At 32.3% G+C, this 144,179-nt stretch overlaps 9 protein-coding genes, 1 long non-coding RNA gene and 1 pseudogene across 12 annotated transcripts; 5 read left to right on the forward strand and 6 right to left on the reverse strand.

Moving 5' to 3' along the window:
- The first annotated feature begins 6,081 nt into the window (after positions 1-6,081).
- On the forward strand, positions 6,082-6,330 carry LOC131598646 (uncharacterized). The gene has a single exon (XM_058871227.1). The coding sequence runs from the start codon at positions 6,082-6,084 to the stop codon at positions 6,328-6,330; it is 249 nt and encodes an 82-aa protein (XP_058727210.1).
- Positions 6,331-10,942: 4,612 nt separating this feature from the next.
- LOC131594211 (hexokinase-2, chloroplastic) lies at positions 10,943-13,603 on the reverse strand. Of its 2 annotated transcripts, XM_058866297.1 has the most exons (9): positions 13,252-13,603; positions 13,016-13,166; positions 12,598-12,780; positions 12,438-12,512; positions 12,175-12,330; positions 11,976-12,071; positions 11,634-11,764; positions 11,470-11,551; positions 10,943-11,366 (listed from the first exon to the last, which is right to left on the reverse strand). In XM_058866297.1, the coding sequence occupies exons 1-9, from the start codon at positions 13,515-13,517 to the stop codon at positions 11,031-11,033; spliced, it is 1,476 nt and encodes a 491-aa protein (XP_058722280.1). In that variant the 5' UTR covers positions 13,518-13,603; the 3' UTR covers positions 10,943-11,030. The 2 variants fall into 2 exon arrangements, with proteins under 2 accessions (XP_058722280.1, XP_058722281.1); XM_058866298.1 differs by lacking the exon at positions 11,470-11,551 and having other exon boundaries at positions 11,205-11,366.
- A 14,882-nt stretch (positions 13,604-28,485) lies between these two features.
- LOC131596672 (AP-2 complex subunit sigma) lies at positions 28,486-30,856 on the forward strand. Its single transcript, XM_058869398.1, has 6 exons — positions 28,486-28,638; positions 28,733-28,831; positions 28,907-28,957; positions 29,034-29,207; positions 30,382-30,441; positions 30,618-30,856. Exons 1-6 carry the CDS (start codon positions 28,636-28,638, stop codon positions 30,657-30,659), a joined length of 429 nt encoding a protein of 142 aa, XP_058725381.1. The 5' UTR covers positions 28,486-28,635; the 3' UTR covers positions 30,660-30,856.
- A 96-nt stretch (positions 30,857-30,952) lies between these two features.
- On the reverse strand, positions 30,953-35,449 carry LOC131596671 (uncharacterized; annotated as a pseudogene).
- Positions 35,450-46,675: 11,226 nt separating this feature from the next.
- LOC131596673 (gibberellin-regulated protein 1-like) lies at positions 46,676-47,498 on the reverse strand. Its single transcript, XM_058869400.1, has 3 exons — positions 47,380-47,498; positions 47,253-47,292; positions 46,676-47,136 (listed from the first exon to the last, which is right to left on the reverse strand). The coding sequence occupies exons 1-3, from the start codon at positions 47,458-47,460 to the stop codon at positions 46,955-46,957; spliced, it is 303 nt and encodes a 100-aa protein (XP_058725383.1). The 5' UTR covers positions 47,461-47,498; the 3' UTR covers positions 46,676-46,954.
- Positions 47,499-57,625: 10,127 nt separating this feature from the next.
- LOC131596675 (uncharacterized) lies at positions 57,626-60,680 on the reverse strand. 2 transcript variants are annotated; one of them, XR_009282358.1, is made up of 5 exons: positions 60,101-60,680; positions 59,456-59,902; positions 58,296-58,430; positions 58,093-58,199; positions 57,626-57,784 (listed from the first exon to the last, which is right to left on the reverse strand). It is a non-coding gene; the product is annotated as an uncharacterized LOC131596675 (long non-coding RNA). The 2 variants fall into 2 exon arrangements; XR_009282357.1 differs by having other exon boundaries at positions 58,296-59,902.
- A 2,988-nt stretch (positions 60,681-63,668) lies between these two features.
- LOC131598647 (uncharacterized) lies at positions 63,669-64,109 on the forward strand. The gene has a single exon (XM_058871228.1). It carries the CDS (start codon positions 63,669-63,671, stop codon positions 64,107-64,109), a length of 441 nt encoding a protein of 146 aa, XP_058727211.1.
- A 1,120-nt stretch (positions 64,110-65,229) lies between these two features.
- Positions 65,230-66,256, reverse strand: LOC131596674 (gibberellin-regulated protein 1-like). Its single transcript, XM_058869401.1, has 3 exons — positions 66,114-66,256; positions 65,709-65,748; positions 65,230-65,605 (listed from the first exon to the last, which is right to left on the reverse strand). Exons 1-3 carry the CDS (start codon positions 66,192-66,194, stop codon positions 65,424-65,426), a joined length of 303 nt encoding a protein of 100 aa, XP_058725384.1. The 5' UTR covers positions 66,195-66,256; the 3' UTR covers positions 65,230-65,423.
- A 41,923-nt stretch (positions 66,257-108,179) lies between these two features.
- Positions 108,180-110,196, forward strand: LOC131594212 (uncharacterized). The gene is made up of 4 exons (XM_058866299.1): positions 108,180-108,720; positions 108,857-108,919; positions 109,028-109,102; positions 109,310-110,196. Exons 1-4 carry the CDS (start codon positions 108,415-108,417, stop codon positions 109,700-109,702), a joined length of 837 nt encoding a protein of 278 aa, XP_058722282.1. The 5' UTR covers positions 108,180-108,414; the 3' UTR covers positions 109,703-110,196.
- Positions 110,197-115,775: 5,579 nt separating this feature from the next.
- On the forward strand, positions 115,776-117,514 carry LOC131596676 (uncharacterized). The gene is made up of 4 exons (XM_058869402.1): positions 115,776-116,240; positions 116,387-116,449; positions 116,541-116,615; positions 116,850-117,514. Exons 1-4 carry the CDS (start codon positions 115,938-115,940, stop codon positions 117,237-117,239), a joined length of 831 nt encoding a protein of 276 aa, XP_058725385.1. The 5' UTR covers positions 115,776-115,937; the 3' UTR covers positions 117,240-117,514.
- A 534-nt stretch (positions 117,515-118,048) lies between these two features.
- Positions 118,049-120,825, reverse strand: LOC131596677 (uncharacterized). The gene is made up of 4 exons (XM_058869403.1): positions 120,231-120,825; positions 119,952-120,014; positions 119,769-119,843; positions 118,049-119,511 (listed from the first exon to the last, which is right to left on the reverse strand). The coding sequence occupies exons 1-4, from the start codon at positions 120,537-120,539 to the stop codon at positions 119,131-119,133; spliced, it is 828 nt and encodes a 275-aa protein (XP_058725386.1). The 5' UTR covers positions 120,540-120,825; the 3' UTR covers positions 118,049-119,130.
- Between the last annotated feature and the right edge of the window lie 23,354 nt (positions 120,826-144,179).

A 144,179-nucleotide genomic window follows, 5' to 3' on the forward strand; every position in this document is an offset into this window, starting at 1 on the left:
ATACTTATTCAAGGGGTTCCCAAAGAAGTTAATATTTAGTGATGAATCAGAGTGGCAAGTTCAGTCAATAATGCCCATATATTCTACTAGAGAAAGACTTTGGTAAATGACCCTAAGTTCTACATGGAGGATATCAAAAGAATTAGGTATGTATTTAGAGAAACCTCATTATAAAATCCCATTGGGCATACAGGTTGAAGTGTCAATATAACTTTCATCTACATTAAAAAATTTGCAATAGTACTTTTGAGAATTTCATGTGATGAAGCAATTGAGTGTGTAACATGTTTGAGGTTTGTTGAAGCCAGAAGCAAGTAATGAAAGAATCCACCATAGAGTGAGCAACCATGGAGATTATATTTGGGAATAATTTGATGAGAAATACAAACAATATTATGGTTTCTCCAATCTCGCCAAATTTCCTCAACAACTAGGTTTTAACGAGTACCCTGTATCTCGTTTTTTATCCAAGAATGACCATCTTGGGTAAAGAATGAATTTGGATGACTATATCCAAGGTGCGACCAAAAGTCTATGGAATTCATATAGTCACAAATTTTGAGAATTTCATGTAATGAAGCGATTGACTGTGAGCCATTTTTTAGGTTTGCTAAAGCCCGAAGAAAATAATGAAAGAATGTACCATACAGTGAGCATCTAGAGAGATTCTATTTGGGGATAATTTATTAAGAAATACAAACAACGTTATGGTTTCTCCAATCTCGCCAAATTTCCTCAACAAGTAGGTTTTGGCGAGTACCTTGTATCTCATTTTTTATCCAATAACAACCATCTCGGGTAAAGAATAAATTCGGATGACTAAATCCAAGGTGCGGCCAAAAGTCTATGGAATTCATATAGTCACAAACAATGTGGAGGAAAGTCTCATCTTCAACGCCACATCTAGATCACAAAGTTGAAGTGGATATGTTTTGATAGTGAAGAAGCAGTGTGTGTGTGTGTGTGTGTATATATAGATAGAGAGAGATAGATAGATAGATAGAGAGAGAGAGAGAGAGAACAAACTTGTGATAAGCAAGCCGAAAGAGAAACTTTATATTTTCTGGGAGACATAATTTCCAGATACGTTTTCATGATTGAGTGGCATTGATAGAATCATGAAGCTCTTCTTTATTGCGGAGGATTCATGAGCAGCCACTCTTAGTACTGTAAGTACCCATGTATGTGATTGGACCAAATAAAGAAGTCTTATGTTTTGGAGTTGGAGTTGGGACATATTGAGGTGATCTCAGTGGGGACGTGGGGAGTGAGTTGAGTATACAAGTGTTGAATGTGGGGAGGTGATGTAGAGTAAAAAAATATTTGGAAAATATAGTAGTATAATGTATGTGAACATAATCAATCTGAGAAGCGAGAAGGCCAAGAAAATACCAGTGATTGTACCAGAAGGTTGAGGATGTTGATCCTAGCTCCATTTAAAATCATATTTCAACACATTATTTTCTTTGATAATAGAGTTCTAGGTGGATAAATCTGTTGTAAATGAAAAAGAAAGTAAATGGGAACCAGACAATTACTCTTGAGAAAAAAGACGTATTTAAAGTTTATCACACTTTTGAAGCATATCACAAACCAGCTTACCAAGGAGGGTTGTGTTGATATCTCTATTTGATCGAACCCCTAGGCCACCCAACTTTCTAGGGCGAGTAATTTTCTTCCAGCCAATCAGATGAACACTGGTGGAGGTGTTTCCTTTCCAATAAAGTTACGAGTTATATTTCTATGACAAATATTTTTAGAGATCAATGTGGGTTGCATGTAGTAAGAGGGTAGCAGAAGTAACAATAGTTAATCTACCAGGCTTGTTGAGATTATTTTTTTATAAGAAGCCATGCGAGTTTCATTTTTCTAAGATGAAATTAAAGTCCAATATTTTGGAAACAAAAAAGATCTTTCATGTAGATGATGAAAAGTAGGGAGATAATGGCCCCCCTTTGCGAAGACTGTATGATGACTTGAAAGCTAGCATATTATTACCATTTCATAAAATGGATAAAAACGAGAAGGTGATGCAGTGCATAATAACCTAAATGGTTGGCTAAGGAAAACTAAAGTATAATAAGCAACTTTAAGGAAATCCTAATTAATGTTGTCAAAGGCTTTTTCTAGATCCAGCTTGAAGGCAACATCACCTTTTTTTTTCTGCGCATGTAGTGAATACTTTTCTGCAAAATAATAGAGCTATCAGTTGGTGTCGCTACTTGAAAGAAAACTGCTTTGGTATGGTCCAATAAGAGTGTCAAGTAGGGGTCCAAGACGGTTAACCAAGATTTTGTAATAATATTGTACATAATATTAAAAAATCTATTAGGTCTCAAATACTTGAAAATTGGAGTGTCAACTTTGGAGATCGGCGCCATTAAGGTTTCAGAGATGGTTGGATCAAGAAATCCTATGGAGAAAGTTGTTTTGACTTAATTAAAAACATCATCACCAACAATATGCCAGTATTTCTTAAAGAAAATGCATTGAAAACCATCGAGCCCAAAGACTTTAAAAGACTTCATGGAATTTAAGGCAGGAGTAACTTCCTCTTTAGTGATCGGATTAATGACGGAGGCAACTCCATCGTCATCAAAATATCAAATGGTTGTGATAGAGATTTGAAAGATGGTTTGAATGATGTTGTTTCTGCATAAAAAATCTTTAAAAAATATAAGAGCTTCTTGTTTATTATAATAATATCATTTGTTTAAGTACCATTGGCGAGTTTGTTGTTGTGGATTTTGTTTCTATTCCTTCTTATAATTGTTTGTGCAAGGAAGAAAGAAATATTTTTTTCTCCAAATTTGATCCATTTGTCTCGAGAATTTTGAAACCAATAGATTCCCTCTTGGAAGAGGATGTGGTTATAATCTTTTCGCAGTATTAAGAAATAGCACTTTAATTTAATTAAATCAGATATTTATATATTTAATAGCAGTATTTAATTAAATTATATAAAATAATTTTTTATATATAAATATCTGATTTAATTAAGAAATAGCACTTTAATTTAATTAAATCAGATATTTATATATAAAAAATTATTTTATACTATTTGTGGAAATAAATTTATATCTTATTTTTAATATATGCATGTTCACTTCAAAATAATATTTTGGAGAATACTGCATGTCAAAATGCAGCTGCCATGTACCAACTACCTTGAAAAGGAAATATTAATAAATAAAAAGGATCATCATTTTAAGTTTGGCTTTTATGATTCTTCATACATTTACTAAATATTCATATTAGGAACCATATTATTACTTTAACACAAATAGGGAACAGAAAATCCCTTCATAATAAGGAATTGTATATAAAACGAGATTTCATGAAAGAAGAATCAAAGCAAAATCATTTCCTTTAACGTTGGACATGTTATATATGGGTTCCACAAAGGTTACAAATCATTATTTTTGGAGATTCATCAAGGTTTTATATGTGGATTCATCATATCATTCATTCCTCTTGGTCTCTTTTAATTAATAATCTAGTTACTAAACTTGAAATGGTTATCAATTTTTAGTCTTAAGTAATTGATAATCAATAATATATGCAATAAACGTGATTATGATTTATATTAATTGAACATAATCAACAAAACTTAAGATACAAAGCAAATTAGTTGAGGGGAAGACAAGAAAAGGCCATGATAATAATTTGGGCACATGGATGGAACTTCGTTTTACTAAGCCAACATCTTTTTTGCCTTTTCAAATTGGAATATAATCCTTTAACTTTTGAATTAATTGGTCACAGTATACAAAATTTTCTTAACTAGTTTCTATAATCTAGTTTACTTATGGCATCTTCTATTTAATTAAAAAAAATAGACTTCTTAAAAATTTATTTAATTAAATAAATCAGATTTACACCACACACACACATATATATATATATATATATATATATATATATATATATATATATATATATATATATATATATATATATATATATATATATATATATATATATATATATATATTGAGAAATGATAATTTTTTATGAGTGAGAGGAAGAAATAACAGATTTTTCAATATAAAGTTTTGTTGTCTATGTAAAAGAAATAGATAAAATAGACTATTTAAAAGTCTTATTGTAAAATATATTTTTAAATAGACTTTCAGCTCAGGCTATTTATGATCTATTATGATTTTTTTGTCTAGTCTATTGTCAATTGAACCGACAATCCAAACTAAACTTTTAGAAAAAAACGATTATTTTTAGTTTGATTCAAAAACTGAACCAAACCATGAAAATATTATGGTTTGGTTCGATTCTCAGTTTTAGTTTTTAAAAACCGTCAAACCGATGAACAGAAGCAATGACTATAATTATCCACTTAATTTTTAATTCGACTTATTAGTAAGTCCAAATTTTATATCAGTCCAACTCTTCTCAATCTTTATTTACGCTTCCTTACTTTTAACACAATCATGTAGGCAGAACCAAACTCCAAACATACAAGTAGAAACCATTAGACACAAAATTTGCTCTTATCGAACTAGTGTTCTCCTCAGCTGCCACCATTGTTACTCCTGCTACCGTAATTATATTATGTTATGGTCGTCTTCTTCGTGTTCAAGTTTTCTTCGTTAGTTTTCATCTACTTTTTTGTAACTTTTTTTTGTTTCTTTTTCTTCAAGGAAATTCCTTCTAAACTTATTACAAAATATTAGTTTTGACGTGTGTTTGAGGTGTGAAAAATTTTAATTTTATGTGTATTGAAATCTTTTGTTCTTATTGTTTATGTTTTTTTTTGCTAAACTTTTTGTATTTGATAGTGATTTTATTTCATGATGCTATGAAAATCATATCACTGTTTCGTATTGATTAAGAACAACTTCTAAGTTATTTGAAAAATATAGCATGAAATAGATTATATGAAATGTACTATTTAAAAAAATAATTATAGCATAAAATACACTAAAAAATACGATAGCGGGGAAAATACATATGAATATAATGTTTAAAAATATGTTGTAAACCGATCAACCAAACTGAAGCAAACCAGTTAGTTTGGTTCAATTCCATTTTTGACAAAAAAAAATTAAAAAATCAAACCAAACCAAATCTTTGAAGAATATATCAAATTCGAACATTTTTGACTAATAATCAAACTAAACTGAACCAATTACACCCCTAAAAATTTTTTTTATTATAAGTAAAATATTTGCGCTCATGGAATTTATGTTAAAAGTAATTATTTGTGTCCAACCTCATACTTTTCGGGAGGTTTTTTTTACCATATATGTTATATGAATCCACTGGATATGAATTCAATTGTCATCTCTAGACTTTTTTTATCTAGTATTTTTGAAATTCAATTAACTATGAAAAAAATTGAATTTTTTTTAGTAAAATAATCTAGTGGCTAGAATTTACCCTTTAAATATTTTTGAAATTTAATTAACTAAAAGAAAAGTTTAAATTTTTTGTCGAATAGGCTAATAAATAGAATTTTATTTTGTAAAGGTGAATTAGTAAAATGTCTGTGAGTTAAAACATGCATTCTATGTCTGATTTCTTACCCAACTATCAACTAGCTAGCTTAATTTTTTTTTTTTTGAATTCTTATGTAAATTAATCTAATCATAGTTAAATTTATTCTTAAAATTGCTTAAATTAATCTATTCATTCTATGAGGAAATATTCATTACTATCATTATAGATATGTTAGAAAAAGTATGCTTAAAATTAAAAAAATTAAATGTGTTCAAACATCATCTTAAAAAAGTATAAAGAAAACAAGAAAATGTTTTTACTTTTTCTCAATATGATACTAAAGAAAACAAGAAAATATTTTTACTTTTTCTCAATATGATACTAGCTTCTTATTTTATTGACATCCTTTAATTTTTGAAACATTTGAATTTGGTGAGCCTTTTTATATATACCCTTAAGAAACTAAAAACACCATCATAACATTACACTTCCCAAAGACATCAAAGGAAGAAAATGCACAACATACAAAGAGGTCAAACCCTAGACCATAGCTTTGTCATACAAATAAAATCCAATATTGAAGAACCAAAAAATTCTTCCAATAAGTTCAAGTTAAACTTTTCAGCTATGAAACTTTTTCATCGTTTCCGGAAAGTGCTTATGCGTTTTGTTTTCTCTGGTAATTCTCATCATAGTTCTTCAACAAAGGATCACTCATCAAGACACAGAAATTCTGAAAGGTTTGAACCACCAAAGACTTCATGCAGTTCTTATTATTCATCTTATTCTCATTACAACGAAGCTATTTCTGATTGTATTGAGTTTTTCAATAAAGAAGGTGTTTTGGATGGTAGAAAATCAGATTTTAATGTGTAATAATCTTTTTTATGTTCTTAGGTTTTCAAATATACTTGATGCTATGGTTATGATGCTTGAATGTATATGAGAATGTGAGTGATTTGATTCATGAAGCCATTAGTTAATTCTTCATATGTTATTTGATTATTGTTGTAATAAAAAAAATTATTTAATTTGTTTTGATTATGTTTCCACCATTTTTTTATTTTTTTTTAAGTTTTGAATTTGAGTATCACTGTAAATTTTTTACTATCAGTAATTAAAATTCATGGTCTTCATGCTATTGATGTTTGTATATGAATTAAAGAATGGAATATACTGTTTGAGAGTTCACAAACACGAGTTTTTTCAGAATTTTATTTGAAGTTTAAATCATAATCGAAGTTATTTATTATTAATTATTATCTTTAAATTGATTGTAATATTAACAAAAAAAATTATATTATTTGTCTGAAAATATCATTTAGATGAAAATTTGTTTAATATCATGAAGTATAATTAACCAAATGCAGGGTTAGATTTCTTGATGATGCAATTTGAAACAGTTAATATTATTTATTTTAATTTGACTTTTAAATATGAGAAATAAAATATTTGCTGAGAGCGTAAAATAATTTTACACTATCAATCAACCAATTAAATGTATTCTATAGACTAAATCAATTCAAATTAATATGTTGTGTTAGATTATAAGCTAGATATGATCAGTAAAACGATGAGGCAGTGCTAGGGGTGGGAATAGGCTAGGCTAGGCTTTATAAGGCCTGGGCCTGGCCTACGATAAACTTACAAGGCCTGAGCCTGGCCTATGGCCTACTATAGGCTCGTTTTTTTAGTCTGACCTGGCCTTTTTAAAAGCCTGGTCTGGCCTGAAAGCCTATTTAAAAGCCTCTTTCTTATTAATGTTTTCAATTAATTCATATTACTTAAGAAGCCTTATAGATCGCATATATATGAACATTTAGACCGACCTATTTAGCATTTTTTTCTAATATAAATGTATATATAGACCAATCTATTTAACACTTTTTCTAATATATATGCATATATAGGTCAACCTATTTAGACTAATTTAATATATATGAAAGTATAGGCCGGCCTACAAGGCTTTATAGGCTATTTTAAGAGCCTAGGCCTGACCTTTTTTATTAAATAGGCTTTTAAAAAAGCTCAAGCCTGGCCTTTTTATCAAATAGGCTTGGCCTGGCCTGGCCTTAAGTAGGCTAGACTATAAGTCCCTGTAGGCCGGCCAGGCCTATTCCCACCCCTAGGCAGTGCTCTGTTATGATGGACTTGAACTTCCGATACAATGGAGAGAGGGCTGACCTAAATGGTTAGCACTCTAACGCTAATAAAAGAATAATGACTAATGTGTGAGTGAAGGAGGATTTGAATACATGGGAATGACATGCTTTCTCTCTTATATAGTGGGGCACTTAAAAGCGTTTGTGAGTAGTGCATTGTATAGTGCAGACAATCATATGATTGATATGGGTGGTAGATAATGTCTCACGTGGGCGACCTTAAGGCTTCTCCTTGTGGTGTTAGTGTTTTAATGGAGACTGATGACGCATGTACATCGACTTGATTGTCGTGATATGTGAATTCTCGTACAATAATATTCCTTAGTGTCACATGTTGTAAGGTCTCTTCAATTCTGAATTGCCTCTCTGACAAGAATCAAGAATTATGTTGGTACACTAGATTTAAGATGTTGTTTAGAAGGTCTGTGGCTCCCTGAATTCAAAGATTGGCCTATAGTAAATAGAGACCAGGGAGCATTTCTTGTCAAAGTATAAAAGGTAGTGGAATAGGTCTGTGTGATGGTTGGTCTTGGTGAATTTTTGTGTAGATATAAAGAAAAGGAAATCCTGAAATTCTCATTGAATATCTATTGATGGAGTGGGATCTTGTTGCATGGGATTAGAAGGAGACGCCGCCAAAAACGGATCGTTTTTTATTCGAGAAGGGCGAGGAGGAGGAATCCTAGTAGCAGCTCAACGTTGAACGGGAGATCTTGTGACTTTGGATGCCACCATGTTTGATGAATTTGATGATGTATTTGTCAAATAAATAGGTTGAAAACGCGAGAAGTAAGATCAATGAACATATATTTAAACTTTTAGAAAGGAGGTTTGAATTTTTGTTCGGAAGAAATTTAGATGTGGGAATAAAATGTCGAGTCACTCAGACGGCGTCAATGTTTGATTATGAACTAGACATGATCGATAAAATGATGAGGCAATGCTCTTTTATGGTGGAATTGAGCTTCTTGTACGGTGGAAAGGGGGTGGCCTACAAGGTTAACATTCCAATGACCAAGTCAGTGAGAGAATAATGAGTAATGTCTGAGTGAGAGAGGATTTGAATACTTGAGAATGACGCATTTTCTCTCTTATACAGTAGGGGGCGGTTAAAGTTCTATGCCAAGAATGCATCATAAAGTACATATAACTGTTTTATTGATCTGAACGATAGATAATGTCTCAAGTGGCCAACTTGGGGCTTGTTCTTATGGAGACCGACCAGGGGCGGAGCTATAGCCCAGCGAGCCCGGGCACGTGCCCGGGCTCAACCCCTCCTTTCGTTGTATACTCCTTACATAATAGTTGATTTTTTAGACAACACTAGGAGAAAAATTAATAATTTTTAGACAAAATTAAGGGCAAAATTAGTAAAAACAGGTTGTAAAATTAGTAAAAACAATGTATAAATTTTTTGCCCAGGCTCCTTGAAATTTTTGGTTTCGCCACTGAGACCGACACAAATAAATACATCTATTTTGTTATCTTGAGATATCACTTTTCATACAGTGATATTCCTTGGTGCATGCTCTTTTGAATTAAGAATAGCCTTTCTGCCAAGAGTTATGAGTTTTGCTAGTGCACTAGATTATAGATGTTGTTCAGCAGTTCGGTGACTCCCTGAATTTCAAGATTGACATGTATCATCTAAATCCTAGTGAGTATTTCATGTCCAAGTATTATATGGTGTGGATGAGGTTCATGTGATGGTTCGCCTTGATGAGTTTGTTGTGTAGATTCGTCTTGGGAATAGGTCAGACCGGCTTACGGGATCAATAACCTAGCCTATTTAACGTAAGACTAACCTTATTTAATAAAAGCGTCATGCTAACGACGGCCCCCGACACTGGTTAAGCATTTTAAATAAAGAAAATATTATAAATTCATTGCATTAAATACACACAAATTCTTTAGAAAAGTTAATTATTTATATTTTCAATACATTGAATACATACATTTTAGGTAAAAATATATCTCTTCAAAGTATTACCCTTAATAAAAAGGTCAGATTTAAATTTTTTTTTAAAAGTTTATTTAATTAAATATGACAAATTTTAACCATAAAAAAACCTATAAAACAATATAGGTCGTCCTATAAATTTATATAATATTAAAAAAAAGTTTAATAGTTTGGTGTGTAACTAAGTTAGTGTTCTTTGTGTAAAAAAAAATCTAAGTTGAGGAAATAATTTATCCATATTTAAAGGTATTCTTAAAAATCCTTAAATTAATCCACTAATGTTTCGATGAAATTTTAATTATCATTATGGATATGTTAGCAAATATATTCTTTCTTTTCTTTGCTAAAATCAACAAAACTTTCTACCAAAAAAAAAATCAACAAAACTAAAATGTCCGCAAACATCACCTTAAATAACGGTAATAATTATTATGTTTTAATGAAACTTTCTAATTTTATTCAAATCCTTTAATTTTTAAAACATTTGAATTTGGTTTGCGTTTTTATATATACCCTACGAAACCAAAAACACCATAACATTACAAAGAAAAAAAATGTACAACGTAGGTCAAATCCTAGACCATAGCTTTATGATACCAAAAAAAGCCAATATTGAAGAACCAAAAAACTCTAACAAGTTGAATTTTAACTTTTCAGCTATGAAACTTTTTCATCGTTTCCGCAAAGTGCTTACACGCTTTGTAGTATCTGGTAATTCTCATCATAGTTCATCAACAAAGGATCATTCATCAAGGCATAAAAATTCTGAAAAGTTTGAACCGCCAAAGACTTCATGCAGTTCTTATTATTCATCTTATTCTCATTACAATGAAGCTGTTTCTGATTGTATTGAATTTTTCAATAAAGTGGGTGTTTTGAATAGTAGAAAATCAGATTTTAATGTGTAATGATTTTTTTATGCTCTTAGTTTTTCAAATATATGGTTATGATACTGTGAATGTAACTGATTTTGTTTTATTAGCCATTAGCTATTTGATTACTTTTGTAATAAAAATTTATTCAGTTTGTTTTGATTATGCTTCCACCATTTTTCTGATCATAAAGTTTTGAATTTGAATATTATTATAAATTTCAGTAATTAGACTTCATGGTCTTCACAGTATTGGTGATTCAGTGATTCTATGAATTCAAGAATGGAATATTCTTTTGCACCTCAACAAATCAGAGTTATTATCTTTTCTTAATTACTACATTTGAAGTTAAAATCGTAATCAAAATTATTTATTAGTTATTATTATCGTAATTAAAATTGTTTGTGTTAATAATAATTTATTGTTTAGAATTATCATTTAGAAGAAAACTAATGTACTATTAGAAAACATAATTAATATTATATTGAAAACATAATTAATATTACTATAATTAAATCACCATGTTAATTATGTGACACAATTAACCATATACTACAAATTCTAATTGAACTCCATTTTAATTCAATCTTGTTTGTACATTGAATTTGAAGCTGCCAATAGAGCACCTCCAATACCAGAACCATCTTTTGAATGTTCTATGATCACATTGTTTGATTTTTCTTTCCCTAACAACTCCTTTACTGAATCTTGCAAGTAAGTCCTATATTGAGGATAATTTTCATATAGACCCCCATCAATTGCAACAACACTTCTTTTTCCAAATATATCACCTTTTGAGTCCTCTTCCATTTTTTGCAAAATTCCTACAATTCCTGCACCAGCTAAGCTACCACCTCGCTTTACAATTGCGTCGCAAACCTCTAGAACTGTTTTTCTTTCACTTAGATTGGACTCAACCTGAAGAGAACAACAAGTGAATGAAAAGAAAACAGAAAATTAAAAATTAATGATTGAGATTGAAATACTAAGGTTTTTTTTTTCACATCTTAATGAAGTTTACCCCTGCTTTATCGTAGAGGAAGGACCCGACAATTTGTAAATCGCCAGAATCATCCTGATGCATGGCGCATAGATCGGGAGTCCTAATATAGAATGACGCTAGTTTTAACATCACCAAACTATACGATTTGAGTTCCAGAATTAAAGTTTGGAGTTAAAATGTACCCGAGTATGAACGGCATAGATAGTTTTGGAGAGACAGAACTTCCAAACAAACCATCCTCTTCAGCCATACTGAGTAGCACTCGTCTCGCAATTTCTCCTAAATACATTCCTGAGATTGTCTTCTCAAAGATCTGCTCAATGATATGAAAAGGTTACTTTTCTCATTGCCACTTTCTCAGAAATATTAAACGAGTTTTGGATCTCAGTCTCAAAACCTAGCTCATAATATAGCAGTGTCCAATCGCATACATTGCACAGCTCAAAAAACCTTAACAATGAAAGACGCAAATACAACTTCAACAAGAACAACAGCATTACAGCATAGACAGTGTGGATACTTACCTGCTGACCGGGATTGATGCTAGCGGCATCCATTTCTCTATCAAACACGGTTAAAGGCAGACCTTTGAAGAAAGCCCCCCACTCAGTACTAATGATCTGAATCAATCAAGCAATGTTTTTTTCCTTCACATTAATTAAGATGAGCTAATTCATCAACAAAATTTAAAATCAAGTATACTTGCCACTCGTAGTTACTAACCATTTTACCAGAAGAAGAAACATGGCCTTGTAATTTTGGAATGGAACTTATCTGCTCGACGTAACAAGCATTGGTTCCAGTACCCAAAATAACAGCAACCTTAACATCATTATCATAGTACTCTGCTCCAGCTAGTGTTCCAACAGTATCATTAACCTATTAGGTAAGCAATTACCAAAATCATACATACCAATACTGCATTTTGTTAAAACTTAAACGAAATCACCACGATTCACGAGCCTATTACAATACAAACAACATACCAGAGCAGAAACTCGCATATCTAGTCCTTGTCTTTCGATAGCCTCATTCAAACAAACAACCACATCTCTTCCCACCTGCATGAAAAAGCTTGAATTTTGTTACTAAATAGCGAGTAGAAATTAAGATTGAAAAGAGTCAAACAAAGAAAGAAACACATACAGTTCCAGAGACAGCAAAACCCTTAGTCCACTTGATTAGTATGCCAGAATCAATAGAAGTTTGTTTCACAGGAAATGAAAATGTGAATCCAATCTCTCTCTTTCTTCCTGGTGGAAAATGAAATTTACCATCCTCTTTTGCCACAAACTTAGCTAGCCCCAAAGCAATGAAGTCAAATAGCTCCTACTTATATTACAACCCAATCATTAACAAAACAACAAAGCTTTAACATGCAAAACAAACAAACAAACAAACAAACAAACAAAATACCTCGCTATCACAACACTTACACTGACACATCGATACAAATAATTTGATAAAAATAAAGTAATTGAACTTAATCACATGTGTCAGTGTCGAACACTGTCGAACACAAGCACGTGCCAGACACCGAACAAGTCTTTGATGTTATACATACCTCGGATGTAGCTGACATGAGGTCATGAGGTATAGAAACCTGTTCAAACTGAGTGGAAACAACACGATCATCTTTGCCACCTAATTCTACTCTCAAGACACGAAAGTTTGTTCCACCAAGATCCAATGCATAAAACAATCCTTTCTCATTCCTATATCAAAACAATTATGGATCGATCATCATGAAGTGAAATAGTAATAACTAATAAGCTAAGAAAGAAATGAGAAAAAGCATACCCGGTGGGAAGAGTGTGGACATAAGTAGGTATCATGGGAAGCCCGGGCCCGTCTTCGGAGGAAAGCCCGGCCTGCATTTCAGAAGACATGGTATCGGCCACATGCTGAAGAAGGGGGAGAGGAGTGGCACACTCTTGTTTCAGTTTCGTTAATAATCTTGTTTGTTGGACTGAAACCTTGCTGGATCGGAGGGCCGTCGTTGGCCGCCGGCGGGATCGGGAAAGAAAGGGTCCCACGGCGGAGGTGACGGTAACAGAAACAGACATGTTTAGGTTCTTTTTCTGTGTTCTTACTTAGGACTTTGATTTCATGATGGACCGTTTTCATTAACACAACTGTTGTTAATGTATTGATCCTAAGGTGACAAAAGTTAAAGTTTAAAGAATTGATTTTACTAAAAATAAGTTTAATTTAAAATAATTTATATGTAAATATATTTACATAAAAATAAATGGAACAATAAATTTAATACAAAAATTAAATTTCAACTCAAAAGCTGAAAATTATATTTTTAAGTTAAAATCATTTCCGAAAATAGAACAAATTCTAGAAACAATTAGGTATGTCAAATCAATTTTACATATAATTAACTCATAGAGTTTCAAACATAGACGAAAATAAAGTATTTTGTATTTAGATATTGATCGTACCTGATCAGAAGAATCGTCGTAGGCTGCTCGGACTGGATCTTCTAGGAAGGAGGAGGAGGGGGGGTGTACCTGCAAGGTACTCCAATGCCAAAGTAAGTTGACGAGCAAAGGAGCGCAAGTACTAGCTAAGAGTGAGTAAGAATTGAATACCTGACCCTCTAATCAGAGAGGGTATATATAGCCCCCAGCGCTGGGCCATGATCTCGCTATTGGGTTGGATTCCCAAGCCTAACTAGGAGACTGCCAGGTTTCCTGAGCGGAAATATCGGAGGTGCGTGTACGCCCTCTGTCCTGGTTAACCGCTCCGAAATCCAAGGGAAGACGCGGTCTTTGAGGAGCCACGTGGCATCCGAGTTATTCGGAGGATTGGATATGAAAGAGCCCCGCGCGGAGCAGGGTCCTCGGCAAGGATGACGTCCGGGGGAGAGCTAACGCCGAGCAAGGGTCCACTCCGGGTAGGGTGTTAGTGCCGAGCAAGGCGTGTCGGGAAGGCACTGAACTATTCATGGGCCTCTGAGGCTTATTGGGCCGAAAGCGGTGTTGGGCCTAGCCTTGGCCCAGTCCAGAACAGGAGCCCCCCAAGTCGGAGTTTTCTGGTTAAGAAGCTGTGACTTTGCTTCTACGCTCGGACCCCAATTCTCGTGGTTGCTCGGTGAGTCGGTCCTCGTTACACAGACGCGCTCGGAGGAAAATCCAGTGGTGGGCGAAACGTCGCGCGTGGGAAGCACGCGTTGACGTGGCATAGGCAATGATGGCCTAGGGTCTAGGAGACGGCGCTTGTCAGGAGGTGCGACGTTTCGCCTTCCGAGCTTCTTTCCTATAAAAGGGGGGTGAAAACGTTCATTTGGGAATTTTCCTCTGTCTGTTTACTTGCTCGGCTTTAGGTGGACGATCAAGGGAACAATTTCTCGGTTGCCCAGCATTTTTGTTCGTCGCTCCGACCATCACTCCGCCGGAGGGATCTTCCCAGTTGCTGTCACCATGTCTGCAAGTAAGTTCACGTTTCCCTCCTAGCTTATTATCTTCTTGTAGTGTTCGATGGGATTACTCTTGCGGTCCCCGTCACTGATAGCTATCCGTGTCGGTTGGGCCAGGCGCGCGGTCGGCGCTTCCTTCGGGTTATCTAGGCGATGCCCGGGGGCGCGACGGCCGGCGGGTTAGTTATCGTCTCTGTCGGATCATCGTGTTCGTCTAAAATTTATACGTCGTGCTTTTTACTGCTGTCGAGAGTCCTCGGCTGACGAACGTATTTCCTCGATGGGGGTTTAGCCGGGGGCTCTGCTGCTCCTGCTCTACCCTTTCGCTTGCCTTGCGGTGGAAGGGTGGATTTGATGGACTATCGAATTCACTTCTCCCTTCTGCGTGCAGGTGAATCAGATTCGAGTGCTACCTCAAGATCCGGCTCGGACACCGACTCGACGACCAGTGACTCCGACAGCTCGACGGCAACTAGTTCCGACGTCGAAATTATTGAGGGAAATGGCACTCCCTCGGCCGAAGGCGCTCACACAGGATCACCTGGTTCGGATGCCGAGGGAGGGGTTTCCCCTATGCCGTTATTCAGTTATGAACATACCGTTGCGCCCGATTGGATAGCCGAGGAGGCTCTATCTGTTGTTTCTCGGTACACCGCGTCTCTGGATGGGGCATTTACAGAAATCGAGGTTCTGGGGGAAGGCGATCCGCCCAATTATCAAATAGGTTGCCCGTCTCCGAACGAACGCATATGCTCTCGGTTTGCCGGGGACGGATTTGCGATGTACGATTACGTGTTTAGGGAGCTCGGCTTCCGGTTACCTTTCTCTGATTTTCAGGTTTCAGTTATGGCGTTTCTATCTCTGGCGCCGTCCCAAATTCATCCGAATGCTTTTGCTTTTATGCGGGCATTCGAGATTGTGTGTGATTATTTGGGTATAGGCGCAACGTCTGCGTTGTTCGGAAGATGTTTTCGTGTTCAACGGCAGGCGTCAAACGGGCGGTACAGCTGGGTTTCGTTCAGGAACGCCGAGCGTAAACTCTTCGGAATGTATACTGACTCCGTGAAGGGTTTTAAGGATCGATACTTCGTTGTCCGCCCCCTAAGTCCGACGGCCTACTCTTCGGTGTCGGATATGGTGGCCGAGCGGGATGCCGAGGGGGAGATAGTGAGGGATGAGTATGGGCAGGAAGTAAGGGAGTTTTGCACGACGTTTCCGTTTTTCTGGTGGAAGGGTCATTTTGCGTCTCCTCCGAAATACTATGCTTGGGAGGACGATGATTTGGATGATCAAGACCGGGAGTCATACTCGGTCCTCTGCAAATACGTAGATAGCTTTACTATGTCTCGTTGGGTGACGAGGAATGGGGATCCCGTATTGAACGAGGACGGGGTGCCGATCACGGAGCAGCGGCCTATTAATACCAAGGCTTTGCTAGCTTGTCGGACTCCCGAGGAGACCCGGACGTTGTTAGGTTGTGTCCATTCACCTTGCTTTGTGATCTCCGCCCGGTATTTTGCTAACTTGTTTTTCTTTTCTTTGCAGAGGCTATGCCGGAGAAGGAGGATAATATCCTGAAACAGGCTTTGGATGCGAGGAAGAATCAGAAGAAGAAGAACCAGGCAACCGGAGCTGGAGAGAACTCAGGCTCGGCAGGCTCTCCTCACAAGACTCATGCCGACGAGAGGTCTTCCAAGAGATCTCGTCCTTCCGAGGGGGGACGTCCAGATCAGTCGAACCTAGGTCCCGGGCGCGCCTTCGTGTTGCCTCCTTGCTACAAGGATGGAGGGTATTTCGAGAAATTCCCCTTGGTTACCTCACCGGACGAAGCTCGTCGAATCAGTGATATGGACCCCCCGTCCCTTCAGAAACAGTTGGCGTGCGACAGTGCCGCCGTGATGAGGGTCTTGGGGATGGCCCAAGTGTTGGCCAGTGGAGGCTCGGGCTCGACCGAGGTCCTGAAGGAGGCCGAGGCGGCTAAGAAGGTGGCCGAGGATAAGGTGAAGGCCATGGAGACCGAGCGCAAGGAGTTGAGGAAGAAGGTCGACGCGGTCCTGAAGCAGAAAGACGCGGAGGTTGCGGCTGAGAAGAAGAAGCTGGCTGACCTTCGACTTGAATGGGCTCCCTCGGCTGACGAGTCGCTGGATGTGGCAGCACTAAAGTCTAGGGCTGAGTTTGTGGAGAAGATAGATAGCCTGAAGATAAGCCTGGCCGACATGGCCGACGTCGGGTTCGAGCGTGCTCTTCAGCAGCTGAGGCTTCTGAACCCTGGTTTGAAGGAGGATAATGTCGGGCTCTCTTCGAGGATCGTGGATGGTGTGTTGGTGCCTGAGTCTCCGGGGAGTGAAGAGTAGAAAGTGTAGTTCCGGGCCTGTGTGCCTGTATTCTTCGGCCTGCGTGCCATTTTCTCTTTTGTTGGATAATGCTCGGATTACTTTTGGGGGCCTGCGTGCCCGTCATTTTGTTTGTAACTTTTGGATATCGTCGACCAAGTTGGTCGGCAATTTTAATGTTTTATAATTCTGCTTGCTTATATCTGTTTATCTGCACTTTCGGTGTTATCGTTGTATGCTTGTTCTTTTTGATAACTTTCCTGCTGTGCTCGTATGACGAGGTATTTCCCCTATACTTAGAGTATTTTGCGACTGTTCTAGGTAATTGATGACTTATGCTCGGGTACGCCGGATAGTCACCTGTATACTTGTGATATTATTGATTTTGTGGACTGTGCTCGGCCTAGATTGATTGCCCGGGCGTGTTGAGTACGGGCCGGGTGCGCAGAGCAGGTATGCGCTTTTAGCGAGCGCGAGACCGCGGTTGTGGCCAAGCGTTCGCGGCGTGAACGATCCCATCGCGAGCTGGGGTTCTGCCATGCAGGTACTTCCTCGGGGGGTCTAGGTGTAGAATCCGCCGAGGGGTCGGTCCATCCATCCGACGGGAGGAATCGACCGTCGCTGTCGTGGAATACTCACGTCCGTACCGACGACGTGGACCCGTGCCCGTCTGTTACCTGAGTTTGGGCCAGAGGTCGGGCGTTTTAGCTTATGTTTAGCTATAATAACGTCTGAGTTTTTCAGCATTCCAGGGTCGAGCAAGTTTCTCCCCGAGAAGATTCTCGAGGTAGTAGGCGCCGTTCTCGGTTTTGTCATAAACTCGGTACGGGCCTTCCCAGTTTGGGGCTAGTTTGCCCTCGCGCGAGTCTTTCATGTTTCTGCGAAGCACTAGGGCGCCGATTTCGAATTCGCGCTTTATAACTTTGGTGTTATGGCGAAGAGCTATTTGCTGTTTTAGTTTAGCTTCTCGGAGGGCTGATCCTGCTCGGATCTCTTCTACCATATCGAGTTCTTCCCTCATGGCCTCGTCGTTAAGTTCTTCCTCGAGGGGGAATTCGGTGCGCCGAGAAGGCTCTCGGATTTCTACAGGAATTACGGCTTCGGTGCCGTAGGTTAGTCGAAAAGGAGTCTCGCCTGTGCTCGAATGGGGCGTCGTCCTATACGCCCAGAGTACACTATGTAGTTCTTCGACCCAAGCTTTTTTGGCTTCGCCAAGTCTTCTCTTTAATCCTCGGAGGATGACTCGGTTGGCTGCCTCGGCCTGCCCGTTCGTCTGAGGGTGCTCGACTGAGGTGAAGTGTTGCTTCGTGCCAAGCTTGGCCACAAACTCTTGGAATTTTTTGTCAGTGAACTGGGTGCCATTGTCGGTGATTATGGCCTGAGGGACCCCGAACCGGGCAAGTATGTTTCGTTTGTAGAAACGGAGCACGTTTTGAGATGTGATCTTGGCAAGCGCCTCGGCTTCTATCCATTTCGTGAAGTAATCGACGGCGACCACGAGATATTTATTTTGGTACGAGCCGACCGGGAACGGTCCGAGGAGGTCCATTCCCCAGGTGGAAAAAGGCCAAGGGGAGGAGAGGGATTTTAGCTCGTTGGGGGGAGCTAGGTGCATGTCGGCATGCCGCTGACATCTGTCGCATTTCTGAACATGCTCCTTGGCGTCCTGCTGCATAGTCGGCCAATAATAGCCGGCTCTGAGGGCTTTCCTCGCCAGAGATCGGCCGCCGAGATGCTGGCCGTTAATCCCTTCGTGAAGCTCTTGCAGTACTTCCATTGCCTGCGAGCCGTCGATGCATTTGAGAAGGGGAATGGAGAAGCCGCGCCGATAGAGTTTATTTTCGATGACCGTGTACGAGCAGGCTCTCCTCTTAATGGCTGAAGCTTCCTTCGGATCATCGGGGAGCTCGTCGTTCATGAGGTATTTGTATACCGGAGTCATCCAGCAATGGGCGTCTCCGATGGCAAATACTTGTATGGTCTGCGCGTTTTTGCCTACGCTTGGATCGGACAAGATTTCTTGTATCACCGACTTGTTCCCTCCCTTCTTTCTTGTGCTTGCGAGCTTGGATAAGAGGTCGGCCCTCGAGTTGTGTTCCCGAGGGATGTGTGCGACGTCTGCCTTTGTGAATCCTTTCATCTTTTCTTTGACGAGCGATAGATATTCGGCTAGCGTGTCGTTTTTGGCTTGGTAATCGCCGCTAACTTGGGACGCGACCAGTTGAGAGTCGGTATAAATCATGACTTCCCGAGCGCCCACGTCCTCGGCGAGGCGTAGGCCCGCTAGGAGGGCTTCGTACTCGGCCTGGTTGTTCGATGTGGTGAAGGATAGGACTAAGGATACTTCGATGACGAGTCCATCGTCGTTTTCCAAGATGATACCGGCCCCACTGCCCGCGTGGCTTGAGGCGCCATCAACGTAGATGGTCCACTTTTTCTCGGTGGGTGTTGGGGAGTTGGAGATCGTCGTCATTTCGGCCACGAAGTCGGCGAGCGCTTGGGCTTTTAACGCTTTCCTGCCCTCGTATTGTATGTCAAATTCGGACAGTTCGAGAGACCATTTCAGCATTCTCCCGGCCATGTCTGGTCGGCTGAGAAGTTGCTTGATCGGTTGGTCTGTCCGGACGATGATAGTGTGGGCGAGGAAGTAGTACCTCAGTCTTCTGGCGGCCGTTATTAGGGCCAGTGCGATTTTTTCTATCTGTTGATATCGGACCTCGGGCCCTTGTAGGGCTTTGCTAGTGAAATATACTGGCTTCTGCCCGTCTTCCGTTTCTCGGATCAGGGCTGCGCTGGCCGCCTCGCCTGAAACGGCCAAGTAGAGATAGAGAACCTCGTTGCTGTCTGGTCGGGATAGCACCGGGGGTTTGGAGAGCACTTGTTTGAGGTGGGATAACGCTCGTTCGCATTCCTCGGACCACTCGAAAGCTGCTTCTTTCCGAAGAAGCTTAAAGAATGGAAGTGCATGCTGGGCGGATTTCGCGACGAAGCGGGATAATGCCGTGAGCATTCCGTTTAGTACTTGGATGGACTTTTTATTGGTGGGGGTAGGGAGGTCTGAGAATGCTCGGCACTTATCAGGGTTGGCTTCTATTCCTCGTTCTGTTAAGTAGAAACCGAGGAATTTGCCTGCCCGTACTCCGAAGGTACACTTCTCCGGATTGAAGCGCATCCTGCAGGACCTGGCCTGCTTGAAGACCCGCTCGAGATGTAGTGTGTGGTCGGAGTCTTCCCGAGATTTGACGATCATGTCGTCCATATACACCTCGAGTGTGTCGCCGATTTCTCCTCGGAAGACCTTGTTCATCATCCGCTGGTAGGTTGCCCCGGCGTTTTTGAGTCCGAAGGGCATTACGTTGTAGTAATAATTGCCCGATTCGGTCATGAAAGCCGTGCATTGCTTGTCGCATTTCGCCATGGGAATCTGGTTGTAACCAGAGTAAGCGTCCATGAAGGACAACAGTTTATAGCCGGCCGAGTTGTTGACCAGTCTATCAATATTAGGTAAAGGGTAGGCGTCCTTTGGACATGCCCGGTTAACATCAGTATAATCAACACACATTCTCCATTTTCCATTAGATTTTTTAACAAGTACAACATTTGAGAGCCAAGTTGAATACTTGGCCTCGGAAATAAAATTTGCCTCTAGGAGGTCTTTTACAGCTTTCTCGGCAGCCTCCGCTTTCTCGGGAGACTGCCGACGCCTACGTTGTACTACGGCCTTGGCGGTCGGATTGATGGAGAGGTGGTGGCAGGCGACCTCAGGGTCGAGTCCGGGCATCTCTGCGGCGCTCCAGGCGAACAGGTCGGCATTGGCTCGAAGGCAGGCTACAAGTTGTTTCCTCGGTAGGTCAGGGATGCCTTTGCCAATCTTCACTGCTCTGTCGGGGTTGTCACCCAGGGGGATCAGCTCGAAATCTCCGTCGGGAACAGGCCGGACGGGATTCGATTGTGTTTCCTCCCCGGTCTTCAGTTCTTCTTGTGTGAACCTTGCATCGAGGTCGACTGAGCTGACGTTGGCCGTTGGAACCTGATCTTCCCGAGGATGCTTGTCTTCGGCTCTTGGTTTTTTGTTGGAGCTGGTCGGAGGAGCGATCAGCTCTAGTCCTTTGACGGATGCATCGAAGATCCTTCTCGCAGCTTCAATGTCGGCGTTGATGGTGGCCACTTTCCCTGTCCTCGTGTAGAACTTCATCTTCAGATGGACCGTGGAGGGCACGGCGGTTAGCTCAGCCAGTGTTGGGCGCCCGATGATGCAGTTGTACAATGTTTTGCAGTCGATTACCAGAAACCTGGTTTTGACTTGCCTGGACGCTTCCCCTTCCCCGAAGGTGACAATCAGCTCGACGTAGCCCCATGGTTTGGTGGTGGCTCCGTTAAAACCTTGGAGGTCGGAACCCACATAGGGGGTGAGGTGCGAGTCGTCCAGCTGAAGTGTTTGGAAGAGGTGGGAGTACATGATGTCAACTGAACTACCTTCGTCTACCAGGACCCGTCGAACATCGAAGTTCGCCATTCTGGCTCGGACGAGGAGGGGAATGGTGGCGTTTGGAGCTCCGCCGGGCAGTTCTTCGAGGTAGAAAGTGATCGGCTCTGACTTTCCTCGGAATTTCCGCAGAGTAGGGCCGAGATCGGCATTGGCGCTGAGTAGCTCGTCGAACTTTCTCTTGACTGAACTGACGGTGAGGGAGCCGGGGTCTCCGCCGTTGGAGATGACCATTGCGGTGGGGAAATGTTCCCAGGTGCTGAGAGCGGTCGTCACGCCGACCGAAGGGATGAAGTCTTCCGGTCGGGTTACGGACAGTGCGACTTGAAGCGGTCTGCTGTCTGGTGAGTTCCCCTCGTCAGAGTTTCGAGGGATGTCTCTTCTGGGGGGTTCTCCCTTCTTGGTGTATCTTGCCAGGTGGCCCTCTTTGATCAGGGTCTCTATGGCATCTTTGAGATTTATGCATTCGTCGGTCGTATGTCCGTGACTTTTGTGGTACTTGCAGTACTTGGACTTGTCCGTCCCCGGTCTGGTAGGATTTGACTTCGGGGGCCTGATGTTGGATTTCTTGAACTCGGCGTTCTGGCAGTCGGCCAGGATTTTCTCCCGGGAGGTGTTCAAAGGGGTGTAGTCGTTGAACCGCCCTGCCGGTCCTCGCCGTTCTTTTACATCTCGGGACCTATCGTCCCTCCTTTTGTCTTGTCCTCGGCGGGGCCCTGGATCTTCGAGGTTTGAGCTGCGAGCGGCATCACTGCCCCTTGAGGCCTTGATTGCTGCTGCCTCGCCTTCCTCAAAGTCGATGAATGCCTTTGCTTTGCGAAGGAGGTCATTCATCGAGCGCGGCTTCTCAATCTTAATGGCTTTCTTGAAGTCACTGCCGGGGATAAGTCCTCGCTCTAGGATGTACCTCTTCATGTAGTCGGCCGTCTGCACTTGGACGGCCTCCTTGTTGAATCTTTCAAGGTAGTCCCGAAGAGGTTCGTTGAGTCCTTGTACCACGGCCTCGAGATTGGCTTCCGATTTCGGTTGTCGTCGGGAGGCTGTGAAGTGGCTCAAGAAGAGTTCTTTGAGCTCGGTCCATGAATGGATGGAGTTCGGAGGGAGGTTCCTGTACCAGTTCATCGCTCCCTTCCTGAGGGTGGTTGGGAAGATGCGGCACTTGATCGAGCCTCTGACGACGTGATAGTCCATGACCGCTTCGATGCTCCGAATATGGTCGTCGGGATCAGTGGTCCCGTCGTATTGGTCCAACATTGGCGGTTTTTCCATCCCCCGAGGGAGGTGGGCTCTCCGGATACTGGCGGACAAGGGGCTGCGGAAGTCCTCCTCGTCGCTTGGTCCTGGTGAATCGTAGTGCCTGTGTCGTCGGGAACCCCCCTGGTAGTCGTCCAACGCAGCTTTGGAGGGACCCCTACGGCCCTGCTCGGGGGAGGGGCTTCTTTGTTCAGCAGTTTCAGGTTTCTGGCTCTTCCTGTTCTTCCTGGGTGGAGAACGGGAACGGGTCCTTCGGCGTCGATGTCTTCTCGGGGGAGACCTTGAAGAGGACGGGGAACGCCGACGGTATCTTCTCGGCGGTGAGCGCGAGGAGGAATAGGAGCGTGACCTGTAGTGCTTCCGCGGAGAGGGGCGACGTCGTCGCTGTCTTTCCAGTTCGTGGATTCGGTCGTCCTGCATCCTGAGGAGGCTGTTGGTCAATTGTATTTCCTTGAGCAAGCGGACGGTAATGGGGTCAGTGCCTTCGGGAATGTTGAGCGGCTTCTCTTCTTCTCCATGACGGGCTCTCCGCCTCTCGGAGGTGTGGGTGAATGAGGAAGCATGTTGCCCGTCTCGAGGGTCGGTTTCATTCACATTCTGGGTATGTTCCGGCACGTTGGTCGTTCGGATCTGCTCGCCGTTCTGAACGTGCCCTTCTGGAGGAACATAGTCAACATTCTGGACCTGTTGTAGGACCTGCAACAGCTGAGTGTCCTGGGTTTCATGCCCGGACCTTTGTCGCCGACGATCCCCCCGACGATGATTAGCTAGCTCGCGGGAGGATTCCTCGATCAGCTCGTGAAGGAGGAAAGGGTCAGCGTTTGGGATGTTGTTGTTGTTGTCAGCCATGACGATCGGAGATGATTAGCTTTGATCTTTGTTCTTTAAAGATGGGGAAGCAAGTTTCCCACAGACGGCGCCACTGATCGTACCTGATCAGAAGAATCGTCGTAGGCTGCTCGGACTGGATCTTCTAGGAAGGAGGAGGAGGGGGGGTGTACCTGCAAGGTACTCCAATGCCAAAGTAAGTTGACGAGCAAAGGAGCGCAAGTACTAGCTAAGAGTGAGTAAGAATTGAATACCTGACCCTCTAATCAGAGAGGGTATATATAGCCCCCAGCGCTGGGCCATGATCTCGCTATTGGGTTGGATTCCCAAGCCCAACTAGGAGACTGCCAGGTTTCCTGAGCGGAAATATCGGAGGTGCGTGTACGCCCTCTGTCCTGGTTAACCGCTCCGAAATCCAAGGGAAGACGCGGTCTTTGAGGAGCCACGTGGCATCCGAGTTATTCGGAGGATTGGATATGAAAGAGCCCCGCGCGGAGCAGGGTCCTCGGCAAGGATGACGTCCGGGGGAGAGCTAACGCCGAGCAAGGGTCCACTCCGGGTAGGGTGTTAGTGCCGAGCAAGGCGTGTCGGGAAGGCACTGAACTATTCATGGGCCTCTGAGGCTTATTGGGCCGAAAGCGGTGTTGGGCCTAGCCTTGGCCCAGTCCAGAACAGATATATTCACGTAAAAGTGAATTTTTTACATGATTTGTAATAGACATGATAAAGAGGTTGAGAAGAAAAATATGACATTCATTCATTTTTTTATGCTAAACCCTAAAAACATTTGACACTAAGAACGACATATTATCGATGGTGATCGCTTGAATTTAATTATAGAAAAATTTGGTCTTCATCTTGGGGAAGCAGAAAAAACCTCTAACAACCTAAGTTCTTTCATTTCAGAAGTTTATATCATAAACTTAATCAGTTCAAGCTCATCATTTTATCAAAAAGTGAGATGTCATATATGAAACTATTTATTTTATTTTAGCATTACCTAAAGAGGGAAGAAATGGAAACTTTTTATTTTATTTGAACATATGTTTATAAGTGGGGGCAATTCCCACCTTACAAGCTAGTTATGTAAAGTTGAGTTATGTAACGCCCATTTGTTTATTTAATTAAATATTTTCAATTTAATTGTTGAAATTGTGAAATGTCGATTTAAATTGTGTTGTTATTAGTTAAATTAATTAGTTGATTAAGTGGTAGGACAAATATTAGAATAATATTAGATTAATTATATGGGCTTTTAATGATTAGAAGTAGTAAAAGTGGGGGGCATAGAAATGAAGCCCAATAAGAGTGATAGAAAAATAGTATTAGTATTATATGGTTAATTAGAATAAAAGAAAATTATAAATAGCAACAGGAGAGTTTTAGGTTTTTATCAGAAAAAGAGGAACAAGGGTTTTGAAAAAGAGAGATACGTAGAAGTTGCAGAAAAGAGGCAAGACTATGATTCAATAGGAGAATTAGAGCAACCTTCAATCCAAGGTAAGAATGGGGTTCTAACTCTATAATAGGATATATGATGAATGGTATGTGGGATTTAGGTTGTTAAAATTGTTGTTGTGTGTGTTGACTTGCTGTGAAAATTTGGAAATTGATGAAAGTGGTATTGACTGTCATGAAATTTTGATACAGGTAGTATTTCAATTGATTGAATTTGGTTATTGTAAATTAAGGTAAACCGTAAATAGATTAAGTCTTCCTGTAATATTAGGAGATGGCATGATTAATTGAGTGAAAACTCATGGAAGAATCGGCTGAATTTTGATGAAGACGATGAGTTTCCGAGGTACAGAAAGATAGTGGCGGGAGCCACCATGTTTTAGTGGCGAGTGCCACTATATTAGGATAATATAAAGTGGTAAAGTGGGGGAGAGGCGGCACCTGCCACCAAGAAAGAGGCGGCTACCCCTATGAGCACAACAAGGAAGGGACGCTCACCCCCTGTGAATGAAGAAGAAAAGGGAGCGCCTACCACCAAGGAAGGGGCGGCTGTCCCTATGAGCACAACAAGGAAGAGGGCGCTCACCCCCTATAAGTGAAGAAGAAAAGAGAGCGCCTGCTCCTTGGGGAAGAAAGAATAGGGGCGGTCACCCCTTGTGGTAGTGGGGACCACCAAAAATTTATACTTTGCCTAATTATTTCTAGGTCCATGTAGCAATTAGTGACAGTAATGAACTAATGTCTAAGTAAGTGGTAGTATGTAAATTAAATTAATGCATGTTAACTAAAGGGAAATATGCCTTAGCAACAGTAGCCGGGAATTACACATAGCAGAGTAATATTGTCTGTAGGTATCATTAAGGAGAAGATTAGCAAAGATCAATAACAACATTAAAAAAAATTATGGAGTTTCTAATAGCAGTAAGAATGTGGAAAATATATCAGTAATTTTAGCAGAAGAAATAGTTAGCAAAATAAAGTCGAACTACCTGATTAATTGTATAGAGTGTTTGCGATATTTTGGTTAAAACCGAGAATTGTACAAGTTGCTATGATGTAATTATCGTTGATATGAATTTTTCAGGTAGTGATGAATGTTGTTGAAATGCCTCTATTAATTGGCAAATTTAAGTTGTAGGCTTATGACTAATGTTGATTTTGTTGTTATGCTGCTGTTTAACTTTGTTGTTGTTATTTCGGCATTCATATCGTTGTCGCATACATAACATATCAAGTTAGGAGCTGATGCTCGGTAAGTTGGTCTGGATTGACAAATATTAAGCTGAAGGCGTATGCCTTGTTGACGCCTCTATTAATTGGCAGATTCTAAGTTGGGAGTTTTGCTCCATTGGTACCACATACATGTGCACTGTACGAGTCGCATTTCGTGTCACATATTTGAATTGTTGTTATTATAATATAAAGATGTTTATGTTGTTGAATTGTGATGATGGATATTGTTTGAAAGTTGTTGAAGTGGTGATTTTATATAATCTAATTCTAATATATTATTTATCATACGTTCTATTATATGGTTTGACATCTCAGCCCTTCTGTTTGAATGTTACCTCTATGTTGGTAACATGCAGGTAATCCAGAGCGAAGGCTGTTTACCTTCAGTAGTTTAAGTTAGGTGTTGGTCGCTCTGACACGTAACACTGAGGGGGATGAACGTGTGTTGCTTTATTGTTGATTTTATTTCCATTGCTGAATTTTGTTAAATACTTTGTTGCTTTGAAATCGTTTAGGTTGGACAAAGATGTTATGCTTTTGAGCTGAATTTTATGAATTTGCTGCGTGGTAATTTAAAAGTTGTTTTATTTTGAGGACATAAAGTTGTTGTTATTTGTTCATCCAAGTTGTTATTTGTATATGTATTACATGCGATTATATGTTGACGTTTTAAGTTGAAAAATGTGGCATCCTATTTGTGTTGTGACTCTGATTTTAATATTATCCTTCGGGTAGAAATGAGGTGTTACAAGTTAGGCTTAACCACAATTCTAAAATGGTATCAAAACTAAGTTTAAGATCCATTGACCTATATGCTATCAGGTTCTGGTTATTGGATTTTCTACTATTTATATTCACACTCCAGATATATAGTCATGTGCGTAACGGGTGTATGTTAAAGAGTCTCATATTAGATAATATATGGCCTAAACATATGTTAATAAGTGTGGTGATCCTCACTTGACAATCTTGTTTGTAGGAATAAGTTTAACCCAACCTAAATTCTAAAATTGTACTAGAGTCTATCATAGATCTGATCGTCCAAGCTTTATGCTCATTAAGGCTCAAGTGTGATATAATGTGTTAAAGAGTCTTACATTGTGGTTGGGTTTAACCTTACAAAATCATCTTATAAGGTGAGGACTATCCTCACTTATAAACACAACACATTACATATCTCTAAGCATTGCAGGAATAAATCCACCCTCTTCAAACTCAATACAATGCAAGTGTTATAGGTTGTAATGAAGTAAAACTAAATGCTATAATTAGGCGACAAGGAGAAGACCGTAATTAAGACGGAATTTTCAATACACCCTCTCACGCTCAAGCCTTAATGGGCCTGAAGCGTGGATGATTTACGAAACTCAATAACATAGCTAGTATATGCTCTGATATCATCTTAATAATTTGGTTTTGACTTAACTCATCCTTACAAAACCAACTGGTAAGGTGAGGATTTCCCTTACTTATAAACACAACACAACACATATCTCGAAGAAATATAAGACTAAATTCACTTATTAAAATCTAACATAATTAGATATGGCAACAATATGAGGAGAATATGGGTTTTACCTTCCCCATACCCAAATCTGACTCCATGATAAATACATGTTTCATACCTTATCTCTAGTGGTAATAAATAATTGAACTCTAAACTCGTCCTAAATAAGTTTGGGATGGGTTAAGGTATCTCCACCTTGATCTCATCCCTATAGTGGAATCAATTTTTAATAGAAATAATCATTTCCTCTAATCCAAAATTTGCCTCAAACCTAAAACATGTGTCAAACCTGACAACCATCAACATATAATTACAAATATAATTACAAATAATTAAATAAATCAATTTCAAATTTACATTTTAAATATTTCAAATAATAAGTAAAACACAAATATAAAAGCATTGATCATGCAACTAATATTTCAAATTATTAAAGCTAAATAATAAAGTAAAGACCAATATATTAAAAATAAATTTAGACAAAAAACGGTTAACAATATTAAAAATAAAAAAAGAATTTATCGGCTCGACGTGGTTAGGCAGTCAACAAAAGTAAAATAACGTCGTCTCCGTGAATTCACGGCATTTGCAACAAGAGAAACAAGTGGAAACTGTTCCAAATCTTCAATCCTTCCATCAAATCCATTCTTTCAACCAAATGGTACTCTCTTTCTACTCTTAACAATTTCTCTTTTTTTCATTTCATTTTCAAAAATCAAATAAATTAACCATTTTCTTCCCCTTTTGAATCGCAGATCCGATTCATTCTTTTGCAGAACCGCCAGGGTAAAACCCGTTTAGCCAAATACTATGTTCCTCTCGAAGATTCCGAGAAACACAAGGTCGAATACGAGGTACTAACTTTCTTCCTTAATTACCATTTTCTCCTCCGCTTAACCTAAACCTAATTTTCTCTATTTCATTTTTAGGTTCATCGTCTCGTTGTAAATAGAGATCCCAAATACACTAATTTCGTTGAGGTAGTATCAATTTTTTTGAAAGATTGTGTTTTTTTTTTTGTTCATTGTGTTTGATGATGGGTGATTTGTTTTGCAGTTTCGTACACACAAGGTTATATACAGGAGATATGCTGGATTGTTTTTCTCACTTTGTGTTGATATTACCGATAATGAATTGGCCTATTTAGAGTGTATCCATTTGTTTGTTGAAATTTTGGATCACTTCTTCAGCAATGTCTGTGAACTTGATTTGGTTTTTAACTTCCACAAGGTTTGGTTTTTTTTTTTTAGCATCAATATATTTATGTGCTTACATTACTCAATTATTCCATTTTCTCAAATTGTTATCGGTGTTGTCATGATAATGTTAATGTTGCGTTGGGTTTGTGTGGTAAAACTAGACAAGATAAGACTGAGTTGGAATAACGTCTCTGTTGTAAGAAAGACGGTGAAAACTTGGCTTAGGTGGTTCGAACATTTAGATTTTGTAGTATAAAAAGTAGATCAGATGGGGTTAGTCAAATCATTAGAGAAACTATTCAGAAAGATTTAGAGATCAATGAGTTTGATAGAAGCATGATATATGAATCAACATTTTGGCGTCGATTGATCCATGTGGTAAGCTTTAGTTGTTGTTTGGCTTCTGGCTTATATTAGAGTTTTTGCAAAACTATCGTCTGCACTGAACCATTTGCTATGCTACATTTTGTGTTATTTAGTTTCTTATTGAGCATTCCTTATATGCAACTTCATCCACTGTGTTATTTAGGTTCTAATTAAGCATTCCTTATATGCAACTTCATCCACTGTGTTATGTAGTTTCTAATTAAGCATTCCTTATACGCAACTTCATCCACTGTGTTATTTAGGTTCTAATTAAGCATTCCTTATATGCAACTTCATCCACTGTGTTATGTAGTTTCTAATTAAGCATTCCTTATACGCAACTTCATCCACTGTGTTATTTAGGTTCTAATTAAGCATTCCTTATATGCAACTTCATCCACTGTGTTATGTAGTTTCTAATTAAGCATTCCTTATACGCAACTTCATCCACTGTGTTATTTAGGTTCTAATTAAGCATTCCTTATATGCAACTTCATCCACTGTGTTATGTAGTTTCTAATTAAGCATTCCTTATACGCAACTTCATCCACTGTGTTATTTAGGTTCTAATTAAGCATTCCTTATATGCAACTTCATCCACTGTGTTATGTAGTTTCTAATTAAGCATTCCTTATACGCAACTTCATCCATTGATTGTGTTGTAGATATATCCCAAGTTTTACGGGCTCTACATATATTATGTTATCTTGTCTAAGTGAAGTAGTGATTACAGAGGGCTGGGATTGGAGTGGTTATTGATTATAATGTTGAATCTCATTGCTTCTTAAGATTTTTTCTTCTTGTTGTTCCTTGCTCATTTAGTTTTATTTGGCTTGAAGGTATACCTTATACTTGATGAATTCATTCTAGCGGGTGAACTGCAAGAAACAAGCAAAAAGGTATACATTTTCTTTTGATATGTGATTACTTAATGGAAGTTTGGGCTGTATAGTTATTAAATTATGATTTTAGGCTTAGTTCCTTGGCTTCTTTGTGCATCTTGATTGTAAGCTAAATTTATGACACACACAACCCGGATTCCAGAACCAAACCAACTTGTTTTCTGTGCTTGCAGGCTATCATTGAAAGAATGGGAGAACTTGAAAAACTAGAGTGAAACATAGCAGTTCAGCAGAGTCACAATGGCTTGGAGATTTTGATGATGATGATGATGTACTTGGGCATTTGGAGTGATTCTTGTATTTTAATTGTGATATGTGATACAACTTTGATATTTTCCCCCTTGAGCCATGTATTATGTACACTACCAAGGCTTCTTTTGGCTTGTGTTAATATATTGTAGACATTCATGAAGTCAGTTTTTAGTAACCTTTTTTCATTGTCTGTAATTTTATTTGCATCACACCAAAATTTTATACAACTGGATATTAGTAATATATAAATAATCAATTTCAAAATAATATTTTTTTGATAAATATAGAACTAGTAGTATTTGAAGTATGGTAAATGTTTCATTTTCACTATGGAGACTAAGAAGATTCTAGCCTTCCTTTCTACCACTTATATGCAACAAATGTGACTAACAGGTTTAACATTTGAAGCAATGCTGTACCAATACATAAGAACCTGTCTCTAATTTCTTCAAATATAGTATTGAGATGAAGATCTTGCCCATTTGTCTTGAATGGGGGCAATGAGCTGCTGTTGACGTCCGGCGATTTTCGATCTGAATATTTCTTGTGATACAGAGGTATTTGGAAAAATGGCTTGGGCACATGGAACTATTGCAGAAGAGTCATTTCTTCCACTTTGCCAATTAGGATTTTGGGTCCTCATAACAATATTGCAATTGACAGAAGACCTACCCTGAGCTATTTGTTGTTGCATTGCCCAAAAGTTTTGGTGCTCTTGTTTACTATTTGAAGCTGTTGAACTATATTGAGTTCCACATAACTGGCTGCCATAATAATGAGGTTGTTGCAACCGAAGCTGCAGATAGTTAAAGCATTATAGAAAGACATTAGAGTATGCATGATATAATAGTAATAAGTTCGAGACATGTAGTTATGAGGATATTGAATTGCGTGTTTTATGGTCTTGGGTTGTTAGAATAGTTTTATTAAATTCATTGAGAGGAACAAACTTTAGCCACCTCATTTCATATTATTAGAAACATAGAATATGGAAGTTGGTCCCTAGATTTTGTTTGTTGTTCTTTTGCAACAAAGAAAGATTAACCAATATTAATACCTGTGGTCCTACAACAGACAACTGATCAAGGTAAACTGTTGAGGAGGCGTAACGACTCTGTTGTGTTGGCACGACCCTTTGTTGCTGTGCTGGGGACTGAAAATAAGGTACTTGCAAATTTGACAATGGTTCCAACCTACTTACAACTTTATTATAATTGTTGTTGTCAACCTTTAATCCATAATTTCCGGTTGACAAAGACAAGAAGTTGAAACTCTGCATAATAAAGACAGTTATCAGGGCATGAAAAGGGGATAAAGGGAGGCGTTGTTACCAAAAGTAACCTTGAGCTTACTTGTTTTTGACGATCACATACTCCAGATGTTGGAGTAGCCTTTGATGTCTCACCATAGTGGCATTGCTGCGAATGAATACTACCATTCTTACTTTCATTAGTATTCCTCACAGTAGCACAAGTAGCTATATTTCTCATTCCGTTCACGTTGTGTACTTCTAAAAGAACTTCACGATTTGATCCATCAGGCACTTTCATTTCATTACATTCATGAAGCTTGGACTCTTTGATAGCTCCTTGTTTTGACCCCTCTAAACGCCTTATTGTATGACTGATGAAAACATGAGTCGCGGACCTTTTCCGTGATCTTTTATGACTAACAACAGATGACACTAAAGACAAGCCTGGCCACAATGCAAGACTTTCTGATAAAACAACAGAAAGAACTTCAAGAATTAGTCGCGTTGATGTAAAAAACTTTAGCATATACTTTTATCACCAGAGTAAGAATGACATTTTGTTGTTTGGGGGAAGCATACCATTTTTTATCCGTTCCTTGATCGAATGCTGTTTTTGCTTGTTATCAACATTTCTGACCTGAAATGTAACGTATCACACCAATAATGAGTTATACTAGCTTACAAATAAGAGTTTTCGGCAGAACCATACAAACTGAAATTTGAAAAAGCCTACCGAGTCTAATTCGACATCTGATTTCTTTTCGTGTTGTTGTTTCTGTGATTGTCCGGACATATTTAATCTAAAAAATGTTGACAAAACATGTAACTCAAAAGACTTGAAAAGTATAATTTTCAGAATGCAACCAAAAAATACTCACCCCATTGCTAAACATAACTCAGAGTCGTGCAATGCAACTTTGTCGCAATATTCACGCTTCACCATCTCAGGCATGCTCTGAAGATTTGTTGATGGAGTACTAGTATGAGATGCCACCAATAAATTCGCCTTCTCAGAATGTTCTTGACCAATAGTTTCATTTAAAGAAGTAATTTTTGAAGTTTCTCTAGGTAAACAACTTTCAGGACTAAGACTTGCACGCTGACCGGTTCCTGAGACAAGAATGTATGACAAAAGAAAATGGAAAATCAAAACGCACGAGTTAATAACTAAAATTAAACTGACATTGCATCAAAATTATTCTCTTATGTAAAAGATAAGGGTGAGATTAACCTTCAAGAGCAGCATTAACATTCTCCTTCTTGTCCTGCAAAACTAAGGAGTCCTCTATCAAAGATTCTCCACATAGTTCCTTACTAACATGATTGGAATCACTGTGAGGGAACATTGCAGCCAAAGCATATAGAGTCTCAGCTACCTCTTCCTCGTCTTTCGTGATGGAACCAAAAACTCCTTCTCTTTGGGACAAGTTTTGGCTAATTTCCTGTTTCTATGAAAAGTAAAGTTCCAAGTTAAAGGTGAAAAAAATGGTTCGAAAACTAAGCAAAAGGTCAAGTTTTTGAAATTGGAATCAACAGAAACCACAAATGTCTTACTCACTTTAGACTTCTTTACATTATCCTTTTCTGAAGATTCTATTCCATTGTTCTTATGGTTCGCCTTTTCGGCATCAAGTAAGATGGATTCGCGACCGCGCTTCTTCATGGCTGTAATTTTAAAAGGAAAAGTAAGAATAAAGTTCAAGCTTCTTTTAAGCAAAATAAGAGACAAAAAGAATCATAGCAATATATTAGTTTAAAGAACAAGACATGTGAGCTTTATAAAAGCTTATCAACAAAAGCACTTTAGTAAGTAATTATCAATAACAAATTATAGAATGTGCTCATAACTTGTTTGAGATAGCTTTTGGTCCTTCTATTCCCATGCAGTTTCAAATTTTATATTTACATAGAAAACTAATATTAACATTGCAAATAAACCCAAACAAGCAATCAGATTCGGGTACTTTGAATTGAAGGAAAAAAAAAACATCGTCGGAGAAAAGTTATCAGTGAAGCTGGTGAATTCTTCACACCTATAACATGATGACAAATAAAACACAAACAACGTATTGAATGAACTAATCTTCAAATTTCATTATTTTTCGCATTTTATTGTATTGAGATGCGATTATCCACCGCGATGTGGTTTGGTTATGGGGTGGAGAAAATTAATTTGGAGTGAATTGATTTTGTAAAAATTGATTCTTGTTAAAAGTGAGTTGATGACAAAATGATGTTTGGATAACTTTCAGAAAAATTAAGTTGAACAGAAAATTTTGTAAATTTCTTACTGTCTAAAAAACACTTTTAAACTCAAAAATTACAAATTCTATCTTCAAGTAGAATCAATTCTAAAGGTCAAAATCAATTCTACTTTAGAAGAACGAAACATTTTAAAATCACTACAAAATCAATTCTACACCTCTGGAATTGCTTTTGCCACTACCAAAATGGAAACCAAACTTAGACATAGTAAACTTTAACACCCAACTGATCCTTTGGTTAATTAAAAGCTGTTACAGTCTCTTTCTGAAAAGATATACTTGTTGCAATAATTGACAAACAAAGAAAAAAAAAGACACATAATCAAGAGTCTAAGTATGTAACAATCATGACAAAGAAAAAGCAAAAGTTTCAAAGTTTGCTTCAAGTCTAATCCAAAATCAACAAAAACTCATAGAGTTCCTAAAGAAGAATAGAAAGAAAAGTAAAGATATCAATGATATTCAAAAAAACAACTGAAAAAAATTTGATTTTTAATTAGAAAATCACACTAACCAGAACGTAGCTTCCTTGGAACAGAAGCACCATAGCACCCATTCAAAAACTAAGGAAAAAAAAAGCCAAAAATCAGTAAGCATAAAAAGTTCATAAATTTAGAAATTTACAACAAAAACTTACATTATTCGGAATCTTAAATCTCTTTGGGTCTTGTTGTTGATGTTGTTTTTCACAACCCATTTCATTGACAGAACTCAAGCTTCTAACTTTTTCTTCCTTGTTCGATTTCTTCAAGAATTTGATAGCAGCACCACCGAAAACTATAAAGATAACAAAAAGGAGAGAAAGTGAGAAGCGTTATCTGCAAATAAAAGGAAAGAGAGAGAAAAACGACAAAGGGTTGAAATGGGTTTTGTTTGTTGGTTTCGAAAGAAACGAAAAATGAGTTGGTGATGTGTGATTTGTTTACCACCAAAGAGTTTATTTGTGTGTCGTCGTTTGTTGGCTCCACGCCTTAGGTTTTGGGTTTTGTTGTTGTTGTTCATGTTTTTGGATTGATGAGAATGAGAAAGGTGAAGATGAAGAGGAAAGTGAGTTTGTTTGAGACAAGACAAAAGAGGTTAAAGGGAACATGGAATGGGAATGATGAGGTTGTTTGTTTTGTTTGTAAATTGTAGTAGTACTAGTACTACTGTGGTGACTGTGCAGTTGTTGTGTTGGTCAGTGGAAAAAGAGGATAAGTAATTTGTGCCTCGTCTTCAGTGATTGTGAGATAAAGTAGGAGAGAAAAAAGAGATGAGAGAGAAGTTTATTTAATGAAGTGGCAAATTTTTTTTTTTGAGTAATTCAATGAAGGAAAATGGAAAGCATGGGAGAGATAAGTTTAGGGAGAGTAAATTAAGTTTACCCTTGAAATTGTGTAGTGCTACTATTGAACCAACTGTCATAATTATGATGCTCAAATTTAGGTCTAGACAAAGATTTATCATATGACTCTCTTGTTACTCCCTCAGTCTCAAAATAAATGTCGTTTAAGGTTGTTACACACAGATTAAGAAAAGTAATGATTTAATCAATAAAGATAATATCTTTACAAAATTACCCTTAATTACTATTGGTTGTTATATATTGTCATGACTTGAAAATAGTGTAGATAAGGGGTAAAATTGGTAAAAGTTAGTTAACGTTGCATTGGGAAAGTAAAGAGACTATCATTTTGAGACAATTTTTTATGGCTAAAAAGACACTTATTTTGGGACAGAGGGAGTATTATGTTATTCAAAATAGTGGAGAATTGGGTTTTAAAACTCTTTTGTGGGTTAAATTTGTTATATCGGCAGAATTATTCAAGCTCTCTTTTAATTGTGTTCGATGGAAAAGGTTTAGAATTTTTTTATAAGCAAATGATTGAATGTAAGAGAGTATTGGGGATACTCAACCCGTTTATAAACAAGAGAGTCTGTTTAAAAGAGTTACACATCAGAAACTACAATATAAATAATAGAACTCAAATGTCAATCCTCTCAACTTAAGTACCATGTACTTCTACAACCAAACATTTCCTAAGATAGAATTTTTGCCTAACGCAATAATCTCACTCATATCTTTGTGACTCCTTTGAAAAGAGTTTCATTCATAACAAGCCAAATGGACCAAACAGCCGCCAGCCAAAAAAGATAATCGAATTTCTTACTAATCTTTGGTCCGATCAAGAGAATGAAACATGTCAGGTGATGACAAGAAGAGACGAAAGGCACTAAAGTATCAAGACCAATCCAATGAGATAAAACCTACCACACATTTACATCTAGAGGACACAAGAAAAAAGATTAATTATATTCTCTTTCGAACCAAAAACAAGCCGACAAACAAGATTATATTGACCACTCTAATTCCCTTTATTTTGCTAGTTGATCCCGAGTTTGTAGTCTGTTGAGAAGAAATCTCCATGCGAAAAGTTTAATCTTGCTAGGTACGTAAGACTTCTACGTCTGCTTAAGAAAAGGTTTCAATTGAAGGAAAGAACGTGAACCTGTAGTAGACAGCCGAAGCTGGCGCTGAGTCGTTGCGATGACAGAAAAATATGCATCTATCCACCATTTAAAGGAGTTAGGTACCTCTGAGGTTGGAGCTAAATTCTATAATCAGTTCCACAATTATTGTCGTTCCATACCGAAGCACCATGAACCTGCTGGAAATTAAAGTTCTAGCTCCAACAACCGTTCACCCAACTCCCTATGTCAGCTATTGAAATTCGATTAGGATTCATACAATCAAATAAGGAAGGAAATTGGACCTTTAATGGAGCTTCTCCGCACGATTTATGACACCAAAAATCAATAGAGGAACCATCTCCAACTTTGGCTGCAATACTATTTCCAAACCAATTGTCATCACCCACCCCCCCCCCCAAGAACCAAGCGCTAATCTTAAGTCCCTAGACTAAAGAGAAGATTTTTTAACTTGCACTAACCAAGAATGATCCATAATGAGCCCCTTAGTATATCCATATATGAAACAAAGCAGTGCGTTCCAATCTGGACTTTTTTTCTAAAAGCATACGCCACTCCCATCTGCTCAATATAGCTCTATTGCACACTTCGCCTCCCTGACTCAGAGCCCCCCTTCAGCTTTCTGTTTGCAAACGGTGTCCCATACAACCTAATTGATATGCCTTTTATTTTATCCACCAAACTAAAGAAACGCTCTCTGAATGTTTGTAATTTCCCGAATCACCAACTTTGGGGCCTTGTAAAAAGAAAATAAGTATAGATGAAGAGCAGACAACACTGGATTTATCAACGTAACACAGCCTGCAATAGATAAATTCTTTCCTTTCCAAACTAGAAGTTTAACCAACAGAGCATCCCAAGACGATTTCCTACAAGGATTAATACCAATAGAAATCCCTAGAAAAGGAGAAAAGGGAAGGAAATATAGCTAATAGAGAAAGAAAGGAAATCAGATGCTGCCTCAAGAAAAGGAGAATTCACATTAACACCAAAAATCTTACTTTTATGAAAGTTGACTCTTAGGCCCAAATCTAACTCAAAACCACTCAAAACTGATTTAATCGACTAAAGATTCAACCAAGAAGCATTCCCCATGATGATAGTATCGTCGTAAAATTGAAGTAGGTCAAACTCCAAATTTTGCAATAATTGGAACAATTGAAAATTACGACCCACTCTCGCATTCCATTAGTTCACTCTTCGTTGAATTTGTTTTTGTAATTGTGAGATAAAGTAGGAGAGAAAAAAGAAAAGAGAAAGAAGTTTATTCATGAAGTGGCAATTTTTCGGAGTTATTCGATGAAGGAAAATGGAAAGCATGGGAGAGATAAGTTAGAGAGATTAAATTAAGTTTACCCTTGGAATTATGTAGTGCTACTATTGAACCAACCACCATAATTATGATGCTCAAATTTAGGTCTAGAGAAAGATTTATCATATCACTCTCCTATTATTATGTTATTCAAAATAATAGAGAATTGATATGTTATTCAAAATAATGGAGAATTGGGTTTCAAAACACTTTCGTTGGTTAAATTTGTAATATCGACATAATTATACAAGCTCTCGAATCTTAATAGCATTTAATGGCAAAGGTTTAGAATTCTATAGTTGAAGGAGGAAGATGCAAATACTAAATATTGTTATGGATGCGATCATCTCTTTATAAGTTGGTGGCAAAGGTGTTGGCTACTAGATTTGGGCAGTGATGGAGAAACTCGTTTCTCCTAATCAATCGACTTTCCTCAAGGTGTGGCTATTAATGAGGTGGATTTTGATAAACAGATGATTCAGTTAGGTGGAGCTTTCTGGATTATATGCTTATCATATTTGGTTTTTTTGAGAAGTGGAGATCTTAGATAAAAGCTCGGGTCTTTTTTGAGAACCTTGTGGTGCTGGTTAATGGGTGTTTCACCTAAGAGATAAGCATCCAACGACTATTAGAACAAAATCTGTTCATAGTCCTTAGGTTTTGATGATAACAAAGTACTTCAAAAATAATAGGGAATACTAACATTTGTTTAAGTGTACATGATCACTAAGCGAGTAATTAATTAGGTTCTGACCTAATTAAATGGCTTGTAAAGAAGAAGCATATAATTCATATTCAAATGGATCAAATTTTGATTTTGAAATAGAACCTAAGTGCCATATTGACTCAAACTATGATAAGCTGGAAATGTAGTACAACACCTTTTGGTTTGTACTCTATACAAAAGCAGCTTCATCTTGTTAACTTCCAGAATTATGGAGAAAGTCAACTGGAGATTTTAGCGCTAGGCTCAAAGATGTGTGAACTCCTTACTTGAGAAAGACACAATGGAGAAAGAGATTATTCAGAAGATGAAGATCTTTATCCTACCTACTCCAACGTCTCTATCTTGGAAAACGCTTCTTCAAGAAAGATACTTGTGCAAGGAAGCTTTCGACATCTCTTTTGTTCCCTTTATATAAGGATTTGAAGATTCAAAAGAATCAACAAGGATACATACAACAAGATAGAACATAAATTGTTTCGCTCTCTAAGCTTTCGTACATAGTTGTTGTGTTACACATAGACTTGAGATTTTCTTACACTTGTATATCTTAGAAATATCAAGTAACAAGGTCTTTGGTTATGTTGTATTCTTTGTACCTCTTATTGTATATAAGGTACATCTTGTTGGAATTTTAAACATTTTATTTAGAATTTGGAAAAGTCACAAACAATGTGTTTGAATACGATAGTTTCTTTCTTGTTGATTGAGCAAGGGAGTCTTGATCCATGTCGTGCTGGCAACAACAAATATCTAGTTAGTAATGAGTTGCCTTTGATCCTTAATATACCTGTGTTCAAAAAGTTTTACATTAAAGATTGTACTTGGCAGGATGGAAAAGATCTTACTATACAAGCTCCATTACTTGAAAATATTTCCATTGAAGACAATGGATTTTGTAACAACACGTCTTATGTCGTGTCTGAACAATCTATCACATTAAATTCTAAGCTTATCAAACAATTCATATATTCTGTCAGGATGTGGTTTCACACTAATTCAACTTTTTTTATCAGAATTTTATATCCTTAGATTCTGTTGAAATTGTTTTGAACAAGTGTAAACTATCATTTTCTGAGGCAAAGCTCCTTCATTTTCTCCTCTTCCTTTTTCAACAATTCTATAATTTGAAATCTATCAAATTGGAGGGCTTCTGTAACGCCTCAATTTTGATTAAGTTATTTTAATGGACCAGGATCATCTCCTGCTTTTTCCATTCAGCCACCATTCTGCCTTGAATCAAATGGCTAAAAAAAATTAATTAATTCAATCAATTAGAAGGAAGAGAAACAAAATGTAAATCCAATTGTTAGAATTATAGTTGCACACACAACATGAGAGGATTCTGTAGGGGTGGCAAACGGGCATGCCCGCCCCGTTTAGGCCCGCCTCGCAAAAGCCCGCGAAAAAATGGTGCGGGGCGGACATATTAGAGAGTGCGGGTCTAAAACCTTGCCCCGCCCCGCAAAAAAGTGAGGGAGGGGCGGGGAAAGCCCGCGGGCATTGAACATTTTAGGCCTAAAAATAGAAAAACTGAATGAAAAAGCTCATGCCCGCAAAAAAACGAGGCGGGGCAGGCACACTAAAGGGAGCGAGCCTAAAACCTCCCCCCGTCCCGCGAAAAAGTGCGGGTAAAACAGGCTTTCCCCGCAGGCCGGGCCCGTTTTGCCACCCTTAGGATTCTGGTCCATTATTGATTTATTCATGACTTTTATATGAATTATTTAATTATTGTGTAGTTGAAATAAAATGAATACGAGTCATGGGGTGCGTGTCCTTAAGGTGGCGGCGTAAAGAGAAAATTAGAGGTTGATAGAATTAATTTAGAATTAGTTTGATAGTTAAAATAAGATTGTTTTGAAAATTAAATTAATAAAATAAGAAAATAATAGAATTTGGGCTTAGAATGGGAATTAGAAGAAATAGATCGAGTAAGGAGTAAAAGGAGTGTAAGTAGGGAGATGAAATTATAATTTCTAAGGATTAGAGTAATTACCCTAATTATAAAAGTTTAAGAGTTAACCGAGTTTGGGGAGAGAAAGTGTTAAAACGTAGAAAGAGGGAAGAGTTAGCATTGGAACTTAGAGCTTTGGAAGAAGGAATAAAATTAATAAATTCAGAGTTTTATTGTTGTTAGGAAACCAAGGTAAGAGGGGAGAAACTACTTCTTTAAGGGTGTATTGCATAAGGGTTAGAAGAGGAGTCCTTAACCTCCAATAGGATTTTATGTATTGGATATGAAATCTATAGAATTTGTGTTATTTTGATGTTGTATTATGATTTTGATGAATAAATTCATGTATCAATATGTGCTAATAATTCTGTTCGGAGTCACTTTCATGTTTATGTCATTGTTGAGGTTTTGAAAGTTTTAGGTATAATTTTAAAGTAACGAACTTCATCGAGTAAATGTGTTAGATTGATGAATTAATACATTATAGTTGATGTATAATATGTGGGATAATTTTATGACTCCTTTTGAGTGGTTGGGTTCAAGATTATGAGCTTTCAAAGAACTTTCATCGTAGAAAACACGATTCTTCCTTCTGTATCAGGGTGATGGTCGTCACCCATGCGACGACCAGGTCGTCGTGTTGTTGATGGCGCTGACAAGCGTCAGCTGCCTGATGGGGAGATCGTTAAGGTCTTTAAGCTTGGTTTCTCAAGTGACACTGGGTGGCGGTCGTCACCCAGGTGACAACCACGTCGACACAAGCCCAGTGGCGGAGCCAGCAAAATTATAAAGCTTGGGCAAAATTTTAAAGACTGGAAATTCACATTTTCGAGACTTTTTTGCGGTGAATGTTATAATAATATCAATATCATCAAGTGACTTGAATATCTTTCGCTCGGTGCAACATACCATCAAATCATTAAACCACGTATCGTTGGTTTTATTGTGTAATTTAGACTTGATAATCTTCATTGCTGAAAAAGCTCTTTCAACGGATATAGTCGTCACCGACAATATCAAAGCTAGCGCAATAAGTTTGTAAACCAATTTCAGTTTGAAAAAGATCTTTTTTAATTTTAGCGTTAAATAAGTTTTTGGTCTTATAAAATACCAAAATTTGGTTTTTGGTCCCTATAAAAGCAGATGACATATTTTGGTCCCTACAAAATTATTATACATGTAGTTTTAGTCCTTATTGTTAAACTAATGTATATTTTTAAGTGATTATTTTATAGACATGTTTAGAACGTTTTAAAAATTTCATTGAAAAAAATTTAAAATTTAATTTGTAAGTCGAAATTTTACCCAAGCTAGCCAGCTAGAACCGCCCATGCACAAGCCCAAGAAGGTCGTCATCCCATCAGTGGCTAATCTTGAGGTCATAAAATATAATTGTAGTCATAAAATGAAGCAAAATAAAATATTCTTAAGTAAGAAACAACACATGTTGTTTAATGTAAATTGGTAGTTACTAATTGAGATTCAATTCATAATTCAAATATGCAAAATAGTAATATTTTCCTATTCCCCTTTCTGGAAAAAACGAAGAACCCTATTTTCTTTTCTCTTTAAACTAGGGATGGCAATTTGGCCCATCCCCAGTGGATACCCACAAAAAATCTCATATCGGATAGGGTAAATACCCATAAAAATGGGTATGGGCACGGGCACGGGTAATTACCCATTAAAATATGCGGGTATGGGTGCGGGCACGGGTACCTTACTACCCAACCCGCCTCATACCCACACTATATATTTCTATAATGTCATTTATATTACTATATAAAAATCCATGATTCTAAATTATTTTAAAAATATATCGCTATTAAATCATTATACATTTTAATAAAAGTGTTTATTTGTTTCTTAACTCAATAATAAAATACATAATTTTTTTAATATTGTTAAAAAGACTTAAATTATATGATATTTTATAATTAAACGATTTAATTTTATTATAAATGCGGGTAAACGGGTACGGGTATGGGCACTGAGGTACCCACAGGGTACGGGTACGGGCACGAATATTGATATCCACGCGGGTTTGGGCTCGGGTACGGGAATTTTTTTAAATTGCGGGTATGGGGACGGGTACTATAGTACCCTGCCCAAACACTGCCCATTGCCATCCCTACTTTAAACACCATTGTTGCTCAAGCAAAATCTCTCAAGCACCATTATTGTTCTTTCAAATCCAAGCTCTATCATTTTAGAAACTAAACACTACTCAATCTCTTTTCTTTTCTTTGATTTCAAATTTTTCTTTCAATCTCCACAAAACACACTACTTACTTACCCATAGATTCTTTCCTTATTTCTATACAAATTTTGTTGTTGTGGTTGATGCGGTAAAAAGATTTCGTTGAAATTGTTTACTTTATTGAAATTGTTTCTTCAGCATAGATTTTATTTATTTTGTAACTCAGATTTTGCACCACTGTTTCTTCTCCGTAGATTTTGTTGATTTGGATGATTTAAACTGAAACTATACCTTTTTTGTGGTGTCTGGGTTTCTCCAACTACAACAAATCATTTATACTAGATGGCTTAAATCCTTAGACTTTTTGATAATTTATTCCTAGTTATTGAATTTTGAATACAATTGGAGTTAGAAGTCAGTTGCATTTTGCTAATTATATTGGAAATTTGTGGCTGGTTTGTTGTAGAAAGTGTTTGGAGATTTTTTTAACTCTTGAATTGTAGTTGTGTAGAAACTTGGGGTATGAAGGTTAAATCTTGTTGCTAGAAAAGGCTACAGGTTAAATTTGTTTGAAACTTGTTTGGAGTTTTTTTAGTTTTTAATGTTATTATTTTGCATATTTAAGTTATTCAAATATGAAATTAAAATGTATTTAAGCCTAAAATAAAAAGACCATTCAAGACAAAAGCTACTAAAAATATTTGGAGTCATTGAAGTTCCAATGCTAATTGCTAAGCCTAATACAGTATCACTTCGGTGCTATACACTTTTCAGTTTTACATTTTAAAAATAATGATTCAGTTTTGTTTTATGTTTAGTTAATTGTAATTTAGTTTGGTTTTAGAACCGTTAAATAAAATATTAGTTTGATTCACTGACCAAACTTATCGATTCGATTATTTTTACTTTAACTCAGTTCAGTTCGGCTGTTTAAATTGGTTTGCAGTAGTTTTTAATATTGAGCTTATTGTAAGGTTAGGTATTGGGCTATTTGGACCTTAAGCCCATATTTGAAGCTTATCCTTTATTCTTGGTGTAGGTTGAAGGTTAGAGTTCCATTCAAAAAAAATAAAAATTGAAGGTTAGAGTTTTAAGTTTTTTTGTTTTGGGTTCTACGATTTTTCTATTGTTTTTTTTACCGTGTTTCAGTTTCTCTAGTCTCACCTCTATTCTTTTTATTGTTTTAATTTTTTTGACTCTACTTCTAATTTTATCAGCCATTTTATTTATATTTTTTCTCTATTTGTTTCATGATTTGTGTATACTAGTAAATAGCAAAAGAGAAAAAGGTTCATAATGACTGTGTAAAATAATTTTGTATTGTCAACCAATCACAATTTTATATGAGAATAAATTACATTTTAATTAAATTTTTTTTTTAATGACAACACACTTTAATAATTTTTTATTGGATAATAGTATAAAATAATTTTACGCATATAAATTAAACTCATAGAAAAATGCATAAGTTATATTAGTTTTTAATGTCTTTACAATAACAGATTTGTTACTTTATCAATCTCAGATAAATGGGCTTTTTGATCTAAAGGTTAGATGTTTATTTTTTTTATTTGCTATTTATAATTTTACATTTTTATTTATTTCCATTTCTCTCTTTTTACCTATGTTTTTATTTTTGTTTCATGAATATGGCATCTTTATACAGTGCATCTTTATAACAGAAGGTTAAGTTTCATTTTGTACATTTTAATTTTTTTAACATAGTATATTTTAATTTTTTATTTTACATTAATACTTTTTTTTACATTATTACTTTTAAATACAAATATTTTTCTCCCTTTTAAGCATCTAAGCTAATAATCATTTCCTCATTCAATTTATTATTTACTTTTAAGAGATATAGTAGTTAGACCCGTGCAAGGCACGGGTTAAATATTTTTTAAGTGAACAAAATATTCGAAAAACACTCATAATTTAAATTTATTATTTATTATAAATTTATTAAACTGATATAAAATTTATAGTAAACAAATATTTAGAAAATCATAATAATGATTATATTATATTAGAAATATTAATGTATTATCTTTTAAATAGAAATTCAAGTTTTGGAACATAAAAAGACCATAGTAAATTAGTAAGATAGAGTTTTAATAATTAGTACAGTAAGTATTTTATTCTCTTATAATATTTGATTATTATAACCGAAATAAAATCTCATATAATTTCGAAAATTAAATGAAGATATTATCATCATATATTAAATAAATAATGTGTTTTAAAAATATTCATAATGAATGTGAGAATGTATTTAATTTAATTTTTTATTTTTTAATTAAAAAATATTTCAAAAGGAGTAAGAATAAATAATACAGTGGTTCAAATTCAAATAATAATATGATTACAAATTCGATAAAGCTCATTCCCTCCCCGCCTAAATAACAAAACTTAAAATTTAATAAGTAAATGTGACAATTTTATATTTTAAAAAGTAAATAAAATCCAAATAATAATATTATTATCAAATATCTAAGGTAGTCTCATGCTCCGGAAGGTATTTTATATTTTAAACAACTTGAAAATCACCGGAATACTTTTTCTATGTGTTCCGGTGTGATTTTTTTTAAAACCTGAAGACTTTGAAAAAGTGTTTTGATTTATATATTTTTGAGTGTTTCGAAATTTTTTCTGAAATATAAGAAAAAATGAATTTTTTTAAAATATATACTACTTATATGAAGGTATTTTGGTTTAAATTTTTTGTGTGTAAAAATATGGGTATAATTGTAAAGGTAGAAAGTAAAATTTTCAAGTTACTTCATGATATAGAAAAGTAATTGGGCTTGAAAATATTAATAGTCCAATAACCTAAATAATTGGAACAAACTAGCATTTAACATGTCGCCCCCTGTACGAGAAAAACTTGCAAGGATACGCACATAAATCTTTAGTGTTAGGAACAACTAATAAGAAAAAGAAAATTTTAAATTTATTTAAAATTTAACTTCTTTTTTAATTGGATTCATGGAGTGGTTGTGATTGAGTAGGAGAGAGAAATTTTTTTTTTTAATTAATAAAAAATTGTAATTGGTTGTTTATAAAACCACTTGTTATGTTTGTGTTCAAGCAAATATTCCCCCTGTACTATATCTATCTAGGATCCTCAATGATGGGTGTTATAATTTTTATATTCTTACAAACAAATTTTGAAATTTATTTTTGACTTTATCAGAATTTTCTGAAAAAAATTCAAATTTTTCGAAAAGTCCAAAAAAATTCATTTTCGACAAAAAAAAATTTTTTTTAAGCTACAAGAAATTTCGGTAAATTTCAAAATTTCAAATAGTGTAATTTTTATTTTATTTTTTTAAAAAAATTCATACAAAAAATTTATAAATGAACGATAAAAAATAAATCTATCAAAAATTTCATTTTTATCATCCCAAATTTATTCATAAGCAATTCAAGAATCAAGAAAAATTGAAGGATGTCACACACACATATAATTTAGAGGACGGTGTCCTAAATCCTCCGAGCAAACCATCTGCGATCATCCGTGACCAGTTTGAACTCAATCCATTATAATCAATTTTTTCAAAATTGGGCGACACTTTTGAATCCGAATCCTCGGAACCAAGACTCAGCACTTAAGAACAACACCCTTAAAATTCAATTAAGCCATCAACTTAAATTTTTTTAAAACCGTATCAACTCAGCACCGCCTTAAAGATTTCACTGGAAGCTTAGATAACCTGTCGAATCTATATATTGATAAAAACTATTTTGCTCAATTGTCATAGATATTTAAAAGCGAAACAATAATGAATTACTTCAAAACTACAATACCCAAGAAAATATTCTCATTTATACAAATGATAGGTACTAGTACAAAAGAACTGAATACAATAGACAAGAATTGAAAGCGATCACAAACAAGACTATTACTATTTTAAATTAACACTCGATAATTCAACAGCTACTGAAAATAGTTGCGGATTTTATTTTGCATGTAACCAAAGAAATATTTATTTATTTATTTATTTCTTGTTAATGCATGTGTTTTTGGATATATTATGATCAAAGATTCTGGTCCAAATTCCAATTAAGGTAGTTTTTGTTTTTCTATGGGCATTTGCGTTTGCCACCACGAGGAGTCAAGCTGGCATAACATGGACACTTTTCTTGGTTTCCAGCAGTACCAGGTGGCACGCAGTTACATTTTCTACAACATGTCCCACATGCTCTTTGACACAATCTTGGTCGAGATGATAAACGGCACCGTGCAACACACGATCCATTACAATCTGAAATATGTAATCGCATTTTCAAATTGATCAAAATTATAATCACACATGCATGTATATTATTAAATACTCTTATATTAATTATATATGCATGAATTTGTATGTTGTACTTGTACCTATTTTCTGAAGAAGAGAGCCTTGTGTTTTTGCATGTTCCTGAAGTTCATCAAAAACATGCATAAATTAGTAAAAGGCTATATTAAAAGTGATTAGTTAATGAACAAAAACTATATATATACATACCGATTGATCTGCTGCATCAACAAGATGGAGAAGGAGAAGTGATGCAAGAAGTGAAGCAACTAGAAGCTTAGAGAAAGCCATGATTGAGAATATGAATTGCGTTTGTGAAATGAGAGATATTATGAGCTAGTTTTTATAGCAGATGAGACCAGGTTTAGGAAATTAATAGTAACAAAATTTGCTAGCTGGAGTACTGAATTTTTTAGACTCGTGTCAATAGATTATCATAGATATGCATGCAAGTGGCAAAAGAAAGTGGGCCTAATTTGGAGGCAACCAGGGATTGTAAAGAGCAATTGCATGGTGGATAGACAAGACAATGAAGTGGGACGAGGATGGTTTTTAACTTTGTATTCAAACTGAATCTTTTGATAAACTGATAAATTTTTCTTTGTGAACTTGGATGTATATGAAAAATGGAACAACATCTCTAACCATCATAAAAAGTTGAACCATCATAAAAAGTTGAATAGTATATATTCAATCTATATCAGATGACACCATTCATTTTTAACATATTTAATTATTTCAATACATTTTACACTAAGGGTAACTTTACCCAACTTTTTGAGTTGGGTAAATAAGAATTCACCTATGAAAAATTAAATCTAAAGAATATACGAGAACTCTCACGACTTTATCCTTTAAAAAGAACATCTCAGAGATTCTTACAGCTTCGTCCTTTAAAAAAGATATCTTTCTAAATTGAAAAAATTCGACATCATTTTTTTGTATTAATGTTTCATTACTTTGAAATAGGGTTTTCACCTCGGTTTTGGTGAGAGAGGTAACATAAAGTGTAATGGAAAGTTTTCACTTTTCCCTTGTTCATTTTTTCATGGAGGTGAAATAAACAACTTTTGTCTTCGGTTGGTTTTCCACCTAGTGGAAATCAACATTACAAAACCATTATTCATAATAGATTATAAGAGCATAGAAACATTTTAATCAACGTTGGTTCCTTTTTTCTTGTAATATCAATAGCTAAAATTATTTTCTTTAGTACATGCTTGTAAAAAAGTTTACCGTTGTTAGGATAAAGCGTGAATGTAGTTGTTGTTGATGAATTTTAATATTTCTAACAAAAACAATAACAGTGTAACGACAAACATTGCTAAGTTGGATTCATGCTTTCCTAACTAACATCAAACAATTTTAACAAGTATATGTTAAAGAAAATAATTTTAGCAATTATAAGAGAAGATACAATAAGGAAGCAACCTTGAGACATTTCTTAGCTCAACAATCCATACCATGTAATGACTTCTACCTCATGCAATGCTTCTATTATCAGTGTGTTTTCAAAACTCTACATGCTGATTTAAAGACAAATCGTTGATTTACATTTTAATATATTGGTTGGTGTAAGTTTCATGCTGATTGCTGATGTTTCATGGGATTGACGAGTTATCAATGTCTTGATCATTGTTACTTTATAAATGGACAACAAAGACTTGTTGTTTAAATAAATATACACATATTATCTTTAAAGAACCAAGAGAATAGGTCATAAATAAAAAATAATAAAATATTCTAAAATAATGTTGTTGATATTCAAAGGGGGTTGCTCAATGTTGGAACAAAACTTAAGCTTGAACACACAATCACAAGAATATGAATACTCCAATGAGCCTTCTATATTAAGTTGGATCAATGTCATCCTCATGTAAGTCTTTTGTCAATTGTAGTCTTGTCTCAGCTAGTGTTGATGTATAGTTGTAGTGCTTTATCTAAAATCTCTTGAATATCTTACTTGCATATCTTGTTTGATGCATCAACAATCCCCTAACACATTTGTAAAACTCAATTCCAAGGAAATATGAGACGTTGCCAAGATCAACCATCTCAAATTGATTCATCAGGTCCAATTTGAAATCTTTGATTTCCCTGTCACAACTAATTGTAATTAACAATTCATTTACATAGAAGCATAAAATTATCAACTCATTATTGTTACCCCTTCTAACATGCACACTTATTCAGATGCACGCTTCATGACTCATCTCTCTCTTAGGAAGCCATCAATCTTCTTATTCCAAGCTCTTGAAGCTTGTTTAAGTCAATACAATGCCTTATGCACTTTGTACATTTTTTCTCTTGACATTCTTTCTCAAAACCTAATGGTTGTAACACATACACTTCTTCATCCAAAGGACCATTCAAAAAATCACACTTAACATCCATCAAACACAAGGCCCCGTTGTATATATTTGATAAAGCATTAACTAATTTTATTGCTTCAATCCTGGCAACAGGTGCAAAGACTTCATCAAATTCAATGCCTTCTTTATGAAGAAACCCTTTGGCCATAAGTATTGCTTTGTGTCTAATCACTTCACGTTTAAGATTTAGCTTCACTTTTTATACCCACTTCACATCAATTGCCTTCTATCCTATGGTAAATCAACAACTGACCAAGTCTTGTTGACTTCTATAGAGTTTAAATCATCTACCATAACACTCACCCATTTAGGACCCTTCAATGCCTTACTAGCTCACTGTATGTATAAAATTCATATTGCACTAGATCCCTTTCATCATTAACCACATCATTTAGCTGACTACACATTCTTGCAGTCTGACTAACATGTTTCTAACTCTTTGAGGCATGTTGGTACCGACTTGAGTCTGCATTTCAGTTTCACTACTTGGTTCTTCATACATGATTATCAATAAATCCTTCTTAACATTATTACTCTAATCCCATTATTTCATTCATCTATGTGCACATCTCTACTAATCACTATATGCTTACTCACATGATCAAACAACTTGCAACCTTCATCTGAGCGATAACCAATCAAGATCATTTGGATTTATGTGTCATCAAGATTCCTCCCAATAGACCATACATGTGTATAAGTGCTATAGACCCAAACACCTTTAAGTGAGTCAAGTTTAATTTGACCCTAGACCAATATTTTTCTGGTTTGATTCCATCTAGCCTTTTGGTTAGACACCTGTTCAAGATGTATTTAGCAGTGGACACGGCTCACCATATAGTTAATTAGATAAGTGATATTCCTTTAACATACTTCTCGCCATGTTCACAATGGCCATGTTCTTTCTCTCTACAGTCCCATTTTTTAGGTGTATATGGCTGCACAACTTCGTGTTCTTTCTCTTTCACATAGTGCGTCAAACCCACTTGACACATACTCACTTCCACCCTCGGCTCTTAACACCTTGATCTTGTGACCAATTTAACATTCCACCATGGACTTGAACTTGACAAACACATCAATCACATCACTTTTCTTATTAATCAAGTATGTCCGTAATTTTCACATCAATCACACCTTGATCTTGTTACCTCCAATTGAGTCAACTTGAATTTTGGCACACACATCTGAGTATATGACTTCAAGTGTAGTTCTAAACTTCTTTCTTGCATCCTTGCTGAAGATATTCTTGTGTTTCTTAACTTGTACACATTCTTGACATACTTCACTAGGAATATGAATTCTAGGAAACCATGAAACCATGTTTTGCTTCTTCATGGGTCTGATGTCTTTGCTTGAGGACATTGATACCATCAAGACGTATAGTTGGGGTTCTGCGGTATTGGCTTACCTCTACAGCTCCTTATGCAAAAATGCAAAAAAAAGAAAGTTCTACATTTTATGGATGTGCATTCTTACTACAAGCATAGGGATGGTGGAGAATGCCAATATTAGCCCCTGAAAACCCGCACATATATATCTTCCCGTACGCGTCAAGGTAAGTTAATGATGTTATTTCATTTAGTGTATTTATTCTATTATTAATCGTAACTATATTGATTTCTATTTTTTTATCTGTTTAGGTTTAATGCAACTGGATTGGATTACAGTAAAACACCCAAAAACAAAATATTTTTTTACCGCCAACTCTTGGATCGACTTCGACCACAAGATGTATTACCACTAAAACTTTCTTTCCATTATCTAACTATATTTGTAAAATATAACATCTTCTCTAATTTGTAATTAATTTTGTTTTCCTTACAGATTATTTGAGACCATACTTGGAATTAGGCCATGAACCCGAGCGAGAAGAGGCGGTTGTTTGGACGACAAAATCGCCTATCATACGGTTCACCACTGTGGAGATGCACCACAGTGACCATGTCAAACTCCAATTCGGCATGCATCAAAATATCCCCGACCTGCCTAAGTGTTTGGTACCTTGGCATCTGCAAAAGGTCAGCCAATATTGATACATAGAAAATTGGAAGTCATTCGCTAAAGACTTCCGTAAAATATGGGCCCGTCGTTCCAACCATGTCCTACATTTACCTGTGGCGTCGATCAAAATGAAACCAACAGCTGAATATGTCAACTGGTACAGATCGGTTACAAATCCTAAAATGTTTGTGTCTGATCCTTTCTATTTGGCAGACCTGTGAGCACAACAACTGTATTCCAATAACAACAACCATAAATTTTCCAACAACAACAACCACAAGTCCACAACCAAATTACCAACAACAACAACCACAAAATTCCCAACAACAACCACAATATTTCCAACAACAACACCAACAACAATATTACCAACAACAACAACCAAATTACCTACAACAACCAATATACCAACAACAACCAATTTACCAACAACAACAACAATTCCAACAATACCACCACCACCAACAATTCCAAACTCAACCACAAACTAAACCCCAACCTCAAACTCAACCCCACCACCAACGCTTCCAAGATCCCTATATGGCGGACTCCTCCATATCACCACCACTTATCCCCGACATAGGCATACATGAAGAACACCAGCCATACAACTCATTCGACCAACAAACATCACAATACCGCATCAACCATTGAACTTCAACACACCACCATAACCATTGTATTTTAACCATCCCGATTCGACCACCAACTACCAAAGACCAAATTTTGAGGCCGCACCCACCCAGAGCCATTTTGTCCCACCAAGACAAAGCTTTGAAGGCGCCGCGGGCACCCGCCTTTCCTATAGCGGAAATTCTAGAGGTCAAGGTCGGCTGACAGATTTTGTAGACCCGGAGTGCATTGAAGGGTCATTGACCCAAACACAAGAGGAACCAAATAGATGTGGGCGTCGTAGGAATAGGGGAGCACTACCAATTCGTGAGTCGTCTACACGAGTTATTAGACCTCCTCTGTGCGGATTGTACCAGGGTCACTAGCACTAGGTCATCCAAAATTTAATTGTTATGATTAATGTAATTGTCATTTTTTTATTAATATAAAATCATAGTTTCTTTTATTTATATTATTTTTCTACATAAAAAATTTAAGTAAATAAATATAATGGCCAAAATAATAAAATATAATAGGTAAAAAAATTAATTAAAAAAATTAAAAAAAAGGAAACAGGGGTGTTGTCGCCAGGGTGGGTGGCGACTTGGCCCATTTTTCACACTGTGTCGCCAGACCCATTGGCGAGTACACTAAGGGGGTATTGTTGTCGTCACCCTCACGACAACAACGTGTTAAATTCAGTATTTTTTGGACATTTTGGTAATTATTTTAAAAATATGTTGTTTTTGAATTTGTTTTTAAAAATTTGATTATTAAAAAAAAAAAAATCACATTTCGTTATCGAGGAAAAATTAAATCACGAGTCAAATTTTCAGCTAAAATTAAATCACGAGTCATAGGAAGAGCTACCTACTTTAATTTTAGTTGCATAGTGCTTTGTATTGCCGACATCCATCGCTTTAAATTGAAGGTGTGATGGACACATCAATTTTTAATATAGAGTTAGCTAGTTTGCATTATGAATACATCTAGGAGTTCAAAAATTTCCATGCACAAAAACTAGAAGCTCTAAATTACTTTTTTGATAGCTAAAGGTTAGCATAAGTATCGTGAAGTTTAGGTTTGGTAGATAGTGATATATATGGAATTAGATGCAAGAATGAACCATTATTGGAAAGTGTGATTGCTGATGAAGCCAACTTTAACAACTGTTTGTGGCAGTGGTTGCACTCCAGCTGTATTGTATTTGTGCTGATAAAATATACTAGTACTTATAGTCAAGGAGTTCTATTTTAAATCGAATACTACCAACAAACATAATCAAAATTTGTGGTCTAACACATACAAGATTAAATGCATGTTTCACCTCCAATAAGTTGTTATTCTAGATTTTGGTCCTTCCACTTTTTAAATTCAAAAATATACTTTTAATTTAATAAATTTTCCAACATTAAATTTTGAATATATTTCACTGATATTATATATTTACATGAATAAGGTTTTAATATCTATTTTTAATAAAAATAATAGGTGTATGATGTTCGGAGGAAAATAATATAACAATACAATAAGGTATAATAAAAAATAGAATAAAAATATGATATAATAATGCAGAAATATAAACATATCTTTCAAATGTTATATTAATTGAAAATGACTATCTTATACAATAGTTGTACAAATTTATTATGTGAGAATTATAAGAATGAAGTAATATATGATTGAGATTAAAAGATTATTTAAGTGAGACACATGTTAATCAATGGCTTAATTTTTACTCTTTCAATTCAATTCATTCAATCTTAATTCATTGGCCATTTGTTTGAGTTTTCTCTTATATTCTGACACCCTCCCACGCCACTACTTCCCTTCATATTAAATTTTGATATTTTTAAGTTCTTTTTAATGTTTTTGATTATTGAAGTCTCTCTGTTTGCTTGAATATAGTTCTAATGTATATAATTGTGGTATGTGTAACATGTTTAATACTCCCTCTGGCCTTAATTATAAGCAAATATTCTCTTTTTAGGTTCATTGAATAATGAATGTATCTGGTCTACATAAAAGACCAGATACATTCATTACTCAATGAACCTAAAAAGAGAATATTTGCTTATAATTCAGGCCGGAGGGAGTATATGTCAAGCAAAACAGGAAAAATAGTGTCACAATTGCAAGTCCAAGTGAAGAAGAAAATAAGCAAAGAAAAAAAATGTGGAAATGAAAAAATCTAATAGCTTTTATTTTGAAATTCAGGACTTGTTCGTCGGGCGCTCTTGGAGCGAGGATTTTGCCGGATGAGACTTACCCTCGTCGGGCGAATGCTGATATTTGGGCTAGCGCGGCAAATGCTGATATTTGGGCCAGCATGGGTTGAGTTTGTGCGCTGTCAGTTGAATAAAGTGAAAATTCGTTGGACGGAGCTTTTGGACGACGGGCAAAATTGGTTGAGCAAAAAATCTTTAAATAGAGCAGAAAGGGTTTAGAACCATTTTTGGGAGAAATAGAGGCTGAGAAACAAGAGAGGGAGGGTTCAGGTTGAAGACTTGGAGCAGGGGTTTGCATCAATCGTTGAGAAATGCGGTGGATGCTTGTTCTTCTTCATTCTTCCTTTTGTATTTATTTATTTCGGGTAACTAAACTCCTTTCTTGTTGGGATTGAATATAAGTTTACTGTTTTAATATGTATTATTATTGATCATGGTGTTGTATACAATCTATATGTGAATCTATATTGATGTTATCTTTGTTTTACTATTTATCTTAATGGGTTTGGATTGTTATTGGGGAATACGGTTCAAAACTTGGGGAATACGGTTCAAAACTAGAATTAAGATGAACACTTGTTAGATTCTAAACTCTAGACATAGAGGTTGAGAAATCTTCGATTAAACAACAAGGTAGGAATAGCTTAATATGTTGAGAGATCGTCGATTAAAATGTTCAACTCTCATCAGATGTTTAGACATAAACGCTGTTGTAAGTTATATGTGATGATATTGATGAATGTTTAAATTGTGTACAACTGATTGGTAAAATTGCATATTATATTGGTGGATGAAATCCAATCCTGACAAGCTCTCATCTCTCTCTGAAACTTTGTTTATCATTCAAACCGTTTTACTTTCCGTAACTTGAAACTTTCAAAACCCTTGCAAACTTAAGTTTAAAAACATATTAACTGCTGAACGACATTGATGTCGCACTAATTCCTATGGAGACGATAAAATATACTTACTATTTTTGCTTGCTGCTTTACCGCAACAACAGTCATGTGTTCTCTAACAAGTATCTCATTAAAAGTAAAAAAGCACTTAAAAGAACTAAAATGCATGTTGTGATGAATTGTCACCACATGACACGACCTTCACCAGAATTGAATCGTTTGGTCTCTAATTCTTATAACCATTTTTATTAAAATGTGTAATAGTTTATTAGCGATATAATTTTTAAAAATTGATAAACATGCATTTTTATATAATATTTCCTCCATCCCACAATGAGTGACTCAGCCCACCATTTCACACAATTAAGAAAAGTGTAAAAAATAAGAGAGAGAATAATGTTTTTACTATAAGATCTTTATCATGTATTGAAAATATTTTAATATACGAAAATTTATTATTGATTCAAATATTTTGGTAAATGATACCTAAACAAAAATAATATTTGTATACGAAAAAATCTATTATTTACAAAAAATAGTATTTATGACCCAAATATTTTTTATTCAAAAATAGTATACGGGAAAAAATCTATTATTGATCTAAATATTTTTATATACGAAATTTACTATTGATCCAAATATTTTTGTTAATGATACCTAAACAAAAATGAAGTCTCTATACGAAAAAAAAATTTATTATTGATCTAAATATTTTTATATATGAGAAATGGTATTTATGATTAAATATTTTTAATCCAAAAATGATATACGCGAAAAAAATCTATTGATCTAAATATTTTTATATACGAAATAATCAATTATTTATCATTTTTTTTTAAATTTTTTTATTTAAAATAAATGATATATCCAAATTCGTGTTTTTTATTTAAAATAAATGATATATCCAAATTCGCGTAACCGAACAGAACCTGAGCGTATGCACGGGTTTGTTACTAGTTGAAAATAATAAAAAAATTATTCATTAAAGGGTAGAATTAGAAAAAAGTATTGGAAATTGAAATAGATAATTTATTTTGGGACACTATTTTATTTCAAATGAATTACTCATTGTGGGACGGAGGGAGATGACATTATATCAATATGTAGTGTAGATATGGGCGGGATGAATGGTAAGATACCTGTGTCTGCATCCAAATCCGTCTATTTTAATTGATAATTATCTGTGCCCGTACCCGTATGAATTTTACAGATTTTTACCCTACTTGTTTGTGAACATTTTTTTTCAGATAGTCATTGAGTCTAAGTCAAATTATCATCCCTAATTAGAACCCTCATCTTTATTTATTCCTCAAAAACGAGAATACAACCGATCTTACATCATCTTTCATCTTTAATCCAATTAGATAAATGCCTATACATCATGGTCTAATTTATTGTATCAAATTGAGTTAATGAATAATAGTTTCAATATCCTTTCAATCTTTCATCATTCTATTATGCAAGTTATAGCATTACCCAATTAAAAAAATTATAACTAATTTATTTAGATCAAGACATATATATTATGGTATCAAATTGAGTTAATGAATAGTCTTTTTCACATCATAGCATTTCATGCTTTGTTTTAACAAATTACAATGATTAAAAAATATTAAATCCTATTTAAGCAAATTAGTACTTTACCCCGTGCGATGCACGTGTTTAGGCGGGATTTTGATCTAAAGTTGACGCCTAAACATGTATCATGTTTTAATATATTAAAGATATTTGGGTTTCTCAAAAAAAGTTTCAAAATTTCACATAAAAATTGATTAGACATGTAAGCTTCCAGTTATTAATATAAAGTTAGCTAATTTGCACATTATTGGTGAGTACACGTAGGAAGTTCAAATGTTCTCATGCAGACAGAAAACTGAAAGAGCTTAATTCTATTTTGATAGCTAAAAATTAGCAAAAGTGTCAGCTCCTAGCGACGTCACTACAAGAAATACTCAAATTTCCTGCGGATTTACCTGCGGATTTCAGCTAAATTTCCGCAGGAAACTTGTTTCCTGCGGTTTTTCCTGCGGTTCAGGTCTCCAGCTAAAACCTTCGTGGGTAATATTTTCAGCAGGAAGTTCCGCAGAAAATTCCGCAGGTAAATCCGCAGGAAATTTCCGCAGGTAAATCCACAGGAAATTTCCGCAGGTATATTATTTTTTTAAAAATTTTTTTGAAACATTGTATATTAAAATAACTATAATATAAAAATAAAATTATCATTTAAAATGTTTTGAATTTAAATAAGACATTTAAAATATTTTGAATTTAAATAAGACAAATTCAAATTGTTAAATAACAAGTACTTAATTACATAGTCACATTACTAAAAAATTGATTAAAAAAAACCAAGCTATTACTAATCATTTGTCAACAAGTCAAAGAAAAAAAAGTACAAATCAAGATTCAAAGGTTGAGTGACTTCATGTTGAGTAGATATATTCTTTTTCTTGGACGGTTTTGGCATCATAGCTTGTAAGAACTCAAAGGAATGCAAAACCTGAAAAGATGTAGTGCAACAAATTTTAGTTGGGGACCGAAACAAAATATCAAAGAAAATATGCAAAATCTTTATCTATCCAATAAGTAAACCAGTCTTAGTTTCAATTCAACAAGGAGTGTGGTCCATGAGAAAACATGCAATTACCTTAATCTAACTACTCTCAAAACAAAAGAAAAACAGAACCAAGTATTAAGCAAGGATTTTAGTCATTAAGTGGATGAGATAATTGAAAGCGAAACCAAATGCGAATAATAATCAACACAACTACGAATAAGAATAGTACAAAAACATTTGCAAACAAACACCTTATCCATCTAATTGGATGAGGACCCAATTATGTTACTGAAGTCTCTGCATGCCTCTTCAAGCTCTTGTCCGCTATATCTTCTCACGTCCTTTAACATATTCAGGACTGCAATCAAATTGTTAAGTTCAAAATAGATCTCGATCTGTTCGACATAAATAGAAAGTAGAAAACAAAGAAACTGAAAGTTCAAAGTATATATACTTCAGTGTGATGTTTCAGGCTCTTTCAGGCCGGCAGATTTTTTCTAAGGAATAATGGTAGATGATTTATTGTTGCATCTTTGTACAGTAGCGAGAGCCGCAACCAGAAAGAGAGAACCGGCCATAGTTCCGGCTACTATTAAAAAAATGGGATGCCCACAAGCCAATATAACAAAATTAGTCCATATATGTGCCTTAAGCTGCACTCCATACATATATAGTATTAATTGGAGCAAGATTGTCCAACTCAAGTTAATCCCAAAAGAAAAGCATACATGGAAAGTGAGAGCGAATTAAAGACACTTCTTTAACTAGTGACGAACCATATGTTCAGTTTCATTTGTTCAAACATTAAATAACTTACTAAATAAAATATTATATATGTGGATGTAGGCTAGTTACAAAATATAATGAAAATGTGTGAAAGATATATGTCATACGAACAATACTAGAGTCAATAAAAGAAATATAGTAAATGTTGTTTTGATTTGCATAGCTTATTTAAAAATCTAATCCAAATGGAGACTATGAGACTTACCAAGACAGCATAGTACACAAAAGTTAGAAATGTCTTTATTTGAAATAATTTGAATATATATTAAAATTAAAATGCATCCAATCAATTCAACTAAAATTAAAATAAAATACAATTAAAATGCATCCAATCAATAATGTAAGTATGTAACTGAGAGAGAATATAACACTACCAGAAAAGTGACAACAGGAAGTCCTAGGAAGTTTCCTGCTATGGTGGTTAAATGACTTTGAAATTTGAACCTACTAATTCAATGCATCTTTATACACTAGTACAATATAGGTAGTCATTCAAATTCCAACCCTTACTTTTTATATCTATTATTCTACTTTGGACTAAATTTTAAAAATCTATTAAAATGTTACTACTTCTAAATTTGTTATACAAAAAATTGACATTTAAACTTGTTAACTGTAACTTTTATGTTGAATACTTGATTCCGTGAAACTTCAGAACTTGAAGATAAACATGTGCATTTGGAGATTACCCATCCAACTGCTAATGTACATAAGTAAATGTGTGGTTATTCACAAATCAAAAACAAAAACCATTAAATCTAGAGTTTCAGAAAAGCAGAGACATAAAAACAATGAGTTCAGTTCAGGAAAACTCGTCTTAGTTCTTACCTAAAGATACTCCTCTCCTTGATAGCTTCCAAGATATCGGACAACATTAGGATGATTACACTGTCGTAAGTCGTAACATCTCAATCTCACCACGAATTTCCTCATATCCCTCCTCCTAATGAGCACAAGAATAATAATAATAAAGATAATTGCCTCCATCAAAAAGTGGTTTCCAAATAGTATCCCAATTTTTGGTTTGCAAACATACCTTACAGAGTTGAGCAAACAGTTGAGAGGAAGCAAAGTAAGTATGAATTGTATACTTAAGTTTAGGTGCTATTTTATGTGCCTTATTCAAGTGTAGTCTATCAGAGTATCTATAACATAATTTCCAAGACATAATATTTATCTTCAAAAGTATTATGCATCCATGAAATGTTACTTACCCTGTTCTTCAAATGCGATACATGTTCCAATTGTCTCCTCGTATTCACCAATCTGTAGACCCTATAATTAACAATATGTAATAAACATTATGAGTCAATATATTAATACCCATTCTCAACAAAGGAAACAATAGCTTGTAAAGTTGCTGTTACTCTTCACTTTATTCATCAATCAAACAGAATATGATATTTACAAATAGGTATAGTTATAGTAATGCATCGGCATAGATTGGCATAGAGAGAAAATCAATGTATATACCTCATCTTGGTGTCGTTTCCCTGGAATCCAAGATGGCAATAATGGCAACATCATAACCAATTCACAATCTGTGATTTGAATAGAATCACCAACAACACAACATCACAGCATAAGAAAATCAAAAGTGAAGCAAAAAGAAGAAAAATCCAGTTGGGACATTTCATCGAACATCTTGTGAGCGAGGAAGAAATCTGCATTTGTCTTCATTTAAACTGGTGAGCACTGATCCAATTTCGAAAAAATCAACAACGCCTCGCCTACATTAACCTCAGCTTCCTTCAGATCTTCTCTAAGCCGTAATTTCTCTTGATTTCTATTCCTAGTTTGAAAAATCAAAACATGAAAACGAGACTGAGAGGAGGAAAGGGAGATTCCGGCGGTGACACAAAGCAGTCGACGGCGATGGCGAGGATTCACGATAGTACACAAACAGTTGATGGAGATGATTCACGATGAAAAAAACGCTAGAGATGAGTTTCCATTGCCTTTGAGAGAAGCGTTTTTTTCCTTTGGTAAACACGTGTTTACTTTCCTTTGAGAAAAAACTACATGATTTTGATTATTTTTCTGATATAACCATACTAATAAATGAATAAACATCATGTTATTTTATTTTTGTTTAACTATGACTTTTATTTGATTAGGTTTTTTAGGCTTATAAAAACATTGCCATAATAATTATTACATACTTTTTATATCAATTAAATTTTGATAAAATTTAAATAAAATACTATTAATAATTTTAGTAAATATTTAAATCTACTAATTTTTATAAAAAGTGTTTTATTTTAATAGAAAAAATTATATAATTTTTTTATAATTAATAATTTAAAAGTTATTATCTTATTGGTAGATTTTTGACTCAATATTTAAGAATTAAAAATGCGGGTTCGATACACAATTTAAATTTTGGTCAGATTAACTTAAAGTATTGTTCTACTTGTAGATTCTTTGGTCTAATATGAGTTGCACAGTCGGTTCAATTCTAATATAAGAAATGTTTAAGTAATTAATATAATTAAAAATGAAAATTTTCAACAATTATGAAATATACCAATTATTAAAAACTAAGATGGAAATTGAAATTAAAAATTAATTCAAATACATTATAAAAATAATTACTAACATAGAAAAAATAAGGATTAAAAATTAAAATGAAACTAAATAAAAAACACCATAAAAAATTAGTAAAATAACAAAATAATAATTAAAATAGATAATCGCAGCAAAATCCGCAGGAAAGTTTCCTGCAGAATTACCTGCGGATTTCTTATTATAGTTTGGTTTTGTTGTAATAAATATTCGCAGTAAATTCCGCAGGAAATTTTCCTGCGGATTTTATAGTTTAGTGAGATATTTTCTTTGAAATATAAACTCCGCAGAAAAATCCGCAGGTATTCCTGCGGAATTTTCTGCCAACTTTTTATCCGCAGGAAACTTTATTTTAGAATGAAATTCCCAGGAAAATCCGCAGGTATTCCTGCGGAACATTTTCCGCAGGAAATTCCGCAGGTAAATCGAGTATTTCTAATAGTGCGTGAAGTTTAGGTTTGGTAGATAGTATGGAATTAGATGCAAAAAGAATGTGGAGAAGGAATGAAGCACTAGTGGAAAGTAAGAAAATGATTGCTGATAAAGCCAACCTTCACAGCTGTTTGTGGCGGCACTCCAGCTATATTGTGCTAGTGATCAAATATAGTATATACTACTTTAAATCAAACATAAACAAACAAATATCAACATTTTGATACAAGTAATTCGATCCCTTTACTCAAATCATGGTTTATGATACCATTTGTTAGCATAATTTGGGGATGGGGAGGGTCAAGCTAGAAACATTCTACTTTGTGGAATTTTCTTTGAGCAACATACATTTGAGAGAGACACACCACTTATTCACTCAAAACCTTAAGGTGATAGGTGTATTGGTTCTCCCACTTATAAATGCTCAACACTCCACATTTATAACCAATGTGAAACTCCAATCACACTAGAATTATTATTCTCAACCATTTTTAATAAAAGTTGTATGTTATTAAGGTATGTTAGTTGTTGTTAAAAGTTAGTATGTTTTTTTTTAATAAAAGATGTATGTTGTTGTTAAGATTTGTTTAATGATATACTTTCTAAATTGCAGCTTCATTATGTTCAGTCAACATGTCATAAAAGACGAGTTTATTATATTGTATGTGGTTTGAGTGTTTTTCCTTAATAAATTACAACTTCATTATGTTTAGTCAATATGTAACATTTTGAATTGAATTAGAAAATTATAATATGAGATGTTAAGTTCTATTATAAAACAAATTACCCTTATCAATATTATACAAGATTTCTTCTACCAATTATTCACATTTTGCTTTTTAACTGTTAAAATTTGGTTTAATGTTTTCTATTCTTCAATCGCTCATTCCTTCACCTATAATTTTGTTTCCAAAGTAAATAATATTTTGCAAAATTAACTAGAGGTGAAGGAATAAGTGGTTGAAGAACTAGGAGCATTGAAACAAGATCAATCTGTTAAAGAGCGAATTGCAGCTTATGGATTGTAGAAGGTTTATACAACATTTATTAGTTATAGTAAACTCAAGTAAACATATCCCCACAGTTGTAATTAAAGACTGTGGTGATATGTTGTGCGCTAAATCTTTCATCATGGTTGGAGTTTAGGACCGTGGTGAAATGTGTGAAAATCTATAAAAAAAATGTAGCGCTAGAAATCGAACCCTAGACCAACACCTTTTACTATGGTTGTTTAAAACAATTGTAGTGGCATGTTACATGCTACATCATTTTTACCACGACTAGTCGCATGAGTGGTTGTAAACATGACACATACAACCACAATGCTCCCCCTTAAAACACACTTGTACTCAGGGTCGGCCCTGGGCCAGGGCAACCAGGGCCACAACTCAGGGCCTCACAAAAAATAGGGCCTCAAGTTTTTGGTTATGGGCCTTATAAATAGGGCCTCAAGTTTCTGGTGGTTGCAAAAATATATTTTGTTTGTTGTTTTTTTTTATGTTGTTATTGAATGTACTCAAAAGTGCTTGCTGGTGGATTCCACGCCAAAATTTGTTTGTTCTCCATTTATATTGCCATTAAATTTGTTACATGATACACTTTTTCTTTTTGTTTTTTTTTTAAAAACTAATAAATTTTAATATTAATATATATTAACCTAATAAAAATTCACCTTTTTCTTTCTAACAAAAAGAAAAATAGTGACTTTCTCCTCTCTTCTTCTTTGAAACAAAAGGGAAACATAAAATTCAAAAATCATAATTTAAGGTTAGTTGTTCAATTTTTTTTCTTTTTTAATTGGTAATTTCTTCTTCTTATTTATTGTTTATTTTTCAATTGGTATAAATTCTTCATATAAATTAAATTTCAAATAAATGAATTTTATTGACTAATTATTTTTTAATTTTTTATTTATCGGTTCAACTTCAACATTGCGAAATTTATCGGTTCAACGTTAATATTATGAAATTTATTGGTTCAACTTCAACTCTTCGGGATTGATCAATTTTAATTTCAGGTTCTAAATTTTTTTCATTATTCCTCCATGCATCCTAAATTGTCTCCTAAGATTAGAAAGTTTGATTCTGGATATGAGAAGCGTAAGAAAAAGAAAAGACTTGATGAGTTAACTCAATCTCAATCAGGAGCTCTTGATAAAATTATCATAAAAGAACCACAAATTCCTAATGAAAATCAAAATGTTGATGTTGGAATTATTGAAAACACGGTTTCTACTAAAAATATGGAGGAAAATGCTAATGTTAATGCTACCAAAAATGATAATTTAGATGCTGAAAATATGGAGGAAAATGCTAATGTTAATGCTACTGAAAATGATAATTTAGATGTTGAAAATATGGAAGAAAATGCTAATGTTAATCCTACTGAAAATGATGTTTTAGATGTTAAAAATGTTGATGCTGAAAATCTTGATAATGGTATTGACCATGATGAAGATAGAGATATATTTGATCCAGCAATATAGGATTCTCTCGAGTCTAGAATGATTGATTTATTGGCAACAAAAGGTCATAAAAGAGATGTGTCTATTGTGAAGGGTCCTAAAGACAAATCATTTAAACATTTTACGACTAATTTGTATAGTAGAGTTTTACCAAATGGAGAAAAATGTGATAGTGATTGAAAATAATTTGTCAGAGAATATACAATATGAAGACTTGATTGAAGAATTTGCTTCAAAAAATGTTAGAGGGAAGACTTTTTTTAACGTAGTTAGAATGTATTTTGATAATATTCATTAAAATATAATTTTTTTTTGTGGTTCTATTGATATTATTTTTTTTAAAGAAAATTATATTATTTATTAGGGGTCATTTTCATTATTTGCCCAGGGCCTCCAAAAAGTCGGGACAGACCCTGCTTGTACTATCGTTGCTACTTTCCAACGGGACACTTCTAGGGGCATTTTGATACAAGTCAGTCCCTTCACTCGAATCAAAGATTCATGATATTATTTGTTGGGGCAATTTAGGTGGTTAAACGAGGAACATTTTTAGTTTGGGGACTTTCTTTTTGAACAACTCACCTATGTGAGAGACACACCACATACGCATCCAAAATTTTAAAGTGATAGGTGTGTGGGTTCTCCTACTTATATTCCTAATTAATCTGACCCTTCTCTACACAACTCACACTTGAGGAGGAGTGTTAAAAGAATTACAAGAGACTTCATTTATAGGTCAGACTTAAATCCATTTAACTTTATTAAAATATCTAGCTATTGATCCATTTGCTTAAGTATTTTACAATCATATCATCTCACAACTCCTGTAGATTTCACTCGAATCTTATATAACTCAAATAAATAAAAAACTATTTTGCTGACCACATGTTTCAATCGCCACAAATATTTAAAGGGGACAACTTCTTTATCCATCATAAAAAGTTGGGTAGTGTATCTCCAACCAATCACATGATTCTATCTCATTTAACACATTTAATTATTTTATTAAAATACTACAATTATTCGTTGTTTTTAAAATATTTTACAAAGGAGATAATCTTATCCAATTTTTTAAATTTAGTAGATAAAAATTCACCATATTTAAAAACAAAATAATAATAAATTTGTTAAAAGTACAATATTTAACAAAGAAATTCTCATTTAATAATTAGGTAGTAGTACAAAAGAAGTGAATACAATAGACATGGATTGAAAGCGATAACAAACAAGACCATATTGACTTAGCAATACTTATATTTTTATTATTAATGCATGGTAATATTTAGGAAATTTTTGATAAAAGTCCAAATTCCATTTAAGGTAGTTTTTGTTTCTTTAAGGGCACTTGGGTTTGCCACCACGAGTAGTCAAGCTGGCATAACAGGGACACTTTTCTTGGTTTCCAGCAGTACCAGGTGGCACACAGTTACATCTTCTACAACATGTTCCACATGCTCTTTGACACAATCTTGGTCGAGATGATAAACGGCACCTTGCAACACATGATCCGTTACAATCTGAAATATGTAATCACGTTTCAAATTGATCAAAATTATAATCACACATATTTATATATCAAGTACTCTTATATGCATGAATTTATATGATATGTAGTTGTACCTATTTGCTGAAGAAGAGAACCTTGTGTTTGTGTATGTTCCTGCCATTCATTAAAAGCATGCATTAGTTAGTTAAGTTTATAGATTGTATTATTGGTAATATTTTTCTATAAAAATATAAAATATACAGCTCCGGTGGTAGAGTCATGAATTTTAGGTAGCTTAAGCAAAAATGTTACACCATTTGATTATTTATCTGTTTTAATTTTTACATCCAATATTTACTAATTCTGTCCCCAATTTTATCACTCATTTTGCCTAAAAATCAGCTATTAAATTGAGAAGAGTATAAAGAAAAGAGAGGTTGAGCTCGGCGCGTGCCCGGACTGGCTGGACCTTTGAACCGTCCCTGCATAGCTCGATTATAAAACAGAAAAAAAAATACTGATTTAAATTATATACGTACAGATTGATGTGCAGCATCAACAAAATGGAGAAAGAGAAGTGATGCAAGAAGGGAAGCAGCTAGAAGCTTAGAGAAAGGCATGATTGAGAATGTTAATTAAGTGTGAGAAATGAGAGATATGATGAGGAGGTATTTATAGGTGATGAGAGCAGCTAGCTTTAAGAGAAGAATATATATATCAACAAAACTTGCTAGCTGGAATATTGCTTTTCTTGGATTAAAGTGAATTATGTATATAATTTGGAGGCAATTTGCATGGTGGGTGAATATGGCTGGCTTTGAAGAATATTAGTGGATAGTTGATCTTTCTATTTTTGTCATGATATGATTGACTCACTCTCACAAAACCCCACAATTCTTGTCTAAATAAATTTTGTGTCTATTGTGCGTGTGAGTAATGCTTATCTAAAAATATATGTATATTGAAAACTAGTCAAAGGAAGGGTTACCTAGTTCAGTTTCATTCGAATAATGCTCTGTATTACCGATGTCGGTCGCTTTAAATTTAAGGTGTGCTGGATGGTTGATGCCATGGACACATCAATTTCTTTTTCAAATTATTCCAGAGTTAAATTTATGAAATAACTTCTCTACCCATCATAAAAAAAAAACAAGATTCCATATTTAAGGTGGAGTTATTACAAAAGTAAGGGTATAATTATAACATTAAATTATAAAATGACACTTAAATAGGAACAAAAAAATTCCTCTAAAATGACACTTAAAAAGGAACTGAGGGAGTATAAAATAGTACAATTATTTGTTGTTTCCAAGACATTTTACACATAAGGTAACTTTACCTAAGTTTTTGAGTTGGATAAATAAGAATTCACCTAAATTTATACTCTCTTTGTCTTATAATAAGTGACTCATTTGAATTAAAATGATGTATTCTAATACATTTTTTTTTTCAATTCTACCCTTCAATTAATAAATATTTCACCATTTTCAATATATGATCAGAGTATTATAGTAAAAACGACATTCTCTCTCTTACTTTTATAATTTTTTTTAATCGATGTGAAATGATGGATTGGATCACTCATTATGACTAACCAGTACCCTCAGGGCAATAGTTAAACATTTCAAAAAAAAATTTTTTTATAGAAAATATAATATTTCAATTTTCAAGACATTAAATACGCAGATTACCGAGATAAATTTACTATTTTAAAGTCTTAACCATTGTTCTTAGAGCACTGGTTAGCATTTCTCATATTTTAAATAGTGGTGGACAAAAACTCGAGACCCGCCCATGACCCGTTTTGTCATATCCGTTTTTTTAAGGAACATAAATAATTGGATTTCGGGTGAGAGAGTAGACAATCGAGTTCAAATGAGTTTTTTTGATGAGGTTCGGATGCTATGAATTGGTATAATGAAATCCGAGTCCAACCAAAATTGTGTGTCATTGGACCAATAATAGTAAAATATAATACTTTTCTCTTTTGACTCAAAACTCTTCTAGGACTTGAGACTCAAAATCTAATTTGACATCCTATTTAATTTAATTTAATTTAATTGCTTGTAATACCATTCTGACCAGTCTTCATGTATCTTCATAATTATTAAGGGTGGGTGTTCTTTGGTGTGGGTTCATATGTGAACACCATATTCAAACTAAATTAATCTACAAATTATTTCAATTCAGTCATTTATATATAAACTCAATTCAATTTAAATAGTTTTAGTTGGATTATGAAATTAGAATTTTTCAATTCATAGATCCTTTGACACAAATACCATGATTTATCGTAGTTAAATATATAATACATAAATTATATTATTAAAAAATATCTTAAATTTTATTTAAATAAATATTTCGGTTTTTTAAAAATAAAGTTTCAAATTTTCACTTTAAAAATGATTTGACATGTAAGCTTCCAATTATTAAATATAGAGTTAGCTAGTTTGCATTATGAATGGACGTAGGAGTTCAAATTTTATTCATGCAGACAGAAAACTACAAGAGCTTAATTAACTTTTTGATACCCAAAAAATTAGAAGAAAAAAAAAGTGTCGTGAAGTTTGGGTTTGGTAGATGGTGATATATATGGAATTAGATGCATGAAAGATGTGGAGAAGGAATGAACCATTAATAAAGCCAAACTTGACAGCTGTTTGTGACGGCACCTCAGCTGTATTATGCTAATCAAATGAGGTATACGCTATCTAAAGAGTAATGTTATTTTTACACCATTTATTACACCAAATACTTACACTAAATATTGTTCATCGTATTTGGTTAATGTAGTGTAAAAAATTGGTTGATGCAGTAATGAAGTTGGTTAATACAACATTCAGGTATTAAAAATAATTTTTAGCAGTCACTAAATTTGGTTAATGCAGTGTAAAAATTTGGTTAATGCAGTAATAAAGTTGGTTAATGCAACATCCAGGTATTAAAAATAATTTTTAGCAGTCATCAAACTTGGTTAATGCAGTTTAAAAATTTGGTTAATGCAGTAATGAAGTTGGTTAATGCATGTTCAGGTATTAAAAATAAATGTCCGTACATGAATAGTATTCACGCCGTACATGAATAGTATTCGTTCGTACATGAACAGTGTCATCCGTATATGAACAGTGTCGTCCGTACATACGGTGTAAGTGTAAGAATAACATTTATGATATTACTTAGGGTGTGTTTGGTTGTGAGATGAAAATGAGAAGAGAGAAAAATGTGAGAAAGAGTGTAAGAAGAAAGAAATGGGTGAGAAATAGGATAGATTAATGTATTGTTTGTTATGAGAGAAGTATGAGAAAAATAGAAGAGAAAGAAGTGTAATTATTTTTGAAAGGACAAAAATACCCTTAAATTAAAAAAATTAATGCTACAATTTTTTTCATTAAATTTTTATCACTATTTAAATCTATATTTTAATTAAAATAACAATTATTGAGTAATTTTAATTTATTTAATTGTTTTATTATTTTAATTATCAAAATAATTTAATTTAGTAAATTTATTTGTTTTTATACTATATGCAAATAGGCTAACAAATAAACAAAAAAAAAACACAACAGATTTAACTTTGGCCAATTGTAAACCACAATAAACCAAAGTCGTTATTTAATTGATTTTACTTGAAGTATCATTAGAAAAAGAAACAAAACGTATAAAATAAGGGTATTGATTGGAAACAAAAAAAATTAGACCTTTCTCTTCTCTTTCTTCTCTATAATGAGAAGAAAGCAAAATGTGGTGGGACCCACTTATTTTCTTTCTCTCTTCAACATTTCTTCTCATTACCAAGCAAGAGAAGTTAGCTCTTTCTTTGCAACTTCTCTCTTTGATACTTCTCTCTCTTGTTCCAAACACACCCTTAGAGAAAAAAAAAGTTGTGTTTAGATAGGAGAAATGTTAGGTTGACACTAAAAATTATACTACATCGTATCTACTATTTATTTGTATTTAAAAAAATTAATTAAAATATTCAATCAATTACATGATGGCATCTAGGGTGAACCACCATTTAAATGGTTTACTATTAACCATAACTATGAGTCCTTAGATCTTAAATATAATATTTTATGGTATATTTCTCCACATGCAAGTTTTTTTTTTCTTTCATCTTCTTTCTCTTTTCAAACAAATCGTTTCAATCAAAATTCTAGAGATAAATAAATATCAAATTATAGCCTTTAAATATTTTATTTTGAATATACTGTCAGAATAAATTGAATTGAGCTTAAAAAATCTGGTGGAAAGCACTTGTAAGAAAATCATGCATCATAAACCTAATGTCATTGTCACTTCTTAAACATTTAAGCTTATTGCTAAATTGTGTTTCAATGAATGATATGAAGTTTATTAAATGTTTTCTGGTTTCAGCTTTTGATTTCATCAAAATCACCCAAGTGAATATACTAAACTCATCAACTAATGTAAGCAAATATTTATGACCTAGAACAAAAATATGAGAATACGAACCCCAAATATCAACGCGAAGAATTTCAAAAGCATAAAAGGTTTGAGTAATGCTACTAAAATGAGGCAACTTCCTTTGTTTGAAAAAATGACAAATGTCACAAGGAACTTTATGTTTATTGAAGTGAATAAAGGGAAATTGAGAGCATATACATTGATGTCTAAGAGAAGAAATATGTCATAATCTCATATGTCATAATGCAAAATCACAAACAACATGCGAATTACAATTTGAAATAGAATGAAAAGGTGTAAAGCAAACCGAATTAGGAACAGACTTGGCTACTTGCATATCAATTATGTATAAACCATCAACTAATTTAGTTGTACCAATCATCTTCTTAGTATTGTCCTGCGAAAATATACAAGAGTCGATAGTAAAAACAACAAAACAATTATTTTCTATAACTTATTGGGGAACAAATAAAATATTAGTGTGAAAGTTTGAAAAAAAATAAAACGTTAGTAAGTTGCAGATCGGGAGAAAATAGGCAGTTCCATCTAAACAGGAAGTGGCAATGGCATTGTTTGGTAGGTGCGTTGTTATAGGTTTGATAGAATGAATATTAACAAGTAAGGAAATGTTGTCGGTGATGTGATATGGGGCTCTGGTATCAATAATCCAGGAGAGATAGCTCTTACCAAAATCAATGTTTGAGTTGGTGTTTAGGACAACTGAATGAGTAGAGTTGGAATGGGGTTGAATGAAAGTTGTATTGACAGAGTGCATTTTAGATAAACATTGTTGCTTTCAAGTTTGAAGTAATTCCATAAGATTATTGTATTGATCTTGTATGAAGAAAAAATCCAGTATTGGATCTATCAGACGTAGAATAGGTTTGAGTTGGTTATCCATTATTAAACAATTTAAATATTAAACAATTTTAATAATTGATATTACATGAATTGTCATTGGTATTACATGATAAAATCTCAAAATTTAAATATTAAACAATTTTAATAATTGATTTCAATCTTTTTCTTCTTTGATCTTTCATAAATTTTTATTTTAATCAAAACCAGACTAAAAAGGATAAACACGCCTTCTTCACAATATAAATTCTCAACAACGTTCAATTATTTTATCAAGTTATTGATGGGCTTTATCTCCATTATTTTTATTTTATTTTTTAATTGTTCAACCTCTCACATCCACAATTCAAGAATAAATTAAAGTTTCCGCTCAATCTTATGGCTCTAAAAAAAGAAAATAAATCTTTAATAAAAATTATCAGTCGAATTTCAATAAACTTTTAATATTTCACGATTGATTCGATTCATATATAAGAAGGGTAGAGAGCCTCTACTTAAACTTTTTTTTTTTTTTTTTTTTTGTCTTTTGAGTTGATTAAGGATATGTCACATTTCTATTTTGGTTGATACAAAATTGACGATTTTATATGATTATGACATATTTGTTGCCTTCAAGTAAAATTGATTTTGTTTTTCTAGAATTGATTTAATTTAAAATTAGGATTTGTATATTTTAATTCTAAATTAAATTTTTACACACAAATTTATTATCAAGTTCAATTTTACTATAACAACTTTATATTTAACTAACTTTTAATTGAAATTAATCCATTAAAAATGGATTTTTTATAAAGCATTGTATTAGGTTGGAGGATTCCTTTTAATAAAGATATTGCTTATAAAAGAGGCTGTAAAGAGAAAGTAAAGAATGATAAAGCACATCTTATATATAAATATTCATGTTCAATTATGCATCTATTATACAACAATTAGGATAAGCTTATAGGTCAATTACTTTGAGATATAATAGTTTTTTTTTTTTCACTTCAAAAGATAGCTTTACAGACTATTAGTCCATTATTATGTATTTTTTATTATTCATAAAAAATAATAGCAAAATTGCCAACTATTAGTAGGTGGAAATTGAGGCCCAAAAAAAGTTTTCTTTAAAAAAAAATCAATGATACTTTTTAAACACTAAATATTTTTTAAAAAATATATATATCAATAAAAAATCAATGATTTTTTATTTATTTTTACAAAACAAATGAATCAATGATATTTTTTAAACACTCTAAATACTGACAACGGATTTTACGGCTGAAGTTAACGATTAATCATGTAATTAATCTATCTTATATAAAATTTAATTTTAATCAATTTACACTTTTATTTTCAGTATTAATAACAGAGACTTTAGTTTTGTTGGAACAAGCTCAAAGTTTGTAGGTGAATAAATGGAGAAAGTGAAAGGTTAAAGAAAATGAAGCAGTGTTTTAAACATCGGACCGGACCGGCCAGTCGGACCGGTTGAACCGGTCAGATAATCGGTCTGATTCGATTGATCAGTGTTTTAAAAATCAGACCGGATCGGCCAATCGGACCGGGAACCGGCCACGTACCCGGTCTGGTTCAATAGTTGGATCGAAAATGTCATTGAACTGGTGCGAACTGGTCAAAACCGGGAAAAAAACCGGCGGTTTTTCTGAACCGGCGATTTAAATGCATTTTTTTACTTTTTCATTTTTTTTATTTTAAAAAATTAAAACGACGTCATTTTAATTATTTTAGTGAAAAATGAAAATAAAAAATAAAATAAATAAAAAAAAATTGCATATACGGTTGGTTTTGTTATCGATAATTTTGCTATTGAAGAAGGAGATCCCAACATTGAAACAATTTTTCCTTTCTTGAAATTAAATTTAGTAGACAATGAAATTATTTTGTTATAAATTATTCAATTATATTATATGGCGATTAAACTTTGTTTGCAATTATACATCGTAATTTTGTACTATTTTATTATGTGCGATACCTATGTTTAAAATTTGAATTTAAATTATGAATTTGTAATATGATATTTTCAAAAAATTTAAGTGCTAGTTATATTTTGTAAATACTGAATCATCCGGTTCGACATGTTTTATACCTATATAATTTTGTTATAACGACCGGTCTATTCAACCGAGTTATCCGGTTTAACCCGGTTTAGTCACGCGGTTCAATTAGTGACCCAGTGGTTCGACCAATAAACCAGTAACCCAGTACCTTCACAGGTTTGATGTCCGGTTCAGTTTTAAAAAACTGCGATTGATGGATCGGATATGTCATTGAACCGGTGTGAACCGGTCAAAATCGGTAAAACCGGAAAAACCGACGATTTTCCAGAACCGGTGGTTTAAATGCATTTTATTTTTTTTATTTTAAAAACTTAAAACAACATCATTTTAATTATTTTAATGAAAAATTAAAATAAAATAGAAAAGAAAAAATACAAAAAATAAAAAAAAGAAAATAAAAATAAAAATAAAGATGTTTCGGATGCGGTTAATTTTGTTGCAGATGATTTTGATATTGAAGAATGAGATACCAACATTGAAATAATTTTTTATTTGAAATTAAATTTAGTAGACAATAAAGTTACTTTATTATAATTTATTCAATTAGATTATTTTGCGATTAAATTTTTTTTCAAATATATACTTTGTAATTTTGTACTATTTTATTATGTGTGATACCTATGTTTAAAATTTGAATTTAAATTATGAACTTGTGAATTTATTTAGGATATGATATTTTAAAAAAAAATTAGTTCCAGTTATATATTGTAGATACTGAATCATCATGTTTGACATGTTTTATACATATATAGTTTTATTATAACGACCGGTCTATTCAACCGAGTTATCTGGTTTAATCCAGTTTAGTCATGCGGTTCGACCAATGACCCAGTGGTTCGACCAATAAACCAGTGACCCAATACTCTTACCGGATGTCCGGTCCGGTTTTTAAAACACTGAGATGAAGTTAATTGAGATATTGAGTGAGAGAGAGTAATTGAGGAAAAATTAACAAAATGGCATTAAACTCAAACAATGTTACATGAGGGATATTTATAGGATACAAAAATATAAGCTGGAACCAAACATGCACAAAAAAACAACTTAAAATCATAAAAATTAGCGATGGAAATCGATTTCCCTAATTGAAAAACAAAAGGAAAACTGCAAAACTCTCAGGAAATCGATTTCTCCAATCTGGGTAATCGATTTCCTCTTCGAAACTTTATTTTTCAAGACTTTCAGAAGTAATTTTTCAATAAGTTGCTTTCCATGAAACGATCCCAGAAGCTTCTATAATGCGTTTGAATTTCCAAGGATTTACAAAGAGGTCTCTAAAATTGAGATGTCCAAGACAGTAGTGCCACAACCACTCTTCTCGATTTGCCGTTGTAGCAAGACACCTATGCTCCATCATTTTCAACTCAATCTTGAAAGTCTTATTGGCAGTCATAGGAACTTTAAGGACTAAAACCCTATTTTGGTCCAAAATGCGCAAAATCTTGTTTTCCATGTGAATCGTATAATATTTCTCAAGAAATTGGTCAATACTCAATTAAATTTAATTCCAAGAATGTACAACACATCTTTGATCAAGGAATGACCATCATCCATTCTTATGATCAAAATATCATCGACCCCGTCGGCCGCTAAAGTGGTATCATCCCCGAATTTCAGTTTATTCTTTGTGGCTTGATTGATTTTGAAAAACCAATCCTTTCTACATTTCATATGTGTTGAACTACCAGAATCCAAGTACCTATCATCACTGCATTGGACTCCTCGAACTGTTACCGTAAAGTTTTGCTTGGGACGCGTTTCTGCATCATTTTTTGAACTGTTGTTGTAGTTGTTGCCTAGTAATTTGCAGTTGCTACTGTTATTGTCCAACAACCCACTACTTCCATATTTCTCCTCTATGATCATCATAAGAAGCGTGTTATTATCATCCACTTCTTGTCGAGCAACCTTAACCTCATTGCTTTGGTTTTCCCTTTTTCGGGTTACAATCTCTTGCGAAATGACCTTATCTACGGAAATTGTAACATTTCACATTACTATGTTCACTTCTTTTGGTGTTGTTGCCTTGATCACTACCTTTGGAGCTTCTTTCACCTTTTTCCCATTTCGAAACTTATGAATCTTTTCCACCAAAATTATGGAAATTCGACATCCCTTTCGATGTCCACTTCCTTTCGATCTTTTACTCTTCTCATTGAACCGTGCTTACAACGCAAGTTCCACTTTGACTTTATCGTTTCCTCGTTCATCCATCCTTTTTTCATGAGCCTCAAGCGAGCTTTAAAGCTCCTTCTTTCTCAATGACGAAAGATCCTTCGATTCTTCGAATGCCACAATAATATGTTGAATCTTGACGTTAAAGAATGCAAGGTCTTCGACACAACATTCTGCTCCATAATGGTTTCTCTGCAAGACTTGATTTGATTCACTAAACGCGAAATGTGCGTCACGTATTCATTGATTATCTCCTTCTCTTCCATTTGAACCAATTCTAACTGACGCTTGTGAGTTTGTAACCTCGCCTCCTTTGCCTTATCAGCCTCTTCATAAGATTTCTTCAAGATCTCCCAAGTTTGCTTCGTCGAATCGCAATCGTCGACTTTTTCAAAGTTGTCACCATCAACACAAAAATGGATCAATAAGAGTTCCTCGTAATCTTTCTTCTTTTCTTCCTTGTGTGCATTAGTAGCTTTTGCTGCAAGTGGTGTAACACCATTATTAACCACTTCAAAAACAATCTTGATAGCCAAACAACATCTTCGTTTATTTGCACCATTTATCATAGTTCTTCGAATCAAGGTTTGGAAGATTGGTGGGAACTTGATCATTGGAGACGGTAGTCATCTTTGCAGCGGATTAAGGATCTGAACTATCCTCTTGATTCCAAATGTTGGAACAAGTCCAGAGCTTGTAGGTGAATCAATGGAGAAAGTGGAGGGTTGGAGAAGATGAAATTAATTGCGATGTTGAGAGAGAGAGAGAGAGAGAGAGAGAAAGAGAGAGAAATTGAGGCGAAATTAACAAAATGGCATTAAACGCAAACAATGTTATATGAGGGATATTTATAGGATACAAAAATACAAGCTGGAACCAAATAGGCCCAAAAAGCAACTAAAAGTCGCAAAATATCACAATGGAAATCGATTTCCCAATGTAAAATAGAAAAACTCTCAGGAAATCAATTTCCCCAATCAGAGTAATCGATTTCCTCTTCAAAATTTTGTTTTTCAAGATTTTCAAAAGTGATTTTCCAATAAACTGTTTTTCACGATACGATTCCAAAAACTTCCATAATATGTTTGAATTACCAAAGACTTCCAATAAATTTTACCTATGTCTTGGGAGAAAGTTGGCACACCTATGTCTCCACCAGTGCTTGGCCTCAAGAAAAATTAAGTGCATTAAAATGCATGTTGCCTCACCCTTGGCCAAAACATCATCACATCTAACACATAATGGGCCGATATTCTAATTAACTTCATCCTTTGAATTACTCGGCACTTAAGAAACCAAATTGACTCAACTATACTCTAATTAACATTGACAAAACATAGTGTTAAAAAAATGTGATCCATAATGCAACCACCATTTGTAAAGGTCGTGACAAAGCCAAAGTTTATAAAAATTTGATCCAAAATCCTGGGTGGTCATGTGGTTTGCTTTTTAACTTCGGTGGCCTATTTCAAATCAAGGAACTTCCTGATTCGAATCATGAATCCAAAATTTGCCTAAAACCATAGTTTTTATCTTCTTAATCCTAATTAAAGAAAGTTAATGATCCTTTGAATTAATAGGTTAATCATCCCTTAAGTGATTACCATAGTGTTAGTTATAAACACTCTTTAAGACATGGTGTGATCAAATGATGTATGATTAAGAATTGGTAAAGGTTAACATACAATTGTAATTAGAACATGGCTAATATGTCGTAATAGACGTTGAGCATATTACCTTGTCAAATTTCTTCAGTATCTTTGAAAAAGCGGTCATATTAAGTGAGCTCTTAAATAAGAGAATTAGATTATAATTTAGTATAATCATGAAATAATTAAAGAATGAGAATAAGACAAAAAACAAACTACATTTAATTTTTAAAAAGCTTTGGTGTGTTTGAACTTTCTCCAAAATTACATTTGACAAAAACAAATTCTTGTTTAAAAATTTATTTCAAAAGAGATTTTTTTTTTCTTTTTAATATCACTAATAACATATTTAGAAGAACTAAAACCTGTAAATCTTGAGTGAATCGAGGCTTTGGTAGAGCTCAACAAATGCACTTCTAAGAACTTTATGGGCATTGTGAATCTCTTGATGAAAATCTCGTGTTGGATGATTCACTAAATCCTCCCTAAGCTCATTTGTAATGGAAATAAATTCTGTAATTGAAAGTACAAAATTAATAGCAGAAATAAAAATAGAGTAAATTATGTGAATCTTCAACACAGATAATTAATTGTAAATGATATTAAATAGTTTAATATGATTTGATTAAGATAAAATTATACTCCACTAATTAATATCTTGTGTTGGAAAAAACATTTAATTGACAATCTAACCTAACGAATTAGAATCTTGTGTTTGAGAAGGAACTTCTTGAGCAATATTTGTCTGCTGTCTTTGGTCTATAAATTAATTTTTTTAAATCCAGCAGAATCAGAAGCAGCTTCTTTAATGTATATTCTCTTTCCAAAAATTCACTCTCTTTTTTTGATAAAAAATGAGTTAACTTTGTTTAGCTCGACATCATGGCTCGCAAAAAACCGAGATACCTATAAACAGAGATCATCACATTAGTAAATTAAAACAAAAAATATAAAATACTGTATTTCACACTGATTTAAATCCAAAAACCTACGTTATCCTCTTGAGAAGACAATTGCAAAACATCGGTTTTGTATTTGTAAATTCCTTCTCCACTATTCACGGTGTTTATCTTCCTTAGCTGCATGCATAAAAAAGGAAGTACTTTTACATTAGGTCTTACATTAACATTATTACATTAGGAGAGAACTTTTACATAACTTCCATCTAAACAAACTGGCATTATGAAATCTAACGTTTAGAACAATTATGACCTCTTACATTAGGTCTTACTTATGAATATAACAGTAGCATATGCTATTTAAATTAATATATTTACAATAAATTTCCGCCTCTTGAGTTATGTTAACTTGAAGGGGAATTCATTTCAATTCTTCAATGTTTATATGTATGTGTCTCCGATGCACCAATATGTTGTATCTATAGGCAGTTTATTCTATCTAAATATGAATTTGACAATAAATATATATAAATAGTTGGATTGTCATAGCAGTAGACAATATAGTTCTTTGGCACTCTATTACTAATAAAAAAATTAACTTCCTTTTCAACTTAGACATTTTGTACATAACTTTGTGAAAATTACCTTTTGAACAATGAATTGAAGTATTCCATTTCCCTATCAGCTTTTAAATTTGTTCTAAAGCTGATTTATAAACTATTTCTTATTGTTGTTCAATATTAATCCATCTAATGCATTTTTCATGTAGGTTTATCTCCCCAATTTCAAACACATTGCAAGATGATATGAGCAAAATGCATTCAATCAGGTTTAAAACTTGTTTCGGTTATTCATACATACATACATAATGTTTGACTATGGTTTTACACTAATTTTGCTTTGTTATATCATCAATGTTGGGATAACATTTAACGACGTATGTTCACCATAATATATCAGAAATTATGCAAGAGGGTAGAGAATTTATATAACTTCCTTAATTTCTATTATATTACGAACAAATGTTTTTTTCGACTCATAGATTATTAAATTTCAATTTACATTCTATTTACTGTGATATCTACTAACTAAGAAACTGCACTTGCCATTTCTCACCAAAACCATTAAAGACATACATGGATATTTCAATGTCACAATAGTTCATTGTTGAAATACAAGGACATAACACAATGGTTCACTGTCACAATGGAATTTCATTCATAATTCACATTTGACATTTCAAATACAATTCTCCTATGGATTTCAAAATGGTTATATTTATTATTATTCTACAAATACTATAACGATATCATATTATAGTTCTCTGTTTTTTCACCTGTCGATTCTTATGGTGGGTTTTATTTTATTTTTTTGAAAGGAAACATATTTCATTAAACGATAACAGACTTATGGTTGATTTTATTAGGTATGAAGAAGGCGAGGGGTGGTTACACCGCATGTATCACTTGAAGCCGAAGAGGGCAAGGGTGGTTGCCACATCGGAATGAGAGGGATCCTAAGGCCGTGCAGGTAAGGGAATGCATGGTTGAAGGAAAGCTTATATGGATTGATGGATACTACCTATACCAACAAGATGCATCTTCTTTTCGGTAGCCTGTTCCATAAGAACTCCATATTAAGCGTGCTTGACTTAGAGCAATTATGGGATGGGTGACCTTCTGGAAAATTTCCCGGAAAGCGTGCGAGTGAGGCAAAAAACACTTAAAAGACTTGTGTTTGTTTGTGGGGTCAGTCGATCATCCCGAAAGCAATTTGGGGATGTATTTTCTTTGCCATCTTCTTCACTTGCCGATTTGAATTCTTGGACTTCTTCATTATCTTTACGAGCTTTTTTAATTCGCGATAATCCATGTACTCCTCCTTCCATTCTTGTATCATTTTGGAATTTAACTCATTTCCAAACTCACCATTACTTAAACAGTAGTAGAAAGAGCGGGTCAAGGTTTCATATATGAATCGAGAAACAATACAAAGAGAATAATTAATGGTTCGGAGAAATGAAACATTGAGTTGCGTGTTGACAATGTAGAAATGGAGAGTATACTTGCTATTTTCTAATAAGTTGATTGTGTGATAGTGAGATTCTTTGAGTGTTCACAATGTCCCTGTTTAGAAATAACTCATTTATGATGTGTTTGTTTTGGGTGAGTTAAAGAAGAGAGATATACACGCTCGCTTGGAGCATTAGATAAATAAAAACGAGGGATAGAATATTATGGGCCCTATGTACTTTTAATTTCTAGGCACATATGAGAAGAAATGACACTGTATCAATCACTTGATTTATTTTTCCACATTTACCCTTTATTTTATGGATAGTTTATTGTTGCAAGCAATTAATTTTAAACAGTATAGTATAATGTATAATAAGTATTATTTGGATTGTATAATTAAAAATTAAATAATGATAAAAATTAAATTACAAGTCAACTAATTTATAAAATAAATTTAGTAATAGTGTGATAACGATTACATATACATATGCGTAACTAACTAAAAAAATTAATATTTCAAAAATGGTTATTGACTTTTAATAAAATTAAAAACAAATAATCAAATTTATATGGGTAGAAAATAATCCCTACATATTTAAAAGAGTTTATAAAATATATTTTTAAAATAAAAACTCACGTATTAATTTTTTCATTTAAAGGGTAATTTTTTACATTAAAAATAATTACTCTTTTCTCTCTTTTAGGACCCGTTTGTTTTGACTTTTTTTTTTAAATGATTTTTATAGTGTTACATAATTTTATGTAAACAAAATTTACAAAAAAATTTTTTTATAAAAAGTTCAAATAAAATTTGGTTTGAATAGTTATTCTTAAAATGCAATTTTAAGTATTTCTTCTATTTATGAAAAAAATTGGATATCAAAATGTGAAAAAATCACTTATAATTTTGAAGTCATTTCAAATAGATTTTTATAAAAATCTTTTTTGAAATATAATTTTTTGAAAAAAATTGCGATTTTGATTAGGTTTTGGTCTTCAATAATGTATGTTTATGTTATAGGATGTCAAAATTAGTTTTTCATTTTAGAAAAAACAAATAAAAAAAACTTGTAATATTTTGAAAAACAGTTTTGTAAAATCTATTTTCAAAAATACAAAGAAAATATCTATTTTTTTAAAGTTGAAACAAACAAGTCCATATATACCTTATACTTGTTCTATAACAAACAATCCATCAAATCTATTCTATTTCCCACACCTTTCTCTCTTCTCGCCCCTCTCTCACTTATTTCCTCTTCTTAATCAAACATACACTTAGTTAGGCTTATGGTGTTTGGCTTGTAAACTTTATTCTATTCCCCACACCTTTCTCTCTTCTCGCACTCTCTCTCACTTATTTCCTCGTTCATCCATCCTTTGTTCACGAGCCTTAAGCGAGCTTTAAAGCTCCTTCTTTCTACATGAAGAAATATTCTTGGATTCTTCGAATGCCACAATAATATTGTCGAATCTTGACGTTAAAGAATGCAAGGTCTTCGACACAACATTCTGCTCCATAATGGTTTCTCTGCAAGACTTGATATGATTCACCAAACGCGTAAAGTGTGTCACGTATTCGTTGATTATCTCATTCTCTTCCATTTGAACCAATTCGAACTGCCGCTTGTGAGTTTGTAACCTCGCCACCTTTACCTTATCAGCCCCTCCATAAAATTACTTTTGACAAAAACAAATTCTTGTTTAAAAATTTATTTCAAAAGAGATTTCTTATATTTTTTATTTTTAATATCATTAATAACATATTTAGAAGAACTAAAACATGTAAATCTTGAGTGAATTGAGGATTTGGTAAAGCTCAACAAATGCACTTCTAAGAACATCCTCCCTAAGCTCATTTGTAATGGAAATAAATTTTGTAATTGAAAGTAAAAAATTAATAGCAGAAATAAAAATAGAGTAAATTAGGTGAATCTTCAACACAAATAATTAATTGTAAATGATTTTAAATAGTTTAATATGATTTGATTGTGATTAAATTATACTCGACTAATTAATATCTTGTGTTGGAAAAAACATTTAATTGACAATCTAACCTAAAGAATTAAAATCTTGTGTTTGAGGAGGAACTTCTTCAGCAATATTTCTCCACTGTCTTCGGTCATTAATAATTTTTTAAAATCCAACAAAATCAGAAGCAGCTTCTGTAATGTATCTTCTCTTTCCAAAAATTCACTCTCTTTTTTGATAAAAAAAAGAGTTAACTTTGTTTAGCTCGACATCAAGGCTCACAAAAAACCGAGATACCTATAAACAGAGATCATCACATTAGTAAATAAAAACAAAAAAATATAAAATATTGTATTTCACATTGATGTAAATCCAAAAACCTACGTTATCCTTTTGATAAGACAATTACAAAACATCGGTTTTGTATTTGTAGATTCTTTCTCCACTATTCACGGTGTTTATCTTCCTTAGCTGCATGCATAAAAAAGGAAGTACTTTTACATTAAGTCTTACATTAACATTATTACATTTGGAGAGAACTTTTACATAACTTCCATCTAAGGAAACTAGCACTATGAAATCTAACGTTTAGAACAATTGTGACCTCTTACATTAGGTCTTACTTATGAATATAACAGTAGCATATGCTATTTAAATTATTATATTTATAATACATTGCCGCCTCTTGAGTTATGTTAACTTGAAGGGGAATTCATTTCAATTCTTCAATGTTTATATGTATGTGTCTCTGATGCACCAATATGTTCTATCTATAGGCAGTTTTTTCTATCTAAATATGAATTTGACATTAAATATATATAAATAGTAGGATTGTCATAGCAGTAGACAATATAGTTCTTTGGCACTCTATTACTAGAAAAAATTTAACTTCCTTTTCAACTTAGACATTTTGTACATAACTTTGTGAAAATTACCTTTTGAACAATGAATAGAAGTATTCCATTTCCCTATCAACTTTTAAATTTGTTCTAGAGCTGATTTATAAACTACTTCTAATTGTTGTTCAATATTAATCCATCTAATACATTTGTTATGTAGGTTTATATCCTCAATTTCAGACACATTGCAAGATGATATGTGCAAAACGCATCCAATCAGAATTAAAACTTGTTTCGGTTATTCATACATACATAATGTTTGACTATGGTTTTACACTACTTTTGCTTTGTTATATCATCAATGTTGGGTTAACATTTAACGAGGTATATTCACCATAATATGTCAGAAATTATGCAAGAGGATAGAGAATTTACATAACTTCCTTAATTTCTATTATATTACGAACAAATGTTTTTTTCTATTCATAGATTATTAAAGTTTTCAATTTACATTCTATTTATTGTGATATCTTCTAACTAAGAAACTGAACTTGCCATTTCTCACCAAAACCATTAAAGACATACATGTTGACTATATATAAAATGATTACTTACTATGGATATTTCAATGTCACAATAGTTCATTGTCGAAATACAAGGACATAACACAATGGTTCACTGTCACAATGGAATTTCATTCATAATTCACATTTGACATTTCAAATACAATTCTCCTATGGATTTCAAAAAGGTTATATTTATTATCAATCTACAAATACTATAACGGTATCATATTATAGTTCTCTGTTTTTTCACCTATCGATTCATATGGTGGGTTTTATTTTATTTTTTTGAAAGGAAACATATTTCATTAAACGATAACAGACATATTTCATAGATAAAATTATTCAGAAAAAGAACTATTGATTCTTATTAGTTTTTATTAGGTAATAACCATTGTTTAATATCTTGATGGTATGTTTGAGATCAAACCCATTTTTCTCTGAATATAGCCATTTTTCAACTAAAAATAGAAACAATAAATTGTTGATCAAAGAAACAATAATAACAACAACATGAACAAAAATTACCTCAATGATATCCTTAGTAGGTGAGAGGAAGGAGGTGAGTTTCTTCCCATAGATGAAACTGAGTTGGATACAGAGTTTTTGCGGTTTGAGCTTGAAGAAGACATTCGATGATGTATTTTCTTTGCCATCTTCTTCACTTGCCGGTTTGAATTCTTGGACTCCTTCATTATCTTTACGAGCTTCTTCAATCCGCGATAATCCATGTACTCCTCCTTCCATTCTTATATCATTTTGGAATTTAACTCATTTCCAAACTTCAGCATTACTTAAACAGTAGTAGAAAGAGCGGGTCAAGGTTTTAGATATGAATCGAGAAACAATACAGAGATAATAATTAATGGTTCGGAGAAATGAAACGTTGAGTTGCGCGTTGACAATGTAGAAATGGAGAGTATACTTGCTATTTTCTAAAAAGTTGATTGTGTGATAGTAAGATTCTTTGAGTGTTCACACTGTCCCTGTTTAGAAATAACTCATTTATGATGTGTTTGTTTTAGGTGAGTTAAAGAAGAGAGATATACAAGCTCGCTTGGAGCATTAGATAAATAAAAACGAGGGATAGAATATTATGGGCCCTATGTACTTTTAATTTCTAGGCACATATGAGAAGAAATGACAATGTATCAATCACTTGCTTTATTTTTCCACATTTACCCTTTATTTTATGGATAGTTTATTGCTGCATGCAATTAATTTTAAACAGTATAGTATAATGTATAATAAGTATTATTTGGATTGTATAATTAATAATTAAACAATGATAAAAATTAAATTACTAGTCAACTAATTTATAAAATAAATTTAGTAATAGTGTGATAACGATTACATATACATATGCGTAACTAACTAAAAAAAATTAATATTTTAAAAATGGTTATTGACTTTTAATAAAATTAAAAACGAATATTTAAATTTATATGGGTAGAAAATAATCCCTACATATTTAAAAGAGTTTATAAAATATATTTTTTAAATAAAAACTCACGTATTAATTTTTTCATTTAAAAGGTAATTTTTTACATTAAAAAACAATTACTCTTTTCTCTCTTTTAGGACCCATTTGTTTTGAATTTTTTTTTTTAAAATGATTTTTATAGTGTTACATAATTTTATGTAAAAAATATTTACAAAAAACTTTTTATAAAAGCTTCAAATAAAATTTGGTTTGAATAGTTATTCTTAAAATGCGATTTTAAGTATTTCTTCTATTTATGAAAAAAAATTGGATATCAAAATGTGAAAAAATCACTTATAATTATGAAGCCATTTCAAATAGATTTTTATAAAAATCATTTTTGAAATATAATTTTTTGAAAAAAATTGCGATTTTAACTAGGTTAAGGTCTTCAATAATGTATGTTTATGTTATAGGATGTTAAAATTAGTTTTTCATTTTAGAAAAAACAAATAAAGAAAACTTGTAATATTTTGAAAAATGGTTTTGTAAAATCTATTGTAAAAAATACAAAGAAAATATCTATTTTTTTAAAGTTGATACAAACAAGTCCTTATATACCTTATACTTGTTCTATAACAAACAATCCATCAAATCTATTCTATTTCCCACACCTTTCTCTCTTCTCGCGCTATCTCTCACTTATTTCTCTCTTCTTAATCAAACATACCCTTAGTTAGGCTTATGGTGTTTGGCTTGTAAATTTTTTTCTATTCCCCACACCTTTCTCTCTTCTCGCGCTCTCTCTCACCTATTTCCTCGTTCATCCATCCTTTGTTCACGAGCCTTAAGCGAGCTTTAAAGCTCCTTCTTTCTACATGACGAAATATCCTTGGATTCTTCGAAGGCCACAATAATATTGTCGAATCTTGACGTTAAAGAATGCAAGGTCTTCGACACAATATTCTGCTCCATAATGGTTTCTCTGCAAGACTTGATTTGATTCACCAAACGCGTAAAGTGTGTCACGTATTCGTTGATTATCTCATTCTCTTCCATTTGAACCAATTCGAACTGCCGCTTGTGAGTTTGTAACCTCGCCACCTTTACCTTATCAGCCCCTCCATAAAATTACTTTTGACAAAAACAAATTCTTGTTTAAAAATTTATTTCAAAAGAGATTTCTTATATTTTTTGTTTTTAATATCATTAATAACATATTTAGAAGAACTAAAACATGTAAATCTTGAGTGAATCGAGGCTTTGGTAGAGCTCAACAAATGCACTTCTAAGAACTTTATGGGCATTGTGAATCTCCTGATGAAAATCTCGTGTTGGATGATTCACTAAATCCTCCCTAAGCTCATTTGTAATGGAAATGAATTTTGTAATTGAAAGTACAAAATTAATTGCAGAAATAAAAATAGAGTAAATTATGTGAATCTTCAACACAAATAATTAATTGTAAATGATATTAAATAGTTTAATATGATTTGATTGTGATTAAATTATACTCGACTAATTAATATCTTGTGTTGGAAAAAAACATTTAATTGACAATCTAACCTAACGAATTAGAATCTTGTGTTTGAGGAGGAACTTCTTCAGCAATATTTGTCCGTTGTCTTCGGTCCTTAATAAATTTTTTAAAATCCAACAGAATAAGAAGCAGCTTCGGTAATGTATCTTCTCTTTCCAAAAATTCACTCTCTTTTTTGATAAAAAAAAAAGAGTTAACTTTGTTTAGCTCGACATCAAGGCTCACAAAAAACCGAGATACCTATAAATAGAGATCATCACATTAGTAAATTAAAACAAAAAATATAATATACTGTATTTCACATTGATGTAAATCCAAAAACCTACGTTATCCTTTTGAGAAGACAATTACAAAACATCGGTTTTGTATTTGTAGATTCTTTCTCCACTATTCACGGTGTTTATCTTACTTAGCTGCATGCATAAAAAATGAAGTACTTTTACATTAAGTCTTACATTAACATTATTACATTAGGAGAGAACTTTTACATAACTTCCATCTAAGGAAACTAGCCCTATGAAATCTAACGTTTAGAACAATTGTGACCTCTTACATTAGGTCTTACTTATGAATATAACAGTAGCATATGCTATTTAAATTAATATATTTTAAATACATTGCCGCCTCTTGAGTTATGTTAACTTGAAGGGGAATTCATTTCAATTCTTCAATGTTTATATGTATGTGTCTCCGATGCACCAATATGTTCTATCTATAGGCAGTTTTTTCTATCTAAATATGAATTTGACAATAAATATATATAAATAGTAGGATTGTCATAGCAGTAGACAATATAGTTCTTTGGCACTCTATTACTAGAAAAAATTTAACTTCCTTTTCATCTTAGACATTTTGTACATAACTTTGTGAAAATTACCTTTTGAACAATGAATTGAAGTATTCCATTTCCCTATCAACTTTTAAATTTGTTCTAGAGCTGATTTATAAACTACTTCTAATTGTTGTTCAATATTAATCTATCTAATGCATTTGTCATGTAGGTTTATATCCCCAATTTCAGACACATTGCAAGATGATATGTGCAAAACGCATCCAATCAGATTTAAAACTTGTTTCGGTTATTCATACATATATATAATGTTTGACTATGGTTTTACACTACTTTTGCTTTGTTATATCATCAATGTTGGGTTAACATTTAACGAGGTATGTTCACCATAATATGTCAGAAAATTGTGCAAGAGGATAGAGAATTTACATAACTTCCTCAATTTCTATTATATTACGAACAAATGTTTTTTTTTCTATTCATAGATTATTAAAGTTCAATTTACATTCTATTTACTGTGATATCTTCTAACTAAGAAACTGCACTTGCCATTTCTCACCAAAACCATTAAAGACATACATGTTGACTATATATAAAATGATTACTTACTATGGATATTTCAATATCACAATAGTTCATTGTTGAAATACAAGGACATAACACAATGGTTCACTGTCACAATGGAATTTCATTCATAATTCACATTTGACATTTCAAATACAATTCTCCTATGGATTTCAAAAAGGTTATATTTATTATTATTCTACAAATACTATAACGGTATCATATTATAGTTCTCTGTTTTTTCACCTATCGATTCATATGGTGGGTTTTATTTTATTTTTTTGAAAGGAAACATATTTCATTAAACGATAACAGACTTATGGTGGGTTTTATTAGGTATGAAGCATAGATAAAATTATTCAGAAAAAGAACTATTGATTCTTATTAGTTTTTATTAGGTAATAACCATTGTTTAATATCTTGATGGTATGTTTTAGATCAAACCCATTTTTCTCTGAATATAGCCATTTTTCAACTAAAAATAGAAACAATAAATTGTTGATAAACGAAACAATAATAATAACAACATGAACAAAAATTACCTCAATGATATCCTTAGTAGGTGAGAGGAAGGAGGTGAGTTTCTTCCCATAGATGAAACTGAGTTGGATACAGAGTTTTTGCAGTTTGAGCTTGAAGAAGACATTCGCTGATGTATTTTCTTTGCCATCTTCTTCACTTGCAGGTTTGAATTATTGGACTCCTTCATTATCTTTACGAGCTTCTTCAATTCGCGATAATCCATGTACTCCTCCTTCCATTCTTATATCATTTTGGAATTTAACTCATTTCCAAACTTCAGCATTACTTAAACAGTAGTAGAAAGAGCGGGTCAAGGTTTCAGATATGAATCGAGAAACAATACAAAGATAATAATTAATGGTTCGGAGAAATGAAACGTTGAGTTGCGCGTTGACAATGTAGAAATGGAGAGTATATTTGCTATTTTCTAAAAAGTTGATTGTGTGATAGTAAGATTCTTTGAGTGTTCACACTGTCCCTGTTTAGAAATAACTCATTTATGATGTGTTTGTTTTAGGTGAGTTAAAGAAGAGAGAAATACAAGCTCGCTTGGAGCATTAGATAAATAAAAACGAGGGATAGAATATTATGGATCCTATGTACTTTTAATTTCTAGGCACATATGAGAAGAAATGACAATGTATCAATCACTTGCTTTATTTTTCCACATTTACCCTTTATTTTATGGATAGTTTATTGCTGCATGCAATTAATTTTAAACAGTATAGTATAATGTATAATAAGTATTATTTGGATTGTATAATTAATAATTAAACAATGATAAAAATTAAATTACTAGTCAACTAATTTATAAAATAAATTTAGTAATAGTGTGATAACGATTACATATACATATGCGTAACTAACTAAAAAAAATTAATATTTTAAAAATGGTTATTGACTTTTAATAAAATTAAAAACGAATATTTAAATTTATATGGGTAGAAAATAATCCCTACATATTTAAAAGAGTTTATAAAATATATTTTTTAAATAAAAACTCACGTATTAATTTTTTCATTTAAAAGGTAATTTTTTACATTAAAAAACAATTACTCTTTTCTCTCTTTTAGGACCCATTTGTTTTGAATTTTTTTTTTAAAATGATTTTTATAGTGTTACATAATTTTATGTAAAAAATATTTACAAAAAAACTTTTTATAAAAGCTTCAAATAAAATTTGGTTTGAATAGTTATTCTTAAAATGCGATTTTAAGTATTTCTTCTATTTATGAAAAAAAAATTGGATATCAAAATGTGAAAAAATCACTTATAATTATGAAGCCATTTCAAATAGATTTTTATAAAAATCATTTTTGAAATATAATTTTTTGAAAAAAATTGCGATTTTAACTAGGTTAAGGTCTTCAATAATGTATGTTTATGTTATAGGATGTTAAAATTAGTTTTTCATTTTAGAAAAAACAAATAAAGAAAACTTGTAATATTTTGAAAAATGGTTTTGTAAAATCTATTGTAAAAAATACAAAGAAAATATCTATTTTTTTAAAGTTGATACAAACAAGTCCTTATATACCTTATACTTGTTCTATAACAAACAATCCATCAAATCTATTCTATTTCCCACACCTTTCTCTCTTCTCGCGCTCTCTCTCACTTATTTCTCTCTTCTTAATCAAACATACCCTTAGTTAGGCTTATGGTGTTTGGCTTGTAAATTTTTTTCTATACCCCACACCTTTCTCTCTTCTCGCGCTCTCTCTCACCTATTTCCTCGTTCATCCATCCTTTGTTCACGAGCCTTAAGCGAGCTTTAAAGCTCCTTCTTTCTACATGACGAAATATCCTTGGATTCTTCGAAGGCCACAATAATATTGTCGAATCTTGACGTTAAAGAATGCAAGGTCTTCGACACAATATTCTGCTCCATAATGGTTTCTCTGCAAGACTTGATTTGATTCACCAAACGCGTAAAGTGTGTCACGTATTCGTTGATTATCTCATTCTCTTCCATTTGAACCAATTCGAACTGCCGCTTGTGAGTTTGTAACCTCGCCACCTTTACCTTATCAGCCCCTCCATAAAATTACTTTTGACAAAAACAAATTCTTGTTTAAAAATTTATTTCAAAAGAGATTTCTTATATTTTGTTTTTAATATCATTAATAACATATTTAGAAGAACTAAAACATGTAAATCTTGAGTGAATCGAGGCTTTGGTAGAGCTCAACAAATGCACTTCTAAGAACTTTATGGGCATTGTGAATCTCCTGATGAAAATCTCGTGTTGGACGATTCACTAAATCCTCCCTAAGCTCATTTGTAATGGAAATGAATTTTGTAATTGAAAGTACAAAATTAATTGCAGAAATAAAAATAGAGTAAATTATGTGAATCTTCAACACAAATAATTAATTGTAAATGATATTAAATAGTTTAATATGATTTGATTGTGATTAAATTATACTCGACTAATTAATATCTTGTGTTGGAAAAAAACATTTAATTGACAATCTAACCTAACGAATTAGAATCTTGTGTTTGAGGAGGAACTTCTTCAGCAATATTTGTCCGTTGTCTTCGGTCCTTAATAAATTTTTTAAAATCCAACAGAATAAGAAGCAGCTTCGGTAATGTATCTTCTCTTTCCAAAAATTCACTCTCTTTTTTGATAAAAAAAAAAGAGTTAACTTTGTTTAGCTCGACATCAAGGCTCACAAAAAACCGAGATACCTATAAATAGAGATCATCACATTAGTAAATTAAAACAAAAAATATAATATACTGTATTTCACATTGATGTAAATCCAAAAACCTACGTTATCCTTTTGAGAAGACAATTACAAAACATCGGTTTTGTATTTGTAGATTCTTTCTCCACTATTCACGGTGTTTATCTTACTTAGCTGCATGCATAAAAAATGAAGTACTTTTACATTAAGTCTTACATTAACATTATTACATTAGGAGAGAACTTTTACATAACTTCCATCTAAGGAAACTAGCCCTATGAAATCTAACGTTTAGAACAATTGTGACCTCTTACATTAGGTCTTACTTATGAATATAACAGTAGCATATGCTATTTAAATTAATATATTTTAAATACATTGCCGCCTCTTGAGTTATGTTAACTTGAAGGGGAATTCATTTCAATTCTTCAATGTTTATATGTATGTGTCTCCGATGCACCAATATGTTCTATCTATAGGCAGTTTTTTCTATCTAAATATGAATTTGACAATAAATATATATAAATAGTAGGATTGTCATAGCAGTAGACAATATAGTTCTTTGGCACTCTATTACTAGAAAAAATTTAACTTCCTTTTCATCTTAGACATTTTGTACATAACTTTGTGAAAATTACCTTTTGAACAATGAATTGAAGTATTCCATTTCCCTATCAACTTTTAAATTTGTTCTAGAGCTGATTTATAAACTACTTCTAATTGTTGTTCAATATTAATCTATCTAATGCATTTGTCATGTAGGTTTATATCCCCAATTTCAGACACATTGCAAGATGATATGTGCAAAACGCATCCAATCAGATTTAAAACTTGTTTCGGTTATTCATACATATATATAATGTTTGACTATGGTTTTACACTACTTTTGCTTTGTTATATCATCAATGTTGGGTTAACATTTAACGAGGTATGTTCACCATAATATGTCAGAAAATTGTGCAAGAGGATAGAGAATTTACATAACTTCCTCAATTTCTATTATATTACGAACAAATGTTTTTTTTCTACTCATAGATTATTAAAGTTCAATTTACATTCTATTTACTGTGATATCTTCTAACTAAGAAACTGCACTTGCCATTTCTCACCAAAACCATTAAAGACATACATGTTTACTATATATAAAATGATTACTTACTATGGATATTTCAATATCACAATAGTTCATTGTTGAAATACAAGGACATAACACAATGGTTCACTGTCACAATGGAATTTCATTCATAATTCACATTTGACATTTCAAATACAATTCTCCTATGGATTTCAAAAAGGTTATATTTATTATTATTCTACAAATACTATAACGGTATCATATTATAGTTCTCTGTTTTTTCACCTATCGATTCATATGGTGGGTTTTATTTTATTTTTTTGAAAGGAAACATATTTCATTAAACGATAACAGACTTATGGTGGGTTTTATTAGGTATGAAGCATAGATAAAATTATTCAGAAAAAGAACTATTGATTCTTATTAGTTTTTATTAGGTAATAACCATTGTTTAATATCTTGATGGTATGTTTTAGATCAAACCCATTTTTCTCTGAATATAGCCATTTTTCAACTAAAAATAGAAACAATAAATTGTTGATAAACGAAACAATAATAACAACAACATGAACAAAAATTACCTCAATGATATCCTTAGTAGGTGAGAGGAAGGAGGTGAGTTTCTTCCCATAGATGAAACTGAGTTGGATACAGAGTTTTTGCAGTTTGAGCTTGAAGAAGACATTCGCTGATGTATTTTCTTTGCCATCTTCTTCACTTGCAGGTTTGAATTATTGGACTCCTTCATTATCTTTACGAGCTTCTTCAATTCGCGATAATCCATGTACTCCTCCTTCCATTCTTATATCATTTTGGAATTTAACTCATTTCCAAACTTCAGCATTACTTAAACAGTAGTAGAAAGAGCAGGTCAAGGTTTCAGATATGAATCGAGAAACAATACAAAGATAATAATTAATGGTTCGGAGAAATGAAACGTTGAGTTGCGCGTTGACAATGTAGAAATGGAGAGTATATTTGCTATTTTCTAAAAAGTTGATTGTGTGATAGTAAGATTCTTTGAGTGTTCACACTGTCCCTGTTTAGAAATAACTCATTTATGATGTGTTTGTTTTAGGTGAGTTAAAGAAGAGAGAAATACAAGCTCGCTTGGAGCATTAGATAAATAAAAACGAGGGATAGAATATTATGGGCCCTATGTACTTTTAATTTCTAGGCACATATGAGAAGAAATGACAATGTATCAATCACTTGCTTTATTTTTCCACATTTACCCTTTATTTTATGGATAGTTTATTGCTGCATGCAATTAATTTTAAACAGTATAGTATAATGTATAATAAGTATTATTTGGATTGTATAATTAATAATTAAACAATGATAAAAATTAAATTACAAGTCAACTGATTTATAAAATAAATTTATTAATAGTGTGATAACGATTACATATACATATGCGTAACTAACTAAAAAAATTAATATTTTTAAAATGGTTATTGACTTTTAATAAAATTAAAAACAAATATTTAAATTTATATGGGTAGAAAATAATCCCTACATATTTAAAAGAGTTTATAAAATATATTTTTTAAATAAAAACTCACGTATTAATTTTTTCATTTAAAAGGTAATTTTTTACATTAAAAAACAATTACTCTTTTCTCTCTTTTAGGACCCATTTGTTTTGACTTTTTTTTTAAAATGATTTTTTTAGTGTTACATAATTTTATGTAAAAAAAATTTACAAAAAAACTTTTTATAAAAGCTTCAAATAAAATTTGGTTTGAATAGTTATTCTTAAAACGCGATTTTAAGTATTTCTTCTATTTATGAAAAAAAATTGGATATCAAAATGTGAAAAAATCACTTATAATTATTAAGCCATTTCAAATAGATTTTTATAAAAATCATTTTTGAAATATAATTTTTTGAAAAAAATTGCGATTTTGACTAGGTTTTGGTCTTCAATAATGTATGTTTATGTTATAGGATGTTAAAATTAGTTTTTCATTTTAGAAAAAACAATTAAAGAAAACTTGTAATATTTTGAAAAACGGTTTTGTAAAATCTATTGTCAAAAATACAAAGAAAATATCTATTTTTTTAAAGTTGATACAAACAAGTCCTTATATACCTTATACTTGTTCTATAACAAACAATCCATCAAATCTATTCTATTTCCCACACCTTTCTCTCTTCTCGCGCTCTCTCTCACTTATTTCTCTCTTCTTAATCAAACCTACCCTTAGTTAGGCTTATGGTGTTTGGCTTGTAAACTTTATTCTATTCCCCACACCTTTCTCTCTTCTCGCGCTCTCTCTCTCTCTCTCACTTATTTCCTCGTTCATCCATCCTTTGTTCACGAGCCTTAAGCGAGCTTTAAAGCTCCTTCTTTCTACATGACGAAATATCCTTGGATTCTTCGAATGCCACAATAATATTGTCGAATCTTGACGTTAAAGAATGCAAGGTCTTCGACACAACATTCTGCTCCATAATGGTTTCTCTGCAAGACTTGATTTGATTCACCAAACGCGTAAAGTGCGTCACGTATTCGTTGATTATCTCATTCTCTTCCATTTGAACCAATTCGAATTGCCGCTTGTGAGATTGTAACCTCGCCACCTTTTCCTTATCAGCCCCTCCATAAAATTACTTTTGACAAAAATAAATTCTTGTTTAAAAATTTATTTCAAAAGAGATTTCTTATATTTTTGTTTTTAATATCATTAATAACATATTTAGAAGAACTAAAACATGTAAATCTTGAGTGAATCGAGGCTTTGGTAGAGCTCAACAAATGCACTTCTAAGAACTTTATGGGCATTGTGAATCTCCTGATGAAAATCTCGTGTTGGATGATTCACTAAATCCTCCCTAAGCTCATTTGTAATGGAAATGAATTTTGTAATTGAAAGTACAAAATTAATTGCAGAAATAAAAATAGAGTAAATTATGTGAATCTTCAACACAAATAATTAATTGTTAATGATATTAAATAGTTTAATATGATTTGATTGTGATTAAATTATACTCGACTAATTAATATCTTGTGTTGGAAAAAACATTTAATTGACAATCTAACCTAACGAATTAGAGTCTTGTGTTTGAGGAGGAACTTCTTCAGCAATATTTGTCCGCTGTCTTCGGTCCTTAATAATTTTTTTTAAATCCAACAAAATCAAAAGCAGCTTCTGTAATGTATCTTCTCTTTCCAAAAATTCACTCTCTTTTTGGATAAAAAAAAATAGTTAACTTTGTTTAGCTCGACATCAAGGCTCACTAAAAACCGAGATACCTATAAACAGAGTTCATCACATTAGTAAATTAAAACAAAAAAATATAAAATAATGTATTTCACATTGATTTAAATCCAAAAACCTACGTTATCCTTTTTAGAAGACAATTACAAAACATCGGTTTTGTATTTGTAGATTCTTTCTCCACTATTCACGGTGTTTATCTTCCTTAGCTGAATGCATAAAAAAGGAAGTACTTTTACATTAAGTCTTACATTAACATTATTACATTAGGAGAGAACTTTTACATAACTTCCATCTAAGGAAACTGACCCTATGAAATCTAACGTTTAGAACAATTGTGACCTCTTACATTAGGTCTTACTTATGAATATAACAGTAGCATATGCTATTTAAATTAATATATTTATAATACATTGCCGCCTCTTGAGTTATGTTAACTTGAAGGAGAATTCATTTCAATTCTTCAATGTTTATATGTATGTGTCTCTGATGCACCAATATGTTCTATCTATAGGCAGTTTTTTCTATCTAAATAAGAATTTGACAATAAATATATATAAATAGTAGGATTGTCATAGCAGTAGACAATATAGTTCTTTGGCACTGTATTACTAGAAAAAATTTAACTTCCTTTTCAACTTAGAAATTTTGTACATAACTTTGTGAAAATTACCTTTTAAACAATGAATTGAAGTATTCCATTTCCCTATCAACTTTTAAAATTGTTCTAAAGCTGATTTATAAACTACTTCTAATTGTTGTTCAATATTAATCCATCTAATGCATTTGTCATGTAGGTTTATATCCCCAATTTCAGACACCTTGCAAGATGATACGTGCAAAACGCATCCAATCAGTTTTAAAACTTGTTTCGTTTATTCATTCATACATAATGTTTGACTATGATTTTACACTACTTTTGCTTTGTTATATCATCAATGTTGGGTTAACATTTAACGAGGTATGTTCACCATAATATGTCAGAAATTATGCAAGAGGATAGAGAATTTACATAACTTCCTTAATTTCTATTATATTACGAACAAATGTTTTTTGCTATTCATAGATTATTAAAGTTCAATTTACATTCTATTTACTGTGATATCTTCTAACTAAGAAATTGCACTTGCCATTTCTCACCAAAACCATTAAAGACATACATGTTGACTATATATAAAATGATTACTTACTATGGATATTTCAATGTCATAATAGTTCACTGTCGAAATACAAGTACATAACACAATGGTTCACTGTCACAATGGAATTTCATTCATAATTCACATTTGACATTTCAAATACAATTCTCCTATAGATTTCAAATAGGTTCTATTTATTATCAATCTACAAATACTATAACGTTATCATATTGTAGTTCTCTGTTTTTTCACCCATCGATTCATATGGTGGGTTTTATTTTATTTTTTTGAAAGGAAACATATTTCATTAAACGATAACAGACTTATGGTGGGTTTTATTAGGTATGAAGCATAGATAAAATTATTCAGAAAAAGAACTATTGATTCTTATTAGTTTTTATTAGGTAATAACCATTGTTTAATATCTTGATGGTATGTTCGAGATCAAACCCATTTTTCTCTGAATATAGCCATTTTTCAACTAACAATAGAAACAATAAATTGTTGATCAAAGAAACAATAATAACAACAACATGAACAAAAATTACCTCAATGATATCTTTAGTAGGTGAGAGGAAGGAGGTGAGTTTCTTCCCATAGATGAAACTGAGTTGGATACAGAGTTTTTGCGGTTTGAGCTTGAAGAAGACATTCGCTGATGTATTTTCTTTGCCATCTTCTTCACTTGCCGGTTTGAATTCTTGGACTCCTTCATTATCTTTACGAGCTTCTTCAATCCGCGATAATCCATGTACTCCTCCTTCCATTCTTATATCATTTTGGAATTTAGCTCATTTCCAAACTTCACCATTACTTAAACAGTAGTAGAAAGAGCGGGTCAAGGTTTCAGATATGAATCGAGAAACAATACAAAGAGAATAATTAATGGTTCATAGAAATGAAACGTTGAGTTGCGTGTTGACAATGTAGAAATGGAGAGTATACTTGCTATTTTCTAAAAAGTTGATTGTGTGATAGTAAGATTCTTTGAGTGTTCACACTGTCCCTGTTTAGAAATAACTCATTTATGATGTGTTTGTTTTGGGTGAGTTAAAGAAGAGAGATATACACGCTCGCTTGGAGCATTAGATAAATAAAAACGAGGGATAGAATATTATGTGCCCTATGTACTTTTAATTTCTATGCACATATGAGAAGAAATGACACTGTATCAATCACTTGATTTATTTTTCCACATTTACCCTTTATTTTATGGATAGTTTATTGTTGCATGCAATTAATTTTAAACAGTATAGTATAATGTATAATAAATATTATTTGGATTGTATAATTAATAATTAAACAATGACAAATATTAAATTACAAGTCAACTGATTTATAAAATAAATTTATTAATAGTGTGATAACGATTACATATACATATGCGTAACTAACTAAAAAAATTAATATTTTTAAAATGGTTATTGACTTTTAATAAAATTAAAAACAAATATTTAAATTTATATGGGTAGAAAATAATCCCTACATATTTAAAAGTGTTTATAAAATATATTTTTAAAATAAAAACTCACTTATTAATTTTTTCATTTAAAGGGTAACTTTTTACATTAAAAAATAATTACTCTTTTCTCTCTTTTAGGACCCGTTTGTTTTGACTTTTTTTTTAAATGATTTTTATAGTGTTACATAATTTTATGTAAAAAAAAATTTACAAAAAAACTTTATATAAAAGCTTCAAATAAAATTTGGTTTGAATAGTTATTCTTAAAATGCGATTTTAAGTATTTATTCTATTTATGAAAAAAATTGGATATCAAAATGTGAAAAAATCACTTATAATTTTGAAGCCATTTCAAATAGATTTTTATAAAAATCATTTTTGAAATATAATTTTTTGAAAAAAATTGCGATTTTGACTAGGTTTTGGTCTTCAATAATGTATGTTTATGTTATAGGATGTTAAAATTAGTTTTTCATTTTAGAAAAAATAAATAAAGAAAACTTGTAATATTTTGAAAAACGGTTTTGTAAAATCTATTTTTAAAAATACAAAGAAAAAATCTATTTTTTTAAAGTTGAAACAAACAAGTCCTTATATATCTTATACTTGTTCCATAACAAACAATCCATCAAATCTATTCTATTTCCCACACCTTTCTCTCTTCTCGCGCTCTCTCTCACTTATTTCTCTCTTCTTAATCAAACATACCCTTAGTTAGGCTTATGGTGTTTTGCTTGTAAACTTTATTCTACTCCCCACATCTTTCTCTCTTCTGGATCTCTCTCTCATTTATTTCCTCGTTCATCCATCCTTTGTTCATGAGCCTTAAGCGAGCTTTAAATCTCCTTCTTTCTCAATGACGAAATATCCTTGGATTCTTCGAATGCCACAATAATATTGTTGAATCTTGACGTTAAAGAATGCAAGGTCTTCGACACAACATTCTGCTCATAATGGTTTCTCTGCAAGACTTGATTTGATTCACCAAACGCGTAAAGTGTGTCACATCTTCATTTGTTTTTGCACCATTGATCATATTTCTTGAAATCAAAAGTTGAAAGATTGGTGGGAACTCGATCATTGGAGACGGTAGTCATCTTTGCAGCGGATTAAGGATCTGAATTAGCCTCTTGATTCCAAATGTTGGAACAAGCCCAAAGCTTGTAGGTGAATCAATGGAGAAAGTGGAGGGTTGGAGAAGATGAAATAAATTGCGATATTGAGAGAGAGAGAGAGAGAGAGAGAGAGAGAGAGAGAGAGAAATTGAGGCAAAATTAACAAAATGGTATTAAACGCAAACAATGTTACATGAGGGATATTTATAGGATACAAAAATACAAGCTGGAACCAATAGGCCCAAAAAGCAACTAAAAATCGCAAAAATCACGATGGAAATTTATTTCCCAAATGTAAAATTGAAAAACTCTCAGGAAATTGATTTCCCCAATCTGAGTAATCGATTTCCTCTTCAAAATTTTGTTTTTCAAGATTTTCATAAGTGATTTTTCATAAACTGTTTTTCACGAAACGATTCTGAAAACTTCCATAATATGTTTGAATTACCAAAGACTTCCGATAAATTTTACCTACTTTTCATTTTAAATATTAGTGCAAAAGTATAATGGAAGGTTAGTCTTAGATTTATTCCCTGACTTCATATTATTCATTGAGATATTGAGGTTGGGTTTGTAATAATAGTTTTATTTTTATGATTTTATTTCTTTTCTTTCAAATCTTGTGTCTTACAAATTCAATTTTGATTGTTGGTTTATATTTGAAATTCAAGAAGAGTTTGATGAACACATTAGATTAATAGTCAAAGGTATCTAAAAGATATAAAGGAAACCTTTAGAATTAATTTTCCCATAAGATAAATTCTGTAAAAACTCTTGGTAATCATTTAAAAAATTGTTTGCCTAAAAAGATGATCGGATTTGCAAACTGCGGTTTAAAATCCAAAGCACACACAAATTTAAAATTTCAAGATCTGCATTTTCAAAATTTAACTATTATATTTGATAAACTACAAGAAATCTTGTTTGAGTTAAAAAATCTCAAAAAACTTGAAGAAGAAAAAAAATTTGCTAGAAGAAAATATTTAAAATAATAAAGATGAGAACAAAAGAGCCTACATAAAAGGAAATGGCAATTAGACTCATCTAATGAATCCGGAAAAAGATAATAATAGTATAGACTCATTTAATGTGTGAGACTAAGAGAATGAAACTAATTTATGTCTTATAACACATTACAAAGACTAATTTATGTGAGGACATTCATGGTGTATAGATATGCAGAGGGGCACCTAGTGTGTCCCATCTGCTTTTTACTGACGATTGTTTTTTATTTTGCAGGGCTATTATTGCGGAGGTGTCTCACCTTATGGAGTTACTTAAGATCTATGTCACTGTGACAGGTCAAGAGATTAATCTGACAAAGTCTGAGGTCTTTTTTAGTCGCAATCTTAGTATTCCGGCCCATGAGGATATTGCAAAAATTATGGGAGTCCGTCATGTTTTTGGGACAGGTACGTATTTAGGGCTTCCCTCGATGATTGGCCGTAGTAAGAAGGATACTTTTGCTTTTATCAAGGATCGTATATGGAAAAGAATCAATTTTTGGAGGGGAAGATCATTATCTAAAGCAGGTAAGGAAGTCATGATAAAGTCGGTCTTGCAATCTATTCCGTCCTATATCATGAGTGTGTACATCATTCCTGATGCGGTGGTAGACGATATTGAGAAGATGTTGAATTCCTTTTGGTGGGGGTGGAAATAATAACAAAGGGATTCGGTGGATGGCATGGGAGAAGCTCTCTTGTTCTAAGAGGGATGGAGGTTTGGGTTTTAAGGATTTTAGAGCTTTCAACTTGGCTATGGTAGCTAAACAAGGGTGGAAATTGTTGACCAAGCCTCAGTCTTTAGTTTCCAAGTTCTTCAAAGCAAGGTATTTCCCTAATACTTCTTTCTTGGATTCTAATATTGGTTCTAATCCGAGTTTTTTGTGGAGAAGTCTTTGGAAAGCAAGAGATGTTTTGCAGATGGGTTGTAGATGGAGTATTGGAGATGGTAGCCAAATTAAAGTATTACATGAGCCTTGGATTCATGGAAGTAAAGATGTTCGTTTAGGAGGACCGTATCCTCAAGGTGTGTATAATCTTTATGTTCAGGATCTTCTCTTGCCTAATACTAAACAGTGGAATATCCAGGTTGTTAATTCCTTGTTTGATCATGTAGTTGTAAAAGAGATATTGAATGTTCCCTTGGTTGAGGATGTGGTAGATGATAGGTTGGTTTGGAATGAAGAGAATAATGTCAAGTATAGTGTCCGTACAGGCTATAGACTTTTGAGAAACTTGCACGGTTATCACTCTAATTGTAAAGTTGTCGGTAATTGGAAGAATTTGTGGAACATTATGGCTCCTCCTAGAGTTAAACACCTTTTGTGGAGAATTTGTAGAGGTTGCTTGCCATCGCGGGTTAGACTCCGACAACACTTTGTTCAATGTCCGTCAGAATGCCCAGTTTGTGAAGTAAATGAAGAAGAGGATTGACATGTGTTTTTCGGGTGTAATTCTATTATTCAGTGTTGGAGGGTAGCAGGTTTGTCTTCTATCATTGAGCCTTGTTTACAGGCTTTTAGTGATACTAAATCTCTTATTCTCGATATCTGTAGTATAGAAGATAGGAAGAATGCAGGTCGATTTGCTATGATGGTTGAGGTGATTTGGAAGAACGGTAATAATATAGTATGGATTGATGAAAGGCAGAGTCTCTCTAGATTAGGCTTGCAAGCCTATTTTAATTGGCAGGATTAGTTCACAACCCAGGATAATCATGAAAGAATTAATGGCAATCATATTTCTTCAGTATGGTCTCCTCCTGTTGAAGGTTGGGTGAAATGTAATGCCGATGCCGGTTTCAACAGGCCTCACCGTTCTACTATAGAGGCGGCTGTTGTTTTCGCGATAACATGGGTAGATTCATTACTGCAGGAGTCATTTGGGATATAGGTAGTATATCCTCGAGAGAAGATGAGGCATTAGCATTGAAAGAAGTTGTTCAACATGCTGTTACCTTGAATTTGGATCATGTGATATTCGAAAGCGACTCCCAAGCGGTTATTCAAGGCATTCACTCTATATCTACTGGTAGCTTTGAATTTAATTGTATTCTTCTTTCTATTAAGCATTTGTTAGCTTTTATTCTAAACTTTGAGGTAAAGTTTATTAAACGCCAAGCAAATATGGTTGCTAACTCGTTAGTCAAGACGGCCAATTTTTGGTCTAGGCGTAGTATTGTTAATGTTATTCCTCCTTGTATTGAATTTAATTTGATAAATGTATTAAAGGTACAAGGACATTCTCCATTCTCCAAGGTACTAACTTATCCCTAAACAGATACATGGACATTCAAAATATTATTTACTACACAAACTCTTCTCTTTATACAAGTATTATCAAGATGTCATCCAATAAATTCTATAAATATGTTGTGCTTATTCATGACATTAAATATTTTTCTTTATCAAAATCGTCTCATCAGAATCTTCCTCACTCTTGATGGAGACAATCAATACATTAATTTAAGGTGAATTCTTATCTACCCAACTCAAAAAGTTGGGTAATGTTATCTCCTGTGTAAAATGTCTTGAAAACAACAATCAATTGGAATATTTAATAAATAATTAATTGTGTTAAAATTAGATGGCATCATATGGTTGGCTGAATGTACACTACCCAACTTTTTGTGACGGGTAGAGAAGTTGTCCCCATAAAAAAATTGCACCCATAATTTTTTTTTTCAAGTTAATAGTTATAATAAAACTTATCCATATATAAAAAATCTCATGATAAAATAAACATGAAAAATACAAATCTATAAAAATACTTACATTCTTACTCCAATGCTTCTAACATTTTAAATAAACCAATCAACTACACACAAACAATAAAGATAAAAAAAAATAAATCGTTTCTATAGATTTATTCTAGTCCCTCTATTATTTCAGTACACTTTTGATTTATTCTCTGCACTTGATTCACGATAACTCTATCATATTAATCTAGCTTTTATAGAAGCACAACTCATCATGGAAAATTAAAAGCCAAAGATAGGAAAATATCAGCTCTGATACAGTTGTAATTACTTTTATAGGTCTCACTTTAAAATTTGTTTTATGCTCCTAAATGAGTTGGGCCGGTCCTGTATCTAGCTTTTATAGAAGCACAACTCATCATGAAAAATTAAAAGCCAAAGATAAGAAAATATCAACTCGGGTACATTTGTAATTACCTATGAAGTACCGACACCTCTAAAAGCAGACGTGTCCGTGTCGATGCTGGACACCTACACCGACACTTACAATTACATTTAATTTATTTATTTTTTCAAATTATTAACGGTGTCACCGTGTCAGTGTCGATGTCGTTTTACCTCTAAAAAAAATTTAATTTGAGCACAAAATCTATCCAACCATCACATAAAATGTAAAGCAAAAAATTCCAGTAAACTCATCGCAACAAAGCAAGCAACCAACAAAATACTACTTGATCATCCAATATACCAAACTTCCAATTGAATTTCATAAGCTATAGTATAAGAATACCTAATAAATCACCAATTAAGTTACAAAAATAGAACTTCAAATTTTAGACTTCAACTTAACCTTAAAAACTAGAAGTTAAAATTATTCCAAAAAGATCAAATGATGAAGAATGGAATACCATAGTACCAGACTTCAAGTCCACTATATCATTCTTGTTATATTTTCTGAAAAATCCTCTCAACATCAGATTGTCTTGCGTCGAAATCAAGGTTTCTACAGAAGATCGACTTCATTTTTTAGAAGCTTAGAAATGCTTATGCAACCAACCTTCAAAGAAATGAAAGAAAAAAGGATTGTTGAGATTCGGAAACTTTGAAATCGAATGGAAAATAGAATGGAATTGACGAATCATGCAATAGTGAAAGATGAAGAAATATTTTAGCTAGAGATTGGCTGGTTGGCGGCTGAAAATTTCTAAGTTGGTTTGGTTGTTGTTGTTGTGACTTGTGACTGAAGCACTTACTAGTGAAGAGATATAGACTTGTACAATTTTCTCGTTAGTACTTGAAAGCATCAACTATCATTGACTAAAATTTGAGAAAAATATATTTTCAAGTTCATCTGTAATATTGAGCAAAGAGAAGGTCATGTTTGGATATTTCCTTGAACAATTTATAAATAACTTAGATCTGAATAGTCATATTTTTGACCCAACTACAATGCTTGAGCATTCATCTGTAATCCATTGTTCTAACTTTATGAGCTACTACTCAAACTATAAAAGATTGTCACGTGAAAATCACGCCACAAACTAATAAACTTGTCTATCAAACTAGTTCAACCGATAAACTTTTCTCACTTAGATTTTTTTAATTTTGATTTGCAATGTAAAATCCAATGTTACAACTAATTTTTTGAAAATTTTACAATTCTCTTCGTGTGAAAACATCATATATATATATATATATATATATATATATATATATATATATATATATATATATATATATATATATATATATATATATATGAGGGCATATCATATGAGAATGACATATTTATATGAGAATATGAGAATGAATCCGAACCATTGGATTTTAAAATAAATGGTGGAGATTATGAGTGAATCTTTTTTTTCTCTCTCCTACTTCATTTATTTCAAGATACAGGAGAGAGAAAAAAAAGATTCACTCATAATCTCCACCATTTATTTTAAAATCCAATGGTTCAGATTCATTCTCACATTCTCATATAAATATGTCATTCTCATATGATATGCCCTATATATATATATATATATATATATATATATATATATATATATATATATATATATATATATATATATATATATATATATATATATATATATATATATATATATATATATATATATATAATTTTATTATTTTAAATATTTAGTGACGTGATTTTCACGTCACACTTTTTTTTACCATGTAAATTTTATGTTATTAAGTCACGTGACTTCAGACAATTTTTTTTGTATTAAAAATATAAATGTATTTTTATCTTTTTTTTTCGTTTAAATTAACACTTTATTCTCTTTATTATTTAAATTAAGCTTTTAGTCTTTTAATTTCACAAATTTATCCAATTTTATAAATTTTTATGTTCAGGTAATATTATTCTAATGATGTTGTAATAAACTTGTTATATTGAGATTGATTACGAAATGTCATTTAATTTATAAATACTGGAGCATGTTAACATCCAAAGTTGAGTGTGTAAATATATTTCAGAATGTAAAATATGGAAATAAAAAACATAGTCTTCAAATGAGAAAAATTGATAAATTATTTTAGCAAAATAGAAGATGAAAAATGTATTTAAATGTATTGTAAATATATCAGCAAAACCGAGGGTGCTAATAGTGCCAAATATAATATTTCTTAATGGTCAGCTGGGGTGTACTAAGGAGGAACATAGCCCAGAGGCCCAAAGCAACAATATGATATTTCTTACGAATATTCACGGCGATAATCTTAATTCTTAAAGATGAAAAGTTTCGGTATAAAATTTATTTTATTTTATTTTGTTGAAATAAGAGATATTTAAAGAATTTTAAATCATTTATAGAGGTAGAAATATAATTGTTGAGGTTTGATAATGCAGTAGGAAGTTCTAGAGAATAGTAACTGTTAAATTTAGAATAAAAATTCAAGATTGCAATGACAAAATCTATTAGATAAATTTTAGAATCCACCTAATAGAAAAAAAAAACTTTATAGAGTTTATAAATAGTTTTAATTGGGCTTAAAAGAGACCCAATAGATTTTTAATCTAAAATAGAAATAAAATTAAAAAATGTTTAAATATTAAAACTAAAAATTTAAATATTAAAATGTTTTCCGGCGCGTGATTTCTTCGTCGATACGTGCAGCCAACTTTCTTATATCAGTTTCTTCCACTTCTAAAGAACTTGATCCAAAGTTCTCTTATTGATAAAGTGTCTCATCTGCTGGATACTCATAAATGTCAACAATATTAAAGGTATTGGATATATTCGTGGCATTCGGGAGAGCTACCGCATAAGTATTATCATTGATCTTTCGGGTCACTTTGAACGGACCATATTTGTGTGGCTGCAGCTTGTTGTAAGTACCAGCCGAGAATCTCTCTTTGCGCAAAAAAACCATCACATTATATCCTACGTTGAAAAGTTTGACTCTCATGCGTTTGTTAGCAATTACTTTATTCTTCTACCCAGTAGCCTCTAACTTAGCCTTGACAACTTCTTTAACGCACCATTTCCTTGACCATATTCTCAGCAGCCACACTAACTCCAGACGCCTTAGGAAACTTAACCAAATCAACTACATGCTTAGGAACAGAAGTATAGACTAGAGAGAAATGGTGATTTCCCTGTAGGGAAATGTACATCGTTGATGTAGGCAAATTCGACCTGAGGCAAAACTAAATCCCACTGTTTTAGCTTGTCACCACAAACAATCTGAATCATATTTCCCAAATCGATTGGATGATGGTGCTAATTGATTAGCAACTTAAAAACTTGAGAATTAGCCATTGCAACAAGCCGTGGCATTTATGTCTCATCACACTAGCCATCGTGGTGTACTCCAACGTTTAAATTTATGAGTTTAAAAAGTATCCAATCGATTAGATCATAGTGTTAATCAATTGGCTACCCATTTTCAACATGTTAGGTTTTGGGCTTTTGTCCCGCACCTCTATTTAATCTTATGTACACCTCCTTTATATGAAAAACTTAGAAACTCGTCGCAGTGTTTAGTTAACATAATTTATTGAGATAAGCAAAATTAAATCCACTGTTTTAAAGGATTAATCAGAGTTTTATAATCATTTCAACCTTAAAATAATGTATTACCACCATTATCAAGAGGCCTTGATAAAACTTCCCAATCTGATGTTAAAAAAATCTTAACCTAAGATTCAAAGGGTAACGACAAGTCGTTGATTTGGATATTTGTGCAATATTCTGTGACAATGTTGACTATTACATATTAAGGGTTGAGCTTTTCAAACTCTTAGTGAAGTTCTATATCGAGGATATGTATCTCAAGAAATAGATACATAACTTCACCTATATGAATTTCAAGATGGTATCGTCTCAAAGTGAGAGTTGAAGTTTCTCTCATGAAAAATTCACGAAACAGGAAAAGCACATGATCGTGAATAGTGCTAGGCGAGAGATGTAGGCAAAGAACCATTAAAGAGTGTGTGTATGGTAACGTCAGTCTAATCACATGGGATAACAGTTCAAAGCATAACTACCTAATATTCAGATTAGACTTTGAGTTATCCTTACTAAGGTTAAGCTCAAATCGAAAGATACTTAACTGTATTAACGTTCTTTATTTCCCCTTTTTCTGGAATTGATCTTGTCATTGTTAGAACAAGTGGGGGATTGTTGTAAATTATTAATATTGAATAATAATTAATCACCATGGGTGTGTTCCATAATGGCAAGAAAAATATGCATGTGAAGTTCGTATTTTGAATTTGAAAATAGGCAACAATTTGTGAAGTGTTGTAGTATGTTGTTTGTATTTTGAATCAGAAATAGGCAACGCTTGGTAAAACGTTGCAGAATGCAGTCAGAATAAGAAATGCTCTGAAACTATTGCTTTAGACGAAATAGTGCAACAATTGGTAAAACTGTTGTTTTAGACAAAACAATGTAACATTTGACAAAAAAGTTGTTGAAAGTATGTTTCATCAAGAGTCGCAACCGTGTGAATCATCATCAATTTGGGCTATAAATGGAGCATTTCAAATTCAGAAAATTAACACAAAAAACATACATCCTCTTCACTAAAATTTCAGACACTCTTCGCTACATTTAAGTTTTCGTCGGTCTTGTGCAAACTTGACTAAGGTTGAATTATTATGAGTATTTTTGGGCTCCAACTCTAAGACATATTAAGAGTGTTTAAAATACTTATTAAGAAATTGATTTTGTTCATAATTCTAGCCTCATTTCATTTGTTTTAAATTGATTTTTCTAGCACATGTCTAAAATTTATGAAGAACATGTGAAGTCTATAAAAGAAGACTATGAAGTTGAAGAGTGATTCTTTGCAAACATGGTTAACTATGAAGACCATCTTTTACATTTTAAAGATGAAGTTTAATAATTGAGTAAGGAGATTTGTTAAAATGAGTACAAATTTAAGTCCCACATCTACTAATATGAAGAAAATAAAATAAAAACCATTATAAATATGGAGAGTATGTGTAAAAGTTGTTTTGTGAATTTGCAATCTTGTTATTATAGTAAAAATTACAGGTTAGTAACACATTTTTATAGTGAATTATTTATTGTTGATTTTATTTTCTCAAATTTTTATTATAAATTAAAATTTTATTATTATTTGTGTACGTGATGAGGTTTTAAAAAATTATTTTATTATTATTATTATTTTATTTATGAGTTGTAAAAACATTTGACTCGGTTAAACCATTTTTACACATCATAAATTTGACATAGTCTAATGTCTACAAACTTTTTTTCTTCTTTTAAATAACTATCTTCTGTTTATATTGTCGAGGCTTTCCTATATATAAAAAACACTCATTAAGCAGTATTGATTTATTATTAATTATTAATTATTATTATTAAAAATATTAAATCAGTTTTCTAAATCATAGCACAAACTTGTCTTGAGAAGAAAAAACAGCTATAAACCCTAGTCATGTAATGGGGCGCAAACGTGATTTCCAAATGGACACGTGTCAGCAGCTTAATACCTGAGCCTTTTCTCTCGCCGTGAAATAACAGGAACGAGAATTTCGCAAACTTCTCCCATTTTTTCACTTTTCCTCTTCTTCTTCTTCTTCTTCGTTCACTGTTTTATCTATAAAACCCTTTTTCTTCTACAATTTCAAACCCAAAAAAACAGAGAGAGATATGGAACAGAGTAGTAGCGATTGGTTAGAAAGTGAAATTGAAAGTGCTGAAATTCTTGCTAACTTGCATCACACTTTCTCTTTGTTCAGTCATGTACCATACTCATGGAGGTGTAGAAAGAAGAGATCTGCAATTCGTAATACACCTCCTTCTAATGGCGGCGCCACCACCACCGTTGTTCCTCCACCTCCTCCTTCTGACACCGTTAAAGTCAAAGCTTCAAGTCCAACAACCCCTCATTCGTTTCCAGCCACTGAATCAGATGACAAGATTAAACATTCGGAAAGAAGAACTTCTCTCAAAAGGGTAAAAAAAAATTTCAGGCTTTCTATTATTTTTTCCATAATAACGTTGTTTTGTGGGGAAAAAATACCCAATTTTATAGTTTTATATTTTATTTTTGGTTTTTCTGAAATTTGAGTTATGGTTTTTGTGTAAACAGAAGAAAGAGTATTATCTTAATGTTATTGAAGATTTGACCAAAACTAAACACTCTATCAATCAAGTAAGTTTTTTTTTTGCTATTTAATTGTTAATTATTAGGATTTTCATGAAATGCGTTTTTTTGTTGATTTTTGATTTTCTGAATGTTTGATGTTTAAAATGCAAACAGGAGATTGCAAAAGTGAAATGTGATTATGAACAATTGAAGTTACTCAATTCCAAATTGAAAGCAAAGGGGGAAGAGGTATTTTAATTATTATGAATTCTCAATTTTTTTACAAAATTTTATCTACTTTAAATTTTTTGGTTTCTGGGATTACTTTGCTTATCCTTTATTTATTCATAAGATCCATATTATTTTTTTGGACTTGTTTGTTTTACATTTGTTGTATTGTATATATGGTGGGGCCAATATTGTTTTTTTGATATATGGAAATTGCTATTTTTACAGCTAAATATTAATGGTCCCAAAGGTGAATACAGAAACCCCAATTTAGAAATTAATAACCCAATGAAATTGAATGATATCATCAAAAATTCAGTCAATACTTCCAATTCCACTACTCAAAATACAGAGCAAAAGAAGCAAATGCCCAATCATGATGCCAAAAAATTTGGGCCGGGTTCAACGACGTCGTTTGGAGTGGCATCCTCATCATCTTCATTGGGCCGAAAGATCGATAATATGGGCCCATTATCAATTCCTGATTTGAACTTATCATTTGAAGCAAATATAGATTTGAGTAAAGTAAGAGCAGCTCAAGCAAGACAGAGAAGGATTCAGATTTTGAGGCTCAAGAAACCTGTGGGAAATAATGCTAAACAACACCAATCTTCTAGATAGCACTGACATACCCGAGGTGTTACAAAGCAAACAACTTTGTTTTAGGGTTTTTTCTTAAATCTGTCTAGGAGAATTATATATGGATATTCAATATAAATATTTCTTGATTAGAAAATTCTTGGGACGTTGGACCGAGATTGCAATATATATACTACATTAGCAAACCGGTTGGATCTTGGTCAATAAAATAATTTTGGAAATAATACATCTGTTTATTTGTTTAGTAATGTTGGGATTTCTAGCTTTGTGAATAATGATTTATTTTTACAAAAAAATAAACTGTTGATTTATACATATTGATAATTTGTTTGTTTATTGTTAAAAAAACTTATTTGAGTTTGTTATTAATATATGAATGGATTAAATACACGTTGGCAAGAATTACGCCTCGGTTATTCACCTAGAGGTAATTAAAATAATTTAGATAAAATTTATTGTTTAACTAAAAAATAAAAATAATTGTTATAACGATGGAGTGACACCTAAATTTAATGATTTTAAAATGAGACTGTAAATTAAAAAAAAATTGAAATTTTTATAGTGTAATCTAGAGAATTTGAATGTCCAATTGAATATTATTATTATTATTATTATAAATTTTGCAAGTTGATATTTATATTTTTTAAATTTTGAAAATTAATTTTGAAATTTTTTCAAAAATTACAAATTGATCCTTAATAATTTTTAAATTTGACTAATTAATCTCTTTAAATTTTTGAAATTTTAATTTGGTCTCTATTTTTCAAATCTTAAATTTGACCCACAATTTTAAATTTTATAAAAATGACCCAATAATTTAACCATGAATAATTTTAATATTCTATTCAAACAAAAAAATTAAAAAATAATTTCAATTAAATCACTTAAATTTAATATTTAATATATTAACATATATGTTATATTAAATTACAGTTTATGTCACTTTATTTCAATTAGTCTCTACATTTCAATTTTAAATAGTTTTAGTCTATTTCAACGTTCAAAATTAATGATGTGATGTTTTTATTAATGATATGGCAAATTATAGGGTGATGTGACTAAATTCATGTGTATTACTAACTTACATGTTTTTTTTTTATTAAAAGTTTCCATGTTATTAAAATCATAATTTATGAATAATTAAAATATCAAATATTATATCAAATTAAACAAAAATTTACATGTTATTTTTCTTAAACCATAATTTTTTTTACAAAATTGAGTTTTAGATATTTAAAATTTTCTTAGTGTTTTATTATTTGAATTTTATTGATATAATTTAATTTAGGTATTTCTTTAGTATTTTATCGATTGAGATTTTTACCATTAAGAAGACGACGACAACAACAACACATTTATATTACTATTAAAATAAGATTTTGATCAAAGAAGGTTTCAAGAAGAAGAATTGATGAAATATTCATTAAATAGACAAACGAACAAAAAAATAATTTAAGAAAAATAAAAATAAAAATATAGATCGCAAAGCTTATAGTGAAATCCAGGTCAAAAAGTCAAACCTCATTAAAACAATGTAATGAAACCCCACAACTTCAAAGATGAACCAGACAAAAGTCATATTATTGAACTCATTTGCTTCCGTCATGACTTCTATATACTAGTTTCTTAGTTCGAAGAGCTGGAGAAGAAATTAGAAAAATATCTTTTATTTTAAAGGGTTAATATTCAATTCACTCCTTGTAATATGGGGTGAATTCCATAAATGTCCATGTAAGAAAACACAGATTTTGTCCTTGTAGTTTCAAAAATCTTATTTTTTCATTTATTTTTTTAGTTGCGTGGTTGTCACATGTTGTATCATATTATCTTTTTTTTTTCATTAAAAGATTTAATTAACTTATATTACATTTATTTAGACAAAAGTAAAAGTCTAAGATTGTTCCATATCCCCCATTCTCTAAAAAAACTAAAAAAGAAGCTCGTGCGTCTTTTCATCTTCTCACCCAAATTATTCCTCCAGGCTCCAATTGCATGTTTGGTTTCAACACGCTACACACGTTGCTTGTTTTCTAAAGATCAATTATCTTATTCATCGATTCCCGCTCATTCTCAGAATTGACATTGTAGCTTCCTCATCGTTTCAAGGTATTTCGCATTGCTCTTCACGTTTATCTTACATTTTTGTTTCCAATCGTTTAAGATACAAAATAAGTAGACTTTGATTTTACCATTTCTTTTAACATATAGACATGGGTTTATTCAATGTTATCTTTCACCATGGGGGAGAGTGTCCTTGAAAGCTTAATTTTTAACAAAGGAGGTGTTGTAACAATCGTTAAAAGGAAAGATTCAGATAGATAATCTTATTTCGAAACAGTTAGCTCGATAAAATAAAGGGGTTATAATGGTAGTGGAGTTAGAATGTGGAGAGAAATTGAAGGAATTGATGAAGATTTCTTCCAAATGATTGATGTATCTCATGCTTCACAAGTTGCAAATCAGAATATTTCTAACAATATTGATGGACATATATGGGTGGAGAATAATGCTGAATTAAATTCGAGTAACGCGCATAGACCAAAATTTGTTGACCTTCGTGAAGAGAGTGAAGATAGCAGTGTGTTAGAATAAATTTTGGTTCTACATCTTTGAAATAGTTTTGATGGTAACAAACACATAATTTTAATAAGAACATATATGCTCCCTAATCGTTTATTTTTGTTACAGAAGTTCTGAAGAAGGAAACAATGTTTTTTCATAAGCAGAAGGCTGCATTGAGGGAAACTTATAAGAAGAAGATACTCTGAACATTGATCTCTCAGAATTAGAAGGCTCCATCGAGAGATAGGTTTACAAGAGTAAGAAGATCTAAAAACTCTGAAGGAATTTTATACGAATAAGAAGTTCCGAAGACTTTGAAGGAAGTCCACAAGAACAAGAAGTATTTGCCACTTGATCTACGTTCTAAGAAGATCATGTTCTGAAAGCCACTACAATAAACTCTCCAAGATCAAAAGTAGTAAGGTTGTTGATTGCTCAGGCTTTGACTGTGATTTCTCAGAAGCAGAAGTTCTGATAAAGCTCTGATATGGAAACGCTTATTGCACCAATGGTAACATAATGCTCTGATACTCATTTTCGTTACGAAGTATTAAATTCAAGATCTTCTATTAACGGCTGGATCATCAATTCTACGGACATAATCTCTATCTTTGAAAAGGTCTTAAGTCATATTATTACAATATTTCAAAAGTGAAAAGTGTGTCTCTCAAACGGTTCCAAAAGCTTCATTATATATTGAAGACACTACTGAAGTTAAAGACAATAATACTTACGCACAAACCATTACAAAAAGCTCTCAAATTAATATTCATTCTTTTATTTTTGTGCATTGCTCTTAAACATTGTGTATGCATCACAATTGTGATACAGCTTATTAGAAGCACTTTTGCAAAAACATAAGATTAAGTTTTGTTGTTATTGTTCCATGAGAAACCGGGTTGTGGTTTATCTCAAGAAGACTTTGACGATTGTCATTGTGAAGTTGTTGTAATCAAGTTTGATTTAGCTGATTAAGTCTTTGTAAGAGAAAGGCAAAATCACCTTGGTGGGTGGACTGGAGTAGTTTGAGTTCAAACGAAACAGGATAACCAAACGTGTCATAAAATTTTATTTTATCAAAAAACTCAATCCAACCCCCTTTATTGTGTTTTTCGAACCTTCACAGTGATGATGTTAGAGGGAAAAATTAGATGATAGCCTTTTTCCCTTTGTAATTTTGAGAATTAATTAGCCTTCTATTTTCTAGAATCTCCCTAAACTTTTTTTTATCTCTTTCTCTTGAACTTTATTTCTATTAGGAAGATACAGGAGATTGACATAGGCATTGATGTATGTTAAATATAAGTGGATCGTCATGCATCTACATGCATAACTGTAACTAACTCTTGCACCATCCACCATGAATTATTTTTTATATATAAGTGGTTATGGTTTTGTAAATATTGAGAGAGATTGAATTAATAATGTGAAAATAATATTATATCATGGTATCAATCACCTAGTCTATCCCTTCTTCTCTCTCCTCTCTCTCTCTCTCTCTCTTACTTCTCTAACAACTTTCTATATCATGACTAACTTTCTCTCTTTTCTTCATCTTCTTTGTCGAGCCTCCATGGAAGCCTCTTTTAATATTCAACCAACTGCACCAAGCGCTAGAGTTCGTCAATCGCCACCACTCATGGAACTTTTTGTACCCGATTCATCCACTTCTCACAAATTTGTCCTGAAACAGTCAAGTTCAAGAAGCCTCAAGATCAGCTTGAAGGAAAGATCTATGATGAATATGAAGAGTGGGCCGTTCAAGATCAAACAATTTTTATTTGGCTTCTCTCCATGATTTATGAATTTATTCTTCCTCTCGTTCTCTCGTGTAAGCATGCCTTTGAAATTTGGGATAGAAATCACAAATACTTCAATGTGCACATGAAAGCTTGTGTTTTAACCTTGTCTTTTTGCACAAATTCTTTCTCTTTGGGTTTCTTGATAATTTTTAGTCCATCCAATATATCCTAGAATTAATCAAAAATAACAATTGAACCTTCATAGTAGGTATCCTCATGTTTCAAGATGATCTATGAAGATTCTACTTAGAATAAGAGAGATAAGATGAACATGTCAGTTCAAGTGTCTGAAATTCCAAAAACATAGTTGTACTCTTTAATGCTTAGCACATTAGCTATTAAGTACTTGGCTTTATACGATGTTTTACGTTTTATTTTTCCTCTTTATTCGTTAAGTTTCTCAGTTTATTCACTACTTCATTATTTATGAAATAAGTGGGAATAAAAGGACCATATAATTTTTGAAAAAAAATCAATTAAACAATCATTCTACCTCTTGAGATGATTAGTCTTATAACAAGAGTTGGGCTTTAGGGTCACTTGTCGACCAAGTGACTTCAAACACAAAAGGCGGGTGATTTATGTTATTTGTATTTTGAAAAAGGTTTTCAAAACAATTAATTTTAAGGTTGGTTGAATTTAAGAAATGAGAAGAAGAGATTAAGCAACAAAAAATAAAATACGAAAAAAGTAAATGAAGGGGATAAAAAGATCATGCCAGAATTTATACAGGTTTAAGCTTAAGCCACACGACCTAATCAAGTCCCCAAGAGTTTCCCCTTAATATTTCTACTAAATAGTTTGACCTTTTACACCTGAATCGTCCCAATAACCTTCCTTACACAAAGCTATTTCATAGGGTTAGCTTGAAACTTCAATGTCAATGCAAAGATACACGACAACTATACTCTTGGATTATAATTAAATCTCAACACGATGACATTGTTCAACTTTGTGCATAAAGACATTTTTAAGAATTACTTATTAGACAAGAAATGAACCCCTAGGCTTAGACTTTGTTCTTAAGAGATTTTGGCTTGGTCTCTCTTGTGTTCTTTGTTCTCCTTATTGTTTATGAATATAATCCTTTTGATTAAAAAAAAAAAACATTGAGAAGATTTGCAAATTGCAATATAGTCAAACTTAAAATAGCACTTTAGTTATAAATTCTTATTGTAAATTATTTATTATCATTAATTTATTATGTACTTGTATGAAGATTTTCTCTAATTACTTATTCATTATTTATTTATTTTTTGTGTATTTTTATATTAAAAAAATTATATTTTGTCTCATATTTTTAAGTGAGAAATATAAAAAAAATTATTTTTTTAATATTTACTTTATCAAAAAATAAGTTTATTATTATTTTATTTATAATTTGTGAAAACCTTTGCCATTCAAATCATTTTTCTATCTTGAATAATCTCATTAACTTTTTTTTCTCTTTTTACTTTTTGTGAAAATGTTTGTAATAATATTATTATTTATTCTTTATTATTATTATCACTATTAAAATGTGAAATCATTTTTTTTCTAAATATAGCAAAAAAATTACGTTTATATTTTAATTAATTTTATATTAGTGATATCCTTATGGAAAAAAAAAATCCTCCAATAACTACAAATGCACAAGCTACTACTACTAGTAGTTGTAAACAGCCATAAACCCTATGAGTGATGCACAAAAGTGATTTCCAAATATATAGACACGTGTCAATCTCTTAGTACCTGAGCCTGCGAGAAATAAGAGTAAGGATTTCTCTAACTTCTCCCCCATTTCACTTTTTTTCCTTTATACTTTCTCATTCAATTCATCACTGTTTTATCTATAAAAACCTTCTTCTTCTTTTTTTTTTCCTTCAATTTCAAACCCAAAAAAATAGAGAGAGATGGAACAGAGTAGTAGTGTTTGGTTAGAGAGTGAAATCGAAACTGCTCGAATTCTTACTGATTTGCGTCATACTTTCTCTTTGTTCAGCCATGTACCTTACTCGTGGGGGTGTAGAAAGAAGAGATCTGCAATTCGTAATACACCTCCTTCTAATGGCGGCGGCGCCACCACCACCGTTATTCCTCCTCCTCCTGACGCCGTCAAAGCTAAAGTTTCAAGTCCAACAACCCCTCTTTCGTTTCCGAGAACTGAATCAGATGAGAAACCCAAGCATTCGGAAAAACGAACTTCTCTCAAAAGGGTAAATGTTTTCTCTCTCTTAACTTCTTCTCTGTATTAATGGCTTGGTTTTTTTTGTTTTTTTTTTGCCGTGGAGAAAATACCGAATAATTATTTAATTTTATTTGTTCTTTTCTGAATTCTGGGTTATGATTTTTGTGTCAACAGACGAAAGAACACTATCTCAGAATAATTGAAGATTTGAAGAAAACCAAAGACTCCACAACTCAAGTAAAGTTTATTTTAATTAATTGTTAATTATTAAAATTTTCATCAAATGTGTTTTTTACTTTTCTGAATATTATGTTTGAAATGTAAATAGGAGATTGCAAATGTGAAACGTCAATGTGAAGAATTGAAGCTCTTCAATTCCAAATTGAAAGCAAAACAAAAAGAGGTATGCGTTGTTAATGCTAATAAATAATTATGCTCTTTTTCTCTTAATGATAATTAATTTTCAATTTTTTTACAAAATCTCATCTACTTTGATTATTTTTTTTGTTTCTGGGATTACTTTGCTTATCCTTTATGATCCATTTTATTTTTGGACTTATCTGTTTTACATTTGTTGTATTGTATTATGGTGGGGCCAATCCTGTTTTTTGATTTATGGAAATTGCTATTTTTACAGCTAAATATTAATGGTCCCAAAGGTGAATACAAAATCCCCAATTTAGAAATTAATAACCCAATGAAACTGAATGATATCATCAAAAATTCAGCCAACGATTCGAGTTTCACTACTGAAAATACAGAGCAAAGAATTCATCATGCCAACAATATTGGGTTTGATCCAACGACGTCGTTGGGAGTGGCATCATCATCATCTTCTTCATTGGGCCGAAAGATCGATAATATGGGCCCATTATCAATTCCTGATTTGAACTTATCATTTGAAGCAAATATAGATTTGAGTAAAGCATGGGCAGCTCAAGCAAGACAGAGAAGGATTCAAATTTTGAGACTCGAGAAAAATGTGAGAAATAATGCTAAACAACACCAATCTTCTTCTAGTAGATAGTAGCACTAAGTTTTCATTTTTTAACTATTTTAAAAAGCTATATAAGAATATTCATTATGTTATGAATATAAGAATATTTCTTTTTTAGAAAATTCTTGTGATGTTGGACCGAGATTGCTAGTATAAAGGAAATCTGATGCATCTTGGGGAACAAAATATTTTTGGAAATAATATATATGTTTAGTAATGTTTGAGATTTCTACTTTTGTTAATACTCAATTAATTTGTATAACATAAAATAATTGCTAGGATTGACACATTCACTTAAGTTCTGACATAAAACCATAAAATTTTATGTTTAAGATTTTGATAGTATTTGCACCGTGACTACATATTATAAAAAAGTTATTTTATTATATTGTCATATGATCTCTAAGTACATAAGATATATGAGTCATTTTCTTATAAAATTTTAATATTTTATTCATTTTTACTTGGAATTTAATCACTCACAATGAATCCAGCAATTTTCTCAGCAAGTATGAATTTTTCACATCCTATAACAACATTCAACACAATATATCTACCTCTTGTTCCCCACACAGCAGAATCAACCTGATATTATGTATAGTAGAGTTTGAGGAAGTTTGAAGTACAATCCATGCGCCATGACCATAGACGTCACATATCTATCTAAAATTTTAAAATTTTAAGACTCTTAATACTTACCGCATATTGTTACAACACATAAAGCACCATCAACCAACCCCACAATTTTCACTCTTTAAATCAAATATTTAACTACTTCTTACAACACTCTAATATATGAAGAGCATAACAGAAAAAAAAAAAAAAAAAAAAAAAAAAAAAAAGACAAGTACAAGTTTAAAGGGTTTTTGACTCATGTATTTAAAACAATGAACTGAAGTCCATTATATATATTGGTTTTCCTATTTCTTTACAATACTAGGTGATGCTGGACTTCTTCAACATATTTTTAACCAATACCAATAATTTTCACCTTAATTGGAAATAATACATTAACTTTCAATGTTTATACAAACATTCATAGTTCGAAGAACTATCATAATCCACTGTAAAATTTATAATTACTGGAAACTACATCAGTCCAATAACTTTTACAGTGTCTTCATCAACAATGATAGTTCACAAAAATTATCATACTTCACAATAAATAATATAGTCACTCGAAGTTACATTACTCCAAAAAAATGTACAATGTCTTCACTAACCGTCATAGTTCAAAAGAACTATCATACTCCACCGGAAGAGTATGATCACTTGAAGCTACATTACTCTAAGAATTTTCAAATTATTCACCAACAAACATAGTAAAAAAGAAACTATCAGACGGAACTTAAAATAATATGATATTTTATTATTCATAGATTTATTTTTATTAAAAATATTGATAACAATTACGGGATGAGTACTACTTAGATATAAACTACAAGTATAGGTATTTAGATATCCATGGAATATGAATAGAGTACTAAAGTTGATGTCAACAAAGAATGAACTCAAATACATAGATGTTTTTAATCCTCATCGACTCAAAGGATTAGTATTAATAATTGAGAAGAGAATATATAATTTTTGCATAAGAAGCCAATACAAGATCTAACCTATCTTATGTGATCCTTTAAACTGCTGCCAAAGATCACACAATTGTCTCCAAAATTTTAATTGTGACAAACCTAATTGTCACCAAAATCCATTGCAACTATGAATCTCAAAAATTACTAACAAGATTTACTAATGTACTATACTAATGTACTATATTTATAGCAATCTCGGTTCTTCAACGTCATAAGAATTTTCTTATGAAGAGAAGAGATACTTCTAATGAATATATATAACTTTTTAAAATAGATTAAAAAATCTATAACAAAACTGTCTTCCTGATGACATCTCAATGGTAGTTTGAGTGTTATCTACTAGAAGAAGATTGGTGTTGTTTGCCATTATTTCTCTTGAATCTCAAAATCTGAAACCTTCTCTTTCTTGCTTGAGCTTCCCTTACTTTACTCAAATCTATGTTTGCTTCAAATGATAAGTTCAAATCTGGAATGGATAATGGGCCTATATTACCACTGTTTTGGCCCATTGAAGATGATGATGATGATGCAACTCCCAACGACGTCGTTGGATGAACCCCAAAATTGTTGGCATCATGAATTCTTTGCTCTGTATTTTCGGTAGTGGAATTGGAAGTGTCGACTGAATTTTTGATGACATCCTTCAATTTCATTGGGTTATTAATTTCTAAATTGGGAATTTTGTATTCACCTTTGGGACCATTAATATTTAGCTGTAAAAATAGCAATTTCCATAAATCAAAAAAACAAGATTGGTCCCACCATGGCTTCAATACAACAAATGTAAAACAAAAAATTCCAAAAAAATAATATGGATCATACAAATAAATAAATAAATAAATCAAGGATAAGAAAAGTAATCCCAGAAACAAAAAAACAAAATCAAAGTAGATGAAATTTTGTGAGAAAATTAAATATTAATTACAAAAAGAAAAAAAATCATAATTATTAATAGTAAAGTAACACATACCTCCTTCCCCTTTGCTTTCAATTTGGAATTGAAGACCTTCAATTCTTCATATTGATGTTTCACATTTGCAATCTCCTATTTGCATTTCAAAAATATCAAACATTCAGAAAACCAAAATTAAACAAAAAACGCATTTGATGAAAATTCTAATAATTAACCATAAAATAAATTAAGAAAACTTACTTGAATGATGGAGTGTTTAGTTTTGGTCAAATCTTCAATAATATTAAGATAGTGCTCTTTCTTCTGTTTAGACAAAAACCATGACTCAAAATTCAGAAAAACCAAAAATAAAATATAGAACTATAAAATTGGGTATTTGTTTTCCCACAAAACAACGTTAATATGGCAAAAAAATAATAGAAAAATTAAATTAAATAAAATTAAAAAAAAAAAACAAGAAATTCATTAATACAGAGAAGTTAAGAAGAAGAAAGCAAGAGAGAGAGAGAAAAAGTTTACCCTTTTGAGAGAAGTTCTTTTTTCATAATGTTTGGGTTTCTCATCTGATTCAGTGGCTGGAAACGAATGAGGGGTTGTTGGACTTGAAGCTTTGACTTTAACGGCGTTAGAAGGAGGAGGTGGAGGAACAACGGTGGTGGTGGCGCCGCCGCCATTAGATGAAGGCTTATTTTGAATTGCAGATCTCTTTCTTCTACGGACCCATGAGTAAGGTACATGGCTGAACAAAGAGAAAGTATGACGCAAATCAGCAAGAATTTCTGCAGTTTCAATTTCACTCTCTAACCAATCGGAACCACTCTGTTCCATCTCTCTCTGTTTTTTGGGTTTGAAATTGAAGGAAGAAAAAGGGAAATAATAGATAAAACAGTGAATGAAAATGAGTACTCTTACGAAGAAGAAGAAGAAGAAGAAGAAGAAGAAGAAGAGGAAAAGTGAAAAAATGGGAGAAGTTTGCGAAATCCGTGTTCTTGTTATTCCACGGCGAGAGGAAAAGGCTCAGGTATTAAGGGGATGACACGTGTCCACTTGGAAATCACGTTTGCGCCTCATTACATAGCTAGGGTTTATGCCTCTTTTCAAGACAAGTTTGTGTTTGTGGTTTTTTTTTGTTGAATAAATACTTTTGATTTTCCGTCAAAAAAAATATTGATTTGATTTTTCTCAGAAGATATCAATAAAAATATTTAATTCAATTCTTTAAATAAAAAATAAACTTTTTATTTTGTGAATTATAAAAGTGATTCATAAAATTATTGTATATTACGCAATTGAATAATCAACTCTATAAAATCGACGGTGTATTTTAAAGCTAATTGTATAAGATTGATTGTGTATTTTGCAATTGATTAATTGATCCTATAAAGGTTGTGTATTACACAACTGGTTAATGGTTAATTGATTCTATAAAATTGCATCATAATATATATATTAAAATAAAGCAATTGAAATTAGAGAAAAGAGGTGATGCACTGACAGTGTGAAATATTTTTACACTGTCATGTATCCAATTAAACTATTTTCTTATTTAAAAAAAATTAATAACTTGAAACATTTATGATTTTCTATTGAACCGTAAAAAAATACTCTACCTTTTAACTCTTGAAATTATTAGTATCAAAGTTTTAATAAAGAAAATCTTGGTAATATAATTGAAATCCAATTATTAATGTATTACTTGATTCATAAATAAAATTTGAGAATTCGTTTTGTCATAAAAAAAATAAGCAATTTAGTTTTTTTTTCCTTTCATTTGTTTGTTATTTCAATATAAACTTATTTTTTAAATGAAGTTTATTACCGATAAAATGTGAAATAGAACTAAACAAATGAGTTGAAAGTTTTAAAGATTTTCTGTAATATTATCTAAATCTATATTTTTTTAGTATTTGAAAGATCTTTCTTAGTTAATTAGAGGATAACAACATTAATTTTGTGTCACAAATATCAAACTCTCCTAATTTTTTAAATAAAGTATTACTTGGAACATAAGTAACGGTAGTTATTTAGAAGAGAGAGAAAGAATTATTGGAATTTATACTGAGTCAAATTTATAATATGCAAAATGATTTGATCACGTCAAATTGTATATTCCTCGCTCAAAAAACGAGATAATTTTTTATTGAAATAATTTATAATGTTTATGATAAAAAAGTAACTAGAAAATAATCTTCATAATAATATAAATAAACCAATAATAAAGTAAATAATTCACAATAAAAATTTAAAACTAACCGACAATATTGTAAATCCTCTTCTCTCCACTATAAGGAAAGTGACTATCCATATTTATAACTAACTGCGCTGCAAAAATTGTAAAGCTTCTTCATTACAAATTATTTTATGGACTCTGTATTTATAATAATTTTATTTTTATTTTTTTATATTCCTAGATGTGGGACTTGAACTAGTATTCACTTTTTACTCAAACATATTTTTTCTAATTATTATCAACTTCATTTTCAATCTTGTAGATATATTTCTACCACCACCAATCAACCCTTGAAATTTATTAAGATTCAAAACGCAACCAATACATATAGATTACTCTGGAGTTAAACTTATCAACCAACTATATAGTTGAGTTTTTTAAAAACTTCTTCGAACCACAAGACTATTTGTACTTCGATGCAGAAGATCTACACTTAAGGTGCATCTAACGGTCCTCTATATTCCACGTCCTAAAAATAGTGAGATCGTTATTCCTCCCCCTTTGTTTATTGATTTTTTTAGTAAATCAAATTACAAGTTTTAGTTCACTTAAGGGATTAAACTCGAAAAATCCTAAAGACATTTTGTGCAGAAAAGTATAACAAAAAGTGTTTGTGCTTGGAATTTATATATTTGGATAGAAACTATGATCGAAACAATGCAGAATTTAATTAGAAGAAGAAAATAAATGAAAAGAATAATAAATGTCATGAAGTAAATGCTTAAATCTAAAAGACTTAAAGGAAGGACGCAAGTTCATTCATCTTCTCACAAATTGTTTCTCCATGTGACTTGGATACTTTAGTTCTATAGAGAATACTTGATGAAATTTGAGACCCCTGTTACATAAATTGAACTCGACTTATATATTATTACAATATTAACTATTGATGGCAGTTATCTATGAAGGAATCAACATGCATCCTCTTACACGAGCTCTAGTCTTCCAATTGCTTCCATGTGTCTTCAACGTTTGAATTGGTGCAAACCACTACTCACACTGATAAATGCCTTTAAATCTCTAATTGCATCTATCGAGAATCTCTAGTCGAATCATATAATGTTGTCAAAACATCCCTAGTTCAACTAACCCTTTGGATTAAAAAATACACCAAGTCTCCAACATCTGATGGACGCATAGAACTCGACACTTCCACGCCATATGTCCATTCTGGACATGTAATGTGATGACAAGCTTCCAAAGTGCTTTGATGAAGACAAACTAACATACAAATAAAGGATTGCAAAAATGGAATGGCTCAAGACTCTAGCATATCAAGTTTAAAGAAATTATTCCAGTCTTGAAGAATCCTAACATGATTTATTTTTTATCTAAGGTATAACATTCAACTCTCAATTTCGCATACAAGTGTTCATAAATGATCTTTCATTCATATCATAATGTTTTTAAATTGTTTTAATAATAAAAGGTTACAAAATATGCCTTTTGCTAAAGTTTTTTTTTGCCTCTAAGTCTGATGTAACCGGTTACAGCGTTCAATTATTTGTTAATGTTAAATGGTGTAACCGAATAACCTATATGCGGTAACCGGTTACACAAGAAACAATAGCAAAAATTCTGAAGCATTTCTTTTGAAATCTTTATACCTTTATGCATTAAATCATTGCACTCCTTCATGATTTAATACTCATTTGTAAAGGTGTATAGAGGCTATATAAACTCTTTTATTTCAGATTTCAAAACACCTCATTCATCTACAATTCAAATTACTCAAAATCTCTTTATCTTTCAAAAATTCACAAGTGTTTTATATCAGAATTTTTAGTGAAACTTCCAGCACTCAATTTTCATTGAAAATTATTCTAAGTTTCATCTCATACATTGTGAACACTTGTATAGCATTATTGGGAATTGTTTGCTTGAAAGAGAAGATCAATCTAGTGATTGATATATTGTATAATACTTTAAAACTCTTGCAAAAATTCAGATTAAGTTTGTTATAAACTTGTTTTCCAAGATTTTTGGAAGCAAGAGAGTTTCTTTGAGAGGACTGTTCTCCTAGTGGACTTAGTATAAAATCCAAGAGGATTGTTCTTGGTGTTTTTGGTTTATCTTGTACAAGTTACCAACAATAGTAAAATATCTTACTGCGTAAGGGGACTAGAGTACTCTCGGATTGTGAGGGGAACTAGGATATATCCTTGTGTCATTTATTTTTCTGCACTTTACTTCTTTCTTAACTTCACCATAAACCAGGAAAATAATTCCATCTTCACTAAAAACCAATAAAATTTAAAAGAGCCTAGCTCACCCCCTCTTAGGCGAACTTCGTACTTACATTTTTGAAGGGAGAATAACGCTTCGGGAACCATTTGTATGTGCCTCACCCATAAATGGTCGTATGATCCATTTCAAACCACCAAAAATTAGGATTTCATCAAAAACTATTCAAAGTACTCAAGCACTTAGAGAAGAGGAAACATAATCACCATATAGTGGAGGGACACATGTCATTCATTCCCAACAAAACGTTACCTATTACAAGAAGGGCATGACCTTATTCTTGATGAAATTGACATGTCATCAAAGGTTTTCACTTCCCCTAATCTAGCGGTTGGGTTTGAGCACATATTACAAAACCCTCATCCTCCAAAGGATGGACAAGGGCTTGTAGGAGATTGTTATAGGTTGTCCTCAATGCCCAAGATAAAAGGCCCAATAACATAGAGGAAATAGTATAGCACGCAAAACACATAGACCTTTAGAGCTTTGGAAGTAGATAATTGTGTCCATTGGAGCTTTGTCGATTGTCTAGATTAATATTCAGGTAGACTGTGATTTATGCCTCACTTCACACTTTAGGTCGTTAATTATATCTCCTATTTAAAAATATAGACACGTCATTTCTTAACTATTCAATTCCATTCTCAATCTCACATCACTTTTCAATCTATTACTAATTTGGGTGTCAGAGTAATAACCTTACAAGTCAAGCCCCTCTTCAACATACTAAAAGCTCAAGTCCATTGTTGATAAGTGCCAAAAATACGCAAAATATAGTGGCATTGATTAACTTATTTTTCAAGTAATCAATGAAAAACCCTCAATTTATCAATAAAACCTGATAAAAATGCTTGTATGAACCTTTAACTATGTATTTAATAAGTACAGGTAAAAAGATTGAAGGTTAAGGAAATACAAAAAAAAGGGATTTGAATTGGGTTTCAAGAATGAAACTTTTTTGCTACCCAAGACAAGAAGAAGCAAACTTAAAATAAAAATAATGAACACTAATATTTCTATCATATTTTGCTGTTAATGAAGCTACCTCCAATCCACCCGCCGAAGTGATTTTTCCTTCTCACAAGAACTTAATCCACTATAACTAAACTTGATTATAACCATAAAGACCTATAATGTGTTCTTGAGAATTATGACTATACCCTAGTCTCTTTAAGGAAATACAACTAAAAAATTGAGATACAAGTTGTGTTACAAAGATGCTTCTAAAAAGCATAATACACAAATGAATATCATAGAATCACACACAAAGATATTTTCTATGAAAGAGAATAAGCAAAGATGTTCTTGAGTGTGTTGAAAATATTCTAGAGTTTTTATCCCTCTGTTTGTAAGCAAAATATTACATTTTAGATGCTTGATCAAAATTCTTTGCTTTCAATATCTTCAGCACTCCTTTATAGAGGCAATGAAAGATCCGTTGGAGGGAAGAAAAGGAATTGAAAAATTATAGTTGTATCATTGCATAATGACTTGCAGAAATGGTAAATTAGTATAGTTTGTATCCCATGAAAACAGGGTAGTGGGGTGAGTGGTGATCTTGTATTGTGTACTATTTTCTCACGTAATATCGTTTTGATCTTATCTTCTAATCTTCAGAGGCTTCAAAATCCGTGTTGATGAAACATGTCTAGAATGATAAAAAAACTATACGAGAGAGTCTTTAGAACTTGGTCTTCAGAATCTTTAGAACTTAGTCTCTAGAGTCTTCAGAATTTGGTTTTCAGAGTCTGTGGAGCGTAAAACTTCAGCGCTTGATAATCTTCATAAGTTCTTTTATTAGAGTCAGAGTAAGAAGTTATTTGATGAGTGGTCTTCAGAAGCGTTCCAGACTTGACTTATCTTTGTAAAGCAAACTTTGTTATCTCCTTAGAGTCAGAGTGTGTTGAGTTTAAAAACTGATGACATCACATGTCACTTCTTCAGAGTCATAACCTGTTAACTTTCAGCTACACACTAAACAAAACCAGTAGGGTACAACATTGTTCTTTAATAAACTATATATTGTTATCATCAAAACTTAAGGTCATATGTAGAACCAAATCTTTTTCTTACAAAAAGAACCAAAAAACACAAAAACATCCAAAAAAACACCTTCCAACAACCAAAGCTTCCTAAGCTAAGAATAGGGTCTCGCTAAGCGAACAAAGGTGACAAAGGATGTCTTCCGAGCCAAGTAATTTCAATAGTAGGCAATAAAACCCATTTAGTGCAATTATCATACATCAATCGGTAATTTCAAGACGGATTCACTTTAGGATCTAGGTTAGAAATAACCATGATTGTCCTATTTTCTGGGATAACATAAAGAAAAAAAGGAATCATTATCACTTTCATTATTGATGTCACTCTCAGAATTAATAAAACTCTCACAACTTACAAACATACCTAGTTCCACTAAATAACACAACCGACAACCCGATCGATACGTCTAGCATTCCTATAACAATTGTTCCACAAGGCTATACGCTCGCTGCGAGTAAAGAGTTCAATCAGGTTTCCATCCTCATCTAATTCCCTAATGATTGCCATAAAGAAAAGATGGAAAAAATGGGAGTACTTGAGTAGAACTTGAACTTGAACTCGTGAAGATGGATAAACTGTTTAGGGTAGGATAAATAGTTTGCGAACCCTAAGTAAGTAAGTTTGTATAAGAAAAGGGGAAAATCTGGTTCCTGTCTCCTTAAATAGGGAGGAAAACTATGGTTTATCAAAGGCCTCTAGGTCTCAAATCATATTTGAAAGGTTTTGGAAGATTCAACATGTCGAAGGAAAAGACAGATTGGGAGTCCCAAGGGTAAATCATCATTGTTGGCATAATAAGACCCACACGCTTCCTCTATCGGATGCTTCGACTATTTATATCTGATACATGTCACACAGATGAACATTTATAAGAGCGCCTGGGGGGCTAAACTAAGTCTCACCTGAGGGACTCAACTAAGTCTCGCCCTGGGGGCGTATTCGAGACTTGAGGGAAAGAGCAAAGCCTCCACAGGGCTCACCACGAAGATCCAAAGATAAGTAAGGAGTCAAAACACTTCGGCCTTCATGAGTCATCATGCTTGAGGGACTCTGTAGTGATATAATTTAGAGAACTTTAGCGGGATAACGCGAGGAGTATGCTTTTGACCTTTTACATTCTCGAAACTCTCTTGCATTAAATCGAGCGACCTTATTTTGGTTCGAGTGTCCTCTTACTATATGAGTATCCTAAGTCTTCGAGTTTCTTGTCCACGATGCACAATCGTGCATATAACTTCTAATGGGACAACCGACGTTACCTAAGAATTTGTGGGACTTAACCACATTCCCTGGATTTCAGGACATCAACCATACATGCTTAAAGTGGTTGCAAGATTATATGGGAGTTAGTCCAGTTCCCTAAACTATAAATACATCATTATTATCATATAAAAGGGTGTGAGTAATATAGAGAATCTATACAAAGCTTCTCAGTTTATTGTGTGGGCTAGTTTTAATCATCGATAAACGCTAAAACCTCTAACAGCCTTATCCATTAGGGGTTGTCACGCTCATTAAACTTTTATCCAGTTTAGTAAACAGAACTGATTTCTCTTTTGTTTGGGTTAGATGTAGTCGTTCTAATACTCATATATTAATCACGATCATGACTTTTTATTTAACTTTTCTTATGTTTTAATATTGATGAATTCTTTGTTCTGAGTGTTTATTTTTGATTAGCTACCTTAAAGAAGTTTTATGGTTTGACTCAAAATTCAAAAGGTACTTTTCATTACTAGATCTAAATTTTTCTTTTATTAGATAAGCTAAATTATAGAGATAGATTTAGGTCTAGTATTCGTACGAATTATCAAAACTTAATGTTATCGTATTGGGTAATAGGTTGAGAAATTTTCTATTAAACAATATGATTGATTTTGCTGTGTTGACTCCGACATGGGCTATGACGCATAGCGATGGACGATAATATTAAAATTGATTAAAATAACATATTACTTATCATTGATAATACATAAGAATATATCAATGAAATCTAACCCCAACAAATTTTCTCAATTGTTAATACTAAAGTTCAATTTACTTTGTGCAAATTTACTTTTTGTCACTTTAACATTCATAAACAATTAACATTGAAAAATCATTCTTAAAATTATTGAAACTATTGTACGGTTTTTGAAAGACAACAAACACTTATGGAGACTGCATAAAAATATATACTTTTGTGTTTCCAACAACCATATCAAATACTACTCCATCGATTCTCCAAAGAACGACACAAAAATATGCCAATTATTTTGGGACCAAAAGAGTATAGTATAATATACTTATAAAAACTTCATAATAGTGTGTAGTTGCTAATTTTCAATTTGAGATTCAATTATGTTGGCAATTTTTGAAAATTTAGAGATTCAATTTATAAAATTTTAAAATATAATCATCAATATACAAAATTTAATTGAATTATAAGAACGAGTTTTGATATTCACATTATATTGCATAATTAAGCACTTTGAAATCTTTAGTATTTAGGTGGTGTTTGAAAGTTCTTATATTTTGAGAAAATACTTCGTAAAAAATTATTTTGAAACTTATTTAAAGTTATCATCCACTTTGTATTAAATAATATGTGGTTAGCATTATTTTTAAATAACACACGCATGACCCCTACTTAGTTGTCTCCACCATGCCAAGAATTAAGCAATGGACAAAACTTAGTTACAATTCTTTAGGTAGTTCTTATTATTTTTTAATGAAAATATGACAAAAAAATTTCTTACACAGCAAATTTTTTCTATTTTCACTCACTAAATAATATTTAAGTATATTTGTCTTATTTTCATTAAAAAATAGTAAAAACCACACCTAAAAAATTTTAGATAAGTTTTGTTCTTAAGCAATTAAACTTTTTTTTCTTGTTTATGGTTTATCTCCATCTCAAATTATATATCACTTTATAATTAAAAAAAATTGTTCCAAAGTACAAGTAATATTAATATTATGGCTAAAAATAAGTAACATTAATCTTTAATATTTATAATACTCTTTCCTATTTATTACTATAACATGATTAGTTCTTTTATTTCCTCTTGGCCTATTTATTTTAGTTTTCTAAAAATATTTTTAAGTATTACATCATTTTATTATTATGACTTTGTTTGGATATCAAAATATAAAACATCACTTAAATTTAATGTTATTTATTTTAAAAAATAATTTTAAAACATATATTTTTATGTTATGTTGATTATGTTAAAATATTTAAGTTATTGAAGGTCAAAATCTCTATTTTAATTTATAAAAAAAAAGTTTGAAATAAATTCTACTATATTTTTTAATATTTTTATACAAAAAAAAATTAAAATATAGCAGGAAAAATAATGTTATAAAAACTGGACCGATTATTAAACCAGTAAAGATACTAGGTCAATCAATGATCCAACCACTGAATCGTTGGTCGAGCTGTATGATTAAATTAGATGAAATTAGATAATTTGGTCGAATTAACCGGTCTCTATAGTAAAATTATATATTTATCAAATCGATCGAATCAGATGACTTAATCTATACAAATTATTACGACACTTACAAAATTTTAAAATAACATAATTACACATGTTTATTCTTGAAATTCAAATTTTAAATAGAATCATCAGAGACAACAAAATAATACAAAATATATATTCAAATAAATTTTGAACCACACCTAATTACAAATAAGAGAAAGTTGTTCTAAATAAATTTTGAAAAAAAAAAGTCTAATTATATTTTGATATTATTTTTAAAAAATATATATATCAAAACATCATCATTTTGTCCTAACAAAAAAAACATGCATTTGTACTGATTTTGATCAGTTTCAATGTTTCAATAGCATGTCTGATCCAACAATTAGACTAAATCGATAATCTCTTTGGTTCTTAGTTTGATCGGTCTGACTAACCCGTTTAATTTGATTTTTAAAACAAAGAAAATAGATAATTTTTTTAAGGTATAATGAACTATCCCTCTATCTCTAGTTTTCAATTTAATAATTTTATAAATTTTTAGTTTTTTTAAATTTAAAATTAACTAATATATCTAATGTGAAATGGTTAAAAGTTAAAACATCATGTAGAGTAAATATTTGTACAACACATATTTTTATATATCATTTCGCCTTAAAAAAATAAATAATTTAATTATCTATTTTTTTCTTCTTTTTTTTTTTGTTACAAGGAGGGCTTAAAGACAAACGAAACTACAAGGTAACAAGCCTAGTAGACGATGCATCCTTGGCATCCTCCTGAATCAATCTCACGATGTATCCTATACCAAAAAGAATCATGTCATAACCAATTCCACACCGCAAGCACATCTGCACATCTATTCGCCTCCCCGTAGGAATGAGAGTTAACCACTTCTTCCAAATTATCAAGAAAGCTGCAAATGCGATTATCTATTTCACATTTAATTATCTATTTCACATTAATTAAAAATACTGTATAAAAAAGAAAAAAAATACTTTTATTAGAATATCCTTATCATAAATGTGAAATAAAAAACATTGAATAAATGTGATATAACATTGGTATTAATCAAATTGTATTACTAAAATATTGAATATCTATAATTATTAATAATTTATTTAAATTTAAACAAACAATTATACACGTACAAGTGGCAATAATCCCTAATAACAGAATTCCAAAAAATATGGTGAGAGATAATTTAGGTGATGCAGAGACCCTGTCTTTCTGAATCATTTCAAAATTTTCCATTTCCCACAATTTCACAGCTTACACTCTTCTTCTTTCCATATATAAATATCATAACCACACACTCTATTTACTATTTCATCCAAAATAGAAAGTTAGGATTCCGCATTGTGAGTCAAATTCACATAGAGATGATGAAACGAAAAATGTTTCCTTCTGCTACAAGGTGGTCAGAGACTGAGATGGATGTCGCCGAAATCCTTCGTGATGATTTATACCGTATTTCTTTGTTGAACAGTGTTCCATTCAATTGGAGATGCAAAAGAAAGAGATCATCAATTCAAAACAACACTTCTCCTTCTCCAAACAAGCATCTCTGTGCTTTTAATGGCCTAGTTCTCAAAGGTGGAGCTTCAAATCCTGCAACTCTTCTTTCACTTCCAACCACTGAATTAGATGAGAAAACCAAACATGTCAAAAACAACATTTCTCTAATCAAGGTATTCTTGTTTTTTTTTTGTTTTTTTATTTTATTTTAACCCTCTTTGTTGTATGTTTAACCTAATTTTAATGTTGTTTTTTGTTTGTGTTAATAGAAAACTATTGAAGATATGAAGAAGACTCAAGCTTCACTCAATAGACTAAATAGGGTAAGTTTGTTTTTTTCTAATGAAATGTTTTATTGGTTAAATTTTATTTTAAGGTGCTATTTTTTTTATATAAAATCATTTTTGATATAAACAGGAGGAGCTAGAGAATGTGAAGAAACAATTTGATTGTGATCAGCTGAAGAGTTTAAAAATGAGAAAGCAAGAAGAGGTACTTTTTCCTAGTAATTTTCCTTTAATTTTAGGCTTCTTTTTTTTTTTTTCCTGTTTTTATTTACTATTTTCTTGGTTTGTTAAATTTTTTATTTATTTGTAGTTTTGTTACCCCAATTCAAAAATTGGTGAGAAAGTACAATTGGATGATCAAGTCAATGGTTTAATCAATAACTCAAAATCAACGGTTGAAAATGAAGAACAAAAGAAGGAGCAACAACAAGTTCAGCAAATTCAAATGCTTTGTAGTCATCAGAATCAGACTAATGGGCCTTCTTCAATTGGATTGGGCCGCAATATCAACAGTAACAGTAATGGCCCAATAGCTCTTCCTGATCTGAATTTACTGATAGGAGAAATTACGGCAAATAGAGTTATTGCAGCAGCTCAGGCCAGAAGGAGAAGACTTCAAATTATTAGGGTCAAGAAGAATAGAAAATAATATCACATTTTTAAGGAAAAAACTTTGATTTGAAAGAAAAAAAAGTACATAAAGTAACATAAATACTCAAGACCACTTAGGGGTGCTCAAAACCAAACCAACCCAATAGAAAACCGCAAACCAAACCAAACCAAACCGAAACCGCAAAAAACCGCATTTGGTTCGGATTAGTTTGGGTCATTTTTTAACAAAACCGCACGGTTCGGTTCGGTTTGCGGTTTGTATTTTATAAACCGAACCAAACCGAATCAAACCGCATTATGTTACAACCTAAATTTTACTTAACTCACATCCAATCCAAAATTAAACCTATTATACATTAGCCTTATGAATACGAACAATTTTCTCATCCTTACACATATAATTTCAGTCCCGATCTTCTCAAATCTCTAATAACATTATTTCACCTTCTTTGCTACATACATCTTCCCTCTTCTTCTATAATCTTTACTCTCCTATATTCTTTCTTTTACACCTTCTCATTTTTATGTAAATGTTCTGTATTTCAGTTTCATTTTTATCGCACATCTTCTTCTCTAATCTCTCAACACTTTTTCTTTTTCTTTTTCACCTTCACTAATCTTTCGTCTCTTCTATTTTTTTGTTTCATTATAATAATTTTATATTTTTTATGCTATTATTTTATGTTTAATATTCCACTTTTGTCTAATTTAATTTTTACATATTACATGGAAAATTGTTGACAAAATATGACGAGTTTTGTTGTTATTTGTTAGTGTATGAATGTCTAAATATAAAATTATGTTGTCATATATATGTGTATGTATGGCTCAATAAAATATTTGTAAAAAACCGAACCAACCGAACCGAACCAAACCGCATTAGTTTGGTTTGGTTTGGTTCGGATTTTTTTTTAAAGTCAACCGAACCAAATCAAACCGCACTATTTTTTCTCTTGCGGTTCGGACGATTTTTTTCGTCAAAACCGCCCAAACCGCACCGCGAGCACCCCTAAGACCACTTGCCACACTACAAAAAATAAGAATAAAAAGACAACTCAAAATAAAAAATTAAAAGAAAAAGTAACCACTACATTGAAAGAAGAATTAGAGAATGAACAAGAAGATTAAGCATCACAACACACGCAGTTCATTCAACCATACAATCTACGAAAATTAACATCAATTTCGATGTTTATTTTTTATTTATATTATATTTTTTATGTATTTATTTTTAGAAGTAAGATGGTAGAAATTGTAAATAATCCTATAAGTCATTCTTTTATTTTTATATCAAAGTATGATTATTAGTGTTGGACTTGATAGAGAGGGTTACGGTTGGATTCTACGTAATTGCAATCGGAATTATATTTATTTGACCAAATATTGGACTAAGTCCTCTCTTTTTTCTTTTTTTCTCTATTTTAAATTTTGATATTGTTAGAACTTTGATTATAACCTAATTTTTTAATTTCAAAAATAATGAATTTGATCTTAAAAGTGAAGAGTTTAGAAACCATTTAAAAATATTTCATTTTTTATTATGAAAAGGACTTATTTTAGATTCAAATATATATCATCATTTAGATTCAAAATTATTATTGTATTTTTTAAATTGAACTAAGTCCCCTCTTTTTTCTCTTTCTTCTAACTACTTTTTACTTGATCAAAGGTATTATTTTATTTTATTTTGCCCTGTTTATCGAAACAACCATTGCCTTTTTCAACTAAAAAATCTGCCACTTTAGTTTATTCTCATTCCATTCTTTTCTAATAAAAACTCGGAGTGTTCATTAAATTTTGATTGCTTGTTCACAATAGTTAGAGTGATTGAATAAACAATAATTGTAACTAGTAAAAAAATTCAATAATAGGAGCAACGATTAATAAGAACATATTGATTTACAATATTTCTCAAAATAAAATATTTTATAACAGCTTATATCTGACAAAAAAATACTATCATTTTTTGCATATATTTATTTTTTAAATATATTAAAAAAAATCGAACAAGGAGATCAAACCAATTTTTTTGACAAAACAAACAAAAACAAGGTCCTCGTAGTCTATTTGTGGACATAGATTGATTGAGCTTAAGGAGGATATAGGTGATTCAAGACAAATATGAGGTGTCTAAACTGCCTAAACCTATAGAGGCTAACTTGTGTGCCAAGCTATTACTTTCTCTTTCTCTAAAGATGTGGGTGATAATGAATCTCATGCTTCTAGTCATGATCATGCATTTTATCCATCTTGCTTTTAGATGCCAAGGGACCAACTTTAGATATTTGAAGGAAATAGTGCAAATTCTATAATTGATTTCAATCAAAAGGTGTTCAATTTGTCTCATATGTAATGTTAGGTGGGCAAGGGCCAAAGCCGCGAAGCGGCGAACTGTGTGAACAAAGCTTTCGTGTGTTTCCCTTTACTCTGATATGTAATTGCATACCTATTCCAATAAAAGGGTTGACCAGTTTTATGAATGAGGAATCTTAATTGCCAGCATAACATCAATGAGCTCAGCATTAAAGGCAATGTCATTGCCTAAATTCATAATGAAACTACATACATAATTTCACAGTTTTATCTTTAAAGACACCAACACTTTGAGCTTGGACAGGACATCTTAGTGTTAGCCCGTCTGTATTGCATTTAAGCTAGTCAAGTCAGTCAATATGGGGAACATCCATATGACCTTTTTTATTGTTGGAGGTTTAGGAAGACAAATGGAGATGTTAAAGGCCTTTAGGACACTAAAGTCATATATGGAATAAGTTTGGCTAAGATAGTCAAATCACTAAAAATGTGAGGGTTTGCACAGATCCTAGCTTTAGCAGTTATAAGGTTGGGCTTGACATTTTGAAACCTGGATTGATTCTTGGAAAACAAAATGACATTGATGATGTTTATTATTGGGGTGGTAACCACCAGCTTGCGTTGAGGGTCCCAACCTATATTGCAAAGTCCCCAAAGATGAAATGGATTGAGCATGCTAAACTTCAAATTGAGAAGGTTAGAAAGACAAAAACATAACCCAATATAAAAAAGGACAATCAAAGGACAAATATGTTGAAGACTCAATAAAGGTCAAGCATAAGTTGTTGACCGAAGGCAAATGAATTTTATCTGTTGGAATCTTGTTATGCATAAGTCTCCACATTAACGTGGACCTAATAGGAAGAATACAATAACTCCAAATATGTTTTGGCCAAGAAAATTGTTGAGTGGGAGGAGGGATGTAGACATGTGCCTCTTTTAGGGTCAGAGAATGTACTCTAAAACAAGGGTACTCTAAAACAAGGGTGTCTTGTGAGGGTTCAAAACGGATTGATACTTGAGAGATAATGTTAAGCAAGTCAGGGGAATCTTATTACAACTCTTAGAAAATTTCCAATTGCTATGAAGAATGTAATCTTGGACCTTGAAATATTGCTCAAGGTTTGGAGGATGAAACCTATATGTTAGAGAAGGGCCATACCAACTATCAAACCAAAAAAATTTGGTATCCCCACCACGAAGAAACCACATGGAATTGTGTGAAAGGCAACCAAAATGGTCAACCCCTATTAAACATAGAAGGAGAAGAATATGCCCACGATCTTAATGAAGTGCATGAAGAAATGTATGTATTTAAGTGCTCGAGCTTTGGCCAAGAAAGTACTCAAAGTTGAGTACTATTAACCAACCATGGTTTAGGATGCTAAAGAGTATGTGAAGAGATGAGACCAATGTCAATGATACGGAGACATTCACAACCATTCACCATTAGAGTTACACATATTAACATCACCTTGGCATTCTCGCAATAAAGGTTGGAAATTCTCATCCCCTTTCCTTTAGCATTGGAACAACTCAAGTTTTTGATCATATAAGTATATTATTCCGCCAAGAGGATTGAACTAGAAGCGTTGGAAAAGATCACAACGACCAACATCTTGAAATTATTTAAAAGAAACATCATTGTCGGGTACGGGAACATGCGGGCTGTTGTAATAATTAACAAAACACAATTCACAGATAAGAACCTCCAAAAGAATTTAGAATACTTAAGTTCACACAACATTTTTTTGTCACTAGAACACCCTCACATTAACGGGTAGTTCAGAGCAAAAAAATGAGTAGTTTTAAGAGGGATAAAGCAAAAAGTTGAAGAGACCAAAGTAAATTGGAAAATTAATCTCCTACACATCCTCTATGCATACCAAATTATGCCCCATTCGAAAATCTATGATACCCTATTTTAGATGATCTACGAAATTGAAGTCGCCATCCTTGTCAAAGTATAAGAGTTAAGATGGAGGAAGACACACCCCTTATTAAAAAAGGATCATGTCAAGGAAATTAGATATGAGGTGAGTTTCCTAGAAGACAAAAGAACCTTCATCGCCCTCATGAGTGTCTTTGTCAAGCAAGAAACTACAAGTAAATACAACAAGTGAGTCTGACCTTGAGAATTTAAACCTGAGGACCTTGTGTTAAGAAGGGCCGGCAACTTTATACTTACTATTTTATTGATCCTTCTCCTTGGAAGGGTTACTTGGAGCAATTATTTCCCCTAGCTAGTAGCCTCCAGAGTCACCAAAGAAGATCCTCAGAACATATGAAATGGGGTATCTTAAATTAGCTCCAATTTATCGATTTCATAAAGGCTTTGGATGTAAACATTATACTACTCAAAGACACGGACTCATGCTTCTTGAGAAATCGGTGGCACTTGATAAAGTTGAGTGGTTGGGAACTTGGGATGGGTGATCTCAAGGCCGATAAAGGTGATCCATGTAGTGCTAGAACATGATTATTTAGATCTCTTTTCTAGTGCTTCTACCTCTGTAGGATTGTTATCTCAACTCCTCATATTATGACCATCATCTATTGCCCAAACCGATCATTGATACTTTTTCTTCATATTTCACCATGTTTAAGGGGAAGCGGTTGGCCCTGAGCAGTGGGCAATATCTCGATGATTGTAGAGGGCTGGTATAATGTCCGCTCTTCTTGAGTAAGAACATGAGTCAAAAGAGGAGCCTGGAACGCAACAACCATCATCCTGGCCTTTTTTTCTCTAGTAAAGATTCCTGGTAGACACGATGGTGTTTGCAAAAAGAGTAAAAACAATTATTAGATGTCAAAGAAATATCAATAGTAAGTATAAAGACAAATTTCTTTTCCTTAGCAAAGAGCTATTTCTTTCCTGGGGACATCTGTCGCATCCACTATAGCTCGGGTGTTGATAAGTCACCTTTTCGGCATAGAAGGCTCTGCATTCAAAGGACTTATACCTTCTTCAAAACCCAAGCGCTCCTACAAGGCTTTCAGATTCTTCTTCATTGAAACCTCTTATGGGGCCATATTTTTAAATGGGCTAACATACTCATGCGATTCTCGTAAAAAATGGCTCCAAACACAACATTTTGAGATATTGACTTTACATTTTCCCGGTGTTGAGACCGAAGGGTATGTTGGGGCAGATTCACCTTGAGGGACCCGTAGAATACTGAACAATTCGCTGGAGTCTGAGGAGTTATAAGGAAAAAGTGGTCTTTAAAGTTATTCCACCTATCCATATAAATGACAAACATCTTAGAGGCTTTGCAAATAAAAAGAACCCCTTCCCACAGTGAGGAACCTTCTAGGTGCGCAACATAGAAAATAAATTTAAAATTCCTAGTCCGATACTAGAAAATTTTTGTTAGACTTTAACAAATGCCTAGGTGGCCAAGTGTATATGGGAAGGGGAATTTTGATATGCCTCAACATTCATTCCTTAATATCGCTGAAGGGAAAACTGAGCTTCAACTAAGTAAATACGCATTCGTAGAAGGGGGTGGAACATTCACCAAAGAATTTGCAAATCCTCTTGCCAATATCAACATATGAAATCAATCAGTCGAAGGAAGGACCCCCTTATACATGAGCTCCCTTCACTTTCTCAACAATATCAAAATAAGAAATCATCCTTACCAGTTCAGGATCCATCTTGTGGTTTATGTGAGTGTCCACTGGCTCCACTAAACATGTGTTCCCCATCAAACCATTTCTTCCTGACTATCATTAATTAGGAAATGATGATCCGAAACTACATTGTTGCTCCTGAATGTAAGATGATTTTAAACCTTTATGTCACTAGGGTCTTAACCATGTGTCGCCCTAAACGTAGTAGTAAAATAGCGAGCTCATTGTTCATCTTGAGCCAATATAGCATCATCCAGATCTGTGGGAAACCTGATTGTTGCTAGACGGGTTAATGTGAATTTTTATATCGAACTCTAGTATCTCGACAGAATTAACGTCTTGGTTCGACAGAGTTTAAGCATGTCGTCGAAGTCTGTTCACATGCTGATGTCGAAGTCATGTATGTTGTAGTCGAAATGTCTTCTAGCATGCAATAGTCGATAATGCTAGGTTTGTTAGTATGTTAAATTGGGCCTGTTTATTTAGCTCAACTGTTTAAGTTAGCTTGTAGCCTAAGTTAGTTTAGTAGTCTATAAATAAACTTGTTCTCTTAAGTTGTTCAGAAAGGTTGATTGTTGTTATTCACTTGTAATCTGTAAACCACCTTAACAGAGAAAGTGAATAGAAAAACAATTATAACCAATCCTAATTTTTTTTCTTCTTCTTCCATCTTCTCCTTCTTTTATGAAACCTAATAGGGTTTCTTATGTTTGTTGAAGAAACTAAATATTTCTCGTAATTTTTAGTTTCTTCTTAACAGCACTCTGATACAACAATTAACATCTAAAGGGTCATCACTTAGGATATAAGGATTATCTATGTTACTGATAATGGAGAATCTCCACCAACAGTTTCGTTCCATAATCTATCAAGTATATTCTCCTTTTTAATCAACGAAGACCTCAATCACCATACTAAAAGTCTTTCTATGATGATCATCTTCTACGTCTTACATATTTTTTATTCTAGTACAAAATATACACATTTTAAAAATAATCTCTCTACAGCTTAAGCGAAACGTATTTGATGAAGAGATACTAAATACATGGCCTACAAGTACATTTTAAAAAGTTGTATATTTTATTTTATTTTGTATTTAAAGATGAATGATTATAAATAAATAAATTTAGAAAATTGGTTATTGTAAAAAATTGTTTTCTTTATTTAATTTAGGGAAAATTACAATTACCTTCTCTAGTATCTATTGAAATGACTTTGACACTCCATTTAATTTTTAAAATAAACACTAACTTCCTCTAAATTTTATCATATAGATAAATATTTTTCTTTTTCATTAAGAGTCTATTTGCTAAGATAAGCTTATAGCTTATAAGCTCAAATGATAATTTAGACTCGTTTGATAGCGATTTTTTCATCACGAGTTTGTAATTTATTTTGTTAACTTATAGCTTATTTTTTAGTCGTTATTTCAAATAGCGTTTTAACTTATAACTTATTTTTTTTCTTCTTTCTTTATCCTTATTATTTTAACAAAAACTCAATTTTATCCTTTATAATTTATTTTAATTTAAAATAAAATAATTATGTATTAAATGTTTTTTATGTCATTTTACATTTATAAGTTAGTCGAACCACTAATTTTATCAAACACATCATTTAACTTATAAGTTATCAATTTTAACCATCATCTATAAACTATAAGCTATTAGTCATCAACCATCAATCATAAATTATTATAAATTAATATTAGCTAACTTATCAGCCGGCCGCTATTTTTACCAAACATACTCTAAGACACTTAAAAAAAAATTGACATATACAAACATAATTTTTCAGTGTCAACTAAAGAATCATAAATATAAATGAGTTTTAGACATGAGTTTTGTACATAGAAGAGCTAATGTATATTTTAAAATTAAAGTGGATGTATGTGTCCTAATAGAGCTTAGAGAATGTGAGGTAATTTTTCTTTTATTTTAGTTTTTAATATTTTATTGATTGGAATGAAATAATTATCTTATTTTTTAAGATATATATTATAATTAAATTTTGCTTGAGAACATTTATATCATTTTACTAATAAACAAATTGGTTTCTTCTTTTATTATACTTTCATTTTTTCTCTTATCAAACTATTGAATAATTATTATTTATTCTTCTTTTCTCTTTCATTTCTTTACCCCATATATTTTTCATAAACAAACCAAATGTAAATAATAAGTAGAAACTAAGTTGTCTCAATATTTCTTTTCACCGGGCAAAATTAAAATTGTGTTTGTTTTTATCAAATGAATAAATTAATTCTTGGAGTTTTTCTGTAAAACTAAAACTAATCTTCATTACCAATCGTTAGTTGGTCCAGTGGTGATTGGCGCTGGACTTGGTAGGGAGAACCACGGTTCGATCCCCCGCAACTGCGATCGGGAGGGGGCTTGACCCACTTGATGCCAGAGCTGTACCCCCGAACCGGACTAAACCGGTGGTTATAAACCAAAAAAAAAAAAAAAAAAACTAATCTTCATTAGCCTCACAAAAAAAACTAATCTTTATTTTTATATTTTTATTTTAGATGATAGAGAAAATAGGTATTAACTAGATGGAGCCAAACAGGAGTGTGTACATAAAACATTTTCATATTATTTAATTTAATACTACTATATATAATTACTACATCTTTTAAAATATATTCAATCAATACTCCCAAAAAATATATATATTTAATTAATACTAATCTGTTTAAGATATACTCTATAAATAAATAAATAAATAAATAAATAAATAAATAAATAAATAAATAATGACTAACATAGTGACACCTGTAAATTAGCCATGAATATATTTTCCAAAAATCTTTGGATTGATTTGATTTTTAAAAAAATATATACCTATTCTCACCTTAATATCATATTTCAAAATCTTCCCACCATTCTCACCTTAATCTATAATTCAAGCTTTCTTTTTCTTTTTATTCATATATAAATAAATCACACACACTATTTACTATTTCATTCAACAGAGAGTGAGTTAGGGTTCAATAGCATTGTTTATAAAATTCAGAGATAAAAAAAATGAAATCTAATTGTTCTTCTTCAAAGTGGTCTGAGACTGAGAAAGAGGTTGCTGAAATCATTCGTGATTTGTATCGTGTTTGTTTGTTGAGCAGCATTCCATTCAGCTGGAGATGCAAAAGAAAGAGATCATCAATTCAAAACAAAATTTCTACTTCTCCAAACAAGCATCTATGCACTTGCACGTTTAATGGCGGCGACACCGTGGTTCTCAAAGGTGAAGCTTTTAGTCCTGCAACCCCTTTCTCGTTTCCACCTTCTGAATCCGAAGAGACGAAAATCAAACATTCCAAAATCAAAATTTCACTCAAAAAGGTTTTCTTATTTTTCTTTCTCTATTTTATTTTTTTATTTTTCTCTTTCTGTAAATGTTCAATCTGATTTTAAGTTTTTTTTTTTTGTTGGCGTGAATAGAAAAAAGAATCATCTCTTAAAACTATTGAAGATTTGACGAAAACCAAAACCTTGCTCAATCAAGTAAGATTTATTTTATTTTTTTTGGCTTTTTTTTAATGCTTAAATTTTACTTTAGGATGTTACTTTTCTTATTGTTGTTGTTTGAAAAATTAATCTTTAAAAACAGGAGATAGAGAATGTGAAGAAATATCATGATCAGCTGAAAATTTTCAATCTGAACTTGAAACTAAAGAAGCAAGAGGTATTTTTTCTTAATAATTTTCTTTTCTTTTTAGGTTTTTTTAGAGTTTTAATTAAAAAATATTCTTTAAATGCATAATTCAAACATGTGTGTTAGCCTTGGTTTGTTTTTGTTTTATGATTTGTTAAAACTGTAATTTATCTGCAGTTATTATCTAAATCCAATTTAGAAAATCAACAAAAAGTGCAATTGGATAAAAAGCAGCAGAATTATGGGCCTTCTTCTATTGAATTGGGCCAAAACATCAACAACAATAATAATGGCCCAATAGTTTTTCCTTTGGATGAAAAAGAAACAGAAGGAGAAAAAGGAATTGAGAATAGAGCTATTGCAGCAGCTCAGGCTAGACAGAGAAGGCTTAATATTATCAGACTAAAGAAAAGAGAACAAAGAGAAAACAGAAGGAGAAAACAGAATTGAAAAATAATGAAAATTTAAAAATAATGAAAATTTTATTGAGATTGATGAAGTGTAAGTACATATTAGGACTAAAGAGATATGGTGATTCTCACAATAAATATTATTGAAAATAATATCTTATAATAATGTTTGAGATACCTGTGATTCTGACAATAATTTATTTTTTGTTGAAATTTGAATTAAATTAGGAAGTAATCACACGCAATGTGATGATTTTTACTTTGTTTTTCTTGGGGGTAATAATAATTTACAGAAGCATATTCTCTTTTATTCTATCTTTAACACCTACTCATATCATAATATTCATTTTTGTTATTTTAAAATTAATATTATCAATTATTAATATTAACATGTTGATTTTGTGTTAAGTGATGCGATGCATTTGTTCCGGTACATATCCGGTACGAATATTTCGTAAGGAATTCGATATTTTTAAGAAAACTAAAGTACAGATGTGTCACTATATATTTATTAAAATATAATTATAAAAATAATATAAAATAATTATATTGTTAAAAAAGTAATACGAAGAAAATATATTATTGAAATGATAACAAAAATATTAAAACTAAAAAGTAATTTATTCAAAAAATTCAAAATCAAATAACATATAATAAATCACGTTACCAATAATTCATAAAATCAAAGGCTAAAATTTGAAAGTTGAAAGCATTGGTGCAGCCAAACAAAAGTGTAAGAATAAATAAAATTTATTTTTTATCTCTCATTTTATAAATAAATTAAAAATTTAAATTTAACTCACTAAAATAACTTGAAGTTGTATAGATGGAAGAAAAAAAATTATGTTTTTCATAAGTACGTGTACCAATGCACGTATCAAACATGAAATAAAAGTAAAAAACGAGTATGGCCTAGGTACGTACCATAGGTGTACCGTAATTACATCGGTACCTGATAGCCCAAAACGGGTACCTAGTTGCCTAAAACGGTGTACTTGCGTTTCTTAGAATAAATGTCATGTCTAATTTTTTTAAAAATTGCAATTGCTTATCATTTTATTCAACCGTTAGATTATTCAAAAGACAGATGTAGTTGATACTTAAAAATTATATTATATTTTATTATTTTGGAAATCTTATAGTTAGTAAAAAAAGAAAATAGAAATTTTATAGGAGAATATTTAGATACAATTTCTTAGGTGGGGTTTGTACTATTTTTCAATAAAAATATGACAAGTGTATAATTTCTTCTTACACATATGCAAGTTTCTCCTATTTTCATTTCTTAAATGATGTTAAAGTACACTTATCATATTTTCATTGAAAAATAGCATAAACCATACCTAAGGAATTGTAGGTAAGTTTTATATATATATAATTTAATCTTGCAATAATAAAAACAATTTAAACATCTATTTTACATTTGATATTTTTCCACTTTTAATTTTAAATCAGTTTTTAAACTTGAAAAATGAAGAATTTTAACCGTTTTAAATATTATATTTTTTTGTATAAAAAGTTACCAATGATGGACAAAATCATTATTATTTATTATTTATATCCAAAATTGTAATAATATGCAAAACAGAGAAACAAAATCTGAAGATTGAGAGTGTATTTAAACATAAACCGACGAAATACAAACACCAGAAAACTTTGTTAAGAGAAAAGTTTTATGTTTGTGTTTTGTCTTCGCCCTTTTGGTGTTTAGGGGTCTTCCTTGCTTCTAGTTTTTGTTTCTGATGGAGACTCAAAAAATAGAAAGGACCAAACGCCCTAGATCTTCTCTGAACCTGGTTTCTCGAATCAAGCCTCCTAATTTAGATATTCTACAAGTGCTTGGTATTGGTTTCTCGAATCAACCTTGAAATCCTGACACTAAGCCAAACGAAATGTGTTTCAATCTTGTCCCTACTTAGGTTCAAATTTGGGGGCTCCCTCCCAAAATCAAGTATGCTCAAACAGGGAAAAAAATTGGAGCAAAATTTGGGAAAGTTTTATCTTCTGATCTTTTCATGTATCCTAAGAAGATTACTCTTGTCAAGGTTAAAATT

The sequence above is a fragment of the Vicia villosa genome, linkage group LG4, assembly GCF_029867415.1.
Source record: "Vicia villosa cultivar HV-30 ecotype Madison, WI linkage group LG4, Vvil1.0, whole genome shotgun sequence".
Classification (NCBI taxonomy): domain Eukaryota; kingdom Viridiplantae; phylum Streptophyta; class Magnoliopsida; order Fabales; family Fabaceae; genus Vicia; species Vicia villosa.

What these genes read in the sequence shown, in the direction of transcription:
- LOC131594212 (XM_058866299.1), top strand. Translation starts at nt 108,415, where the DNA reads ATGGAACAGAGTAGTAGCGATTGGTTAGAAAGTGAAATTGAAAGTGCT. An exon ending in CTAAACACTCTATCAATCAA is followed by an intron (nt 108,920 to 109,027) that starts GTAAGTTTTTTT and finishes AAATGCAAACAG; the next exon opens with GAGATTGCAAAAGTGAAATG. An exon ending in TGAAAGCAAAGGGGGAAGAG is followed by an intron (nt 109,103 to 109,309) that starts GTATTTTAATTA and finishes CTATTTTTACAG; the next exon opens with CTAAATATTAATGGTCCCAA.
- LOC131596677 (XM_058869403.1), bottom strand. Translation starts at nt 120,539, where the DNA reads ATGGAACAGAGTGGTTCCGATTGGTTAGAGAGTGAAATTGAAACTGCA. An exon ending in AAAGAACTTCTCTCAAAAGG is followed by an intron (nt 120,015 to 120,230) that starts GTAAACTTTTTC and finishes TTGTCTAAACAG; the next exon opens with AAGAAAGAGCACTATCTTAA. An exon ending in CTAAACACTCCATCATTCAA is followed by an intron (nt 119,844 to 119,951) that starts GTAAGTTTTCTT and finishes AAATGCAAATAG; the next exon opens with GAGATTGCAAATGTGAAACA.
- LOC131596676 (XM_058869402.1), top strand. Translation starts at nt 115,938, where the DNA reads ATGGAACAGAGTAGTAGTGTTTGGTTAGAGAGTGAAATCGAAACTGCT. An exon ending in AACGAACTTCTCTCAAAAGG is followed by an intron (nt 116,241 to 116,386) that starts GTAAATGTTTTC and finishes TTGTGTCAACAG; the next exon opens with ACGAAAGAACACTATCTCAG. An exon ending in TGAAAGCAAAACAAAAAGAG is followed by an intron (nt 116,616 to 116,849) that starts GTATGCGTTGTT and finishes CTATTTTTACAG; the next exon opens with CTAAATATTAATGGTCCCAA.
- LOC131596674 (XM_058869401.1), bottom strand. Translation starts at nt 66,194, where the DNA reads ATGCCTTTCTCTAAGCTTCTAGCTGCTTCCCTTCTTGCATCACTTCTC. An exon ending in TTGATGCTGCACATCAATCT is followed by an intron (nt 65,749 to 66,113) that starts GTACGTATATAA and finishes AATGAATGGCAG; the next exon opens with GAACATACACAAACACAAGG. An exon ending in TTCTCTTCTTCAGCAAATAG is followed by an intron (nt 65,606 to 65,708) that starts GTACAACTACAT and finishes TACATATTTCAG; the next exon opens with ATTGTAACGGATCATGTGTT.
- LOC131596673 (XM_058869400.1), bottom strand. Translation starts at nt 47,460, where the DNA reads ATGGCTTTCTCTAAGCTTCTAGTTGCTTCACTTCTTGCATCACTTCTC. An exon ending in TTGATGCAGCAGATCAATCG is followed by an intron (nt 47,293 to 47,379) that starts GTATGTATATAT and finishes GATGAACTTCAG; the next exon opens with GAACATGCAAAAACACAAGG. An exon ending in CTCTCTTCTTCAGAAAATAG is followed by an intron (nt 47,137 to 47,252) that starts GTACAAGTACAA and finishes TACATATTTCAG; the next exon opens with ATTGTAATGGATCGTGTGTT.
- LOC131596672 (XM_058869398.1), top strand. An exon ending in AACACAAGGTCGAATACGAG is followed by an intron (nt 28,832 to 28,906) that starts GTACTAACTTTC and finishes TTTCATTTTTAG; the next exon opens with GTTCATCGTCTCGTTGTAAA. An exon ending in AATACACTAATTTCGTTGAG is followed by an intron (nt 28,958 to 29,033) that starts GTAGTATCAATT and finishes TTTGTTTTGCAG; the next exon opens with TTTCGTACACACAAGGTTAT.
- LOC131598646 (XM_058871227.1), top strand. Translation starts at nt 6,082, where the DNA reads ATGAAACTTTTTCATCGTTTCCGGAAAGTGCTTATGCGTTTTGTTTTC.
- LOC131594211 (XM_058866297.1), bottom strand. Translation starts at nt 13,517, where the DNA reads ATGTCTGTTTCTGTTACCGTCACCTCCGCCGTGGGACCCTTTCTTTCC. An exon ending in TTTCTTCTTCTGGTAAAATG is followed by an intron (nt 12,072 to 12,174) that starts GTTAGTAACTAC and finishes TGATTGATTCAG; the next exon opens with ATCATTAGTACTGAGTGGGG. An exon ending in GCATCAATCCCGGTCAGCAG is followed by an intron (nt 11,765 to 11,975) that starts GTAAGTATCCAC and finishes ATCATTGAGCAG; the next exon opens with ATCTTTGAGAAGACAATCTC.
- LOC131598647 (XM_058871228.1), top strand. Translation starts at nt 63,669, where the DNA reads ATGCATCCTAAATTGTCTCCTAAGATTAGAAAGTTTGATTCTGGATAT.